A 144,179-nucleotide genomic window follows, 5' to 3' on the forward strand; every position below is an offset into this window, starting at 1 on the left:
GGGGTTGGGGGAGGGGGGAGGGACAGCATTAGGAGATACACCTAATGCTAAATGACGAGTTAATGGGTGCAGGAAATCAACATGGCACATGGATACATATGTAACAAACCTGTACATTGTGCAAATGTACCCTAAACCTAAAGTATAATAAATAAATAAACAAACTATGAGAAAAAAATAAAATATAAAAAAATAAATAAAATAAAAATATATATTTTTCCATTCACTTTTCCAGCTAATGGATAGATAAAAATGGCACTGAGATTTCCAAGACCACTTGGCAGGAGAGGTTTGATATGAGGGTTGAATATTTTAAACATTGGTTTGAGCTCATTTTTATGAACTGGGCAGAGGAAAAATGAAATTTCTGCATATATTAGATTTGTAAGGACTCAAATACCAACCTGTGAACTAGTGGAAATCATTGGTTGATTTTCTTTTCTGTATGGAACATACAAGTTGGTGACTTACCCCATGGGCACAGGAGTCTGGAATCATGTTCTCACCATGTCCCCCTCTGGTGAGCTGGAGGCAGGAGGTCATAGAGGGGACTAGACTAACAACAATTGCCTGATAGAACACATGGTTACTTTCCAGACCATATTTCACCCCAGTGCTGTTAATTTCTCTTCTCATTCTCACCTTAATAAGTATATTGGTGTAGTCTTGAAAGGATGCTATTTCTTGACTGCCAAGTATTTTTTAAAATGTCTTTCCCCCCATCCCCGCCGTATGTTTAGCTTTTAAAATACACTGTTGACAGTAAAAATCATCTAGAGATTTGGCAGTATCAAGAATTTTATGAAAAGTACACTTTTTTTCACGTGCCACCTGTCATGGTCAGGGTTCTTGGTAGGAAATGATAGAAACTTACTCCAGATAATTTAGGAGTATCTGTGGTACCCTTCAGTCTTTGTAGAGAAATTATGGGAAGGCTACTTGGTATTTTACAGAATTGATGAAAAATGCAAAAGAACGAGGTTTAGAAAGTGGTTCAAGAATGAAAGTAAGTTGGTAGTAGAGGACCCAGCCAAAGTTATGTCCCTGGAATATTCTAGATAGGACAGCACTTCTACACGAGACCCCACCTCCATGGGTACCATCTCCACTAGACAGCTGCTGCCTCCAGAATCCCAGCTCTGTCCTTGCCAGCCACCACGAACTCACAATGCATTGTCTCTAGAACTTTGCATCTTTTTCTACACGTTCAACTCTGGTGGGAGTTTCTGAATTAGTGGAGTTAAGACGTGATGTCACACTCTAGCTCTTTGTGGTTGGAGGAATATCTGTGGTACCCTTCAGTCTTTGTAGACTTAAATAAAGGAGTTATTCCTAAATAGTGAGATCTAAATAATGTGGAGCAAAAAAATGTGTGTATATGCATATCAACTACTACCTCTAATTTTTCCCAACACATCCATATGCCACTCTATACCACTCCCTAATGCATATTTTTATTCACAGTCCACTTACTCATATTCTCCATTTATTCTATTTATCAATTTTCTCACTAATGATTCCATGATCCACTTTTTTTTGCATTTTTCCTTCTATTTCTTTTCCTAGTGGTATTTTGTTTCCATTTGCCTAATGCCAGTACACAACTTCCACGTATAATCTGCTATCCCTTTATAAATGCTGAATCTTCAAGGCCAGATCACAAAAGATTATTTCATCATAGAAAGTATGATCATAAAAAGCTGATCTCAGCCAGAATTCTATACCCCGTTCCTGCATCTTTACTTGAAGATCCTATTTGTTATTCTACAAATGCAAATATTCTATAAGAGCCAACTTGATAGGCTGCCCCATCCTCCACACCCCCAAGAACGGATTAACTGGAATCCTCCCATCTCCTTCTACCTTGTCTCTATTACCAGTGCTACCATCCATCCATTTGTCTCATCCAAATCAGGAATTTGGAGGTCTGCGCAAGTTCTCCTTTATTCTCCACCTCTACATCCAGAGAATCAAACAACCCTGTCAGTTCTACCACATAAATATTTCTTCATTCTGCCCTGTTCTCTCATCTGTCCCTATTGCCATTGGACTAAGTCAGGCTCTCATTTTATCTTAAGTGAAGGGCCCTGCTTATTCCTTCTGCCTCATTTCTCACTGCTTCCCACACTTGGCATTTTTCACCCAAGCTGTATCCAAGGCACTTACAGTCTCTGAAATATGTCCAACTGTTTTATGTATTTGTTTGCTAGGAATATGTTTTCCTACCTTTTCTACTCAGAAAACAAGTGCTCATGATATAAAACTGAACTCAGAGTTCACCTCTGCTGTGAAGCATTTCTTACCTCCTCTCACCTCCCATCTCAAATGCCATCCCCTATATCTAGTTTATTCCTTCCTCTGTTCCATCACTATTCAACCATACAGTATTCTATCTACTATTACCCCTCTTAACACTGAACTATAATTGCTGGTGTGTATGATTACAAGCTCCTTGAGAAATGATATGATTTGGCTCTGTGCCCCCACCCAAATCTCATCTTGAATTGTACTTCCATAATTCCCATGTGTTGTGGGAGGGACCCAGTGGGAAATAATTTGAATCATGGGGGCAGTTTCCCCCGTACTATTCTCATGGTAGTGAATAAGTCTCAGGAGGTCTAGTGGTTTTATCAGGGGTTTCTGTTTTTGCATCTTCCTCATTTTCTCTTACCGCCACCATGTAAGAAGTGCCTTTCGCCTCCCACTGTGATTCTGAGGCCTCCCCAGACATGTGGAACTGTAAGTCCAATTAAACCTTTTTCTTCCCAGTCTTGGGTATATATTTATCAGCAGCATGAAAACGGACTAATACAGTAAATTGGTACCAAGAGTGGGTGTTGCGGAAAAGATATCCAAAAATGAGGATGCGACTTTGGAACTGGGTAACAGGCAGAGGTTGAAACAGTTTGGATGGCTCAGAAGAAGACACCAAAATGTGGGAAAGTTTAGAACCTCTTAGAAACTTGTTGAATGGCTTTGACAAAAATGCTGATACTGATAATGATAAGGTCCAGGCTGAGGTGGTCTCAGATCGAGATGAGGAACTTGTTGGGAACTATTTGTTGTTTTAGCAAATAGACTAGTGGCATTTTGCCCCTACTCTAGAGATCTGTGGAACTTTGAACTTGAGAGAGATGATTTAGGGTATCTGAAGAAGAAATTTCTAAGCAGCAAAGCATTCAAGAGATGACTTGGGTGCTGTTAAAAGCATTTCATTTTAAAAGGAAAACAGAGCATAAAAGTTAGGAAAATTTTGCAGCCTGATGATGCAGTAGAAAAGAAAAACGCACTTTTTGAGGACAAATGCAAGCTGGCTGCAGAAATTTGCGTTAAGTAACGAGGAGCCAAATGTTCATCCCCAAGACAATGGGGAAAATATCTCCAGCCATGTCAGAAACCTTCATGGCAGGACCTCCCATCACAGGCCTGGAGGCCCAGGAGGAAGTGGTTTTGTGGCCCGGGTATAGGGTCCCTATGCTGTGTGCTGCCTAGGGACTTGGTGTCTTGTGTCCCAGCCGCTCCAGCCATTGCTAAAAGGGGCCAAGGAACAGCCCATGGTTTCAGAGGATGCAAGCCCCAAACCTTGGCAGCTTCCACATGGTGTTGAGCCTGTCGGTGCACGTAAGTCAAGAATCGAGGTTTAGGAACCTCCACCTAGATTTCAGAAGATGTATGGAAACGCCTGGATGGCCAGGCAAAAGTTTACTGCAGAAGTGGGGTCCTCATGGAGAACCTCTGCTAGGGCAGTGTGGAAACGAAATGTGGGGTGGGAGACCCCCAACCGAGTCCCTACTGGGGCACTGCCTAGAGGAGCTGTGAGTAGAGGGCCACTGTCCTCCAAACCCCAGAATGGTAGATCCACCGCCAGCCTGCACTGTGCACCTGGAAAAGCCACACTCTTAACGCCAGCCAGCGAAAGAAACCAGATGGGGGCTATACCCTGCAGTCACAGGGGCAGATCTGCCCAAGATTATGGGAAACTACTTCTTGCATCAGTGTGACCTGGAATCAGAGAAGATCATTTTGGAGCTTTAAAATTTGACTGCCCCACTGGATTTCAGACTTGCATGGGCCTTGTAACCCCTTTGTTTTGGCCAATTTCTCCCATTTGGGATGGCTGTATTTACCCAATACCTGTACCCCCATTGCATCTAGGAATAACTAGCTTGTTTTTGATTTTACAGGCTCATAGGTGAAAGGAACTTGCCTTGTCTCAGATGAGACTTTGGACTGTGGACTTTTGGGTTAATGTTGAAATGAGTTAAGACTTGGGGGGCTGTTGAGAAGGCATGATTGGTTTTGAAATATGAGGACATGAGATTTGGAGGGGCCAGAGGCAGAATGATATGGTTTGGCTCTGTGTCCCCACCCAAATCTCATCTTGAATTGTACTCTCATAATTCCCACGTGTTGTGGGAGGGACCTGGTGGGAGATAATTTAAATCATGGGGGCAGTTTCCCCCATACTGTTCTCATGGTAGTGAATAAGTCTCACGAGATCTGACGGTTCTATCAGGGGTTTCCACTTTTGCATCTTCCTCATTTTCTCTTGCTGCCAACCATGTAAGAAGTGCCTTTCACCTCCCACCATGATTCTGGGGCTTCCCCAGCCATGTGTAACTGTAAGTCCAATTAAACCTTTTTTCCTTCCCAGTCTCGGGTATGTCTTTATCAGCAGCATGAAAATGGACCAATACAAGAAACATATCCCTACTCCCCACTTCCAAATATAAAGAACAGAATGGCAACTTCGGTACTTACTCACAACTCATGGTCACCAATATTCCCAGTCTACTTGCCTTCCTATACCCACAGAAGTCTGCATTTCCTAACCCTCCTTACATGTGAGTGGGGCCGTGTGACCTGTTTTGCCCAATGAACCAGCAGCTGATGTGTGTTACTTCTGATTCAAAACACTGAAGAGTTGGTGTGTAATTTTTATGCTCCTTCCCTCTAAAACCTCTTTTTTGACATAGGAACATAAGGTGGGAGAACTTCACCCTGAATGACTAAGGTGAACAGAATGTCAACCTGTATGGATCAAATGGCACAAATTTAGAGATGTGTTTCTACAGCATAAGCTAGTTTTTCCTAACTAAAGCAGTATGTACCCATCTATGTTCCAAATGCTTGGAAATTGTTATACAGGTGTTTTAAGAATATTAGAGAAATATTCAAAGAAACTTTTTTTTGGATGGACTAAGAATGCCTTATTATTTTCCCACTTAAAATAATGGAACACAGGCTCCTGCTATCAAAAATTTCACTGTAATACAGTATTAGAAACTAAGTATTGGATTCCAGTAATAAAAGATGCCTGCATTTTCCCTCTTCCATCAGAAACTTTTTCACAAGGAGGAAAAGGTATGTGGAAACAAAGCAATATAAAATAGATCACATAAATAAGAAGCCAAAAAATTAATTTTATTGAGTAAAGAAGTTCATTCAGAGCTTACACAGATCATAAGAATACTTTAGATTATAACAGTTGGAAAGATCAATAGCTGACTGGAAAGAAGAAAGGAAGCAGTTTCTATTTTCAATGTAGAAAAAAAATCTAATTGCTACAGATGTCTTGTAAAATCCTCAAAACAAGGTCTAGCCAAGTTTATTGTTTGGTAATTTTTTCTTTTTTTAAGGGGAAAAAAGGCAAGATTTAATGTGTATACTACTAGTTACAACTAATATAACAGCTTGAAAAATCATGAGACAGAGGCATAAATATAATATAAAAAGACAAAATTTTAAAATTGTATTGTAGGAATATAACTATAATAAGTGGAAAAGATACATTAAAACCATCAGTGTGTTACACTTGTTCAAAACAGAACTCATAAGGCAGACCAAAACTGATGCAAGTTAAAGAAAATGGTCTGTTCTTAGGAAGCATGTCCAGACAGACACCACAAAGAAATGCCAACAGAGACTATGTGGTCCCCTCTTGTTACTAGTAACGTGTCAAAGGTGGAGTGACTGGGTTAACAGCCTAAGCTTTCTCCAAGGATTTGTAGTATTCCGTCAGCACGGTCCAAGCCTTGGGAGCCATGAAACCTTCAGGTGGTTTCTGGCCTTCTCGAGCAAGTTTGCGCATTCGTGTTCCTGAAATAAATTCAAAGTCTTCATGGCTAAAGGAGAGGAAAAAAAGAAAATTATTTCATAATTTTAGAAACTTAATTTGTTCCTTCTGTTCATATTAGACAAGCTTAATGAAAAAAATACTGAACACGGTACTTGTGAATATAAATCTCATTTCAAATTTGTCACTGAACAAAAAACACCACTATTGAATATTACCAATTTTTAGAACCAGAAAAAAATTAGTATTGAAATTTTTATTGAGACCATTGTAGAGTCACATGAAATTGTAAGAAAGAATATAGCCAGTCACCACTGTACCGTTTATCCAGTTTCTTCCCAAAGGTAACATCTTGCAAAATTATAGCGTATCACAGCCAGGATATCAGTGTGGAAACAATCTACCAATCTTACTCAGACTTTCCTAATTTTACTTGTACTAATTTCTCTTATGCACTTAATACTATACTACTTTATCACATGTGTAGGTTCATGTAGCTGCCACAGTGAAGTTACAGAACACTTCCAAAACCACACCCAACTCACGGGTTGCCCTTTTATAGTCATACCCGCATTGCCCCTCAGCCCTCTCCTCCCCAGCTCCTGGCAACCACTAATCTAGAACTAGATGCTGTATTTTTTTTTTCTTCAAGAAAACACTAAATCTAATTTAGCTAGCACAAATTGAAAACTTTTAAAGAAGTTTCAATCTGAAAGGCTAAATTAATACTGGAATATTAAGAGTAAAATTGAATTCTTTTTTTTTTCTGGAACAGCAAGTAGCAATAATCAGTACTATTTAATTGACAAGACACAACAGAGGTAGTGTTGATAGTTTTTCTCATCTTCACACATACAAAAACACACAAAAGCCCTCAAACCACTAAGCACAGAGCACGTACAGCTATGGCATATATTGCTTACCTTAAATTCATCCATCCTCTTCTCTCAAACATGGAAACCAACCTAGATGGCCAACTAGGCCTTAGCAAGCATTCAGAGTCGCTCAGGTCACCAGATCACGAGCCTGTTTACTTCTAGTTGGCAGTTCTGTGTTCCTTCCTCTCTTCATTATTTATAGACTTAACCTGAAAACCCGGTGCAATCATAAACTACCAAGTGGCCCTGGCTTCTGGAGGTATGCCAAGTATGTTTTAACTAATAATCACACTTCTACAAACCTAGAAGGAAATAATTAGAGGCAGACAAATATTATGCCTAAGACAGCTATGTGAAAGTCATTTTACAACAGCAAAATACTATAAATAACCTAAAGGCCAAAAGATCCTAAGTAAGTTACTATAGTCCTGAGTAGAATATTACATAGTCATTAAAGTACGGATGGGATAAGATGCTCATGATGTGATTAATGATAAAATAACCAGGACACAAAACTATATACAAACATTGCTATGAACTTATAGGTGGAACCTTAGGGAAGTAATTAGAATTAAATGAGGCCAAAAGGGTGGGCCCCCTATGATGGGATTAATCTCCTTATAAGAAAAGAAAGAGACAGGAGATTCTTGCTCTTTCCTCTACATAAGGACACAGCAAGAAGGCAGCCATCCACAACCAGGAAAAAGGGTCCTCACCAGACACTGCATCTGCTGGCACCTTGATCTTGAACTTCCCAACCTCTAGAACTGTGAGAAATAAATGTTTGTCATCTAAGCCTTTCAGGCTATGGTATTTTTTATAGCAGCCTGAACTCAGACAAATATCACTGCTATTTTTAGAAAATACAGAGAGAGAGAGACAGAGAGAGAGAGTGCACACATAAAGAAATATGCCCTATGTAGTCACTGTTGGGGTTTTAAAAAAAGAAGAAATATGCCCAAATGTTAACAGTGGTTATTTCGAGGAAATGGTCTTACAAGTGCTTTTTATTTTGTTCATGTTTTCTGCAGTTTTCTACAATGATCATTTCATCAATTATCAATATTATCAAAAATCAAATAAAAATGTCAATTATAATTTTATAATGAGTAAAAATTTATTTTAAAAATCTCTATCCAAAATGATCATTCTGGCCTCACAACAATTATAATGCCTATTAACACACCTGTAAATGACAGACATTAGCAGTAAAAAATACATCTGAATGGTGCTAGGGACACCAAATATATTCAATAAATATTAACTGACCAGTGATAAGGTGGTTTATTATCTAACTAGGAGCTCAGTAAGTATTTGGTGAAATATGAAAGGATAAATAGGTACATGTAAAGGAAAATGGTTCAATATAGCACCATTCACAGCCCTTAATGAGTGACTTTATACTGTGGCAAAAAGGGGAATTTAGCTTTACTGAATACTGTGGTTAATTTGTGCTACTACTTTGTTTTTTGAAAGACATTAATGTTTTATTCAAATGTAACAAATTAAGAATGGGTCTTAGAAGTGGGTGGCAGAGGGTCATAAGACAAAAAACTAACATGCATTAAGATGGGATAGGAGTGATGATATAAATAAGTGAACGCATAAATACATAATATAAGAAATGTTAGTTACTGAAGTTTGGGCTACTTCTACATTCCCTTTTATCTAAATCTGGACTATTCATATTAGAAGTTTCAGCATGCCCTTCATAATGATCTCATCAATAATCCTCTTCAGATCTGTCTTCTCTCTGACCTCACTCACCTCCACACTAGTCAGCTTTCCACCATCTTCCTTATCACAGTTCACTGAGTCTAGCTATGAGTTTGTGGGGCTATATCCACTCACTAGGGTGGGCTCTAGAACAAGAAAGAAGTGTTATGATTTCCTTTGTGACCTAGGTGGTATATCAAGCTTCTGGTTTCTTCTGTTTGATGTTTGTTATCTGTGTGCTCAATGACTCAACTGCTCACAGGGTTTATATGAGTCTTGGGCTTGTTTTTTTTTTTTTTTTTTTTTAACCATTGGCCTCCAAGCATCTCCTGTACCTGACCTACCCCTCTGCCTAACCACTGCTGTCAGTTCTTACAATCAACTTGACACTTGGTTCCCGGTCTAGTTCTACCTCTTAGATTCACTGTTGGCTCCAATTCTGGCCTTTCCAACTTCCCAGTGAGGAACCAGATTTTAACAAATGTTCCACTCCCCTTTGAAACATGTCTAAGAGTTTTACTCTGGAATGCTATACATATATGATATGAATATAAACTAGTGTGACTCATTTAATCAGTCACAAGAAAAATCAATGTCACTGTTTTATAATCTCATTTCTAACTATTAAGCAGAAAGGTACTACTACTTTAATTCAGATATGTGACATCCTCCCCTAGTCATCCTGTCTATTCTTCCTATTCCCTGCATTACGAGGAAGATAGACATACACATTCAACTCAGTATTTCAACTCTCATCATCTTAGGTAAAACACATTTTACATGTCTACACCAAATTATTAAAGACGATGGATAAAAAGGAAAGATTAACAGATACTGCTTCAAAATAAGATGGTTTGATTCAGAGAGTTTATAAATGTAGGGAGTATCTCCCAGCTCTATCATATTCAATATGCAAGAAATGTCAAGTTGACCATGATATACGGGTCCATGCAGATGAGCTGGTTACTATAGTCCAAAACAAAGTAAACTATCATCTTTATATTACATAAAGGACTATGACTTAAGGGGAGAAAAACAAAGTGACTGCATGTGAAATGAGCCTAGAAAAATAAGCAAGGCTATGAGAGAAGAGATTTCAAAAACAATCAGGAGAGCTGGAGTTAGAAACAATGTGTAAGTTTATCAAAACTAAAATAAAAACTGAGTTTGAGAAAATGGAGAAGCTCTCCAAAGAAAGAAAACTCACCAAAAGGCAAAACATTTGTCAACAAGGTAGAAAGAGAACCAAGATGATTATATGTAGTCATGGAAGAAGGGAAACTTAAAAATGGAAAAGCCACAGAGGGCTTAGGAAGATGACCACAGTAGGGAACAAAACATTGAATCTACAAATCAGAATTTAAATCTTCCTTAATAGAAGAGTTTTAATAGATGATAAAAGAAAGAGATGGAGCAGTGAAATGGCAGAGATACACAATGGAGTTCAGATGTGATTTTTTTTTTTTTTTTTTTAAGGAAACGAGAGAAGGCTTACCAAGTTATATAGGCAGGAGAAAGTAAGTGGCAAGAATGAGAAAGGGGAGGAGGATGAGTGCCAGGAGAAGAAACAAGAGAAACATAGGATGGAGAAGGAAGCCCAGGATGAAGACACAGGGAGAGGGGCTTTGACAAGGAGGAGGGTCAGGAGTGATGAAAAGAGGAAAGAGAAGGTGAAGGCGGAGTGGGGGGAGAGAGAGAGAGAAATGATTTGGTGTTAGAAAAAGATGTGGTGGTTAATGCAAGATGGTCTTAATTTTCTCAATAAAGATGTCAGGTTGCCTTCTGAGGGTGTGGAGAATCTGCGTGTGAATGAATATATAAAATAATCCATCAATGCAGTTAGTTGACTTTATCTCCAGGCCAGAGAGGTTACATCTCAGGACAAGACTTAGCAAGCAGAGCCTAGACAGGAAGTTAAGGGAGTTGACTAGTTATGGAGGGGGTCCAGATAGGTTTCCAACTATATCCCAAAATGCTTGCTCTAACCAGATGTAAAATTAAAAACTGGTTTGGTCAATAATAATTTGACAAAATACTGACTGAATGTGTTTCAGTTCCTTAGGAGGTCCACTTATCGGCTCCCTAAATAAGCTTCATTTTGAAAAATGATGAAGCTACAGCTTTCTGTTGATGTAAATTTTAAACTCTGGTTTCAGAAAAGAAAAACTTGTCACTTGCTTTATGAAGTGCTTGTTGTTGAAGGCAATGAAAAAGAAGAGAGCAGCTTGCTGGATGACTCTGCCTAACTTTTCGGAAAAAAGCCAGACCAATTAAAGTCCTTTCTTTCCCCAGAATGCCAAACTGTCTGAAATCCAGAAGTTTGCTTGCATTCCTTCTCAAATTGCAATTTTAAACCAAGGTCTCTGGGTACCTCTTGTCCTGAAGCTATTTCACACTCCATCTGCCCTGCATGCCACAAGCATTTCTTCATCACACAGAATGGGAGTTTCCACTTCCACATGGTGGTGGTTCCACTCCACCCCGGCTACAGAAAACACATTTTTCTCCACCTCATACTTATATTTCTATCTCTGTCACATAAGGATTTTAACTTTTTATCAGAATGTAGGTTCAAGGAGTGGACACAAGAGTCACCATAATCAAATCATATTTTTCACAAGTACATCTTCAAATGGACATTTTTTTACAGAAATAACTAAGTTTAAAAAAAACTGAAGAATTTCTGGAATGAGCTAAAATTATCTCTGAACTTCACCCGTGAGTAATCAGGAATCTGCCAGTAGCAGGAAAGGCTACTAAATAAGGGACCTTAGGTTTTCACTACAAATAAATTCTAATTTGGGCCATTTCATTACATTAGTTAACCAATCTTCTATGGCACCTGGAAAAAGAAATACAAGTATGTTTGCTTTTTTCCTTCTCAAAACCACTTGGTTACAGATTCTTATAATCTACAGCAGACAGAATGCTAGCTCTTAAAACAAAAGAGAAGAGGTTAGAACAGCAAGGAGGGGAAAAAAACCCGAAATGAGCAGAATATGTGAAACCCTTCGTAACATACTAACCACATGTGGCCGGCATCTTGACAAACTCCAAAGTAGAAATGACTCTCGGCCACTTGTTCAAGATGTTAAATCTTTACAACCATCTGCTGTTTCTCACTCCACATACATGGCCATCAGAGCCACCATTACAAGTTGCTCACATGGACAAGAGCTGGGGTCAGCAGATGGCCCTTCAAGTGTATCTTTTGAAGGTTCATATTTGATTAGACCAGCTTTTTAAAAGTGCTAACTAGGCAGCAAGCAATTCAGAGAAGCAAAAGGGAATTTCTTCTTTGATAGGATGAAAAATAATAGTGGTAACATAAGTGAATCTGTTTTGAGTCTAACTAACTTTTTAATCTAACTTGAAAGTGGGTTACATCAAACATAGTATATATCAAAACATTAAGCATTCTTAAGACTGGGGTTAAAAATTCTCTTCAGTATCAGATAAACATTTATGGCTTTCTTTTCAGGAACCTAAGCACTGTTTGACATCATACATGACAAACTTAACAATTTTTATTTTCAAACCAAAGACCAGTTGAAAGACATGAAAAATTGAATTATCTAAAATCTAATTAATAAAAGCCATTCATTTGTCATGTTTTCCCCCCAGCACTCGTCTTTTAAATAAAGGCTAGAGTGTGGCACCTATTAAATATTCAGCCAAATAATGGACTTCCAGGGCTGTCCTAAAGTGTACTGCAAAATCAACTCAATTTCTCAACAGAGATGATTTTTGCCATCCTCTTCCCCCTCTCCAAGGCAAACATCCTATAATGCATAGGACAGCCTCTCCAGAACAAAGAATTATCTGGCCCAAAAGGCCAATACTCCTGAGATTGAGAAACCCTGCTAATGGGTATAATAAGAGAGAAAGAAAGATTGAGTTGATAGTTTTATAAAATGTAAATTTCACTCTCACCCTAAAGGGGCAGAAAAGAAAAAAGAGATCAAAGTCACAGGAAAAAAGAAAAGCACATAACAGAACAAAACATCACTATCTAATACATATAGCTTTATTGTTATTTCCTCCTAGACCTCTTTACAGTAAGAAAGAAGGTCAATGACTGGACACAGCTCAGGTCTACAGCCTAAGGCAACATCATGGCCAGATCTCAGTGGCATCTGATGGTACAGATACAGAAAAACTATACTCTGTGTTTCTAAGAGGAGTGGGAAGAAATGGGACAAGGAGATGGATGCTACCTGCCCCCAGTGATACCTAAGGAGACGAGTGTGCTGTGAGGAAGCCTCTTCCAGAGTAGGGGGGAAGCCTTCATAAACTTCTTTACTCAACTACAAGCAGTGAGAGTTACAGCATAGTATGGTACCAGATACTGACAAAGAGCCATTAAAATGATAACAAAGAACTTCTAGTAGCATGGAACAATGCTCATGAAAAGTAAATTAAAAAGCAGGACACAAAACTCATAAAATCAACTATGTACAACTGTGTTAGATGAATGTATAAAGAGAATAAAAGCAAACCACACAAAAAGTATTGGTGACATAGGTATTAATTTTCTCTTTTTAAATGCTCTTGTAATTTTTCTCAAACATATTTTCAACTGGTTGCCCTCTTAGGGGGCACTTATTCCATTTACCCCTTATTCACTCAAGAATGCATCGGAATCAGGGCACCCTACTTAGCCACAAAGAAGAAACTTTCTAGGAAGACAGGTTTTTTATCTTTTTTTTTTTTTTTTTTTTGAGAAGGAGTCTTGCTCTCTCCCCCAGGCTGGAGTGCAGTGGCACGATCTCAGCTCACTGTAAGCTCCACCTCCTGGGTTCACGCCATTCTCCTGCCTCAGCCTCCCGAGTAGCTGGGACTACAGGTGCCTGCCACCACGCCCGGCTAATTTTTTTTTGTATTTTTTTTAGTAGAGACGGGGTTTCACCATGTTAGCCAGGATGGTCTCGATCTCCTGACCTCGTAATCCACCCGCCTCAGCCTCCCAAAGTGCTGGGATTACAGGCATGAGCCACCGCACCTGGCCGGAAGACAGATTTTTAAGAGTGAGCACAAATGGCTAGGACCTATTTTCCTTCCACTGGAGGACATCAAGGGCACTTGTATGGGGAGACCTGGACTGCTCTACATATGCGCTAGGGAAAATACTCTTTCAGGAACTGTCTCATTTGCTCTTTTTACTTTTTCTCTGGTACCGATACTTTACAAGAGTGGTCAAACCTGGTCAGGGCTTTAGAGAGAGAGAAAATGACCTTTGTCCTGCTTTGGGTTCAAAGCTACTTTGGCTTCCTGGCATTAAAAAAAATGTCTTCAACGTACTCGATTCCAGTTCACTAGAATTCTACACTGCAGGCAAAGCCCAAGAGTACTGCTCTGTCTTCAACTGCTGTTTACTGCTCCATGCATATCTCCCTTTCCCCCTCCCTTCTTTCTCCCAGATACTATGGTTGATTAAAAGCAGCATATGGGTATTGCTGGGTTTTATACCAAAAATACCATAATAACATCTCTTTAATGGTGTCTTATCTATCATTCCTAGTATCAACAACTAAGGGAAAAAAATCACTCCTATTTTATTTCCAGAAAATGTAAGCTTCTCACCTCTCTACAATGGTTTCAAAAGAGGGGCTTATGAAAAGATAAAACAAATAATGCATATTTCCATGTCATCTGTTTCATTACTGATTAAAGAAAGCTTGCCATAAAAACTAGGTAGGAATGTATCATCTTCTATTGTTAGATAATATTCTAAAGGGAGCAAAATACACAAAATCTTTTATTAACTGCTTTACGAAATGTAGAAGCAGACTCTTGCCATCAGAACACTTTTGGAATCAAAATATTTGCTGTTACAGAAAACTTAAAATTGTACACAATAATGATGGTGAGTGAAACACGAACCCTTCACTAATTCCATCACACCTTTATACCTACAGTTCTTTCCATTAAAACTCTCTGCCCATTATCTGTGGAATTACAAAAGACGATACTGAATTAAACTGGTTTTGTTTTGAAATGGGGGAGGTGAGTAGACTTATGTATTTGATAAGAAAAAGCAAAACAGCTTTCATTTAATACAACAATTATACTACAAGTCCTACTGACTGTGCCTCCTGAAGATGCTTTGAAGTCAAGCCACTTCCTCCAGTCTGCCCATTGCAACCCACCCATATGATACTGATACATGCCTACACACTGACCTCCCTGTCTTTCTTTCTCTTTTCTAAACTTCTAGGTCACTTTTATAACTTTTATGTTCCATGTGGATACTTTCACATTTGTCCTTGGTTTTACAAACACTACAAGTATACTGACTTTGTAATCTATATCTGGTAATTCTAATGTGAAGTCTCTGCAGGTCTGCTTCTGCTGACTATAGTTTCCATTTTTTTCTCGCTTATCGTTCTTTGTTTCCTTGTATCCTTTGTCATTTTTGACTAAAACTGTTCATTAAGTATATATAAATATTTATAGGAGTAAGTCGAGACCTAGGACGCTGATGTGCTGTTCTAGGAAGAGTTTATGTTTGCTTCTGCTGAATGCTTAGAGGCCTGCCTACTTAAGAACCAGAAAAAACTAATTTCATGATCTGAGGGTTTTTTGTTTGTTTGTTTTTTAATATCATCCAGGTAATGTAAGTTTGGCCCATTTGAGCAGAGCTTTCAGCTTTCAAGCTTAAAGCAGAATGTACTGCTCACAGTCTCCTAGAACAGAAGAAGGAACTGGGTTCATTTCAGGTTCTCCCTTACACTTAATTAAGGTGGGAGGGAGTCTCAACTGAATGGGAGTGTCTCCTGTTGGGCTCTCCACCTTGATCATGAGCAGAGTTGTATTTTCTATTCCCATCTACACTGAGGCATTGAAAATCAATACTCTCAAGTTTGTTAGGTTTACCAGGGTAAAAGCAGCTTCAACACTCAGCTTATGTGAATTTTCAGCACTCACTTACTGGTTTTGGCCTCACAGTTCTTATCATCATCTTGTCAGATCCACAATATTTTTATGAAAATGTTTCATTTAATCCAGCATTTTTAATTTCTTCAGAAAGGCAATCTGTTAAATCTAACCTACCTCTTTACTAGAAACCTGAATTTTTTATAACCAATCCATATAGTCACACCACCATCTTTTAAAAATTCTTATCAACTCTAGCTCCTACCTTTCAAGAACTGCCTTATCCAGCCCCTGAATATCTCATCATCCTCCTCTGACTCTGTTCTACCTCACTCTGTTTAACTCTCTATGATCCTTCTCACCTGAGACTTTGACATGCACAGATCCTTTTGTCCAGAATACTATTATTCCCTTCTTCATCAAAGGAGTGCTGACTCATCTTTTGGAGCTCAGCACAAACATCACTTACTCCAGGAACCCATCCCCGGTACCTCAGACTTGGTCAAACAAGTGCTAACTGAGTTTCCCACAGTCTTCTGCCAAGTACTTACCATCCTTAATTGTATGGTCAGTGGTTTACTATCTGTCTTCTTTCCTAGAATTTAAGTTCCATAAGGGCAATGACAATATCTGCCTGTTTCCAACTATAGTACCTACAACCTAGCAATGGCTTGCAAATAGTAAAGACTCCATAAGAAATTAATAAATGAGGCTGGGCGCAGTGGCTCACGCCTGTAATCCCAGCACTTTGGGAGGCCGAGGCGGGCAGATCATGAGGTCAGGAGATCAAGACCATCCTGGCTAACACAGTGAAACCCCATCTCTACTAAAAATACAAAAAAAATTAGCCAGGCGTGATTGCAGGCGCCTGTAGTCCCAGCTACTCGGGAGGCTGAGGCAGGAGAATGGCCTGAACCCAGGAGGCGGAGCTTGCAGTGAGCCAAGATCGCGCCACTGCACTCCAGCCTGGGTGACAGAGCGAGACTCCATCTCAAAAAAAAAAAAAAAAGAAATTAATAAATGAATAATGCAAAGTAAAGTCAAAGTTTTGTACTAATTTCAATAGAATATATTGACCTCAATACAAGATCCAGAATATATAAAATATATAATTTGATTTTCAAAAATATACATAGTTGTACTATACCTAATTATAATTCAAATGCATACCAGAAGACAATATGATAGAGTTTAAATTAGGTCTTATCTATTAACGATCACGAAGCAACTCCCCACTATAAAGTATGTGCAAAATTAACAAATAAAGGATGAGACTCATTGGTAAATTCATGCAGTTATAGTCAGACTCTACATGTATTCAGAAGAAACATCAAAATTAATAAAAACAAAGCATTTTATGAATTAACAGAAAAGACAGTTTCCCAATACTCTAACAGAAATACTTGTGTATTGCAAAGACTGTGGCAAGAAAGGGAAAGGAAAGAATTCACACAAGAAACATTTCAGTGGTCAACTTGATAAGACTCAGCTATGAAGAGTGAGGGAAAAGGATAAAGGACTTTAAAGTTCTATATAGTGTGAGTAAGAAGTAACTAAAGAAATGTAGGATTTGGGGATATTATGAGGGTAAAGGTAAAGCTGGTTTTAGCCATTTTAAGAAATGGCCAAAGAAGAAATAAATTTAGAAAGAAATCAAAGCAGCAAGAAATCTAAGTAGAAATGTTCACTAGTGTGGCAGGCAGAATTCTAACATGGCCCCAGTGACCTTTGCCCCCAGTGTTATTACCATCCTATGTTATTGCATGGCAAAAGAGATTTTGAAGATACAATTAAAGTTACTAATCAGTTGACCTTAAAACAGCAAAATTATCTGTGTGGCCCTAAGCTAATCACTCAGATTTTCCTGTCTTGTAGCAGAAGGGAAGTCAGAGAGATCTGAGGCATGACAGGGATGCAACATGAGAGAGGTTCTACTGCTGAGATGAAGCAGCCCACAAAGAAAGACTAAAAGTGGCCTCTAGGAGCAGACAGCAATGCTCAGCCAATAGCAGAAGACAAGGACTTCAGTTCTGTAACTAGAAGGAACTGAACTCGGCTAATAACAAGGTTCAACCTGACAGTGGATTGTTTTCAGAGCCTTCAGATAAGAACCCAACCTGGCCAGAGAACCCTGTCAAGCACACCCAGTCTTCTGACCTAAAGAACCACGCATGAGGTAATAAATGGGTGTTACTTTAAGTAGTGCTCTGTTACGCAACAACAAAAAACTAATACAACTGAGAAACACTGACGTACAGGTTTAAAAATCACCCCCACAGTAACGACAGGAACGGACGAGCTCTCCCATAGAAACAATATCTGAAAAAGCCTTGAAGGATGCCTACAGTTAGAGTTTTTTTTAAAAAAATGACACTAACAGTACATTATTTAAAGTATACTCTGGGCCGGGCGCAGTGGCTCATGCCTGTAATCCCAGCACTTTGGGAGGCCGAGGCGGGCGGATCACGAGGTCAGGAGATGGAGACCATCCTGGCTAACATGGTGAAACCCCATCTCTACTAAAAATACAAAAAATTAGCAGGCCGCGGTGGCAGGCGCCTGTAGTCCCAGCTACTCGGGAGGCTGAGGCAGGAGAATGGCGTGAAACAGGGAGGCAGCGCTTGCAGTGAGCTGAGATAGCGCCACTGCACTCCGGCCTGGGCAAAAGAGTGAGACTCCGTCTCAAAAAATTAAAAAAGTATACTCTGGCATCAAAAACATGAAAGAAATACTCTATTGAAAATGTGGAAATAACCAGACAACAGGCATTTATGTCCACCTACCCATTCATTTACCCATTTCCACAAGGCACTCTCACTCGTGTGTACTGTCTGCTTTTTGAGTTTACTATTTCACTAATCTGAATAATTCTGTATCTATCTACCCTAATACAAAGACTTACTTTATAATAGAGGGAAAAAAAATACAAATAAGATAACTGAATTACCTCTAAAAGTTTATTTGCAATTTCTGAAAGAATGGACTTTAATCTTGTAGTCCTAAAACTAAATTTCCTTTAGTGCCTATTATAACTAATTTGAACCTCCTTAACTTTCTAAATATAAACAGATGATTTTTATCATAATTCTTATCAACAATGTTTTGCCTGAAATCTTCATAAAGTTTGTTTCTTTTCTCCTAAGCATTGTCTTACATTGGTATTTAATCAAATAAAAAACAAAACAAATTCATTAATTACATAAAAGCTGACGCCGAGTAACATCCATTAATCAAACAAGACAACCTCATCTGTGCATAATTAATAACTGTTTTCTCACTACATCAAACGCAATCGCCTTTCCACAAAATTTTAATCACTTTCCAACGTATTACCATCAATTTAATTATTTTTGAACACAAACACAAAAAGTTAGAAAACTAAGGCAGTTTTAAAGCTTCCCCAGTTATTACTTATTAAGATTTGGTAACCCCCAAAAAATTCCAAGAAAATGAGCCACTCATGCAACTAATATAGAATTCATCTTTGGAAAATCTTATGAGAACTGATGTAATTATTTAGCTTTTGAATGATTAAAAGAGAGACTTAAAGCAATACTACACAGTTATTTAACCAAACATCAAAGTTATCAAAGGCTTACCAGCACATCAGTCAACTACATACAGATGGGGTTTAGGGTCCTGCGTGTGATTAAACCAACTGATCATGCAAAAAGACCCCAGTAATGAAACATTTCGGCACAAGAAGTATAAAAGAAAAGCTCAACTCTTTTTAGTTTGGTTTTCATAACTCATCAAAATGGAAATTCACCTAAGTTTTAAGCATTTAGCCACTAGCAGAATAATTTTATTTCCCTCTCCTTGCTCTCCCTTGCCACTATATTAGCAACTTAAGGAAGTTAATCCTAACTCTCAGAACAAGATTGTGTTCATAATCCCTTATACACAAACTAAATAAATCTCATGCTAGGTGAGAAGCAAAAGGTTTCTGGGCCCAGCATTTCACCTGACATTGTATGTTTTACAGATCTGTAGGAAGGCACTCCTACCCTTTTTTAGTAGTTTTAGAGTGGGGAGCTTTTAAAAGAACTACAAATTATAGGGCCTCTCCCCAGACTAAGTAAATTAGAATTTTTGACAATGGCCTACCATAAAAGGGCAGAACTGTACCCAAAACTTTTTTACTTCCCTTAATAATCAATTTATATTTTAAAGTTTTAATCACCTTTTGTGGTAAAACAGTTCAAAGTTTACTATAATTTCTTTTTATTCTTTTTTTTTTTCTTAAAAAAATTTTAAGGCATCCTTTTAGTAGAAAAGGTCCATTGGTAGAAAAAATCCTTTTATAACTCTCAGCACACCGCTTTTACAGTTGCACTTTTTAGACAGTGAAATCATACTAGGTGTACATATATAGTATATATACACATACATATAGATACATATGTCTTTTAAAGGCAAAAAAAAATCCCACATGATTTAGAACTATTTCTAATGTTTATAAACCTAATTTTGTACAAGGGTAAAAATGTTCTAGTTTGCTGCAAATTTTTCTCTTGGTGTGGTTCAGAAGTATACTTGAACCTGGGCCACATTTCAGATCTTCAGAAAACATAAACTAGAATATCTCCTGTCTTGAATTATATAGGGAATAGTCAGGAGTCCTTTTACACCTGCCTTTTCTGTTCATTTACTCTCATAAGACTTTCCTGTATTTTAGCTACAGTTCATCTCTCAGAAAAGTCTGCTGTCATCTAAAAGTATGCATTGTCTCCAGAATTATTTCTGTCATTAATGAGAAACCTAACATCCCCCAATCTCCACTGGTAACAATAGTATTTCTTTCTCTGGACAACTTATCATTTATTTCAAATAAATCAAATGACAACAAACTTTACATCCATTTTAGAAACAAGAGAATGTTGTTTTAATTTTTTAAACGTTTCTTTTTCTCTTCTGTCCCCACTATAACAAAATGAGCCATAAAAATGAGGACACAGGGTCAGGGCTGCATTATTCCTAAATGGGGAACCAACTATGAAGTATCATGGGAAAGGATGGCAGCTTTCAGACTAATGGTTACTAGGCCATAGTCAATTTCCAATTAGTACATGTCAGTAGAGCTGACACTGATAAAAATGTAAATTAAAAAAATTATCTGTTTTGCTTGTTGAATTATCTGTTTGCTTGCTGAATGTGGATTGTGATTTGTAATAAAAGAGCAGGTACACTAAATAAAGGTCAAGCACAAAACAATTCATATGTACAAGTACCTACTAAGCTGTAAAAATAACTGGGTGCTATAGATAATGCAAAGAGCTATACATTTTGGGCTAAGAGGGAATCACCCTGTCTGCTGCCTTTATTCCAGAGACAAGGAAACAGGGCAGAGAAGACAGGACTCTCAAGTCATATAGCAAGGACAGGGCTAGAACCCACAACTTCAGAGTTTACAGCTTCACACTACCACTTTAAACTTACAGAGTGTACTACCTATAGATGAAAGTTAATACAATTCTGTCAGTCAAAGAGAGACAGATACAAGGGGCCTCCAAAAGGTTCATGGAAAACGTTCATTATCAAAAACAACTATGCATGGATTTCAATTTTTCACCAAAATAAACTTACACTAACTGATTATAACATGTCTGAACAGGATCTAGTTTGAGGCACTAAGAAGGGTAAGGCATCAGTGTGAAAAGAGCCCCTATCAGGGCAATATGAGTTCTGCTAAAACTGAAGCAAGAACAAACATCAACTTTATGGTGAAGCTTGGGTAAAAGAATGGTGAAATCACTGATGCTTCAGGAAAAGTTTATGGGGATAACGTCCCAAAGAAATCACCAATTTACATTTTAAGAAGGGACAAAATGATGTTGGAGATGATGACCATAGTGGCAGACCACATAAATTTTCAAGGAAGAAATTAATCTTGTCCATGCCCAAGACCAACAATTTTGACAGTAGAAACAAAAGCCAACACCATAGACATCTCAAATGGTTTGGCTTACACGATTCTGACAGTAAAATTAAAGTTGAGCAAACTTTCCACTTGACTCGTGCCAAAACCACTACACCCAGATCAGTTGCAGACAAGAGCAAAGCTTTCAATGGACATTTTAAACAAGTGGGATCAAGATCCTGGTAAGAACTGAGGGAGGAGATCAAACTTGAATTTACGAGCACAATCCTGAAAACAAAGCACAACCAAGCAATGACTACGAAGAGGCAGAAGTGGTCCAGTCAAACCAAAAGTGAACCAGTCAAGAGCAAAGGTTGTGGAAACAGTTTTTTGGGATGCTCAAGGCATTTTGCTTGTTGACTTTCTGGAGGGCCAAAGAACAATAACATCTACTTATTATGAGAATGTTTTGACAAATTTAGCCAAATCTTTAGTGGAAAAATGCCCAGGAAAGCTTGACCAGAGAGTCCTTCTCCACCATGGCAATGCTCCTGCTCATTCCTCTCATCAAACAAGGGCAATTTTACAGGAATTTCAACGGGACATTATTAGGCATCCACCTCTAAGGTCCTAATTTGGCTCTTTCTGGCTTCATTTCCTAATCTTAAAAAATCTTTAAGGGGCATCCATTTTTCTTCAGTCAAAAAAGACTACATTGACATGGTTAAATTCCCAGGACCCTTGGTTCTTTTTTATCCCTAGTCTCCAGATCTCCAGATACCCTCATCCTTCAGGAATGGATTAAATGACTGGTATCATCACTCACAAAAGTGTCCTGATCTTGATGGAGCTTATGTTGAGAAATAAAGTTTACATTTTTTATGTTTTAATTCCATTTTCCACAAACTTTTTGAAGTCCCCTCACGTATGTTTGATATGGTTTGGCTCTGTGTCCCCACACAAATTCCATCTTGAATTATAATCCCCACATGTCAGGGGAGGAACCTGGTGGAAGGTGATTAGATCATGGGTGCAGTTTCCCCCATGCTGTTCTCAAAGATAGTGAGTTCTCATAGATCTGATGGTTTAAAAGTGTGGCACTTCCCCGCTTTGTTCTCTTTCCTGTGGCCATGTAAAACGTGCTTTGCTTCCCCTTCACTCTCCAGCCATGCAGAACTGTGAGTCAATTAAACCTCTTTTGTTTATAAATTATCCAGTCTCATGTAGTTTTTTATAGCACTGTGAAAATGGACAAATACAATGTTCAATACTACCGATAATTTGTACTAAAAGCTTGGGGTTTTTTGCTCTTCCTAAGATCTTTGAAGACAGAAGTTGTGCTGTTAACAATTAAGACCACAGACTCTACAACCAGACTGCCTGGGTTCATCTGCTGAGCTGCCATTTACTAGTCCTGTGACCTTATACAAGCTACTTGGTCTTTGTATGCCTCTAGATACTCACCTATAAAATGGAGGTAACAGCACCTAGTTTAGAGATTGTTGTGGAAAATACAAGTTGAGCACCCCAATCCACAATCCAAAATACTCCAAAATCTGAAAATTTTTGAGCACCGACACGACAAAAGTGGAAAATTCCATCTCTGACACCTTTGCTTTCTGATGGCTCAATGTACACAAATTGTTTCATGCACAAAATTAGGTAAAATATTGTATACAATTACCTCCAGGCTATACATATAAGGTATATTTGAAACATAAATGCATTTCATGTTTAGAATTGAGTCTCATCCCCAAGGTACCTCATTCAAATATTCAAATATTCCAAAATCTGAAGGAATCCAAAATCAAAAACACTTCTGGCCCCAAGCATTTCATACAAGGGATACACAACCTGTAAATAATTTAATACTTGTAAATAATTAGGACATTGCCTGTCACATAGTGATTGCACAAATATTAGCTAAACTCTCTCTCCATACATAGATTCCCTGGGCCTACCAGGGTAAACATCACTAAGTCCTCAAACTACTTATGCTCAGTAAGCTACAGCAGACACAGTAGGCAGAGAAATAACAATATTGTCCTTATAGACTTCAAAACAAAATTCCTGAAACCATGAAACGAGATTCAAGTTCTTATTTCTACTTCTAATTTCCACAATATTGGAAATTAGTTTTCTGGGTTTACCTTTCTCTGACATGGGTACCACAAAACCTGTCATCAGTAAAGATTAGACAATAAGCTAAATCCCTGGGAGCAGCCAGACCACAGAGTACTTCAAAGATTTGTACAGAGAATGTAAGACTTAGACTTACTGTTCAGAGTCATAGTAGTCCATACGCTTCTTTTTCTTGTTGTAAGCTGCAACTCGAAAGGGAACTATTTCCAAAGTGATTAAACCAGGGGCCATCGTCAGCACTTTGGCACCATGACTTGGCTCATAAAGATCCTTCCCTGTTTCTGGATGAGGCATGCCAGCAGGGTCTCGTCCAACAATGTAAAAGTTGGCTCCTGCAACCATCCGTGCTCTGCAATGCCACTGGACCTAGAATAAAAGTTTCATTTTAGATAACTTTGCTTTTATGACTATGTACTTAGAAATAGTAAGTGATAATAAATGCATATGCTTTTTATATAATCACTATCAGCAGGAAATCTCAATAAATTTAGATGTATCATCCTGGGAAGCCAGAAACAAAACTAACAAAAAACAAAAACAAACCTCCCCCAAACCAAAAGATTAAAAGCATATATCCATAAATATTTATGGATATATATGTATATATATTTATGTATTACTTATAAGATATATGTAAATGTACATGTGTCTAGATGTTTGATTTTACACAACTACCAGATGCCATTTATACAGCTCAAAATCTAATATATGAGGTTAGAAGTCAGGATAATGGCTGATCCCTGGAGGGAGGCAACTGCAAGGAGCTTCTGGAATCATGGTAATGCTCTGTTTCTTGATCCAGTATCTGGGTGCTGGTAATTAGGGTGTGCTCACTGTAAAAGTTCATTGAGATATATATACACTTAAAATTTATGAACTTTTCTGTATATTATACTTTAACAGGTTAAAAAAAAACCCTGTTGGATAAAAATGACATGTAAGTACTTATATAAACTTGTACTGAGAAAATTGTATAACTAATATATAACTAATCTTATAACATATGCCCAATACTAGTTAAAAAAAAAAGATTGGTTGTGAGTAAACGGCCATGCTGCATCCAAAACTAGCCATGAAGCCTCCAGTTTCAGACCTAGTAAGACCTATTATTAAAAACAAAAATTAGTCTAACACCTAGAATAATGAAACTTTAGAATTTAAAGTGACAGTAAAAGATCATCTCTAGTTCAACATTCTCCTTAAAATTTGAAGAAAGTGAAGCCCCCGAAAGGTTAAGTGACTGGCCAATAAAGTTTAGGATAAACTCAGGCCTAGAAATTTGGTCTTAGCTTCCTTTCAGTGTAAGGCTCTATTATTTAATAATTTATAAAACCATCACTGTTCCATATTAAAATAAGGTATAAATGATAACCACTACACATAAATAACCAAATCATCTTTTATCGTTTTGTTTTCATTTTCTCTCTCCTGGTAATTTCCTGCATACCAGGTACTTATCTATCTACCAATATAGCTTAGAAAGTGCAATAGTAAAGAGGGCAATTCCATACCTCACAGTTGAATTGTTCACCCTGAGGGGTTTCAACTTTTTAAGTTGTTTCTACTGACATTTGCCTGCATGTTTTCAAACGGCATGCTTACACTTTGTTATGACTGTTCAGTTTTACATAGTATATAACACAGACCTTATTTCCACATCACTTAGACTTCCTACCATATTCGAGTATTTAATGAGGTTCTTATTCCCCAACAGGTACAGTGATATCAACATTTTTGGTGAAATCAATATTCATCTGTAAAGTGAGGATTATAATAGTATTTATCTCATAGAAGTTTTAAGAAAATTAATAAATGAAACATGTGAGGACTTAGAATAATACCTGGCACACAGTAAATATACAATAAATGTTAGCCACTATTATCTCTATTTTAATCCCCTTTTTGTACAATGGTTTTTTCTAGAGTTAATGATTGCCTTGATTTTTTTTCCACTTGCGTAGTTTTCCCAGATTTCCGTGTACCTTGCTCTAACCTGCTTCATGAGCACACAGTTTAACATAATAATAAAACTGTGTGTATGTGTGTAAAGATAAGGGAAAAAATACAAAATTCAGGACAGAGATTATCTGGGGCAGGGGGTGGTGGATGATGGAAATGGCAGCATAAGAATGGGATTGGTGGCTGGGCGCAGTGGCTCACACCTGTAATCCCAGCACTTTGGGAGGCCGACATGGGCAGATCACGAGGTCAGGAGATCGAGACCATCCTGGCTAACACGGTGAAACCCCATCTCTACTAAAAATACAAAAAATTAGCCGGGCGCAGTGGTGGGCACCTGTAGTCACAGCTACTTGGGAGGCCGAGGCAGGAGAATGGTGTGAACTCGGGAGGCGGAGCTTGCAGTGAGCTGAGATAGCACCACCGCAGTCCGGCCTGGACAAAAGAGCGAGACTCAGTCTCAAAAAAAAAAAAAAAAAAAAAAGAATGGGATTCGTAGGACTACCTGCTAGATTATAAGTCATACTTATCAAGTTAGCAGCAATTCTATGTTGTTCATTAAATAGTCTGTTTATTGGTTTTGAGACAGGGTCTCACTCTGTTACTCAGGCTGGAGTGCAGTGGTGCAAAAATGGTTTACTGCATGTTCAGCCTCCCGGGCTCAGGCAATCCTCCCATCTCAGCCTCCCAAGTAGCTGGGACCACAGAGATGCGCCACCATGCCTGGCTATTTTTTATTTTTTGTAGAGACAAGGTCTTGCCATGTTCCCCAGGCTAGTCTCGAACTCCTGTGCTGAAATGACCCTCCCACCTCAGCCTCCCAAAGTGCTGGGATTACAGGTGTGAGCCACCATGCCTGGCCATTAAATAGTTTTTAAAAATAACAAATACATACATAATCAAGATTAAAAAGAGCAATTAATTCAGGGGCTAATGACAAGGCATCACGTACCACAGATAATGATTAATCCAATTCTGTGCATCTGAGGTCCATGCAAGATATTTTTAGGAAGTAATATTAATTTACATTCCCATCATGTTTTACTTTTTCCAAGTAAATAGTGGCACATTTTATTAAGGTTCAAATTTACTGACAAAATTAACAAGATATGTTATCTACACATCATTTAAAATAATCCCAAACAAAGAAACACATTTCTTAAAATGTAGCTCATACTTTACCTAATTTGGTTCATAGGGTTCCTAACTCACATTACTTAAATGTATTCCAAAGTATACGAACCACAAGATTCTGTATACATTACACAAGTTGGAAAAAAAATTAAAAGATGGCTAAATTTTGCAAAAAATATTCACAAGATCTAAAATTTCTACAATATTCTAGACATCTAGACATTTTTTTTTTTTTTTTTTTGAGACGGAGTCTCGCTCTGTCGCCCAGGCTGGAGTGCAGTGGCACGATCTCTGCTCAATGCAAGCTCCGCCTCCTGGGTTCACACCATTCCCCTGCCTCAGCCTCCCGAGTAGCTGGGACTACAGGCGCCCACCACCATGCCCAGCTAATTTTTTTGTATTCTTAGTAGAGACAGGGTTTTACCGTGTTAGTCAGGATAGTCTCGATCTCCTGACCTTGTGATCTACCCGCCTTGGCCTCCCAAAGTGCTGGGATTACAGGCATGAGCCACCGCGCCCGGCCTATTCTAGACATATTTTTAAAGTTAAATGCTTCATTTTTCCTTATTTTTTATATTCTATTAGCCTTGACTAAAACATGAATACACTTTTTTAGATAGACTTCATCAATTTCCAGTTCCCTGACCAAAGAAACCCACTGTCTGAAAAAGATAAGTTCCCTAAAGATGACTGCTAAAAACAAAAAGTGAGAGAAAAAACTCGAGGGAAAAAAAATCTTAACTTTTATACTATATTTTATTCCCAAGCATTAATACGGTATACACTTGCTGATCTTTTTTCACGAGGGTACAGCTTAAAATAAACTAAACGAATTAAAGGGAAAAATATTTCCACAAATATGATTCTTTCTGTCATCAACAAAGCCAAGAAGATGCTCATCCAACATGTCAATTCAATGACCTCTGCATTTAAAAGCAGGCCAATAATTAAAGGAAATAGGTGGAGCAAATAAGGACTGCTTTCCTCTACATACTTCCAATCTCCTACAAACTGTTTTTATGATAAAGTGAAGCAATTATAGGAAACAAAAAGGAGAAACAATAGGATGTGACCAGTGAGTTAACATTTTAAAAATAAAACCACTTAAAAAATAAATAAATAAATAAAACCACTAACATAAATTTATATGCTGGTAATAACCCTACAGAAAGAATAGTCTACATGCTGGGACCATGAAACTAAAAAATTACATAATAAACATTACTTTGTAAGACTTTAAAATATTCTTATCACCCGAAATAGCACCAACAGTTGCATTTTCTGGAAGCTGTGGTGTTTCATGGACTTGGTGACATAGGTACACAGAGACCCTGGCTTAGTAAGTGTGCTTCTCTGTTTATCTTGTCAGTCACAAACTTTCAAGCTTCCAGCATTTCAAAGTCAGTGACAAAGCAGGCGTGTGAGTGCACAATGATTACCTTTTTAAACAGTATTATACTACTTTGCTCTGCTTACGTGAAAGAAAACTGGGTATAAGATATCTGAAAGCCAAGATTTTGATAACATGTCAAAAAACCCAAGCAATTTCAATTCCAGAAATATTTTGAGGCAAATATGCAAAAAGGTTCATTTCAGGATTCATTACGGGTTGTCAAAAGGCAGAAACTAACTCAAAGATCCTTCAATTGGGTGTTGTTATTGAATTAAATTCCTGAACAGCAGGGAACTGTGCCATCATTTAAAAAAAGATCAATATTTAAATTAACATAAGAAGATATTTATAATATAGGAAGGTTAAGAAGCAGTTTTACAATACAAAATACGTAATAGAAATGTTGGGGAGAAACGAAACAAACGTTGTAGGCCTTGATCTCTAACACAATCTTCATGCCCTAGAGAATCTGATTTTGGAAAATCACTCGCTGAATTCGCTTACTAGTGAAACAACAGCAGAAGCATGCAACTCAAGGAAGAGGAGGAATGAGAAGTGATGAGAAGTATGAATTCTAAGAAACGAAAGGGGGTAACACTCTGGAGTGTAAGGCAGGGCTTAACACTCTGGAGTGTAAGGCAGGGCTTAACACTCCGGAAACAGAATAATGAAATCCCCAGTGTGCACCTGATTCACTATGTGGTACAAAATTTCCACACCGCCTTGTTCGAGAAAATGAAAAAGCAGGGGGGGAACAGGAGGACCAAATTCAAATAAATAATACTTAGGTTCCACAATTATCTCATTTCACCATTAGACAGGGTTTCAGAATTGTCTTATCAAAACGGAAGGCAGAACATGGGCTACTAAAAATAAATAACTGTAATTAAAATAAACAGATATTTGTTTCAAAATTTCCTTCCCAAGGACATTTGTGGAGCTAAGTTTTACTCAAATTTTTACTTAATCTCCATAGTGTGAGTCAAACAAGTAAGAATTAGTTAAGTTTACTATCCAATAGTGAGAATAAGAAAGTAGTTTCTGATCCAAATTATAGCCAATGCTTTAAAAAAATTTATCCATGAAAATTTTTATTCTATAATGGCTTCTCCTTGCCATCCATCATAGGTTAAGATACCACATGACTAATAAGTCAATGATCGCTGATGGATGAGAACCTCAGTTACATATCTCCACACACAACATTTATAATATAAAATCCTTCAGAGTTAGAATTGTTCTAGATTCATCCCAATATGGCATGTTACTGAGAAGAATTTCTTAACCTTTTAATTCATGCCCCTTTTTATAAACCTGAAAGTCTCATTTGTTCCAAATCCATTTGAAAACAGTGTCTATCACTTATCTCCCCACTTCCAAACTTGGCAAAGACTTTGGTAAATTTTATTTTCAGTAGTTTCTAAAACAAAAACAAATTAAAAACCTACTTTTCAAATTTAAACTTACATTATAAAATTATAAAATGGACTATACCACTTACATATAATACCACTACTACTAAACCATTCTCTCCCCACACCTGATGGTTGAGAAATTTCACTGTTCCAGAAATCTGGCAGATTAGATATATGATATTTTCAATTTTTCTGAATTAAAAATACTGAGAATAATGAATTGAACAATTAAAATTTAAGTCCCACTTAAGTGGCTTATTTCTTTATATCTTCACACCAAAATCTGCATTTAAGTGTAATAAATTTTATTAAAGTCAACATTCTATAAGGCCAACTTTATATACTCAAAGCATTTATAAAAGAACATCAGGCACAGAAACTATTTTTTAGTAAATGTTTGAATATTATTTTCTAGACTGTCAAAAACGTTGTTTGTGTTAATGCTATAAAAATTCTTTAGGAAGTCAAGTGCATTACCTAATTTTGCTGTGTAAAAAATCTATACCTTAATTAATCTCGAGTTCCATATTAAAATATCCCTAATCTTGGTTGTACATTATCTAGCATTAATATGTTTTCTTGAAATTCCCAAATCATAGTGGCCTGCCTCTTGATTTTCCAGAGATAGGCATTATTTTAAACTCTTCAAGCTGACTGGAAGAATCTAGACAGGCAAGTGAAAGGCGAGGCTCATCCTCCCATCATACAGATTCCTGATACTGTGGCTTTTGGTCTTCTTTGTATTAATAAAACTGATATTCTAAGTGTTTCAATTAAGTTCTATTACTCTGTACTGGTACTGAACAGTAGTCTCATGAGAGTCACATTTCTAGTTTGCGATACAAAAATTATGAAATTTACTTGGACATTTCATTCTTCATCTTGTAGGAGAGAATTAAACATACCTTACAAAAACTCTCATACAATTTTAAGAACTGAAAGGGAGTCTAGATCATGGAGTCTGAATTCTTCATTTCTTATATGAGGCCCAATACAAGATATACAGAATTTCCCCAAAATTTCCTTTAAGGATAATCTCTCAATCTCCAAAAAGATATACCTCAAATGTAAGAGCTGCATTTTTTTCAGAACAATCAGCAACCAAACTAATTTTATTCTTGGAAATGACCGTGCCCTGGCTAACCCCAGACCCCCAGTCAGGTGAGAACAGTATCAGCCCTCCCAGAGTGTGGGCTCAGAGTGGAGACAGCAAGCCCAGAAGTGCTCAGCCTCCAGCTCCTCTTCCTGCCTCCCAAACCCAGGGACCTTCAAGAGGCTCTCTGCCCTCCCACTGATTATTATTCTAAGAAAACAGAGGAAGGCAACCACGGTGATAAGGCACTGGAAAGTATTTCATGAGGTCCTTCATTAGGGTGAGAAGAAGAAATTAAAATAGGTAACAATTACCAAGCTCTTCCTAATATGCCAGTCACTGTACAAAATGTTTTATAAATATTATTTAATGTTTACAGCAAATCAATAAGATAGTTATTATTCCTGTTTTACAAATAAGAAAACAGGGACTTGGAGAATTCAAATAACATATCCTAGCTGCAAAATGAACTAGTGAAGGATCAAGTCTTTGGACCTGGGTCTGTGCAACCCCAAAACCCACACATTCCTATTCATACTGAGCTATTGACGCTGTGTCAAGGACATTTAGGGAGGAAACTGTATAGATTACCTAGCTGGGAAATCAGGAAAACCTGAAAAATCAGACTAACAGACAAATCTGAATTTGATACTGCTTTAGTAAGAAACAAGCAAGAACAAATTCTGAACTGAAACTCTATTGATAGAAAAAAATGACATTTTTTCCCTATGAAAAGCAACCTATTAACACCTGCAAAATCTGATGCTTCCTAATGAAATAAGTTCAGTTCTCAAGACATATATAAGCTAAAAGTATATAAAATAGACTACAGGGATCCCCAAAATTACTTTCAAAGTAAATCAACACACTCTAAATGCATTTGTGGTACAGGTCCACAATTGCTTATCTAAAATTCTGAAATCTAAAACTCAGTTTTGTAACTCACTTGGTAGCAAAACCTGACCAAAACTGAGGAAGTTTCTACCAGCCTTTTTGCAGATCCTATTTGTGAGAAAAATCATTTACTTTGCCACAAGAATATTAATGGGCTTTAATACGGGGGTACCATCCCAGACCTATCAGGAGAAACAAGTAATACATAATCCTAAAGATTTTGGAAAAGAGACTGTGAACTGTCTCATACTACTCAATAAACTTTGGAACAAGATAAATGAGAAGCCAAAATTATCAAAGACCCCCAAGGAGAGTCAAAGGTACCAGTAAAACTTGGGTGTCTATGGCTTGTATAATTAGACTGAGATCTCAAGAAGTAACATCAGTTGCTAGAGCTCCTGGAAGTGTGTAGAGGGAAGAACAAGTTTATATCCTAACAGACACCCTACTCGCTGCTCCAGATACTGGTGTAAAGCATGGACTAATTAAACAAGCACACTGGCATCCATGTCATAGTATGTTCTACTGTCCCTGGTGAAGGGTATCCACTCGCTTACACAGAATCAGTTTCTTTTAAAGAGTCAATTAACAGTGCATGGGTAATTTTCATAGCAAAGGATAATCTCTACCTCCAACTGCATTTTCCCCCAAATTCAACTGATAATCCTCATTAAAACTTCATAAACTGAGGGTGTAGCTGTTAGTAACATATATCCACATTCTCAAAAACATCTTACCTTTGACACCTTCATGTCACAGGTCTTAGAAAGCATTATTTATCCTTCACAAAACTGGATTTAGTATTTAGTGAGATGAGACAAATAGAATTTCCTACATAGTCAATTAATACCTCACAAAGACAAAATGTGTATCTATAACACCATTTTAGCATTAGAAAGTTAACACTCCCTCCACATCCTCGCCTCCTCCATTCCTGAAATGGAATTTAGGATTCAAGCCATAGAATCTTTATAGACTGTAAAAATCAGGAACATCCTGTTGATAACCAAATAGGCTTAACAGCTGCCCATGGTTCTGAAAAGCATTTGTGCTAAGGAAACAAATCTGGTACCAATGCCTTCTAAATGACCTACAGAAAATGATTAAAGGAAGAGTCGTTGTTTTTATTTTATTATTATTAGTTGGCAAATAAGCATTACTGACAGACTTTTTCCTGATGTCACTGGAAAAGCTACAAAAATGAGAGGTTTTTTTTTAATTACAAAAAAATTCTTCACTTACGGCTGCAAATAAGCCAAATAAGTCAAACACACAAGTTAGGTCCTCGAGAAAGATACTTTTCCTAAGCAGCTCAATCCAACAGCCTAAACACTGTCAGGCCAAAAACATTAAAACACTTCATGGTCTGAAATATTAAGATGGTTACTAGAATTTCCAAAGCTTATTCTTTACAAGTTCAGAAGTTAAAAAACCGCCTTTTGCTCAGGCATCAGAGCTGGGCCTTCCTGAAAAGAACCACATCTCTTACGCTCACAATTCACACTCCAGACAGAGATGTAGAGACAGACACAGCTTTAACGTGCCTCTTAGTCTCCCTAGAAAACCTGGGAGCTCTGTAGGCACCCAGAACAACTAACTTCTTGGCCTTCCCTCCAAATGCCAAAGCACAAAGCTACTTTGAGGCTACTTGGCAGCAAGGAGCCCTAGAAGGAAAAAAACAGGCCCAAGTTTCAGTCCCAGTTCTGTGTCTCTCCTAGACAGAACACTAACTAGTCAGGCTCCTCTGAGCCCTCTAAGCCTTGACCTTCAGTGTCCATCCTTATCAGGCCTGCATTGCCCAACTGTAGCAAAAATCTTGCTAAGTTTGTTTATTAAGAATCCTCTATTCTCAGTATCTGCTCACCCTCATTATCTGATCAAATTCCTTATCTTCCACCCACTTCCCAGGTATCTGATGATCCTGGCCTGCCTTCAGCAAGAATCCCTTTTATCCCAGAATCCCCTACTTCCAATGTTTCTTCTCAGTAATTTTCCATCCACTTACCTTCACCCTGTCCTTTGCTATCAATCCCCACCTGTCCATGCTGTATTCAGAGTTGAGCCCAGTTCTATACTGAGGTCTTTATTCTCCTGTTGCAATATTTCCTGAATAAAGTTCTGTTTTTATTACTTTAATCACTGTACAGCTCTGGTCTTCTTTGACAGACTACAGTTATGTCACTTAGCCTCTCTGAGCTTCAGTAATCTCACCGGTAAAACAAGAATAAAACCTTCCTCACCAAGTTGTGGGGTAACCTAATGCATGCATGCAAAGCAGCTATTCAGTGAGTGACACATGCATAGGCACTCATAAAATGGGTATTTTCAATTTCTTTATATTAGCTTTATATATTATTAAACACCAAAGGATATCCCAAATCAGGGCTAGGACACACACTTTGACATGAAGCCTATTAGGCAGTAGGTCATCCCAGGCTCCCTGCCATAATCAAACTCTAGGACTTCACAGACTTATGAAGCAGCCTGGAGATATAGACAGTTCCTCGGATGTGGGGCCAGAATCCTAGAAATGCTGAGAATTTGCAGCAAAGTAGTTTTTTAAAGGACGCCAATTATATTAATTACCACATATTGTCATGAGCCAGGCAATGTGTTAAACGATTTACGTTGATCCTATTTGCTCCTCTCAACAACAGAAACATAGGCAGATATCACCAATATCATGAGTCAGGTATTGTAAGAATACAAAGATTAAGAATACATATTATACAAAGAATATCACAACCCACAACTCTAGGCTCTGATAAAAAAATAAGTTTATTTGGAGATTCCACCTCTAACGAATGTTGCCAGGGCCATCCTAACTCACTATTTTGGAACTCTTACAGGATATTATAAGAATTTATTTCAGTCTTTTCAAAAAAGATGTGGCTACATATTTTAAAAAATATTTTAATGTTATATAATATTAAAAATTATGTGAAATTATAGTACATAGCTCTGGAGCCAGATTACTTAGGTTCAAATTTTATCTCTACCATTTACTACTACTACGTGATCTTGAACATAGTTTAACTTCCCTACTTCAGGTTCCTCACCTGTGAACTGTGAATAATTATAGTACCTACCCTCTTAGTATTATAAGGATTAATCCTTATAACATAAGCTATAAAACCTAACATAAAACTTACAACAAATAACTGAATAACATAAGTTATGCATTAACTAGCAATGTTTATAAAGATTTAGTTAACATATGTAAAGCATTCAGAATATTGTCTGAAAAATACAGTAAGAAATCAATAAAATATGGACTTATATTCTATTTCTCAATCCTTTATAACTACAACTCATTTACTAAGACTCCATTTCAGTGAAACTGGTCCAATGAGGAGATTTTTTAAGGCTGGTTAAGAAATAGGAAAAGTATTACAGAGTGCTTGGCTAAGTAATCAGGACTAAAGGACCAAAATGGCTAAAATGAAAAGGACATTCAAGTACTGGTGAGGCAATACACTGCTGATGGGAGTGTAAAATGGTACAACCACATCAAAAAACTGACTGGTAGAATCTACTAACGCTGAACAAATACATATCCCAGGACCTAGCAATTCTTCCCCCGGTATAACCAACAGAAATGTCCACAAAAAGACATGCACTAAAACCTTCACGCCAGTGCTATTCTTAAGAGCAAAAATCTGTCAAATGCCCAAATGTCCATCAACAATATTGGGTAAAATCACACAACGAAACACCACACAGCACCAAGAATGAAAAATCTGCCACTAATTACATAACAATAAAGGTGAGTTTCACAAGCACAGTGTAAAGTGAAAGAAGCCAGACACAAAAGAGTATATATGCGGTATGATTTGAATTACAGAAATACTAAAAACCAGCTGGATTTAATGCTGTGATGCAATACTCAGGCCTCCTGCAAGAAGGGAGCAGGCTCTCCAGGTTCTCAGCTGCCAGCAGACACCCAGCAGCTGTCGCCTCACTCAGAAACTGCTTCTGTTGAAAGGAGCAGCAGCACCCAAAGGTATGCCCCCTCCCATGGGCAGCCAACTCCTTGAAACACGGAGATATAATGCCTATTTCCCATGCAACTTTGGACATCTCTGAAGGGCCTTTCCAGAGCTCCCCATGGACTCAACTAAAGCCTCCACTGAGACAGAACTGTAGCTCGACCTCCCGCTCTACAGAATCCTGCTCCCTTCCTTTCTCTTCCCTTCCAGAGGTGTTGATCCCAAGAGTTCTCCCTAAGAGACTTCCTGAACCCTCACCTCACTCTCAGAGTCTGCTCTCAGGGTATCCAATCTTAAACACAAGCTAACTGGTGGGCCTATGATGTTAATGTGAGGGTACTGATGACTCCTAGGGGGAGGACAAGTAGTGAACAGAAAGGGGCAAGAAGAAAAACTTCTGGGTGATGATAAAAATTTGTTTTTAATCTGGAAGCTGATTGTATGCCTCTGTTCCAATGGGAAAAATTCATTTACTTGCATCTATGAAAGATGTGCTTTTTCTTTTAATGCTTCTGTAAGTACAAATAATATGTACTTTTTCATATATACTTTCTCATATACATTATATTTCAATGTGAAGTTAAAAGAAAATAAGACAAATTAGGAAACAATCAGAATGGGACAGAATCTTAAAGAACACTTAGTCCTACCTACACCACCTACTGTGCACTCAAACACAGTCTAGAGAGGTCTCAAGAAGTCTAATGTGAGATTGCAAACCAGCTGGTGGCAACCCAGACCCAGAACTGTGCCTGGACTCCTCGACAACAGTCTTGTATTATTTCCACTAGACCATGCTCTTGCGGGTAGTGAGCAGAGTTGAATCTGAGGCCAGGGAAGGACTTGCTGCAGCTAGCATATTGATATGGTTCAGGACACACTACTCCAAAATATGGCACCTTGGCATCTGAGAAAACAGCAGAAGAAAGCAAGCCACTCTCACCTTGCCCTAAGGCAGTCATACAACCTAGCAGATCTTCTCCTGAAGTAGGTCAAAAGACTCTCATTGCAGAGGTGCCCTCCCTATACCTAGAGGAAAGGAATGTGCCGATCTCTGAAAACACAAGGACATAGAGAAGAATTTAAACAAACAGGCTTTGCCCAGCTCCCCTCTTTAACAAAGACCTAGAACGCTGGTAACAGGACAAGATCAGTGTTGTTGTTGTGTCTGCAATGTGGCCAGCAACAAGAGGAGCTGTGGCATACCTTCCCAACCATGCCCAGCCCTGTCTGCAGGGAACATCCCCTACTTCACAACTGGGACCAAGACCCACAAGAGCAAGTGAAACCTCTTCCCACCTTTCCTTTCTCAAGGCTGCCCCTAACATCCAGGGAACATCCCTAACAAGCAGGAGAGTATGTCATGTATGCTAAATGTTTGGAACAGGCCTACAGAGCAGAGAAAAAGCAATCGGATGGTGACACTAGCTGTGTTAGTAAGAGTGGCTTTAACACTGCTGCAGTGAAAATCTTACAAGCAGTCTACCTCAGTTGGTCCAGCATACATCATGGGAGATGGGAAGATGGCCACCACTGTCGTCTCAGGATTCAGAACTCCTTCCTCCAACACTGCAGCATGCTGCTTCATACGCCACATCAAAGGAACATCGTCATCCTTTGTCCAGCCACCCAAAGGGTGGAGGAGGAGGACGGGGCGCCGGTAACCCCTCTCTAGAAGTTGCTTATGGGTATCCTGCATTAACAGGGCATGTCCATTGTGCACTGGGTTGCGTAGTTGAAATGCAAAGACAGCATCTGAAAAGAGAATTTCCAGAGTTAAGAATAGCATGTTTCTAACAGATTACTTTCCAAAGGATATGCAATTTTTCTTAAAACTTGATACTTAGGATTGAGCAAACATATGCAAACTCAGAAATCAGAAAACTGTTAAAAAAAAAAATGTACTGCTTTGACCATTTAGGATAACATGACCTACACTTCTACTATACAATATTAAGTAAATCATACTTATCTGAGGATATGTAATATAACAATCATGGATTTATAAGAATTACTTTCTTGCATTCATGGGAAATGAGAGCAATCACCAGACTTTCTGGTCCTAATATCCTGGATCCACTGCTTACCATAGACAAACATTTTTGGTCTGTGCCTCAGTTACCCACCAGATCAATCCCTCCAAAGGACCTAAGATAATACTTTACTAAGGGAGACAGAAAAGTAGAGAAATATATCTGTAGTTTCAAAAATTTACTTACTGTCCAAATATGCTCACTTACGATTACTTTGCTCGACTAGAACCATATTTTGTTTTATGATCGAAGGTCTGAATTTTGGATTATAGTTTACCAACAACAATATCCCTTAAAACAATGAAAACTGCTAGACAGATGAAACTGGTTAACTCCTTATCTCCTGCTTACAACCCTGGGTTCATTCCTACGTGGTGCTTGCTAGCAGGAAACCTTTCCAATCCAGTTAGAGGAGCTCTGTATTTCACCGCCCTCACAATACCTGACAAAGCATCATGCCATGCTGATCCAAGCTCGACTCAGGGAGAGGAACAGCCTCTCTCTTCTAACAATCTGTAAGCCAAATAGCACATCTTCTCCAATCTATTCTCAATTCTGACCCTCTTCTATCACCATAACAAAAGGTATCACAGGAAGACTGTGGCATCCTACTTAACTGGGACTTTTTGTTTTCATTTTGCCACATCATGTAAAATCCAAGATTTACAGCATGATCATTACTCTTGGAAGTTCCTCACGTTACCTTTATACATGAACAGAACAGGGCTGGTTTTCACCAAGGAAATAGCTGATAGAACATTAGGTCCAAAAAACAGAAAAGTCTTGATATACAAGCATTTAAAATTATTTTGCTTTGGGATGGGAGGAGGGAAACAGACCTAACATTTTTCTATCCTTCTCAATGTACTTCACATTTTGTTTTACGTATGGACATAAAAGATGCCAAGATATCCCTTTTGACCACTAGAACTACAGATATATATATATATACACACACACACACACACACACACACACACACATCTCTTAGTTTTGACCACTTTTTTTTTTTTTGTAGGACGATTGTTTGGTCCTACAAACAATGACTACCCAGTGGCAAGAAGCAAAACAAAAGCCCATACATTCTAAATACCATTCCCCACTTACATAAACCAGAGCTCCTTGGCAAATGGCAGCTTTTAGAGCTGGGGCAAGCAAAGTACAACATGAGCTGGAACACCTTTTTGCACCATTAAGAAGGGAAGTGCTCAAAGAATAATGGGGACATCTGATGAAGGCTCATCTGACAGACCACAGTCTACACACTGGTGAATAATGCCACACTATGACAACAGCAAGAATAGGCGCCGCCCTCCCTGTCAAGCCCCTCCCAACCCTGCTCTCAGGTGCCTGAGGTCACTGAGCAGAGCCCTAGGTACTAGTGATTTACAAACCTGGGTCTTCTGACCAGAACTCTACCCAAGCTCAGACTACTGTCTCCCCAACTGCCTCTTAGTGCTCCACAAGCGCCTCACCAGCAATTCACCATTACCTACCTCAGAGGCTCAGCTTCCTTTCTTGCCCTGTCCTCCACATGTAATGAGTCCCTTCTGTTCCCCACATCTCATTTGCAGCACACTAATTACCAGCACACTCAGCCTTCATCATCTCTTCACAAGGTCTGTCTTCAAATAGGTCTTCTTCCCCTACCCAACTTTACACGACAGCCAGTGACAGGGAAGAAACCCACCAGGGACAGGATGCAAATGCAGCTGGAGACATGCTGAGCCTGAGGGAGTAGTGAAACTGGCCTGCCCTCCTGGGGCTTGCAGTCTAGTCAGAGCAGGGGAGCAAAGACGTTCCCTAAGAGAATAAATACACGTTAAAAGGAATATAGTTCCTTCAACTCCGGCAGGACATGACAATATTCCTTCACTTACTCCTCTACACTATTACCACAAGACTGGTGACAGCACTACCACAGTGTGGAGGACCGAGTTAGGGAAGAAAAGAATGGGCGTCTTCACCTACACATGACACTGCTGGACTGGATTCATTGATTCAACCAATTCCTTCCTGTTCCAGCAACAGTGAGGATGAAATGCAAGCCAAATTCAAATGGCACTTTCCTGATTTAAGTGGTCCTTACCTCTCTACTGACTGACATAAAAATCTACACCACTTAAGGCCTTCCAACCCTGGCACCAACCTTTTATATGTCATCTGCCTCTCTATGCTTTTTTTTTTGAAGAAAAAACCATGAAAACCAATAAAATTTAATGAGAAAATCATCCATAAACGCACTGTCCTGAAAGCACAGTCTTTTGTTTTGTGCAACCTTCCAGTTTTTCTCTTTGTTGCATACATTTTTACACAGCTATAATCAAACATATGACATTTCTATTCCGCTTGGCCATTCTGGTCTAACCACCTGTTTCTGACATCTTGTGGTCCTCTTGGAGCCACAAGGCTTACTGCTGGGCCCTATGAAATTCCTTCTTGACAGACTCACTGGAAGCTTACCCCTACACCTGGGTTCAATTACCGCACACATACAGATGGCTTCTCTTAGCCACATCTCTAAGTCCTTCCTTCCAGTTCACCGGACAGACGTATTACAAAAACTATTTCAATATACATTGCTCATTACCTACCTCTTTCCCTCAATTCTTCTACCTTTCCTATTACTGTCACATCTCAAGCCAAATTTGGGTCTGGCCCCCAAAGCCTATTCCTTCTCCTGTACTGCATGTCTATGTGAAGGAACTTCCCAGCAGAGCAAGTTCTCTCCCTTTCCTCTGGATTTCCTATCACCTAGTCCAGGAGCCAATACACTAAGGAAACAAGTGAAGTCTGATCCCTTTCCTTCCAGCAGGCAGAAGAGGAAGAAGAAAGTGAAGAAAGTTTTCCTGAGCATATATGTGTGACAAGGAAGGAAATGAAGATATCAGCATTCCCTGAACACATGTAGGACAAGCCACAGGCCGCTTCATCTAGAGGCGTTGCCAGCAAGGACTGTCGTGGCACAGTGCAGAGCGACCCAGACTCTACTCTTTCCAAGCTGAGTATCCAAAGACAACTGCAACTCAGCAAATAAATGAATGAGGTGATGAGCAGGGCAGTGCTCCTAAATCCTAGTCACCCTTCCTCAAACTTCCCAGAACTGTGCTTCACATCCCAGCCCACAGCCAGCGCCCCAGTATCCACCCCAACCACTGAACACAGAATTACAACATCTTCTTGCTTCTTTCCTCTTAACTTCACTGTAAGACTGCGCTACATAGAGCAGTAATTAATAATTCCTTTCTTCCCTCCCACCCAAGGTTTCTATCTGCCTCTCTGCCCTAAAGCTCCAAGAACAGACATTTCTGATTTTCCCTAAATCAATATAGTAGCTAAACAAGACAATGGTTCTAGGGTTGCTAGAGTTGTGTGTGTGCTTAATGTTTGTTCTTGTGGGAGTTTTTGTGAAGGGACCTGGAATAACAAAGCAATTTGATCTCCCCTCCTCCCTTGGGATTATCATAAACTAACAGTCTTTCTTTTACTCAAACTGCTTAAGCCAGGGGGGAGAAATAAAGGAATAAGAGATGGGCCCCTTGAACAAATATAAAGATATTAGAATTTTTCACAAACTGGTAAATTCATATTCTAAAGTATGGCAGCAATGAACTACTTTCTATTCTCATGACTAAAAACACTTCCAAATTAAAGTAAGATGTTCACTATAAAGCTTTGTGCCAACTGGGTTCCGTGCCACTTATTTGCCATTCCCCTCCGCATCTATTCTCTGATGTCCTGGGGTAGGGAGCACAGGTGTCCCTCAGGGCTTCCCCTAGAAGGGGCTGTTGTCCTTCTGCCTTGAGAGTGGAGGCATTAGCAGGCAACCAGAGGATGGACGGAGAAAAGCTTTTGGGGAGCTCTTCTCCCCACTATCATCTGCCTCTGCACTGTGATTCTGGCTGTGCCAGTGACCCTGCAACCAGCTTCTGCCCAGTGGCCCTCCCACAGCTGCAGCTCCCACCTGGCTTCAGAAACACTGCTTCCTGTTCTCACCCCTTTGGGACTGGCTAACACTACCCAATGCCACTAGTCCCTGGACACCTCAGCAATTCCTTGTAGGTTCCCTTAACTCTGACCACCTTTCTTTAAATACTTGCTTCACTGAATTATGCTCAAAGCCTCATCTGAGTGTGCCTTCTGCTTTCTGCTGGGAGCTGACTGACACAGGTTCCCCTCACCCAATCTCAGCTCTCTGGCTTGCTGCCACTTATCATTGAGATCCACTATCTACTTCAGAGCCAAACATAGATCTGCTTCTGCCTCAGCTTTCTCATGTATCATCCTCAACTTTACTTAAAACATTCTTCTGATGTCTCCATTTACTCACTTAAAATGTGGTTTGTAATTCAGCAACGCTATAAAGCTTTCTCAGATTTATTCAACACTGTACTACCACACACTAGTCTGAAAGAAATTATGTCAACTCTTCCCTTTGCAATCAGCAGGACACCAATATTCTATGTTTAATAAACACTAACAGGCTCTTACTTGGCTTAAGTGAAATGCATTCTTCCCCTCCAGGATATTGGTCAATCATCGGTAATTCAAAGAACTTGCCATCTGGAAATGTATCACCTTGCAATCACCTTTAGTGTAGGTATTAAAGACTTCTCAATCCTTCCAGCTACAGAATGGTCTAAGAACAGCCAAACTGATAGTGCTGTGCACAGGACAATAGCTCACATGGGGTAATCAAAGTACTTCTAAGATGAGGGGAGGAGAAGGAGGAAGAAGTAAGAAAAGAAATCCTAGATTAAGAAAATAAATAAATAAATTCCCTGCTTTCTCTCCCCTGAACACATCAGAACTGACTTGTTATTGGCTTCCTAAAAGAGTGAACAAGAACTACAAAGTAAACTCCTCGGTCTGTTGCTTATTTGCCTCAGTATAAAAATGGAAAAAATAAAATAACACTCTAATTTTTGTTGTTTGATGTAAGGCTAATAACTGGCTCTCAGCTACTTTAAACAAAGTTGAAATCATTCATTATGCAACACATTCTCTAAATGACTTAAAATGTTTGGCTCACAAAGAAGAGTGCAAAACAGATGTAATATGAAAGTCCCTAATTATGAATAATTCCTTGATAAGACCCTTTCAACAGTGCCAACAATTAATTTACTAACATCAGTTCCAGATACGAATTCAAATTTTGGCAAACACTTAAATAACATGGTCACAGCAAGTCCTCCATTAAACATGTTTCTGTTCACCAGCAGAAAAGGGAAGTGTACATATAATAAACTACCAGATGCTTCTGGTTGCAAATCACAGAAATCCCAACTAAAAGTATCTTAAATAATTTGAATATATGTTATCTCTTTGAATAAGAAATCTGGAGATAAATGACTCCACGGTTGGATGAGAAACTCACAGTATAAGGACAAAAGTTAGCATATTTGGAATTTTCATGAATACAAGAATGGTTGGCCGGGCGCGGTGGCTCACGCTTGTAATCCCAGCACTTTGGGAGGCCGAGGTGGGTGGATCACGAGGTCAGGAGATCGAGACCACGGTGAAACCCCGTCTCTACTAAAAATACAAAAAATTAGCCGGGCGTGGTGGCGGGCGCCTGTAGTCCCAGCTACTCGGAGAGGCTGAGGCAGGAGAATGGCGTGAACCCGGGAGGAGGAGCTTGCAGTGAGCCGAGATCGCGCCACTGCACTCCAGCCTGGGTGAGAGAGCGAGACTCCGTCTCAAAAAAAAAAAAAAAAAAAAAAAGAATGGTTGCAGGAACTCCAAACATCCAAAACAGGAAGAAAGAGAAGGGTGAAAAAAGCAGAATTTGTCTGGCATAAGCCAAACTGTTGGAAAGAAAATCTTTCCTGAAAACCCTCTTCCTTAGATCTCAATGGCCAGAAATGACTTAATGCACTGACCCTTAAATCACACGCTGACAAAAAAGAGTGGGGCATCATTATTAACTTGTATCAATCATTATTCATTCCTGTATACCGGGCCTAAAACATCTTAGCAAAAAAGAAGAGAAATGAGCTGTTATACAGGCAGTACCAAGTATAGCACTCAAAGAAGTTTCTGTATCAGTAATTTAAGCCAAATATTTGCTTCAAATTCAGGAGTAAAGTATAAAAGGGGAAAAGGGATCCCACACTCAAAAACCCTAAAGGAGCCAAGAAAGAAATGTGAATGAGTTAAGCAGACTAGGTAGGAACTATGGAGCACTGAAGAGTGGGTGGCCCATCTGAGGCCTCCAGTTCTTAACCCATTTTATTAAGTTCATAACACTTCAAATTTCAGCAGTCTACAGCAGAACTTAGGTATAAACAGATAATTCTTGCTCTAAACTTCACATGAATAAAGTCTAGCTTCAGTTCACACAACAAAAATTAAGGCACCTGTATTACCATGTTGCTATGAAGAAATGCCCAAGACCAGGTAATTTATAAAGAAGAGAGGTTTAATTGACTCACAGTTCCACATAGCTTGGGAGGCCTCAGGAAACTTACAATCATGGTGGAAGGGGAAGCAAACACATCCTTCTTCACATGGTGTCAGAAGAGAGAATGAGAAGCAAGCAAAAGGGCGAGCCCCTTATAAAACCATCAGACCTTGTGAGAACTTACTATCACGAGAATAGCACGGGGGAAACCACCCCCATGATTCAATTACCTTCCACTGGGTCCCTCCCATGACAGGTGGGGATTATGGGAACTACAATTCAAGATGAGATTTTGGAGGACACAGCCAAACCATATCAACAACTTAATCTCTTACTACATACCAGTACAGTTTAAAGTGCCTCAAACATCTTATCTCATTTCACTTTTTAAAGTAAAATGTTATGCTTTAGGTACCATCAATATCCTCATCAATTGTCCATGAGCCTTAGAGAGAAAAGTAATTTCCCCACAAACACATAACTGCTAGGTGGTGAGGCAGAGTCTGAACACAGAACTCTGAATGCCTACCAGGAGCATTCTGGAGTTCACCGACACTAACACAAACACAAACGAAATGCCTGCTCTTTCCCAGTTGTTCTGTAGTTGCTTGGAATGAGGGCCTCTGGTTCACAAACATGGTTTGGTGGCCAGCTATATACCCCAAAAAGGCAAACACATTCACCTGCCCTTTCTCAGCCACATCCATCTGATTTCTACACAGAAAATTTGAAAGACAGCAGCATCAGTGCTTAGGGCCAAACCATCTCTGCAGTGGGTGGGAATTAATTAGGAGCATAACTGCAGGATGCTTCCAATTTTAAGGCTTAAAAAGGCCTCCCCAAATCTACAGTGAATGGCTGTTCCCTGATACAGAACCTTGAATTTGCAGGTATAGAAAGAGTATGGGTGCACCAGGGTAAGCACATAATTTACCCATCTCTGTGTTAAAGACCTAATAGCAAGAAGTTTGATATAAAAATCCTGTCCTGGAGTGCTTTATAATATAGAAAGCAGTATTATAAAGAACAGCATCTGTAGCTTCTCTATTCTGCTCTTAAACAACTTTTTCTGTTATTGTTTAATGTCTCTCTCTTCTACACCATAAGCTCCTAGAGTATTTATTTATGGATCTTCAGCACATGGCATACTGGCATATAAAGATCTACAAACATTTTTAAATGAAGTGAACATGATAAAAGTTCCATCGTTCCATTATTTGCTGCGATACATGACATTCATACATTGGAAGTACACAGTATATATTTGGTGATGTTAGGCTTAACCAGCTGATTCTTCCTTGTTAAGTTTCTTTTACTTCTGTAATTCTATACCAAAAATTTGTACCCAAAGACAGTTTGATGAATTGTTTTGAGAAGTATTTCTACACACAGTGTTGTTTCTTTTAATTTTTGCTTTAAACAACTTTATTGTTTAAATCATGGTTGTACATCATTGGTACAATGGTATGATACAATGGTCATGTATCATTATTTGCTGTGACACATCACCAAATACATACCGTGCACTTCCAATATATGAATGTCAAGTAAAACATTCAGAGATACATGACATTCATATACATATATATATATATATATATCTCATGTAAAACACTGACATATAAAGCATATATATATGAGTGAATTATTCAAATAATATTCTATAGTTCCATTCAGCTTTAACATGCGAGTTTTGTAATAAACGAAAGGTAAATTCTGTATTAGCATCTAGCTTCCAGAGTATTCAAAATAATGTCAAATCAAATTATATCAATATAATGAAACTACACAGGCTAGTTTTGATTGACTACCTTTCTTTACATATTCCACTGCTATATTTACCTGTACTCATCATTGTTTTACATTTTAGTAAGCACTGGAAAAAATCTTCTAGAACTTTCTCTCCAAGCCGACCTATATTAGGTAATTAAATCCATGTCTCACCAGCATTCATATCTTTAAATTTCTGCTTTAGCTCAGTAGGAGTAAGACGATACTGATCAAGACCATCATTCCAATAAACTCGATCCAAGACTTGAAGATCTCCTCCAATCAGCCAATCTCCTTGTTCCATAACCATCTAATAGGAAAAAAAAAAATTTTTTTAATGGAAACCGAGATCAAAATAAGTAAAAACATTTCTCACATAAGCTAAATACAGTCGTTGTAAGCCACTCTCATCTTAAATGAGGTAAATCTGACTTATCAAATAAATTGACATTAGAGATGCTATAAAATTAGAATCGATTTTGTGATTTCCCAGAAAACTTGTGAAATAACTATCTTTACACATGAAAGGCAAACAAAAGCGATGTGAATAATTATACCTTTTCAAGTAACAAAAACATTCTTTTCATTATTATCGTACATTGATTAACAGAACAATTTGTAGCCCTGGGTCACCCCACACTCTGTGTTCTCCAATCCTAACCTTTTGAAGAATTAATGATCATTGAGTTAGATGCAAATTCATGCTTTCCAATCTCCACACCACCTCAAATTTCTTACAATTTTACTACTTTCTTTCCCTGCATCTGAAAGGAGGAGCTATTACCCTCCAGGATCTGTTCATCTTCACAAGGCAGCCCCAGCCCTACTTTTCCCCATGAGGCTTTGGCTTATGTGCCAACAACGCACCCAGCTTCTTTCTCAGTCTACCTTAACACACCTAACAACTGACAGAAATTTGACTTCAATAACATTCCACATACAACATATATATATAAAATAAATGAGGTACTTTGAAGAGAAATTATATTTCACTGCTTTCACATCAAACCACCCTGGTGAGGGCTCCCTTAGCCTGTACCTCACACACTCATTGTAAGTACATTCCTAAGCACACGACAAGACTGTATACTCCAAGAGCTGAAACACTGTTCCGGTGGTGTCCCTGGCCCTGCATTCCCAGCATCAGCACCTAGCCCAGTGCCATGTATATAATAGAGATTTAAAATACGTTTGTTGAATAAATATTTATCTGGACCAAAATGACAAGAGCATAAATACTCATCACACGTAAGGTCCAATCTCCATTCTGCAAAACATTAACAATTCCAATGAAAAGTCAATACACAGAAAATGCCCATATTTCAGCACAAACATCACTGGCAAATCAAGATAAAATGCAGCGAGGTTTTTTCAGCACCTTAATATAAGGGTGGTTCTTGCACGTTGTTCCCCACTGTCGGGCACAGCGCTCCTCTTTCCTGTGCTCAAAAAACTCTGGATTGCGAAGAATGGCCACTCGGCGGCCCTCATACATCAGAGCAAATGCTGTACAGCCATCCAGCCTCTCTTTATCTTCATGAGTCGCAGTCAGAACTATAGGTACTGACAAGTTAATGACACCTCCTGCAGAGCACAAAAGAACATGAAGCACACAGCTTGGATTACTCAACAGGCTTTACTTACATCCACCTTTCACTTCAGGGGACACTTTTCAAATAATAAAAGGCTGTGGGTCCGGTGGCAGTATTCAACTAGTACCTGGCACAGAAAAACGAAAAGACAGAACAAGCTACAAGGTCAGGGAGAATGAGAAACGACCTCCCAAGTTAAAAAAAAAAAAAAAAAAAAAAGCAAAAATTAAAAGAATCAAACTGTCTTTGGGTACAACATTTTGGTATAGAATTACATAAGTAAAACAAACTGTTTAACAAGAACGAATCAGCTGGTTAAGCCTAACATCACCAAATATATATTGTGCACTTCCAATATATGAAAGAGACAAAGAACTACGTTTCTGGGCCTTTTCAGGAAAAACTTAAATCCTTATTGATAACAGGATGACATAATAACTACAATTTATGTGGCAAGTTGATTAAGTATACTTGAGTATCCTTGAGATAGGAAGACAGAACTACCCAAAAAGTTTTTTTTTTAATACAGTCAAATTCAAACTGATATCAGCTATCACTAACCAAGAAATAAAGACAGTAATGGCTGCATTTAAACCAAAATGTGTTGTCCGTGATACTAAAGGCACAGTCTCAGCATGCAGCCTTGCAAGCTGTAAAAATCTTTTTTCTACTCATCATCTATGGGTTAGAAAAGTAAAGTGTGCTCTCACATTCATATTTGGACTATTTATATGCTAAATAAATCATATTTTTTTGGACATCATGGCATATCTTCTTTGAACAAAAGATGTCAACGAGAGTAACGATAACTGCTTGGCTGCTTTTCAAATTACTACCACTAGGTAAAGTGTAACATGGAAAATGAATAGGTAGATTTGCACCAAGCCCAAGACTAAATCATTATAAAGGAGGTAGTCCACAAGACTTTGCAATTAGTTCCAAGGAAGAAAATCAAAATGCATTATTTAATCCTTATGTTCCTGTGATAAAGTTTCTTGAGAAGAATGATTAGAAATTATGTTTTCTAATATCTATTTCACCACCCAGTTTAAAGAAGTCACAAAACAAAAAACTTGGTAGCAATTATAGTAGGGTTCTGTGACATTTAAAAATATTTTCATAAGGTAGTAAATTAATCTTACCAACAGTATACAACACAAAATTAAAGGCTGCTGGATTATAATGATAATACATTGGACATCTTTTTTTTTTTTTTTTTTTTTTTGAGACAGAGTCTCATCCTTTTGCCCAGGCTGGAGTATGGTGGTGCCATGATCTTGGCTCACCACACCCTCCACTTCCTAGGTTCAAGCAATTCTCCTGCCTCAGCCTCCCAAGTAGCAGGGATTAGAGGCACACGCCACCACACCTAGCTAAGTTTTGTATTTTTAGCAGAGACGGGGTTTCACCATGTTAGCCAAGTTGGTCTTGAACTCCTGACCTCAGGTGATCCACTTCCCTCAGCCTCCCAAGTGCTGAGATTACAGGCGTGAGCCACCGCACCTGGCCGACATCAATTTGTTTGACAAATTTTTGTTAATGTTTTAAAATAGGAAGGACCACATTTTTAGCCACATATTTCAGAATTCCTCAACTAGGACTCCACAATTCCTCATTAGAAGGCTCAAGCATGGGCTTCAGTACCGCAAAACACAGCACGTACATGCCCTGGGTGGGAAGCAGCTTTCCACAGTGATCAGGCAAAAACAGCATAGAATAACTGTATGTGTTTTACAATCCATCCTCGGCCCTGATCCCCAGATTTTCCCTCTCTCTCTGCAATAAATAAGAGTCAGGAAAGGGAAAAACGAAAATGAGATCTCATGATTCACTTAAATAAAGTGTTCGGTACTGATATAACTTAGTCTTATAATGCTACCTCTATTAAGATGTTACCCTACTACTTTTTGTAAACAGTGAAAAATCTCTGCAACTATGTAATTTCTCTTCCATATACAATATAATTTTGAATGTAAAATGTCTTACCATCCAGAAGACAATCAAAATGAAGGCACTGCAAGTACTCCCTCTCTCTCATAAAGCCATTCAATGGGGTTGCCCAACCTTCTGCCAAAACCTGCACCCACTGCATATCCACCTAGTAAATTTGAAAGTAAAGCAAAATTTTCTATTGCATGTATATATGAGCAAAAGCAGTGATGATCTTTAGGAATTTAATTTTGAAAGCAACAGAAACAAACAGTGTAAGGATGAGTATAGATTATACCAAACTAACAAAGAATAAGGGCACTAGGAAAATATTTCCTTCTCCTATTAAATTTAAATAACATTAGGCCTCCAAGTATTTCTAATAAGGACAGCCTCTCCTAAACTAGTGGTTCTCAAACTTTACCTCAAACCCCTGGAAAGCTTGCTAAAATGATGACTGCTTCATCTGCAGAGTTTCTAATTCAGTCAGTTTGCTGTGGGGCCCATGAATATTTCTAAAATGTTCCCAGAAAATTATAACAGTGATCATCTAATACTTTGATAACCACTCTCCTTAACCAAGAGAAACTTTACGGCCAGAGGAGGTGGCTCACGCCTGAAATTCCAGCACTTTGGAGGCCAAACAAAGCAGGCAGATCACCTGACATCAGGAGCTCAAGACCAGCCTGGCCAACATGGTGAAACCCAGTCTCTACTAAAAATACAAAAAATTAGCCAGGTGTGGTGGCACATTCCTGTAGTCCCGGCTACTTGGGAGGCTGAGGCATGAGGATTGCTTGGGCCAGGAATCGCTGAAGCCCAGGAGGCAGAGGTTGCAGTGAGCTGAGATCACGCCACTGCACTCCAGCCTGGCAGCCTGGGCAGTAGAGTGAGACCATGTCTCAAAAAAAAAAAAAAAAAAAAAGAAGTCAAGGAAACTCAAATGACCAATAAATGTATTGAAAAAATGGTTATTCTCATAAATCACCAAGGAAATGTAAAATGATGGCATAATCATTTCATAGAGAAGACTTCGCCTTTATCTGTAAAGCTGCATTTTATTTGACAGTTTGGTACCTTTACAGTGCACCCAAGCACACAGCTTATGGTCTCCAAAAGGAACTAGGGCTGGCTGGAGAAAAGGCTGAGTCCAATTATAGGGCTAGAAGGTACAAGGTGAGCCTGGAACATCTTGCTGAGCCAGGAAGCAAGGAATCTTTCCAAGATTAACAAAATCTTGTTGGAAAGACACAGGAAATCACCCCACTGGCCAGCTAAGACCATTTAAACTGCAAAAGGAAAATACTGGCTGAGGTCACTTGATATACAATAAATAAGAAGAGTCTTGGTCCATCAAGTGACTCACAAAAAAGTGACCATAAAGTACTGTATTCTAAAAAAAAAAGGTGTATAGAATTAAGTATCTTCTGTTCTGTGGTCTTGTTAGGAAAAAAAAAAAAAAAAAAGGAAGCCACTGCACTCCAGCCTGGGCAACACAGCAAGACTCCGTAAAAAAAAAAAAAAAAAAAGAAAGAAAGAAAGAAACTTTAAATAAAATACTTTCCAAGAAGTCTCTTACCCATGACAGAGTACTCTTCATTTTATGAAGACTATTATTTCTTGAACTTTGAGATTTCTAGCATATCCCATCAGAACGTCAAAGGACCAATGAACAATGTACTTATCATTAATGTAAGCTGGATATGCTCATTTTTTAACTGAGCATACAGCAGTGGCTCTCCAATGAGAAAGATAAAGCACCTGGCCGAGTGGAGCACAGTAAAATGCAGCCTACTATTTATTCCCAGAGTTTGCCAATGTGTTCCACTGCAAAATCAATTCACAGGAAAAAAAACTGTATTCATGAAGAAATTTTTTTTTTTCCAAAACCTTTGATGGTGGCTACTACTTGTCTCTACTGGAATTCAATTCTAGACAGTATCTGTTAGGGACTGAACGTCTGTGTCCTCTCAAAATTCCTATATTGAAGGCCTAACCCCAATGCTACCATACTTAGAAATAAGCATGTCAGGAGGTGCAAAGAATAGCAGTGTGCCTTCCAGATGCTCTGCCAATTGAAGAAATTTGAGAACCAATGAACTGAAAAAACATTCCATTTAGAAAAAGCTACTGTCTTTCTGGATTCTACAATCTGACATGTAAATTCATAGTCATTCATTCTCATTCTTCTTCTCTCTGCCTTTGTCTGTGTGTATTCACTCCATGCAGTCTGTAAGCAACAAATTCTGTTGTTCTTTTGCAACAGTTCACTTCCTGAGCTGCTCTGCTCTGTCGTTCTCCCTTCTTGTCACTCCCTGGCATGTCTTGGTTTCTGGTCAGAGACCCAATCACACACACAAAGTGCACCAATATAATTTACTCCCATCAGGGATTTTGGTAACAACTTAAAGAGTCTTTCTCCAAGCCTAGAAGTTTTGTTTTGTTTTCCTTTCTCCTTACTTTCAGATGCGGCACTTCCTTGGGTATTTTGGATTTTTACTATACTAAAAGAAAGGATGGGGAATCTAACTTCTAGTCCAAATACTTATTTCTAATCTCCCTTTTTTAAAAGTATACATAAATGATACAACCTAAAATTCTCTAAGATTTGAAAATGATAAATTATGGTTTCCATTCTCATCATGCTTAACTAAGCAGTTGTATTGGGAAAGACAGCTAATGATATCATCAGAGCTAAGATACACAATAAAATTATTCTTAACAATATAAGACAGAGAGAGTCAAGTTTTGGCGAGGGATTAGAAAACATGTCTGAAGAGGAGAATGTTTACTTAATTACTATGGATTAGTATTCCTTGACCTTTTAGAACCCATTATTTTTGATAAGCCTAAAGATCTCATATAATATTTGTTCTTTGATAGTTCAAAATAAATAAATATTATTACTCAAAGCAAATCAATGCCATGGTAATTTGGGAACATGGTTGCACAAATTAAACACATTCCCCATCCTTAGAAATTGTGACATATACCACAACATCTTTGCCCCTTACCTAATACCACCCCTGGCCTCAAATACTGCTATAAGTCACAAATTTAACAAACTACTGTATATAAGGCTGTATCACTTAGTGTGAAAAGCAACAAAGAACTTACTTTATTAATTTTCAGGGCTGGTAATGTTTCCGCATCTGTTTTTGCCAAATGAAGTTTATTTTCTGGCACATATAGTTCTTTTACTTCATAAGATGCATCCACAGGTACAATATCCTATATAACAACAGGATTACAATTTAAATGTTTGATTCAAGAATTTAGAGTTCACCAAAGGGTATCTTAATGAAGAAAATCTCTCAAAATAAAACCAAAAAGTAGCATAAAAGAAGGCTGTGAGTGCTATGTTCCCCTCAACTAGTACTCTCAAGCAGATAGTATCCCACATACAAGAAATAATTAAGCACAATGTCCCATTATCTAGTGGGAAAGAATAAATTCCTAAAATATACTACATATGTCAAAGTCAGGCAACTACAAATGAGAGGTGGCCTCAAATAAGAGGTAACAACAAAAAGAATTCAGAAACAAGCAAACAAAAACCACCTGAACCATCATCCTTATTATCTTTACCATATCATGAAACCATTTTATTCCAGCTTTTATATATACCTTTATCAACACTGTCAGGAAAGCCACCTTCTACCCAAGCAACACGGTATTCTAGAATGTCAGCTTTACTTCCATCACTGTGGTTTGAAAATCAGAACTTTTTGATCCCACATGAAATGCAGCCTGGAATTTTTATCCAAGCTCCACATATTCATTTATAAAACACTGGGATGCTGTTTTTCCCCATTTATACTACAAGTACATATTTGTGATAACAACATAACCATTTACATACTGCTCATTAGGAGCTCTTTACAAGGCTTGTTCACAACACTTGACATATCCCTAAGAATAATTACTAAATGTGTTTAATCACTTTAATTTGTTTTAAGCCAAATCTGTCGGATAATCTCTACAACCATGCAAAATTGGCACTGATGGAGGGCTTTTCATAGATGTGTCCAACACTTTGCTATTCAAAATAAAGTAATTCTCAAAAGAATAAGAAGTTAAGCCAGACTGGGAGAAAAATACACTCAAAAGTTACATCTTTAGATAAATGACTGTTATCCAAAAATATACAAAATAAACAATTAAAACTCACCAACAAGAAAATGAACAACCCAATTTTAAAAATGGGCAAAAGACCTGAATAGACATCTCATCAAAGACACACAGATTATAAATAAGCATATGAAAAGATGTTCAACATCATACATCATTAGGAAATTGCAAATCAAAATAAGATAGCACAACATACCTATCAGAATAGCCAAAATCCAAAACACTGACAACATCTAATGTTGCCAAAGATGTGGAGCAACAGGAACCCTCATTCATAGCTGGTGGGGATGCAAAATGGTACAGCCACTTTGGAAAACATTTTGCCAGTTTGTTACAAAACTAAACATACTCTTACCAGCAATTTCACACCTTCATATTCACCCAAATGAGTTGAAAACGTACCTCTACTCAAAAACCTGCACAGGGTGTTTAAAGCAGCTCTATTCAGAATTGCCAAAAGTTGACAGCAACAATGTGTCTTTAGTAGGTGAATAAACAAACTGTAGAACATCTAGACAATGCTATATTAGTCAACTCTAAGAAGAAATGAGCTCCATGAAAACATGGAAGAACCTTAAGTGAGAACTGCTAAGTGAAAGCAGCCAATCTGAACAGGGTACAGACTATATGATTCCAACTACGTGATGTCAATTTTGCTGTGAATCTGAAACTTCTCTAAAAGAGTCTTTTTTTAAAAACAATACAAAACAACAAAAAATGCAATTCAAGATGAAAGAACTGGATTTTTATGGACACTCTCCACTATTTTTCCTGAGGAATAGATGTCCTTTAGAAAGAAACTTCAATTTATATTTGGTCTTACATGACATGTTCAGTAGAAAAAAAAAGGCAGAGATATCAATCAAAGCCAGATGACTTCATGAAAGACCTAGGTGCTACCACTCAATCAATCAAGAACTATGGGTTCTGAAAATCTAAGAACTATTCTCTTACATTTCTCCTACTTTCTCACACACCCTGTTTCCTCAAAGATGGAAAAAGAGACAGTTCAGCAATGGCTAAATATGTGCCGAAATCAGGCTCCTCTTACTGGTAAATTCAAAGTCTCTGACCTTTCTAATAATTAAAAATAAATAAATAAATAAGCAAGAAGAATAAACATCAAGGAAAAGAAAAAGTAATGTTAAAAATCAAAAGACAGACAAGAAATAAACACCGCTAGCTACAACAGCAAATTCAGCCAGCTGCGCTGCTCCTGGGGTGTAGACATGAACGGCACTTTCTGGAGGCCCCTTGTCCCTCTAGGGTCTCACTGTTCATAGGAGGAAAGCAGAAAAGTGTGTGAGGCACAAACCTGGCACAGCATTAGACACTTCATATACTTTCCAAATCTTCTGCAATTAAGCTTCCAGCAGGCACCCATAGCTGAAAGCTATCTACTATGTTTACTGAGGGTAAATAATACAGGAGGGCATTAAAAAATAATGGTGAAGGAAGAAAGCTCCACCAGCTGCTTCTATGTTCTCTTTGTAGATGCACTAATGGGGCAGATTATTTCTAATGAACCCACACTAAAGAGGGCATATCTTAAATTTTGCCAAGGAGTTCAAAGCAGTGACAAGTAAATATACATAGTTTATACATAATACCAGGAGGGGAAACCACATATAGGAAAAAAAAAAGGACTCTTCCTTAAATCTAGCATGAGATATAGCTTATCTTCCAACTCCAGAATTATTTTAATATATTTATTTGAAATTATAAAATAGCAGTAAAGAGAATCTGGGAAATTCTCTTTATGAGAAAAACAAATCACCCTGTATCCCAGATATGGTTATCACTGTCATTTTTCTGTCTTCCCTTTGATCTGCTCTCCATCCAAAGGCACATCACAGGACAAATGATAGTTTAGCAGTCTGTACAAAGCCTATAACTTCATCACGTAGAAAATAAAAATTCAGAGTCAATTTTTCCTGGAAGGACAATACAATGTGCATTAAGTGAACTACACATACATTCTGTATGTTCAATTAGCTTCTTCGATATGTAAAGCCTCCAAAAATGCCTTGAGGCATACAGATTCTTTGCGGCTACAAAGTAAAAAATCGAAATCCTCTATCCTAGGGGGAGAAAACACTAAACATAACAAGTTACACAAAAAGTCAGGCACTCATTAGGACTTCTGTGAGGAAGAGTATGATACACTTTCACGAGGCACTTAAAGTTAAATATTTACATAATCACAAAGCTTTAGGGGCATAACATCTTCAAAACCAACGAGATACAAAAAGCAACAGGGGTCTATAGGTCAGTTATTTCCAATGTTCTTATCACTAAGAATGTGAAGTAAAAAAAAGAGGGCAAAGGCTTTTTATATTTAAAATCTGAGTTCCAATTCTAACAGTGCAATCTTGAGCATCTTACAACATGTCTCCCCAGTTGTTTAAAAAAAAGTACAAAAAAGATACACATATATGTTAAAGGGCTGTTGTGACAAACTAGTGACTTAAAGTCCCTGAAGAGTGGAGGATAACATTAGTGAGAACTGACTACAACACCACACATTGTTCTAAGGGCTTCATGTGAATTTTAATCCATTAATCTTCACATAGTCCTACTAATGAAGGCAGAAGAAACTACTGCTATCCCCTCTTCACAGAGGAAATCAAGGCCTAAGAGAGGTCAACAACTTGACCCAAATCCCTGCAATACTGTCTTTCAATGGACTTAACACAAAAAGAATACTCAATAATTAGAGTACGCTTGCTACATGCCAGGAATTGTTTAAGCACTCTGCATGTATCAACTCATAGAGTCCTCTGCACAATCCTGAGGCAGGCACTCTAATTATTTCCCATTTCATAGATAAGCGAATTGAAGTCCAAGAAATTAGACTATCTCTTCCAAGGTCATATAGTTGAGAAGTATTGAAAACTAAGGTATTAAGTATTTCATCACACAAATTTTTCTTATTTTCGTGATTTTATTAAACATAATTCCCAAGTTTTTAGTCAGCATGTGATCTTTCAATGCGTTGGTAAGGTTCTAGAGAAAAATAAAAGATATTCAGCATTTCAGTTGGGCCTAAATAGTTCTGTTAAAGACAAGTAAGCAATTTGCAACCGACTGTTCCAAACCCTGCCACTGTGAATAAATCAAGAACCTCCATTTCCACTGCTGAGGATCCCTTAGCAGGATACGCAGTCTGGGAACAAATGACAAAGGACTCCAGAGAAGAGAAGAATCTCATTCTCAACTTCAATGGTAAGAAAAACTCTATATAAAGCTTTCTTTGCCATCTCTGAAATGTATATTATTGTAAGGATGGGATATTTTTTGTATGCTGTGATGGGGCTTGACTACTCTCCCCCAGGTTTACTGCTGAAAATTGTCACAATCCTAGAGAGGCAGAAGAAAGCATGCAGCAGACACATCTTCTGATTTTTACTGGCTACAACAAGGCATGTTTAGCTGGTTTCCTAAACCAGCATCCCTAGTTCAGCTCACACAGACTGAAGACCAGCAGCAGTGTGCACAGTCCACTGCAATGCTCCAGGCACAGGGCTGGGGCTGTTCTCTTCCCTCCACCCTGGAGCCCCCACAACACCAAGGGCACACTCAGGTGCATCTCTGCTTCCTCTGAAGAGATGTTCCAAATAAGAACTCTGCACTAATGAATGTTTCTATAGATGATGTCTACAATTTCCTTCCAACCATATCCCCAAGTTAAAAAAAAAAAAAACTGTACAAATAATTTGCGATCAAATCTGTCTCCAACATAACTAGTCTGAACATGAAAAGGGCAATATCTATACTGTAAGCCCCATCAAATTACTGAAATATTTTGTGCACTAATAAAGTTATTCATAATTGAGCATAAATTTATTAATGTGCTACTTTACATGTGTTAACAAAGGCCATAACCACTTTCTTTTCAAGAAGGGAAATTTTTTCATATTTTTTGAGTCAAAATAACTTTTTCATTAGAAGCATTTCGTAAAACTCTTCCCTTTTCAAAATTCACACCCAACAATATTTTTAAACGGATTTTAGCCTCACAACTTCAATACAAAATTCTTCTGATACCTAACCAATGCCAAAATAAACATTCAAAAGGTTGCTACTGTTTTTCTCTTCTAAAAAAGATACACAGAGTGAATGTTTTGGGAATTAATGCAAAAATAGCATGAATCAAGAGGAACTGGGAGCATCTGCTCAGTCTGTGGAAATGCGTTATACACAGATTCTATGTGTAAAGACAAAAGGACTCAGTCTCTAACAGGAATATAAAAAGAATCTTAAACATGAAGATGCTGCCAGCTTCTAGCACATTCCAGTGACACATCTCAGTTTCCAAAACCACTACTAAACATCTGAAAGAAGCAAAACCACCTCAAAGTGAGAGAAGATATCTGGACAACAGAAAGTTGGTCCCTGCCACATGAGCTATCCACTTTATTTGGGATTCATTAGGATTTCCACAGACACAGCTTTTAGAAACAACATGCTCTTCTTCAATTTGTAGATATAAAACCAGGCCAGGAAAAAGTCTGCACATACCTGGACACCTCACCTCCAATCTGAAAGGCTCCAGTCACCCAGCACTGAAGGGTAAAGGGGACTCAGGGAGGTCCTAGGAGTCCTCCTGAGCAGGGGATCAGTAAACGACCCACACTCTACTATTAATGAGAGGTGAATTCTGTAACCTATTAAGTCTAGAGATACTATAAATTTATAAGTATTAATTTAATTTTAAAATGCAACACCGGGTACCCAGAACTTTGACAGTCTAAGATCTAACATATGTTGTATCCAAAAACAGACAACTGTTTTTGTTTTTACCTGGAAACTGGCAGGCAGGGCAAACAACATGTGCTACATGAAAGTGGTAGCTCTCGCCTCTCATTTTAATCTTCCTAAAGAACTCTGAACATGTTAATAGAATGATTCCACATTTTAAGTTTTCCTTTAAATACTTTCTGTAATTTTTTCTTGAGCCAAATCTGCTCAACAGATTTGAACACAAGGGCACATTCATATTTTTATGTAACTATTAAATTTCTATTATCTAAACTATATGCATCCGAAGCATGAACACCAAACGACATTCTGGCAACACTTTAAAATTGAGCTGCAAAGTCTGGCTTTTATGTGCAGTATAAAACCCATTTCGAGCACTAAACCACCATTTCTTAAAAAGACAAACCCTTAAATAATTTATAGCACTAGTAAATCTAGAGTTCCTGGTAGATTTTAAAACAGTATTTAAAATATCACTTTAGATTAAAACCAGCAGCAAGAAGTCTACTTCCTTATGTCATAACAAGCCAAGTTAAAATGCAATACTAGCAGGCCATCTAGTGACCAATTTAGGGTCTAGGAAAATAAAAAAATCCTGATTTGTTAGTGTCTTCTATTTTCTTAAATAAATACACACCAAACAAAGAAAATGAAGATGCTGTGAGAAAACGCTGAGAAATGCAGTCTTTATATGAATGACCACTTCATCTATCCCGACTATATTACATAGCCACAGTGAAAGAGAAGGCAACCCAGAAAATGACAGAGAATTCTTAACTTTATGTAAAGTACCCATGGTAACCAAAGGACCCATCATCCTATATTACCCATTGTACGGCATACTAAAAACATTTTTCTTGGATAATGAAATAAATACTGTATCTTACTGAAGACCATTAAACAATTCCAGGTACAATTCACTTTAGAAGAGTCTCTCCAAAGGAATACAGAGGAACAGATAAAAGCAAACTCTACTTAACCACTATTTTTCCATGAAGACAGTGCTTTTCAAACACCTTCATTCTCTGGGAAGTCCCAGACCATAGTACTTTTTTCTCTCTAATAAAATGTGGTATACAATTGGAAATACATACAGTGTTTGGTCTTTGTCCTCAGTTCTTGGCACAGAGCTCCTAAAACCCTTGAAATCCCCTAAGTGATCAATGTGTCTTTGGAGTGCTGAGGAGAGGACTCTTGGCTGAAGGGCTCCTAGACAGCTTCATAATGGGAATTGGGACCAGAAAGTCCAAGTCACCACCACAGGGTTGAAACTTTCAGCCTCACTCTTTTCCCCTGACCTCTGGGGAGCAGAAAGGCATTAGAGAGACTAAGCTCAATCACCAATGGCCAATGACTTAATCAAACGTGCGACGTAAAGCCTACATAAAAACTTCTAAATGATGGGGTTCAGAGAGCTTCCCAGTTGGTGAGCACACGGAGGTACTGGGGGGTGGGGGTTGAAGTTCATGGAGAAAGCATGGAAGCTCTGCCACCCCTTCCCTGCACATCTCTTCCATCTGGCTGTTACTGAGTCTATAAGAAACTGGGAGTAGCAAATAAAGCACTTTACTGAGTTCTATGAGTTGTCCTAGCCAATGATCAAACCTGGTGTGGGGACAGGGTAGGGAGGTGGGAAACCTTGGATTTATAATGAGCCAGGCAAGAAAGTGGTCAGCCTGGGCACCCCATTTTGGCTGGCATGTAAAACAGGGCAGTGTATAGGAGTGAGCCCTTAACCTGTGAGGTCTGAATTAACTCCAGATAGCTAGGGTCAAAATTAAATTGAATCACTGGATACCAGATGATATCAGAGATCAAACAAAAAACTGGTTATTGTGAGAAAAAAAGTCTTCAAAAGTCTTACAAAACTAAGCTTGAAGAGGGGATAAAATTTACTTAGCTTATTTTAGAAATAAAGTTGTCATTATATATAGTATAACCCTTTACCACTTAGATTCAGGTTTTAGGACTTACATAAATAATAATTCATTAGAGAAAATGTGCCTCTTTCCAAGGTAAATTAGATAACCTACAAACACTTTTCTTATTGCACTTACATAGAACAAGCATTTTACACTAGCTGGGCACAGGTATGAGCAGTTTATTTCTTTAATAAACATTCTTTCCAACCCAGATAGTGTTGTCTTTGATCTGCTCAAGTATTTTAAAAGTATTCAAGAAATAATAAATCTTTCTAAGGTCAACGAAATGCCCATGCCTCTCCCATTTCTTAACCCCAACTACAGTTAGGCAACAACTGATCAAGGAATGTGAAAGAGAGTCAGAGAAAAGATTCATATTTCAGAAATAAACTAGAAATGGAAAGAATCTAAATACTAGTAAAGGCAGAGTAGTAGAAACATGAGTGTGTGGCTGCAGAATCAATCGGAACTGTGTGCAAACCCCTCCCTAACTGAACTATCTGGGACAAATAACTTCACCTCTGGAATCTGTTTCCTCATCAGCAAAATGAAGATAATTATAAATACTTCTCAGTTTCAATGTAAATTAGATGCAATAATGCCACTGCAGTACCTAACACAGGGCCTAACACATAGTAAGAGTTCAACTGGTAAGTTACTGTTGATGGTCTCCATCTCTGCCTGTGATGGTTAATACTGTGTGTCAACTTGATTGGATGGAAGGATACAAAGTATTGATCCTGGGTGCATCTGTGAGGGCGCTGCCAAAGGAGATTAACATTTGAGTCAGTGGGCTAGGAAACCCAGACCCATTCTTAATCTGGGTAGGCACCATCTAATCAACTACAAGCATCAACAGAATATAAGCAGGCAGGAAAATGTGAAAAGAGAGACTGACCTAGCCTCCCAGCCTACATCTTTCTCCCGTGCTGGATGCTTCCTGCCCTGGAACATCAGACTCCAAGTTCTTCAGTTTTGGAACTCAGACTGCCTCTCCTTGCTCCTCAGCCTGCAGATGGCCAACTGTGGGACCTTGTGAGCATGCAAGTTAATACTTAATAAACTCATATATATATATACACACACACACACATATATGTATATTCCATTAGTTCTGTCCCTCTAGAGAACCCTAATATACTGCCCATGGCATTTGCTTTCAGCACACACATTTATATATTATTCTACATAATGCTGGTTAATGTAGGACCCCTAACCTTCATCTCCCTACTCCAAACACATACTCTAAACCTACATAAATTTGGTTATTATTCCTTGCTTGAAAGCAACATGGTACTTGATATATTCATTCCCTTCACCTCCCAATCTATATTTAGATTGTACTATGTGTCCTCCCATAGCCCACCTTTGGAAAACTTAGCAAATGTCTTTGTGACAACAATGAAGTTAAATGAACTGAATTTGCTATCCCTGGATAGAGGGAGTTTGATATGAAAAGTACACATTATAGCAAGTCACTCTGCAATGAAGTACAGTGGGCAAATGCACACCTGGCATCTCTAAGGATGAACTTTGAGCTGAATGTCAGGTATTCACTGGTTTCTCCATGTGCCCTAATGCCCACTGGGATTCAACTTAGTGAGAAAAACAACCAAAAGAAAATAAATGCCAGATATAGTTGTGTGTATATGTGTATTTCTTCCTCAATTGCATTTTTAAATTCTACATCATAGTATAAAAGAAGAGAAATAAATGAATCTATATATGCTCATTTTAGTCTATATACTATAAACAAAATAACAGCGGTGAAGACCAAAAATTAAGGTCCATGGGGCCAGAATGTTTATTGTTTAATTCACTGCTACATCCCCAGTGTTCACAAAAGTGCCTACCACATATAGCACTAACTGTTAAATTAACTCAAAAGATCAACTAAGTACAACAGAGAAATATGCATGCTTTCATTGGGAAGTGAAGTCATTTATTCAGAAAAGCATGTAATAAATATTGAAAAGGAGGGTGATATTAAAAGAAAGCTATCAAATTAAAGAGGCATTTACATTTCTTCTTTTGTCACCACCCACCTTTAAGATAAAAATTAACAGTTTTTCAAAAGAAAATTTCTCTCTCCTAAATGAACATAACCAGAATCTCTTTCTGGATGTAGATTTAATTACATCTCACTTAAGTGTAAGGAGAACACTCCTGAAAGTAAAAGCCAGAGCTATAAGAAAATTACTGAAATTCTAGATACAGAATGCAACACGTCCATGAACAAGTTTCTTCATTTCTCTGAAATACTTCAAAGGTTTACTACATGAATAAAATTAAACAACATATGAAAAGAGCTTAGCACAAAGACCACTTGGAAAACTACCACAGTAATTCAGGTGAGAGATAGGTGGAAGCTAAATTAGGAAAAAAGGCCACTTTCCCCCAATTGAAATAAACAGAACAAGTTATTTTAAAAGACAACATACTATAAATATGTCCCTTATAATAAAGACTCAGCAAATGTTAATTTCTTATCTATCCTTCTTTTTCAAGGATAATATCCTTGAATGAAACTATCCAATCATCAGATTGTCTAGCAGGCATAATATAGATCAGTATCCATATACAAGGAAGAGCAATTAGCATAATCATTAATTAGGTACAAATAAATTAGGAGGAAGGCATTAACTAAGACTACAGAGATAAGACAAGCAATAGCACCAAAGAAAGAAAGAAAATACTATGGTGAACTTCATAGAGACACTAAATAAGAAAATACGCAGCATGGAACCAAACTATGAAGAACTGTGAACACAAATCATCTTTCCTCTTTATTTTATCTTATTTTTATTGATGCATTTTATATTTTATTTTATTTTATTTTTTCAGACAGGGTCTCACTCTGTCATCCAGGCTGGAGGGCAGTGGCACAATCATAGCTCTCTGCAGCCTCAAACTCCTGGGCTCAAGAGATCCTTGTGCCTCAGCCTCCTGAGTATCTGGGATGTGCCACCACACTGGACTACTTGTTAAAAAAATTTTTTGGAGACAGGGACAGGATCTCACTATGTTGCCCAGGTTGGTCTTGAACTCCTGGCCTCAAGCAATGTTCCTGCTTCAGTTTCCCAAAGTGCTGGGATTACAAGTGTGAACCACCACACCTGGCATATAAATCATCTCAATTCTATAAACAATGGGAAAATCAGTAAGTGTTTTAGAGCGAAAAAAGGGAAATGCTTAGACTACACTTTAGAAAGATGACTTTGTGAATATTATAGGATGGACTAAAGGGCACACAGAACTGGAGGTGTGGTAACCAGTTAGGGGAATATGGGATAGTGTGATCCTAAAATCATACAGTGTCAATTTACCTTCAGTTTTTAATCATCAGGGAATAAAAGCAAGATGCAAAGTCCTGTGCATCACAAATACCACAGGAATCTGTATTTTCATTATACAGAATTATAGTTAAAAACCAACTGAACCCTGAATACAATGTGGAATCCTGGACTGAATCCTGGAAAAGGAAGAACGTTAGTGAAAAAATAAGTGAAGAGCTGCAAAATTTTCTCAAAATCAAGTTGTTGTTGTTGTTGTTGTTTTCAAGAAAAACTTAAAATTATCTTCCTCCCTGAAGAAAAAAAAAGAGCCTACACGTAGGAAAAGTGTCAAACCCAAAGGACACTATTCTAAATAGGGCCCCAAAGAAGTGATTATGAATTTAAAGAGAGAAAGATGGGAAGAAGGTGGGAGAAACCTGTGGCACCCAAAGCAAATTAAGCTTAATAATCCCATATACATGTCTGAACTATCTGGAATTTACAGTCAAAGATTAATAAGCCCCATAAAATTATATAAAATGGTATCTATTAAATATGTGCATTTTTCTGAGATTTTATAAAACACTTATGAATCAATAACTAGATATAAAAAAATCAAAACAAATAATAAAACTGTACAGTCATCCCTCAGTATCTGAGAGGAATTGGTTCCAGGACTCCTTGAGGTACACCAAAATCCACAGATGCTCAAGTGATATAAAATGGCATAGCATTTGCACACAATCTACACACATCTTCCCATACACTTTATATCATCTCTGGATTACATATAATACCTAATACAATGTAAAAGTTATATAAGTATATAATTATATTCTTCTTAAAATTGTATTCTTTTTCATTGTTGTATGAATTTTCCTGAATATTCTCAATCCATGGTTGTTTGTATCTACAAATGTGGAACCCACAGATTTAGAACCCAAGATACAGAGGGTCAACTTTCTAACACTGATACGGCAAATTTCAAGTTAAAAAAAAGATAGATTCAGTATACAAAAAACTCAAACAAAACTACAATCAAAACGAAAAGGAAAAATACTAGAACTATAGTTCCAATAAAAATGAGATGGAGGAGGGTGGCGCCACAATGGCCGAATAGAACAGCTCCAGTCTACAGCGCCCAGCGTGAGCAATGCAGAAGACGAATGATTTCTGCATTTCCAACTGAGGTACCGGGCGCATCTCACTGGGGAGTGTCAGAAAGTGGGTGCAGGACAGCGGGTGCAGCGCACCAAGCGTTGAGACGAAGCAGGGCATGGCATCGCCTCATCCGGGAAGCGCAAGGGGTCAGGGAATTCCCCTTTCTAGTCAAGGAAAGGGGTGACACACAGCACCTGGAAAATCAGGTCACTCCCACACTAATACTGCGCTTTTCCAACGCTCTTAGCAAACAGCACACCAGGAGATTATATCCTGCACCTGGCTCGGAGGGTCCTATGCCCACGGAGCCTCACTCATTGCTAGCACAGCAGTCTGAGATCAAACTGCAAGGTGGCAGCGAGGCTGGGGGAGGGGTGCCCGCCATTGCCGAGGCTTCAGTAGGTAAACAAAGTGGCCTGGAAGCTCGAACTGGGTGGAGCCCACCACAGCTCAAGGACGCCTGCCTGCCTCTGTAGACTCCACCTCTGGGGGCAGGGAATAGCCAAACAAAAGGCAGCAGAATCCTCTGCAGACTTAAATGTCCCTGTCTGACAGCTTTGAAGAGAGTAGTGGTTCTCCCAGCACGCAGCTGGAGATCTGAGAACCGACAGACTGCCTCAAGTGGGTCCCTGACCCCTGAGCCTAACTGGGAGGCACCCCCCAGTAGAGGCAGACTGACACCTCACACAGCAGGGTACTCCTCTGAGAAAAAACTTCCAGAGGAACGATCAGGCAGCAACATTTACTGCTCACCAATATCCACTGTTCTGCAGCCTCCACAGCTGATACCCAGGCAAACAGGGTCTGGAGTGGACCTCCAGCAAACTCCAACAGACCTGCAGCTGAGGGTCCTGACTGTAAGAAGGAAAACTAACAAACAGAAAGGACACCCACACCAAAACCCCATCTGTACGTCACCATCATCAAAGACCAAAGGTAGATAAAACCACAAAGATGGGGAAAAACAGAGCAGAAAAACTGGAAACTCTAAAAATCAGAGGACCTCTCCTCCTCCAAAGGAATGCAGCTCCTCACCAGCAACTGAACAAAGCTGGACGGAGAATGATTTTGATGAGTTGAGAGAAGAAGGCTTCAGATGATCAAACTACTCGATGAGTTGAGAGAAGAAGGCTTCAGATGATCAAACTACTCCAAGCTAAAGGAGGAAGTTCGAACCCACGGCAAAGAAGTTAAAAACCTTGAAAAAAAATTAGACGAATGGCTAACTAGAATAACCAATGCAGAGAGAAGTCCTTAAAGGACGTGATGGAGCTGAAAACCAAGGCATGAGAACTACGTGATGAATGCGCAAGCCTCAGTAGCCGATTTGATCAACTGGAAGAAAGGGTATCAGTGATGGAAGATGAAATGAATGAAATGAAGCAAGATGAGAAGTTTAGAGAAAAAAGAATAAAAAGAAACGAAGAAAGCTTCCAAGAAATATGGGACTAGGTGAAAAGATCAAATCTACTTCTGATTGGTGTACCTGAAAGTGACGGGGAGAATGGAACCAAGTTGGAAAACACTCTGCAGGATATTATCCAGGAGAACTTCCCCAATCTAGCAAGGCAGGCCAACATTCAAATTCAAGAAATACAGAGACCACCACCAAGATACTTCTCAAGAAGAGCAACTCCAAGACACATAATTGTCAGATTCACCAAAGTTGAAATGAAGGAAAAAATGTTAAGGGCAACCAGAGAGAAAGGTCGGGTTACCCACAAAGGGAAGCCCATCAGACTAACAGCTCATCTCTTGGCAGAAGCTCTACAAGCCAGAAGAGAGTGGGGGCCGATATCCAACATTCTTAAAGAAAAGAATTTTCAACCCAGAATTTCATATCCAGCCAAACTAAGTTTCATAAGTGAAGGAGAAATAAAATACTTTACAGACAAGCAAATGCTGAGAGATTTTGTCACCACCAGGGCTGCCTTACAAGAGCTCCTGAAGGAAGCAGTAAACATGGAAAGGAACAACCGGTACCAGCCACTGCAAAAACATGCCAAATTGTAAACACCATCGAGGCCAGGAAGAAACTGCATCAACTAACGAGCAAAATAACCAGCTAACATCATAATGACAGGATCAAATTCACACATAACAATATTAACCTTAAATGTAAATAGGCTAAATGCTCCAATTAAAAGACACAGACTGGCAAATTGGATAAAGAGTCAAGACCCATCAGTGTGCTGTATTCAGGAAACCCATCTCACGTGCAGAGACACACACAGGCTAAAAATAAAGGGATGGAGGAAGATCTACCAAGCAAATGGAAAACAAAAAAAGGCAGGGGTTGCAATCCTAGTCTCTGATAAAACAGACTTTAAACCAACAAAGATCAAAAGAGACAAGGCCATTATATAATGGTAAAAGGATCAATTCAACAAGAAGAGCTAACTATCCTAAATACATATTCACCCAACACAGGAGCACCCAGATTCATAAAGCAAGTCCTTAGAGACCGAGAAAGAGACTTAGACTCCCACACAATAATAATGGGAGACTTTAACACCCCACTGTCAACATTAGACAGATCCACAAGACAGAAAGTTAACAAGGATATCCAGGAATTGAACTCAGCTCTGCACCAAGTGGACCTCATAGACATCTACAGAACTCTCCACTCCAAATCAACAGAATATACATTCTTCTCATCACCACACCACACTTATTCCAAAATTGACCACATAGTTGGAAGTAAAGCACTCCCCAGCAAATGTAAAAGAAAAGAAATTTAAACAAACTGTCTCTCAGACCACAGTGCAATCAAACTAGAACTCAGGATTAAGATACTCACTCAAAACCGCTCAACTACATGGAAACTGAACAACCTGCTCCTGAATGACTACTGGGTACATAAGGAAATGAAGGCAGAAATAAAGATGTTCTTTGAAACCAATGAGAACAAAGACACAACATACCAGAATCTCTGGGACACATTCTAAGCAGTGTGTAGAGAGAAATTTATAGCACTAAATGCCCACAAGAGAAAGCAGGAAAGATCTAAAATTGACACCCTAACATCACAATTAAAAGAACTAGAGAAGCAAGAGCAAACACATTCAAAAGCTAGCAGAAGGCAAGAAATAACTAAGATCAGAGCAGAACTGAAGGAAATAGAGACACAAAAACCCTTCAAAAAAATCAATGAATCCAGGAGCTGGTTTTTTGAAAAGATCAACAAAATTGATAGACCACTAGCAAGACTAATAACGAAGAAAAGAGAGAAGAATCAAATAGATGCAATAAAAATGATAAAGGGGACATCACCACCGATCCCAGAGAAATACAAGTCACCATTAGAGAATACTATAAACACCTCTATGCAAATAAACTAGAAAATCTAGAAGAAATGGATAAATTCCTCAACACATACACCCTCCCAAGACTAAACCAGGAAGAAGTTGAATCCCTGAATAGACCAATAACAGGCTCTGAAATTGAGACAATAATTAATAACTTACCAACCAAAAAAAGTCCAGGACCAAACGGATTCACAGCCGAATTCTACCAGAGATACAGGGAGGAGCTGAAACCATTCCTTCAGAAACTATTCCAATCAATAGAAAAAGAGGGAATCCTCCCTAACTCATTTTATGAGGCCAGCATCGTCCTGATACCAAAGCCTGGCAGAGACACAGCAAAAAAAGAGAATTTTAGACCAATATCCCTGATGAACATTGATGCAAAAATTCTCAATAAAATACTGGCAAACCGAATCCAGCAGCACATCAAAAAGCTTATCCACCATAATCAAGTGGGCTTCATCCCTGGGATGCAAGGCTGGTTCAACATACACAAATCAATAAACGTAATCCAGCATATAAACAGAACCAACGACAAAAACCGTATGATTATCTCAATAGATGCAGAAAAGGCCTTTGACAAAATTCAACAACGCTTAACACTAAAAACTCTCAATAAATTAGGTATTGATGGGACTTATCTCAAAATAATAAGAGCTATCTATGACAAACCCACAGCCAATATCATACTGAATGGGCAAAAACTGGAAGCATTCCCTTTGAAAACTGGCACAAGACAGGGATGCCCTCTCTCACCACTCCTATTCAACATAGTGCTGGAAGTTCTGGCCAGGGCAATCAGGCAGGGGAAGGAAATAAAGGGCATTCAATTAGGAAAAGAGGAAGTCAAATTGTCCCTGTCTGCAGATGACATGATTGTATATCTAGAAAACCCCATTGTCTCAGCCCAAAATCTCCTTAAGCTGATAGGCAACTTCAGCAAAGTCTCAGGATACAAAATCAATGTGCAAAAATCACAGGCATTCTTATACACCAATAACAGACAAACAGGGAGCCAAATCATGAGTGAACTCCCATTCACAATGTCTTCAAACAGAATAAAATACCTAGGAATCCAACTTACAAGGGATGTGAAGGACCTCTTCAAGGATAACTATAAACCACTGCTCAACGAAATAAAAGAGGATACAAACAAATGGAAGAACATTCCATGCTCATGGGTAGGAAGAATCAATATTGTGAAAATGGCCATACTGACCAAGTAATTTATAGATTCAACGCCATCCCCATCAAGCTACCAATGACTTTCTTCACAAAATTGGAAAAAACTACTTTAAAGTTCATATGGAACCAAAAAAGAGCCCACATCGCCAAGTCAATCCTAAGCCAAAAGAACAAAGCTGGAGGCATCATGCTACCTGACTTCAAACTATACTACAAGGCTACAGTAACCAAAACAGCATGGTACTGGTACCAAAACAGAGATACTGACCAATGGAACAGAACAGAGCCCTCAGAAATAATTCCGCATATCTACGACCATCTGATCTTTGACAAACCTGACAAAAACGAGAAATGGGGAAACAATTCCCTATTTAATAAATAGTGCTGGGAAAACTGGCTAGCCATATGTAGGAAGCTGAAACTGGGTCCCTTCCTTACACCTTATACAAAAATTAATTCAAGATGGATTAAAGACTTACATGTTAGACCTAAAACCATAAAAACCTTAGAAGAAAACCTAGGCAATACCATTCAGGACATAGGCATGGGCAAGGACTTCATGTCTAAAACAACATAAAGCAATGGCAACAAAAGCCAAAATTGACAAATGGGATCTAATTAAACTCAAGAGTTTCTGCACAGCAAAAGAAACTACGATCAGAGTGAACAGGCAACCTACAAAATGGGAGAAAATTTTTGCAACCTATTCATCTGACAAAGGGCTAATATCCAGAATCTACAATGAACTCAAACAAATTTACAAGAAAAAAACAAACAACCCCATCAAAAAGTGGGCGAAGGACATGAACAGACACTTCTCCAAAGAAGACATTTATGCAGCCAAAAAACACATGCAAAAATGCTCATCATCACTGGCCATCAGAGAAATGCAAATCAAAACCACAATGAGATACCATCTCACACCAGTTAGAATGGCCATCATTAAAAAGTCAGGAAACAACTGCTGCTGGAGAGGATGTGGAGAAATAGCAACACATTTACACTGTTGGTGGGACCGTAAACTAGTTCAACCATTGTGGAAGTCAGTGTGGCGATTCCTCAGGGATCTAGAACTAAAAATACCATTGGACCCAGCAATCCCATTACTGGGTATATACCCAAAGGATTGTAAATCATGCTGCTATAAAGATACATGTACACGTATGTTTATTGCAGCACTATTTACAATAGCAAAGACTTGGAATGAAGCCAAATGTCTGACAATGTGTAGACTGGATTAAGAAAATGTGGCACATATACACCATGGAATACTATGCAGCCATAAAAGATGATGAGTTCATGTCCTTTGTAGGGACATGGATGAAGCTGGAAACCATCATTCTCAGCAAACTATTGCAAGGACAAAAAACCAAACACCGCATGTTCTCACTCATAGGTGGGAATTGAACAATGAGAACACATGGACACAGGAAAGGGAACATCACACACCGGGGCCTGCTGTGGGGTTGGGAGAGGGGGAGGGATAGCATTAGGAGATATACCTAATGTTAAATGATGAGTTAATGGGTGCAGCACACCAACATGGCACATGTATACATATGTAACTAACCAGCACATTGTGCACATGTACCCTAAAACTTGAAGTATTAAAAAAAAAAAAGAAAACACATCAAGTTGCCATTTAAGTATTAGCTGAATGTAAAAAATAAAAAAAATTTTAAAAAATGAGATGGAATTAATATCTATGTCTAGAACTAGAATTTTATGTAAATTTCTAAGAAAATGATATGTAACAGCAACAGAGTAAAAGTGAAGAGAAAGGATCGACAATGTATTGAAAACAAAACACAGAGATTCCAAAAGAGAGCATCACCTAACAAGTGAAAAGGCCAGCCAATCTACAATCATAAACTTTCTTGAGCCCACTGCAGAGCTGAGGTGAAAAAAAGCAGTGAGATGAACTGCTTCCGAAGAGTGACAAGTCCCACCAAGAAAAGACCAGGCACATGAACTGCTTACCTTTAGCAGAACATGGGAGGAAGAGGTGGCTGCAATAAAGGCAGGTAAGAGGAAAACAGCAAAAATGTCTTTAAAACTTTTAAAGGCTGAGTGTAGACTAGTGTGACAGGCTTAGTACAATGGGGGACCGGGGGGTACCAGACACAAGGGGTCCTGCACTCACTCACAAGCATGCCTATGGGCAGGTGCTCAAAACATAAATCAGGAGCAGGTCTAGAGACTAAAAAGAGTCTTCCTCAGTGGGGCACAGGCAAAAAACTATGCTCAATCACCAGACCCTTCTTTCATATCCACAAAAGCCTTAAGCTAATGAAAAAGGAAAGGAAACCCTCAAACCTTCCTGGGGTCCTCTGTTTCTGAGTGAGGGGTGGAAGCAAATATGGTCTGCCACAAACGAGGAAATGAAGGAAACCCTTTTGGGCCCAAGATCCTGCATTCATACAAACCAGGTAGCCAGTACAAAACAGATACAAAACATGCTAATGCATGTGAGGAAAAGAAAACTCCCCTTCAAGCCTCCCAGGGTGAAAGCAGAGATTAGCTGTTATGCAGGGAGGGGAAGGAGCAATGACAAAAACCCACCCCAAGACTCAGGAGCACAGGTCACGCCTAAGACTGAAGGTGGGCCAGGAAACTGAGAATCATCACCACTTCCCAGTCATGAGCCTAGCACCAAGTGATAAGCCACAGCAGTATGCTGCTGAAAGACAAGCAGAAGGAAGACTCCTTCTGTGGTACAGGCATACAGGGAACACTGAGGATGAAGCAGAAATACTAAGAAAAACCCATGAGCAGGCCAGGCCCCACGCTAAGTACAAGGTAAAAGAGCCCACCACTACAGAAATTTGAAGCCTCTGGTGCATTAAGAATAACTTCATAAGGAATAAGGACAGCCAAATCCAGCTGAGGGCTAAATCAACCTACTACAGTAACAGTATGACAGAAAATGAAACATGCCCATGACATAAACACTACCTCAATCTCTACTGTACATCTAGACACAGTGTCCAGCATTCACAAAAAATTACAAGATACACCAAAAAAGCAAGAAAAACTACCCACTGTCAAGGGATATGACAAAGAAATCTCAACAAAATGAGATTCAGAAATAACACACATGTTCAAACCATGAGGCAGGACTTTTTTTTTTTTTTTTTTTTTTTTTTTTGAGACAGAATCTCGCTCTGTCACCCAGGCTGGAGAGCAGTGGCGCAATCTCGGCTCACTGCAGCTTTCACCTCCCAGATTCAGGCAATCCTCAAGATAGGACTTTTTAACTGAGATTAAGTTAAAGGATCTAATGAAAAAGTGGACAGCATGCATGGAGAGATGGAGAATTTCAACAGAAAAATGAATACTATCAAAAAAGTCAAATAATGACAATTGTTTTTTAATGATTATCAGAGTTTAAAAATTCCTTCTATGAGCCTATCAATATATTGGATACAGCTAAGGAATCAGCAAACTTAAAAATCAGTTAGAAATTATCAAAGCTAAAATGTTAACAGAAAAGGGATGAAAGAAACAGAGCATCTAAAAACTGTGGGACAATATATTATTTAACATATGTGTAACTAGAGTCCCAGAAGAAGAGTGAAAAGGGCAAAGGAAATATTTAACATGATAATGGCCAAGAATTTTCAAAAACTAATGAAAAAAATATGTATCTACCCAAGCAGGTTGGGGAATTCTAAACAGTAAGAAAAAAGACTTTAATCTACTACAAGACCTAGACACATGACATTAAACCCACTAAAATCCAAGGAGTAACAGAAAATCTTAAATTCAGACATGAAAAAAAATCACATAGAGGAACAAAGAATAGAATTACATTAGACTTCTCATCAGAAAGGAAGCAAATTTAAAAAATGGAACATCTTTAAAGCACTAAAAGAAAAAAAAAAATCTGTCAATGCAGAATTCTATGCCCAGTAAAAGTATTTTCCAAAAATGAACAAACAGATGAAAAAGCCCCTGTGCCTCCCAGTATGCCATAGACATAACTGAAATCATGATTTCTAACACACTTCCTAGGAGTTAAACACTCTGTCTGTTTCTATCACTTATAATGTAAATCCCTCAAGGATGGAGGCACAGCTAATAAATCTTTGCATTACTAGTGCCTAGGACTGTAACTACAGTGGTGGGCTTTTAATCAATGTGTGGTTGATGACGTGATGAAAGAATGGATGCTGGGACAGCTTTGGAGAGATAAGAAGGAAGCTACAAGTAGAACAATAGGATTAGAACAAGAGTGCAGACGTCAGTTAAAAAGAAACCTAGAAGGCAGAGATGATGAAGTATAAAACCTTCTGGGATGTCTCAGTGACCTGCAAATAATGATATCTGATCAGTAAATACAAAGAAAAACATCAGAGCAGTATCAATTTACATTATTCCTATATATTCAGCTACAATGTTTGGATAAAATAAACAAATTAGGAAGGAAAGTCCCACGTTATCTACCTGGTAGATATTTTATAATGTGGAAAAACTCAAAGGCTAAACATTTATAATATATTCAGACAAATTTTTTTAAAGTTGTATGTCTAATATATCCAGTAAGATACGCTAGATGAAAGAGGTTTATAAGATACACTAGATGAAAGAGGTTTATTACAGGATTTTATAGACTAAGAGGGGGTTCGAACTCCAAAACTCAAAAGTTAGGACAGAATGAGGAAAGATGATGTCTCATTTTCTGTGTACCCCTAGGTCAGGACTGAACAGCAAAAGGGGGGAATGCATGACAAGGTGACAGGGTAATCACTGACTCAAGACCTCCACCCACATACAGGCCAGATCCTCTTCAACTACAGTGAACTATGTGGCCCTCCAATGAAACAGGGAAAGGGGATTGAGGGTAGTATAGACAAAGCACAAGGGAAAGAAAACTTCTAAAAACCCAGACTAAAGTCTGAAAAAACTCTGCACTTGTTAGTGGGCCAGAGTACCCTGGAGAACCCCAAGCCTCTTCATGCCTCCATATGCCCAGTCACCCAAAGGTCCTTATGTCCTAGAAACTTACGCCCTCCACAGGTCCCTCTCTAGAATCCACCTATAAGGAAATTATCATGTTATCACAAGGAAAATGTGGGCGCTCTAAATGTCTAAGAAAAGTTAACTACTTTGTATACCTCAAATTGAAAAATATAATACTATCAAGTTACAGGACTCAATAATCACGGCTGGATTTTCTGTTAGGTATTTTTCTGCGGTAAAATTACTGGTAAAGTACATGACTGTTTGACTCCTAAGCCTCCTGAGGTTTATACTGATGGGGATATTTCACATACTGTACATTCACGGTGCTCCCCACAACACCTCACACACTGACATACAGACACAGAACACTGTTGGCATTTCAAAGCATTTAAAATATAAATGTTACTCAATATTAACACCACCATTTTTTTTTTGGAGGGGGAAGATTATGAGAAAGATACAATTTTTCTCTGATGATTCCTTCTTTCATCCTCTCTTACCCGTTCCTGTAGAAGTTCCACAACTTGCTGGACACAGTCATTTACATCACAGGAGTCTGTTTTCAGCACCAACTCAGGGGCCTCTGGCTTTTCATATTCAGAATCGATCCCAGTGAAACCTGCAAAAGGTACCAGATAATACAGTAGGGTGGAAAATAAAACTAAAAGTTGATTTTTTCAGTGCAGATCTCTGCTACACTGAAGTTAGTATCTGCGCTGTCCCCCAAGCCACAGGGCTATAAATGAAGCATCTTTCTTGGGAGATTTCTAATTAAACTTTTTTTTTTCCTGCACTGGGGGCCATTTTAAACTGTAAAACTACCCAAAATACCACAGAAATGTAAAAAATGTGACACCAAATAGGCTGCAAAAAGAATAATTGTTTCTGGTTTAAGAACTAAAACCAGAAGGCAAAGTGCTGCCTTGTTTATTTTCGCTGGGAACTGTGTCAGGTGTGTCGGATGTGTCGCACTGACCATGAAAGTGCCAGGAGTATTGATGTGGAGATTACAAATAAATTTTGTCAAGTAGGCAAATTTATAAGTATCGAATCCACAAATAGTAAGAATCAATTCTACTACTTTTGTTACCTTTTTTCTTTTTTGTCTTAAGAAAATGCCCAAGCTGCCTGTGAAGATGTACGGAATTAATACCAGGTGATCCAAGGCATCTCAATTTCTCTACAGGACATGGACATAAAACCAAACCTGACAAGATTATTTTTTTTCTCAATGCAAAAACTAACACTAAGTCAATCTGTCCAGTACATTCACAAGAATTATCTGTGGCCAAATTGAAGCTCTGCAGGCTTCTTCTGCCATCAGATAACAAGTATTAAGACAAATGAACTACTATTTGCTTAAAATAAACATAATTTAGTTTAATTTAGTAAACTAAATAATCAATAGATCACAAAATAAATTATACAATCACATATAATTTTAGTATTAACTACTATTTAGATTTTTCCTACAGTATATGTGTTACCATATAACTGCCAAGAAAAGAGCAAATAGACGACAATTTCCCAGAGAGGGTTAGCCGAGTTAAAGACATGCTATTCCTATCTTATACCCCTGACCTTACCCCACACGTTAAGTCATTCAAGGCTTGTCTATCTTGGAAAGCTTAGGTCATTCTTAGGTTAGAATGGTATGCACGAATTTAAAATTATTACCATTAATATTAAGAAATACAGCTAGCAAAAGAGTTCAAAAATAGATACTACAAACCTATAGCCCACTTATTTCATTTTTTTCTATTTCCTGTTTCTAAGCATCCCTGCAGCCCTGAACTCAAGAAAAAATTTCTGCATTACCGGTATTCCCATTTAGCACTGGGTCACAAGAAAATGGCTGGGAAAAAAAATAATAATTCTGATTAAGAACACTAACTGTTAAGCTCTGATTCTCAAATGCGGTGATATACTGGAATCACCAGGTCCCACCCCGTGAGATTCTGATTTCACTAGTCTGGGGTACAGCCTTGGCACTGGATTTTTAAAAGTTCCCAAGGAAATGCTTACATGCAGCAAATCTTGACAAGCACTGGGTTAGAAGAGGTGGCTTAACATTTTAGAAGCCCTGGAGTTCTCCTACTAGATAATTTATCCATAAGTGATTACAATAATAAATGTAAATTGTGAGAAAAAACATATTTAAGCAGGTAATAAAAACTATCTTAAGTAGTCATCATGAAAATAATTGAGATAACAGAATGGTTAACACAAGGATATACTGACTGTCCAATAAATGTCATGTAAAGGTCTAGAAAAGCCTGAGGCCCCCTGAATATACACAATCTTGTCTGTCCTGGAATGTATACCATTATAGCTTTGAAACAGAGTTGATAGGGAACTTGCTAAGCATCATTTACAAGTAAAAGCTTTTTTAAAAAAATAAGCAAATCTACAATCAGGAACTCCAGCACCATGGCAAACCTAAGTATCAGTGTATGCATACAGACACACACACACACACACACACACACACACACACACACACATTAACCTAAGGAACATTTTATCAACCTCTACTCAGGGGAATGTAGTCAACAACAGGGGAATGTAGTCAACAATTGAGAAAGTAAACAAGAAACTGGACTAATACAAACACACTCCCAGTTATAGAGTACAAACTGTAAGAGACCCAAGAGCATTGTGGACAAGGTCTTATTCATCTTTGAATACCTGGCATCAAATATATACCTTGCAAATAGAAAGCTGAGGACTAAACTCTGATTTTTTATCTTGCCCAAATTCCTATCTAAGGGGTCTGGGGAGTCATGCCCTACAAACCATAAATTTTCATCAGATAGGTTTTATTTAACCCTATATATTATGACTTCTTTTCCAACTTGGCTCTGGCATAACATTGCAAGACAAGAAGAAAATCAAAATATTTTCCTCAAAACATGTTTCTTTGCCATATTTTGAAATGGCCCTGCAAAGCTGTTCTTTGTGGGGGAAAATTTGCACCTTTAAAGAATCTTTATTAACAAAACTATATTTTTTTCTTCCAGACCCTCCCAATCCTAAAGAGATTAAGATCTGAATGGGAAACATTTGTCATCTATTGTCTTTAAGGGTAGCCACTGTAAGACCTCAAAAGAACTTTGGTCTCCACAATCTTTATCTTAACCTGAACATTCCCTTTCTATTAATCCCAGTTCTTTAGACAAACTCAACTAATTGTCAACCAGAAAACGTTTAAATTCACCTATAGCCTAGAAGCTCCCCGCACCACCTGGCTTTGAGTTGTCTCACCTTTCTGGACCAAACCAATGTATTTCTTAAATGTATTTGATTGATGTCTCATGCCTCTCTAAAATGTATAAAACCAAGCTGCGCCCCGACCACCTTGTGCACATGTTCTCAGGACCTCCTGAGGGCTGTGTCACGGGCCATGGTCAATCGTATTTGGTTCAGAATAAATCTCTTCAAATTTTTTTTTTTTCTTTTTTAGACGGAGTCTAGCTCTGTCGCCCACGCTAGAGTGCAGTGGCGCAATCTCGGCTCACTGCAAGCTCCGCCTCCTGTGTTCATGCCATTCTCCTGCCTCAGCCTCCCAAGTAGCTGGGACTACAGGCGCCCGCCATCATGCCGGCTAATTTTTTGTATTTTTAGTAGAGACGGGGTTTCACCAAGTTAGCCAGGATGGTCTCGAATCTCTTCAAATATTTTACAAGAGTTCAACCTTTTTGTCGCCAAAGCATTGGCAAATGTGTGTTGAACATTCCACTCCCACTCCACCTTCTCATCCATCCAACAAGCATTAACTATGTGTGTGACAGGTATAAGCTTTGGGCAATGTACTGTGCTAAATTCTAAACACACAAAAATGTTCACTATGACCTCCCTGCTCACAAGTAGCTTACTCCAGTCAGGATGACAAACCTTCCTCCCTCACCAATCCATCCTTTCAAAAACAACAAAATCAATTACAATTAAAGTAAGTAAAAGGTTTAGACTTTATTTAGGATCCTGGACACACCATTTTGCTTTTCTGTGCCAAATTTCTATACAAAGACTGAAGTGAAAATTGGCCATTGAGAGAGTAATATGGGAGCTGAAGGGCTAAACGGGTTTTCCTCCAATTGTCATAAATTATTCTGGTCAAGCAGCCTGATCTTTCTGAGTCAAGAAAGTAACAGCTTAATGGGGTAGAGGATTGACAGGCAGCAGTCCCCACCAAGAAGCTGATTCTCCATAGTGGCATTACCGGAGGTCAGCCTTGCCCATGGAACTAATGTTACCACAGCAGATGGAACCTGACCCAACTGCCAAAGCATTCCCAGGTCCAAATACAGAAGAACCCAGAATAACTACCATTTTCCTTCCCACTCTATCTTTTTCTTTTCAGGGCCAGAAACTGAATGCCAAAATCTATCATTGAGTGCTCCTGGGAGTTCCCGTGACAGTCTCAGGCTATCACATTCCCTGCTGGGAAGGCAAACATAAAAGTTACCTGCATGACTCACTGATCCCTAAACAATGGTATCTTTAGTTAGTTTTTTGTTTGTTTGTTTTGTTTTGTTGTTTTGTTTTTTTGCCAGCAAGTCCTTCGTTTCTGTTAACAATAATGGAACAGGACAAGTCAAGGGATGTCTACAAGATAAATAGTATGATTAATATCAAAGGCCAGAGCAGAGTTGGGTTCTAAATTTCTCCCTCAATGTCTAAATGTCCATCACAGTTGAAACTCTGGGAAGCGGACCATAAAACCTAAAAAGCAAGGTGTAGAGCTGTCCCTTGGTAATCATGCAGATTTGTTCCAGGACTCCCTGTGAATACCAAAACGTGAGGATGTGCAAGTCCCTTACTTAAAATGGTGTACTATTTGCATATGACCTATGTTCATTCTCTTATATACTTTAAATCATCTCTAGATTACTTATAATACCTAGTACAATGTAAATGTTATATAAATAGATGTTATACTATATTTGTTATTTATACTATTTTTTAATTGCTATATTATTTTATATTGTTTCTTCTGGAATATTTGCAATTCACGGTTGGTTGAAACCACACATGTGGAACGCACAGATGTGGAGGGTCAGCTGTATATATTTTAATAGAATCAGTGATATGTTAATTCAACAATAGTACATGAAATGAATAAGGGACCATTCCAAGGATTGTAATAAAGTACAAGGCATTATCCTTGTCATCAAGATGCTTATAATTCAGGCATTTTTTCCAATAGCTATGGGATTTCCTCCATTTTCCCTGGAACAAAGAAAGTAGAATTGGTGGCAGCGGGCAACTGATGTCCAACTTACTGTTAAGCACCTAATTTTATCAAGTAGGTTTTCGCCAACTCCCGAGCCCCAACTCTGGCTAGTGAACAGGATTCCAAAAGGATCAACAAGACTCATTTAGCCCAGCACCAGGCACTGCTGCTATGCCTGAGAGATAGAACAGTGTAATAAGACTACATTCTCTCCTCAAGGAGCTCCAAGTCACTCTAACACTTCCAATCTCTTAGAAAATATCAATCCTAGATATGGGAACATAAAATATCTAAGCAAAGTGAAACTGGGAAGAAAATATTACTGACCTTTAATTTCTCCTGCCCGGGCTTTTTTGTAGAGTCCTTTGACATCCCTCTGTTCACAAACATGCAGAGGAGCATCAACAAATACTTCAAAAAACGGTAAACTTGCACCCTCATGAATTTGCCTTGCATTGTTGCGATCCTTAAAAAAAAAAAAAAGTGATCACACAAATCACAAAGGTACTATATTAATATTAAAGATGAATAAAAAGTGCTTCTCACCCAATTTAGTGGGAAATAGACAAAATTTATGTTTTTAAATATAAACTGAAAAAAAAATCCATGAAATTATTAGGTTAATTCCTATCATTCATAACAATTTTAAAAGACATACTGTTCTACTAACCCAGGATATTGAGGAGTTACAGAAGGAAAACAATGAATGCACCACAAACTCTTTCACACAAATTCTACGTGGATCCTGAGCCAAAGCCCAACTTGAATGCAGGTGTCATCGGGCTTCTCTCTAATATCACATTCAAACCCAGCCTGAGCTGGCATGAAAGCAATTTCACAAAAAAGATCCATTCAGAATCCTGAGGCTAGTTTATTTCTTTGCCAAATGCAAGCCCCCTGCAGCCACTTCTCCTCTCTAACACTCCCCAAACTTAACTTTTCTGCTCCTAACTCCCAACTCTCTAGTAACCACCCTTGCAGCTCCCTCTAAGCCCTCTCCACTCTGTCCTTTGGAACAATGTTTCCTTTGTAAGTCAACCTTTTCTTCTTTCTGGTCTTCAAAACCTGATTCTCCCTTTGTTCCACATTTACATTCCATTAATCAAAGTGCAGTTGCCAATATTTTCAAAGCTGGTCCCCGCAATTTCTACCATCCTTTTTCCACACAGCTCGTTTTAGCATTTGCCATCTTCCTTATGGTCCCTCTGACAATCCTCACCTACTTCCACTCTCACCAGATTACCGTACTTCATGTTTCAAAAAAAAAAAAATCTCCAAGCATAAGCTCTCAATCTCTTCTCTTTCAAGCAAAATCACTTCTTTGTTATACAAATTTATCTACATACTAATGATCCTTTCCTCCCTGCCACTCCTACTTTCACATACTAGGAATTCCCTCCCCTTTCATGAACTCCTACAGGACCTTGTTCAACCCATTCTCTCTACTCCACCTGAAATCTTCAGCATTCCCCCTTTGCTGGGTTCCCTGCTGCCCAGCAACAAACAAGTCCATTTAAAACAAATGAACTGCTAAGGGAAGTTCATCCATTTAAAACAAATGAACTGCTAAGGGAAGTTCATCCATTTAAAACAAAAGAACTGCTAAGGGCAATGATGTAGCACGCTTATAGTCCCAGCTACTTGGGGAGGCTGAGGCAGGAGGATCACTTGAGCCCAGGGGTTCTAGGCTGTAACATACTACGATTGTGCCTGTGAATAGTCACTACACTCCAGGCTGAGTGACAGAGTGAGATCTTGTCTCTAAAAAAATTTTTTAGCATAATGAACTAACAAATCATATAAAAACTTTCCCTTAACCATAGGCACTTTTCAGTATTTAAAATACCAGGCCTCTTTGCTGCTTTCCCACCGCTATGCCTATGGATGCCTATAATGTTATTCCCTGATCTTTCCTAGGCGGACTCCACCTGGGCTCCCCCTATTTCACCCATCCCTTAACACTGGAGTTGCCCACACTCCCGTCACAGCCCACTGCTCACCTTACATAGTTCTTGAGCGTTTCTCTCAAGTGCCTTCACAGTATAAACTACAACACATATATCAACACTGAAGCTCGAACCCTGACCTGTGTCCTGAAATTAAACACACATGTCCAAATTCTTCCTATGTCCACCTGGATATACAGGTGCCAAAAACTAAGCATGTCCAGAACTAAATCCAGTCCCTTTTCTCTCAAGTTTACATTCTCTCACATGCTTCCCAAATCAAGGAAGACCACACTACACACCCACAATCCTAAGAGTGGTTCCTTCCCTTTCCCACACATTAATTCAGTCACAAAGTCCTTCGGATGTTACTTCTAAATATTACACCAACCCAGTTTGCAATCTTTCCCTATTCCCTAGTTCAACCTCACTTCTCTTGTCTGAACAACCTCAACATATTACAGGTCTTCTGGCTTCTAACTCGGATCTGCTCAAAGCCATAATCTACACTGTGGCAAAGGATGCAAATCTGACCATCCTACTAAACTCTTCAGAGACTCCCTGCCACTACTGGGGTAAAATCCAAGTTTCTTAATGTGACACATCAGCCCTATACCTGGCCCCACCATTCTCAGTCTTGCACTTGATGCTCTATTAATAATACCTCCCTGGTCAGGCTGTTTCTATCTTAGGCCTCCCCACGCCACAACCCAACCCCTACCAGCAACACTCAACCCCTCTCTTCTGGATAAACCAATGTGCTTCCTCACAGCACATCTCCATGGTGACCTCCTCCAGGAAGCCTTCCCTGCATGCTCAGGCTGATGAGGCCCCTTGCTTTCTCAGGGTTCTCAGAATACTCACTATATATGATCATAGATCTTTTTCCAGTATATTAAAATCATCTCATCAGCTTTACAAGTTTAGTGTCTGGAATAGCAATTAAGCTACGATCTTACTATTCTAACTATCCTTTTAAAGGAAAGTGTCACCAAGTTTCTATCCCTGTCTCTCATCTTATTATATACTCTTCTGTATCTAATCGTCCTCATCTAGGTTTCAACTAATAAAGTTAATGATTCCTAAATCTAGATCTCAATCCTATACAACTTTCCTAAACTCTAAAACCAATTTCCTAGATGGCCCAGCGGTAATCTCCACTTAGACTAACTCCACTAGCACTTCAAACATAACCCACCAAAAATGAAATACACACGTCCTCCCCTCCTATCCTGTACTTCATAACTCAATCATACCAACCTTTATTCAGAAAGCACCATGGTTCATTCTGCTCCCCTACAAAATCAGCAATCAAGCAGGCACCAGGTCTTACTGATGCTACTCAAGCCTCAGGAGCCCTTAAATACGCCCCCCATCTTTACTAGTCCCATTGCTGCTGCTCCAGTTCACATCCTCTTCCCTGAAGGAGCTGGTGCTACGGCAAGCCTCCGGGCTAGTCTCTTACCTCCAGACCATTCTCATTCCAGGCTTCAAGGATGACCTCACTCAAATGCAAACCCAATGATACCAATCTCTGTTACAATCTCAAACTATTAACTCCTTTTGGGGCAAAATCCTTTCTGAGCAGTCCAGAAGTCACCACCTAGCCTCTGCAAATTGATCAGCTCCATCTCCCCTCACAATCGTCCTTCATAGCAGTCACACCAACCTACCTACAGTTCCCCAAAAAACCAAACTGTCTCCCATTCCATTGAGCATACTGTACTGTCTCCTCTGTCTGAAATAGCTTTCTCCCTCTGGTCTAACTAGTATACTCTGATTCATCCTTCATGACTCATTTCAAGCAGCAGCTCCTCTGTGAATCTTCCATAACACCTTTCATATATATTTACTTCATCACTTGCCTCAAGATATTGTAACTCTTCACATCTCTGCATTCCCACCAGACTACCAACTCCTTAAGAATAGGAACTATCAGGTTAATTTTTAGAACCAATATGCCCAGTTCAGTGGTTGACATGGAAATTCCCAATAAACATCTCTTGAATGAACAAATATCATCATGACTATACAGAAAAATACACATGTCCTGTATTACATGTTTCAATCCAAATATTTTCATGGATTTTCAGATGCCCTAAACATAGTCCAAACCTCATTATTAGTGCTTTTATAGATGAAGTCAACAAAGATTTTGCTCCACACTATACAAACAAGGGGGCCACAAAGCAGACCAGCACATACTCTTAGATACCCAGGTGTCGGCTGATAGCTCTCCATAACAGGTATTATAGACCTTCCCCTTTTTCTGAGAGCTGCAAGATTCCCACCAGAAGGTATAAGAATGCCAATATCACATTTTTATGAAAACTGTGTATATCCAAGGATTCAGGAACTCTCTTACTATGCTCCTATTATTTATACACTTTAAACTGATATATTGGCAATGACCCAAGGGTTTCAAGAAATGGTTTTTACAGAATGTTTTAGGACTCCTGCCATGGTTCAATTAAGTGAACCTGTGCAAATAATACTCAATCTAACACTTATCCATAATTCTTACAGGTCAAATCTTGTTTAAAAAAAAAAAAAAGAAAAGTCCAAGTAACCATCAAAATGTATGATACAGTACTAGAATTGTGCTAATATAATTTCATTTATTGAATAGTTATTACATGCCAGGCACTGTGCTGAGGCTTTAAATACATGACTTACGTAATCTTCAGAGCAACCCTATGTTGTAGGCATTACTTGAACTGCAGGAGGTTAAGTGTGCTGGCCAAGGCCACAGCAGCAATAACTGGCAGAGCTGAGATTTTCAGCCCCTTTGTTTCCAACTCCAAAGACCCTGCCTCTCACCTCTATACTAACTCGCTTATTCACTGATATCAGGGCTTCCCAAGGGAGTATGCTATTGTTCAACAAACACTAATCATATAATATGGTCCAAGAGCCGGGCTTGGCATCAAGATTACAAAGGCAAATAAGACACAGTCCCAGCTGTCAAGGAGCCAGTGGGGTTTGGAGGCAGCATAGCATCTAAGCCCAGGAGACGTGCTGTCTGGGTGCAAACCTTTGCTCTTCTACAAGTACAGTGTGTGACCTTGGGCAATGCACACCTTTGTTTCCTTGTCTCCCCACTAGGAGACAAGAATTACTTGAGTTAATTCACATAAAAGTACTCTAGCAGTTATCAGAACACAGTTAAGTGTTCAATAAATATTAATATTATTACCACTACAGCTACTATCAATATCACCAGTCAATGAATTGAGTTTTTTAAAATAACATATGCATACCTACAACCATCTTATCTTTGACAAACCTGACAAAAACAAGCAGTGGGAAAGGAGTCCCTATTTAATAAATGGTGCTAGGAGAACTGGCTTGCCATATGCAGAAAATTGAAACTGGACCCCTTCCTTACACCATATGCAAAAATTAATTCAAGATGGATTAAAGGCTTAAATGTGAAACTCAAAACTATAAAAACCCTAGATGAAAATCTAGGCAATACCATTCAGGACACAGGCACAGGCAAAAGATTTCATGACAAAAACATCAAAAGTAATTGCAATAAAAGCAAAACTTGACAAATGGGATCTAATTAAACTAAAGAGCTTCTGCACAGAAAAAGAAACTATCATCACAGTGAACAGACAATCTACAGAATGGGATCAACAAGGAACTTAAGCAAATTTACAAGAAAAAAACATTAAAAAGTAGGCAAAGGGTATGAACAGACACTTCTCTTAAGAAGGCATACATGCAGCCAACAAACATGAAAAAAAGCTCAACATCACTGATCATTAGATAAATGCAAATGAAAACCACAATGAGATACCATCTCACACTAGTTAGAATGGCTGTTATTAGAAAGTCAAGAAACAATAGATGCTGGTGAGCTCGTGGAGAAAAAGAAATGCTTTTACATTGTAGGTGAGAATGTAAGTTAGTTCAACCACTGTGGAAGACACTGCAGTGAATCCTCAAAGATCTAGAGGCAGAAATACCATTTGACCCAGCAATCCCAGTACTCAGTATATACCCAAATGAGTATAAGTCACTCTATTACAAAGATACATGCATGAGTATGTTCACTGCAACACTATTCACAATAGCAAAGACATGGAATCAACCTAAATGCCCATCAATGATACACTGGATAAAGAAAATGTGGTATATATATATATATATATATATATATATATATATATCATGGAATACTATGTAGCTAAAAAAGGAATGATATCATGTCCTTTGCAGGGACATGAATGGAGTTGGAAGCCATTATCCTCAGCAAACTAACACAGAAACAGAAAATCAAACACTGTATGTTCTCACTTATAAGTGGGAGCTGAATAATGAGAACACATGGACACATGGAGGGAAACAACACACACTGGTGACTGCTGTGGGTGGGGAGGGAGAACATCAGGAAGAATAGCTAATGGATGCTGGGCTTAATACCTAGGTGATGGGATGATCTGTGTAGCAAATCACCATGGCACACGTTTACCAGTTTAACAAACCTGTACATGTACTCCTGAACTTACACAAACATGGTTTGTTGTTGCTGCAGTCTCTAAAATAAGAGGAACTATGATGCAAGCTAAGAACAACAAATTCTGAGCAAAGAAGCCATGGTAGGGCACATGTTAAGAATGTTAGATTTTCTCCGGGGTTTGACATCTGTCAAGTATTCACTATAGGTTTATTAAGTTGAAAAGTTGAGCTTGAAATAATTTGGCCATTGGCTTGAATTCAATGACTGTGTTATACTTCACGGCTTTTTTAAAAGCAGGTTTTATCAAAAACGGATTTACCTAGAAAGTCACAGCATAGAAATGTTTTAGGTTATTTTAATCCTATGTTACAGGAACAAAGAGATGGTAGCTGGGGAGGAGTAGAGTTAGCCTCAAAGCACATATCGATGTTTAAAGTATGTGCTTTGCCTGATACCATATTCTCAATAAATGTAATCAGAAAGGCAATGGCACAAAAACCACATACCTGAGTATAAGGTGATATGAAACTTGTGATGCACACTAAGCCAGCATCTGCAAACAGTTTAGCAACTTCTGCGATGCGTCGAACATTCTCTTCTCTGTCTTCAGGACTAAAGCCAAGATTTTTATTGAGACCTTGACGAATATTGTCACCATCCAGAGTGTAGCATGGAATACCATGACAAACCAGGTACTCCTCCAAGGCCATGCTCACAGTAGTCTTTCCTGCTCCAGACAAGCCTAAAATTAAACAGTCCAAACAGATTCCATGTGTAAAGTTAGAAGGATAACTATGTAGTAATACTTTTTTTTTTTTTTTTCCAGAAACAGGTTCTTGTTCTGCCACCCAGGCTGGAGTGCAGAGGCTGCATAGCTCACTGCAGCCTCAAACTCCTGGACTCAAGAGATCATGCCTCAGCCTTCCGAACAGCTAGGACAACAGGCACATGCCACCACATCCAACTTATTTTATTATTTGTAGAGACAGAATTCTCAATATGTTGCTCCAGCTGGTCTCAAACTCCTGGCCTCAAGAGATATAAAAAATTGTAATCACAGGATTAAATACATTCATTATGCAAAGCAATCTCTCAGTAATGTTCTTATCTAGTATTTCTCTTTAAGATTTACCTCTTGCCTAGGAAAACACCTACAGTTCAAACATAATTAGTGTTTGTTTTAATGAAATATCTATGAGCAAAGGTATCAGAAATCACTGATAAACTTCAGAAAGGCTTAACTAATTTTATTAGCAGACATGGTTGGGAATTCACTTTGTCCTCTCATTACCACTTTTCTAAAGCTGCATGCCAAATTTTAAAACAAAGTCATATGCCCTAATTATTTCTGGTGAGGGAAGAAAAAGAAAGGACAAAAGTAAGAAATGTTACAAAGGTACCTCCATTTTCCTAGATCATCAGCAATCACAAACCACCTTGATACAATTACCTGGGAGTCCAATTTATAATATAATTAATCTTAATAGAACACCCTCATTTCAACTCACCTTCCATACCAACAGTATTTACTCAGTAAACAAAGAGAAGGAAAGAATACATTTATGCACTATTACTTGCCAACTTGGCGAGTGTCATAACCAAGATAGTTCTAAACCAAGAGATAAAATACTAAAGTCTAATGTACCAATGCTCTTGAAAGAATTCATGGCAGTACAGAAGGCTAACTGGAATAAAAAAAAATAGAAGAGAGGGCTCTTTTTTGGTTCCATACGAAATTTAAAGTAGTTTTTTTCTAATTCTGTAAGAATATCAAATGGTAGTCTGATGGGAATAGCACTGAATACATAGATTACTTTGGGCAGTATGGCCATTTTCACGATACTGATTCTTCCTATCCATGAGGCTGGAATGCTTTTCCATTTGTTTGTGTCCTCTGTTATTTCCTTCAGCAATGGTTTGTAGTTCTCCTTGAAGAGGTCCTTCACATCCCTTGCAAGTTGTATTCCCAGGTATTTTACTCTCTTTGTAGCAATTGTGAATGGGAGTTTATTCATGATTTGGCTCTCTGTTTGTCTGTTATTGGTGTATAAGAATGCTTGTGATTTTTGCACATTGATTTTGTATCCTGAGACTTTGCTGAAATTATTTATCAGCTTAAGGAGTTTTGGGGCTGAGACTATGGGGCTTTCTAAATATAGAATCATGTAATCTGCAAACAGGGACAATTTGACTTCCTCTCTTTCTATTTGAATACCCTTTATTTCTTTTTCTTGCTTGATTGCCCTGGCCAGAACTTCCAATACTATGTTGACTAGGAGTGGTGAGAGAGGGCATCCTTGTCTTGTGCCGGTTTTCAAAGGGAATGCTTCCGGCTTCTGTCCATTCAGTATGATACTGGCTATGGGTTTGTCATAAATAGCTCTTATTATTTTGAGATATGTTCCATCAATATCTAGTTTATTGAGAGTTTTTAACATAGATGTTGAATTTTATCAAAGGCCCTTCCTGTGTCTATTGAGATAATCATGTGGTTTTTGTTATTGGTTCTGTTTATGTGATGGATTACATTTACTGATTTGCATATGTGGAGAAAATTTTTGCAATCTACCCATCTGACAAAGGTCTAATATCCAGAATCTACAAGGAACTTAATACACAAGAAATAAACAACCCCATCAAAAAGTGGGCAAAGGATATGAACAGACACTTCTCAAAAGAAGACACTTAGGTGGCCAACAAACATGAAAAAAAGCTCAACATCACTGATCATTAGAGAAATGCAAATCAAAACCACAATGAGATATCATCTCATGCCAGTCAGAATGGCTATTACTAAAAAGTCAAGAAACAACAGATGCTGGAGAGGCTGTGGAGAAATAGGAACGCTTTTACACTGTTGGTAGGAAATGTCAATTAGTTCAACCATTGTGGAAGACAGTGTGGTGATTCCTCAAGGACCTAGTACCAGAAATACCATTTGACCTAGCAATCCCTTTATTGGGTATATACCCAAAAGAATATAAATCATTCTACTATAAAGATACATGCACATGTATGTTTATTGCAGCACTATTTACAATAGCAAAAACATGAAACCAACCCAAATGCCCATCAATGATAGAATGGATAAAGAAAATGTGGTACACATACACCATGGAATACTATGCAGCCATAAAAAGGAATGCGATCATGTCCTCTGCAGGGACATGGACGGAGCTGGAAGCCATCATCCTCAGCAAACTAACACAGGAACAGAAAACCAAACATTGCATGTTCTCTCTCATAAGCGGGAGCTGAACACACGGACACAGGAAGGGAACAACATACACTAGGGCCTATCGGCGGGGAGGTGGAGGCCTCCCACTGGGGGTGGGTAGGGGAGGGAAAGCATCAGGATAAATAGCTAATGCATGTGGGGCTTAAAACCCAGATGATGGGTTAACAGGTGCAGCAAACCACCATGCCACAGGCATGTAACAAACTGCACGTTCTACACATGTATCCCAGACCTTAAAGTAAAATTTTTAAAGAAAAAGAAGAGGAGGATATGTTGAGAGCATCGATACAGTGTCAGTTGCTTTATACATTAAAAACCGATATTAATGACTGTAGCCAGCTGCATTTTCCAAAGATGGCTGCAACTGAATATCCCATCCTACAAGTGTCTACAATGTGACTTTACTACTGTCGCATCAAGAGGTACTAATTCCTTGCCCTAAAATGTGGGCTGGCCTTAGGACTTACCTGCAGCCAAAAGAATGTAGTGAAATAGTGACACGATGATGTGTGACTACCAAGGCTAGGTCAGAAAATGCTATGCAGCTTTTCTTTGGTCACTTAATTTGGGAGAAGCCAGCAACTAAATCCCTTGAGACCACCACGCTAACGTGATCCCACACAGGTGTACCAGCCACTCTCAGCCCGCTAAGCTCCCAGCTGACAACCAGCAGCATCTGAGTAAGTCATCTTGGCCATCCAGCCCAGCTGAAACTTCAGATGACTGTGGCCCAGGCCAGCATGACAACAACCAAGCAAGCCCTAAGCATAGCTGCCTATCTGAGCCCTTTTAAATCCCTTACCTTCAAAATGGTAAGCAAAGTTAAATGGCAATTGTTTTACAACACTGGGTTTTAAGCAAATTGTTACACAGTAACAGTATGTGGAACAAAGGGACGGTGGCTAGGGTGAAAAAGGCTGTTCTTTATTTCTTTTGAATTGTTGTTTTTAACCACCAATTAAGCATCAAGTATCACGGAAAAAGAAGTTTGAAACTCTAAACTTTTACACAACAAAAACAACCTAAATTATAATAAAAGTGTCTGTTCATACATACATGTGTATTTATACGTTTTAAGTGCATATTTAATTTGAAACAAATAAGCACTGTTGAAAATTGAATTACTGATATAAACAGTTTCATTTAGATAATTACAGTCAACAGAGCAGTCAGAGGAAACTGGTAATACAAGATAAACAATCCAAATCTAAGATACGGATAACTGGTATACCTGAAGAATAGAAACCAGCTTTACTGGGTTGAATAGTGTTCCCCAAATATTCATGTCCACCCAGAACCTCAGAAGGTGACCTTATCTGGAAATAGAGTCTTTACAAACACAATCAAATTAAGAGGAGGTCATACTGGATTAGGGTGATCCAACAGCTGGTGTTCTTACAAGGCTATCAGACAAAAAGAGATTGGAGTGATCCATCCACACACCAAGGACTGCCAGCCACTAGCAGAAGCTAAGGCGGTAACAGAAGAGATTCTCCCTCACCACTTACAAGAGGAACCAACCTCACCACAAACTGAATTTCAAACTTCTAGCCTCCAGAACTGTGGGAGAATAAATGTCTTCCACCTATTTTGTGGTTACTTTGTTAATAGCAGCCCTGGGAAGTTAATATACCAACCAATGTAGAAACACAAAACAACAAAATTTCCCTAAAGTAAAATGTGATAAAAAGTGAAACATGTCTAGCAAAACAGTATACAAAACTCACTCAATAGCTTGGGCAGATCCAGGTTAAGTATCTGAATTGCAAGAAAAAAACAAATCTTGACTTCCATGTCCAACATCATTATCAAAAAACATATATATATGAAGGCTACAGAAGATTTGACACCACAACTGACAAGCTTAATCTATTATACAGAATACTGCACACATCAGGGGAATACATATTCTTTTCAAATACACTTTTATGAAAACTACAAGTTTTCCAGGTCCACACGGAAGGAGCTTGAAAGTCACCACTACATCTGAACAAGTAAAAACCTGAACAGAATAACTCTTCTTGGATCCGTGAGGGGAGGACAGGGGGCAAACCACTGCCCCCATGAATGGGGAGACAGGCAAATGCAGGGAGTAACTACTGACTGGAGCAGAGACTGACTGTGGGGAAAAGTACTGTGGGAACCAGTGTCACACAGAAAAACCTAAACTGTAATTGATGAATTAATTAAGGCTCAGTGTGGACAAGTCTGAGAGTTAAAAATTTCAAAGGAACCTAGTTACAGGGAGGTCCCCACAACATTGTGAGTTTCACCTCCAGGAGCTCAATCAGGTTCTCACAGTAAATACTGGAGAAAAATCCCCAAGTGCTTCCATTCTGAAATATACCAGAGCACCAGATTTTTTTTTAACAAGGACTGAACTCAGGAGAAACTATTTAACCAAAGCCTAACCTGCTGAGGTTTTATTGGAACCTAACTGACCTGGGGGAAGGGAAATACCAACTCCAGCCAACTCTAGCCATCCCGTCCCAATTGAGGAAGGCTTAGGGTGGGGGCAAGGTGATGACTGAAAACTTATTACAAACTAGACCACAGAGCAAGTACCAAAAAATCAGATAAGATTTATTTATAAGTATCATTAGTGATGAAATAAATGGAAAATACCACGTTGAAGAGTACCCAATATTCTAAAGATCAATTTTCCCCCAAAATTAATCTTAGATACAATGCAATCCCAAACTAAATAACAACAGAGTTCAGGGGAATTGGTTAAATCTATTACAAGATTTAGACAACACTAAGAGCCAAAAAAAAAAAAAAAGGAAGTCACAATGAAAAAAAAGGCAACATTGCTGATGAAGAACAAGGTAAGAGGATTTACTCCACTGTCCTTCAAGATTTATAAAAATACAGTAACTAAGAAATGTGGCATTAACAGAGGAACAGACAAATATATCAGTGGGACAGAGCAGAGGGCCCACACGTAAGTGGAGACCTGATATAAAACAGAGCAGACACCGCAGATCAGAGAAAAAAGACACCCTCATAAATCTATGTTCTTGGGACAAGTGATTATCCACATGGAAAAAAACGAAAATGGATCTGTCCCTCACACTATACACAAAAATCAACTGCAGATAAGGACCTAATTGAGAAAGACAAAAGCCTCTATTTCCCTGTATTTTTACAGGGAAATAAGTAATTCCTTAGTCATCCAGATGAAAAAAGGAACTCTCCTAAAAAGGAAAAGGTGATTAGGCTCACACTTCAAGACATTTAATGCCAGAAGACAATAGAGTACTGTTTTTAAAATTCCAAGACCAAGAAAGTATGAACCAAATATATATTTTACCCAGCCAAGCTGGCATAAAAGATAGTCATTCTCAAACATAAAACCTCCAAGAGTTCAGAACCTAATGGAAGGCCATTTTGCAAAAATTATTTAACAATGAAATAGACAATTAAGACCACTCAAATAAAGAGCTCATGAGTGAACATATCATAGTAAAAGAACTGACGGTGAGCTACCAACTATTGACCCATTAAGTGCTATAAACCTGGGCAATAAAAATGTAACAATTTAACAACTGTCTGGAATTAAGAATGAGGAAATGGGCAGAATGTGAGAGTGTATCTTCTTTCATACAAAAACAAACAGACCTGTCTAAAAATGAAACATGATTAAAAAAACAAAAGAGTAACTTTTTTGCCAATCAGCACAAATTTTTAAGAACTGGTAACAACCACTGTTGACAAAGATACTGGGAAATAAACACCCTCTCATACTGCTGGTAGGAGAGTAAACTGGGATAAAATTTTAGTGGGCAATGTGGCAAAATATATCAAAATTTTAAATATAATTCATAGAAGTGAAAGCATCCATCATTTTTAAAGCTACTTCAAAATCTGTATCAATTCAGTCACTCACCAGCCTGCTATGACTGAGCCAAAAGACAGACTCTAGGGAAACAATCAAAGGCCATAGTAAAAGCTGAATAATAGAAATTCATTTTGTGAAAATTCTTACCACTCATTCTTTCTGGTTATACCATGCTATGGTTTGAATGTGTCTCTCAAAGTTCACGTGTTGGAAACTTAATCCTCAATGCAACAGTGTTGAATGATGCAGTCTAATGGAGGTGTTTAAGTCATGAGGGCTCCACGCTCATTAATGGAATAATCCATCTATAAAAGGGATTGAGGCTGTGAGTTCAATCTTTTGCTCCTTCTCATCATGTGATGCCTTCTGCTGTATTACAAACATAGCAAGAAGACGCTAGTCCCTCAATCTTGGACTTCCCAGCCTCCCGAACTATGAGAAATAAATTTCTATTCATATAAATTACCCAGTCTCTGGTATTCTGTTATAACAGCATAAAATAGACTAAGACGTATGGTTTTCACTGTTAGCTTCTTAGAGCAGAATCCAGATCTTATTTGCACTCAGAATTGTGTAGAATTTAATGTTGTATCTACGAAAAAGTAGTTTTAAGGTTCATTGTGGTTTTTACCTTTATTTAACAGCAATCCTATAAAAGAACAAAAAAAAATTACAAGAAATATTATTAAGCAACTATGTCAGTTATATGTCGTGATGCTCCAAATACAAGAACACAGCTCAAAATTTAAATATGCTTACGCCTAGTCCAAGGTTACCTATATGCACTGCTTTTAAAATAAACTGCTTTCTCTCTCTTGACCATACCTGTTAGCCAAACTGTACAACCACGAAAGCCACCTCTGGTCCCCACCACCTGACCTCTCTTGTTCCTGCTGACATGATGGGCTTGGTAGGTGACATTGGTTGCTCTCTGCATTCCCTAGAAAAAAAAGAAAAAAAAAATTCTAGTTTACATGAGTCCTTTAAAAGGCAAACACATATTCCTTGCAAACACACAGAAGTCTATGTAACACGCCAAAAGCAAAGAAAAAGATAAAATAGTTTTTTTTTTTTTCCTTAGAGTACTGGCATGGTGTTTACTGTTTTCCACATGCCAACTGATTTAATCCTCACAACAACCCAATGACAGAAGTACTGTTACTACTAAGGTTTTACAGATGAAGATTTTAAATCTGAAAAACGGTTAAATAACTTGCCAGAGATCCCAAAACTAATGAGTGGCAGACTCCAGAGCCTAGTCCTTTCACACATTCATTTATTCATTCATCCATTCAGATAGTATCTACTGAGGCCCTACTAGTATGCCAAGTGAGCAAAACAAGGTCACTACCCTCAATTAGCTTACATCCCACTGGGGAACAATGCAAACAAATAAAACTTAACTACAACATCAGAGAGTGATAAGTACACTGTAGAAAAATAACATAGGGTAAAAAAGCAAACAGAGTGCCTCTTTAGAGAGGATAATCAAGAAATGCTAAGAAGGTGACATTTGAGTAGACTCCCAAAGAAAGTGTGAAAGAGATGCGTATGGGTATCATGAGATAGCTACTTCTGAAATGAAAAAAGTGGAATGTACTGGTTATAACTTCATGTTCTCCCAAAGCTGCTTCAAAAAAAAAAAAAAGCATAAAATTACATAGGCTTCAAAGTATCTGAAGAGGCTTTCCTCCAAAGAAGATATACAAATGGTCAATAAGCCACATTATTTAAATAATATTCAACATCATTAGCCACCAGGGAAATGCAAATCAAAACCACAATAAGGTATTACTTCGCACCCACTAGGATAGCTGTAATAAAGACAGATAATAACAAGTACTGGGGAGGATACAGAAATATTGGAATCCTCATATATTTGTTGTTGTGAATATAAAATAGTACAGTCATTTTAGAAAACAGCAGCCCCTCAAAATGTTCAATACAGAGTTATCATATGACCAAACAATCCCATGCCTACATTATACTCACAAGAAATGAAAACATATGATCACATAAAACTTGTACATACCTATGTCCATAGCAGCATTTTCAGAAATACATTGTTATTATCATCACCATGTTGTACAATAGATCTTTTGAACTTACTCCTTGTATCTAAATAAAATTTTGTACCCTTTGACCAACATCTCCTCCAACCATCCTCCTGGACCCCCACTTGACCCCAAACCTCACAGTCCCTGATAAACACCATTCACTCTCTACTTCTGCAGGTGCAACTTTTTTAGATTCCACATGTAAGTGAGATCATATGGTATTTCTCTTTCTGTGCCTGGCTTATTTCACTTAACATTTTATCATCCATGTGGTGACAAACAAAAGGATTTGTATCATTTTTAAGACTGAATAGTATTCCACTGTGTAAATATACCACTTTTTTTTAATCCATTTATCAATTGGTGAACACTTAAGCTGATTCCATATCTTGACTATGGTAAATAGTGCTGCAATTTACAATTAACATGAGAATGCCAATATCTACTCTACATACTGATTTCACATCCTTTCACTATACACCTAGTAGTGGGATTGCTGGATCATATGGTAGTTCTACTTCTAATTTTTTGAGGAACTTCCATATTGATTTCCATAATGGCTATACTAATATTCCCACAATAGCATACTAGGATTTTGTTTTCTCACATCCTCACCAACACTTTTGTCTTTTTTATAACAGCCATTCTAACAGGTGTGAGGTGATAGCTCATTGTGGTTTTAATCGCATTTCCCTGATGATTAGAGAAGTTGAGCCGATGATTAGAAAAGCTGAGCCTTTTTTCATATACCTGTTGGCTATTTGTCTATCTTCCTTTTAGGAATGTCTATTCAGATCCTTTGCCCATTTTTTAATTGCACTGTTTTCTTGCCATTGAGTTGTTTGGCTTCCTATTTTAGATATTAACCCCTTATCAGATGTATGGTTTGCAAATATATTCTCCCATTCTGTAGGTTGTCTCTTCACTCTGTTGATTGCTTCCTTTGCTGTGGAGACGATTTTTATTTGATGTACTCTCATTTGTCTATTTTCATGTTTGTTGCCTGTACTTTTGGAGTCATATCCAAAAAAAAAAAAAAAAATCACTGCCTAAACTAGTGTCATAGAACTTTTTCCCTACTTTTCTCTAGCAGTCTTAGACTTTCTGGTCTTACATGTAAGATGTAAAAAACTCACTTTGAGTTTTTTTTTTTTTTATATGAGGTAAGATAAGGATCTAACTTCATTCTTCTTTACGCAGATATCCAGTTTTCCCAACACTATTTATTGAAGACTGTCCTCTCCCCATCATGTATTATTGGCACCTTTGTCAAAAATCAGTTAAATATAAATGCATGTATTTATATCTGGGCTTTCTGCTCTGTTCTATGGTTTATATGTTTGTTTCTGTATCATGCTGTTTTGATTACTATAGCTTCAGAGTGTGTTTTAAAGTCAAGTAATGTAATACCTCCCGCTTTGTTATCTTTACTCAAGATTGCTTTGGTTATCTGGGGTCTTTTGTGGTTCCATACAAATTTTAGAACTGCTTTTTCTATTTCTGTGAAGAATCCTTGGAATTTTTATACGGATTGCATTGAATCTGTAGATCACTTTAAGTAGTATGGACATTTTAACAATATTAATTCTTTCAATCCATGAATACATATAATGTTTCCATTTATTTCTGTCTTCAATTTTTTTCATCAATGTTTTACAGTTTTCAGTATACAGGTCTCTTACTTCCTTGGTTAAATGTATTCCCAAGTATTTTATTTTTCTGGTAGCTACTATAAATGAGATTGTTTTCTTATTTCTTTTACAGGTACTTCATTGTTAGTATATGAAAACACTACTGGTTTTCTAATGTTGAGTTTGTATTCTGCAACTTTACTAAATTTATTTATTCTAACAGTCTTTTGGTGAAATCTTTAGGGTTTTCCATATTATTTAAAACCATGTCATCTGCAAACAGGAACAATTTAACTTCCACTTTTCCAATTTGGATGCCTTTTATTTATTTCTCGTCAAAGTGCTCTGTCTAGGACCTCCAGTACTATGCTCATTAGAAGTGGTAAGAGTGGGCACCCTTGCTGTGTTCCTGATCTTAGAGGGAAAGCTTTCAACTTTTCCTGTTTTACCATTGAGTATGACGTCAGTTGTGGGCTTGAAATATGTAGCCCTTATTGCGTTGAAATACATTCCTTCTTTTCCGAATTTGTTGAGAGTTTTTATCATAAAAGGTTAATGAATTCTTTCAAATAATTTTTCTGCATCTATTGAGATGATCACAGGGTTTTCACCCTACATTCTGTTAGTGTGGTGCATCACCTTTATTAATTTGCATATGTTAGCCAGACATGGTGGCTCACACCACTAATCCCAGCACTTTGGAGGCTGAGGCAGGTGGATCACCTGAGGTCAGGAGTTTGAGACTCGCCAGGCCAATGTGGAGAAACCCCGTCTCTACTAAAAATACAAAAATTAGCCGGGAATGGTGGCATGCACCTGTAGTCCCAGCTACTCAGAAGGCTGAGGCAGGAGAATTGCTTGAACCCAGGAGGCAGAGGTTGCAGTGAGCCAAGATCATGCCATTGCACTCCAGCCTAGGTGACAAGAGCAAAACTCCACCTCAAAAAAAAAAAGAAAAAATTGCCTATGTCAAACCATCCTTGCATCCCTGAAATAAATCCCACTTGATCAGGATGAATGATCCTTTCATGTGCTATATAATTCAGTTTGCTACTATGTGTTCAGGATTTTTACATCTATGTTCATCAGGGACATTGGCCTGTGATTTTCTTTTCTTCTAGTGTCCTTTTGTGGCTTTGGTATCAAGGTAATGCTAGCCTCATAAAATAAATTTGGAAGTATTCCCTCTTTAATTTTTTGGAAGAGTTTGAGAAAAAATCGTGATATGGTTTGGCTATGTGCCCCCACACAAATCTCATCTCGACCTGTAATCTCCATGTGTGGAGAGAGCGACATGGTAGGAGGTGATTGGATCATGGGGGTGCTTTCTCCCACGCTGCTCTCGTGATGGTGAGTTCTCACAAGATTTGATAGTTCAAAAGTGTGGCACTTCCCCCCTTGTTCTCTCTCTCCTGCCACCATGTAAGATGTGCCCTGCTTCCTCTTCACTTTTTGCCATGATTATAAGTTTCCTGGGGCGTCCCCAGTCATGCAGAACTGTGAGTCAATTAAACTTTTCTTTATAGTTTACCCAGTCTCAGAGAGTTCTTTATACCAGTATGAAAACAGAATAATACAGACTGGCATTAATCTTTCTTTAAATGTTTGGTAGAACTCAACAGTGAAGACATCCCTTAACAAATTATTGTCACTATTGTTAATTGTCTTTTAACATTCATACCAGAGATATAAATTATTGACACACAACAATTACAGTATTAATTCTGAACTTGACTGTGGACTTTTACCAGTGAGTTTTATACTTTCATGTTACTAATTAGCATCCTTTTATTTCAGCTTGGAGAACTTCCTTTAGTGTTTCTTTTAAGACATGTCTAGTAGTGATGAACTCCCTTAGCTTTGTCTGGGCAAGTCTGTATGTCTGTGTTTGTGAATTACAGAATTGTTGAATACAGTATTCTTGGTTGACAGGGTTTTTTTTCCTTCAACACTTTGAACATGTCACCCCAGTCTCTCCTGGACTACAAAGTTTCTGCTGAAAAGTCTGCTGCTAGCATTTTTGGAACTCCCTTATATGTGATTTGCTTTTCTCTAGCTGCATTCAGAATCCTCTTTTATTTCTGATAGTTTAATTATATGTCTTGATGTAGTCTTATTTGGATTGAATCTGATTAGAACTTTTGATCTTCCTGTACTTATTTATACCTTTCCCCAGATTTGGAAAGTTTTCTGTTGTTATTTAAATAAGCTTTGTAACCCTTTGTCTTTCTCTTCTCCTTGAACTTCTATACCTCAACTTTTTGTACTTTTGATGCTGTCCTATAAATCCTGTAAGCTTTCTCCATTACTTTTCATTCTTCTTTTTCCTCCTCTAACTATGGAAGAAATCTGTTTTCAAGTACAATTATTTTGCTTGATCAGTGCTCCTATGGATGCTCCCTATTGCATTTTTCATTTTATTCATTAAATTTTTCAGCTCTAGAATTTTTGATTTTTTTAATAATTTCAATCTGTTAAATTTCTCATGTTGGTCATTTATTGTTTTCCAGAATACACTGAATTATTTCTATTTTATTGAGGTTTGCTGAGCTTCCTTAAACAATTATTTTTTAATTCTTTTTCAGGCAGTTCATGTATCTCCATTTCTTTTGAATCAGCTACTGGAAGGTTATTGTGATACTTTTGGTAGTATTAAGTCTCCTTGTTTTTTCACATTTCTTGTTGTCTTATATCAATATCTGTACAATGAAGAGGTAGGGACTTATTCCAGTCTTCGTAGACTGGCTTCATTTGGGAAGCACTTCACCAGTCAGCCTGTCCAGAGAATTTGGGGAGGCCATCTGGCATGATGCACAGGCAGGCTTGCTGCTGGAGTCCTCAGGGAGGCTGGCCTGGTATCTGGGTCAGCAGGTAGACAGAGCACAGCTGGTGCTGGAACGGATGTGGAGGCCTAGGTCTACAGTGGTTGGTCTGAAGCCTACCTAGAATCACAGGGCCTGCCCTGAAGCCATGGAGGCTGACCTAGATGCTCAGCATATGGGTGCTGGCCTGGAACCTGGGTCCACAGAAATGGTCCTACAGCCTGGGTCAATGGGAGCTGGTACAGTGCTGGGATGTACTGGGATGGTCCTGAAACCTTGGGTCTCTTAAGTATGGGGTTGCAGTAGCCAGCCTGGAGGGTGGGGCCTTGTACTGGGGCAGACCTGAAGCCCAGGGCTGTGTGGGCCAACCTGGCTCTCAGCTGGTCTGAAACCTGGAGAGGGCCTGAAGCTGGGACAGCTTGAAGCCTGTATCCACAGGTGCCTGCCTGTGGGAGCCAGCCTGGTACTAAAGGTAGCCCTGAGCCCAGGGCCACTGGGGCCAGCCTGGCCCTAAGACAAGTCTAAAACTTGAATCAATTGGGTCTGGCCTGGTGGTGGGGGTTGGAGGAGCTGGAACCTTGGGCTGCAGAATCCTGCTTAGTACCAGGGTAGGCTTCAAGGCTCAATCCATGGGTACCATCCTGGAGTCTGGGGCTATGGGGGCCTGCCTGGCACTGAGTTTCACTGGGGTGGGCCTGGTGTTGGGTTCCGAGGCAAAATCTTATGCTCACTGCCCTCTCCCTCCCCTAAGCAAAGGGTATCTTTCTCCACATTGTGCTGCCTGAGGTTGCAGGCTGAGGGCAGTGATATAGGTCATGTAAAACTGTTCTTTCTACTCTCTTCAATGTGTTTTTTCTGATTTCTCTTCTACATCCAGGTGCGGTCATCTCTCACCAGGTTTCCTTAGCTCTTATTAAAGTATTTTTGTGCAAGAATAGTTGTTCAATTAATGTTTCTGTGGGAAGACAAGCACTGGGAAGTCCCATTCTGTCATTTTACTGACCTCCACCAAGACACAGATTTGATTTTTAAGGAATTAAATTTCTATCCAAATCTTCAACTTCCATGAGATTAAGGATCTCTTTTCCTGCCTTCCCCTTCACAACCCTGTACAGTAGAAATGCCATCTCCCACACATCTGAATCTTATTATCATCATTACCATTACCTGAAAAATCCTCTGGGACCAAAGGGACAATTTGACAACTCTTTTTAATAGGTATGCCACAAAAACTGCACCCCTTCCCATCTACTCATCTCATTAACAATAATTATTTACACAATAATTATTAATACTTTATTTCCAATAAAATACTTTTATATATTTAATAATCACTTACAAAAAATTGTAATGAGTCTCTAGATTCATTTCTTTTCAATAAACTGATGAAGCAAATACAACTTACCAGCTCTACATTTCTAAGAACTTAAAAAAGAGGGCTTCAGAAGTAGACACTTGTATATCTTGAGAAGCAGTGGCACCTCTTTAGCTTTAGCTCCCATCGATACTGGCTAAGGAAGAAAAGGGAGCTAAGGTCTCTTCTAAAAGGGAATTGTGGAGGATGCTATACACATTTTGCTGCCTATACTGGTAGAACCTGTTTGGCTTGGTCATTTTGTCTGAGGATTTTTCCAAGTTACTTCACTCTTTAGACAAGAAGAAACATATATCTAATGAATTTTAATTGATTTGGGCTCTGTAAAATATCTCCTGCTTTTCTTATCAAATCAAGCTAGAATGCATAAAAATTATCGTCAAGCTATCAACTGCTGAGAATATGGCTGAGAAAAAATACAGACAGGATAAGTAGAGACCATCTGTTTTAATCTCTAAAAAGAATGCTTCCTCAGTTTCTTGCCTCCTACATTTAAAAAGATTCTGGCAGCAAACATAGTACTCTGGATATAAGGAGTTTTTTTGGTTTATGTATGTTTGATATTGTTAAGTCAAGTTAAGCCTAAAGCTACCTCTTTTACATATTTTAAGTTCAGCCTAAAGGTTTCTCCATATGTAGTAAACTGTAACCTAGCTGGAGACATAAACAGACTATAGCCACCTTTGTGCCAATGACTGAGTTTTGGCCAATCAAATGTGGCCAACTGTTCAAACCATGTTCAAATAAGCCAAATGCTCAGCTATAACCAATCCAGTTGTTTCTGGACCTCACTTCCATTTTCTGTGCGCCACTTTCCTTTTTTGGTCCATAAATCTTCCACCACGCGGCTGCACTGGAGCCTCTGAGCCTACTCTGGCTCAGGAGGCTGCCTGATTCACGAATTATTCTTTGCTCAAACTCTTTTAAATTTAATTCAGCTAAAGTTTTTAACAATATTTTTCATATTAAAAAACAAACTTAAAAAAAATTGCCACATTGTCCTGCCTCCCAGTTTTTCAAAGTAAATCAAAGAGCACTTTTATAAAACTACTGGAATTGAAACAGCCTTTGCAAAAATTATAAGTGAGAAAATTGTTAACAGTGAAAAAGATCTGATCTAACCAACCCCCACCTTGTCTTTAACCTCCAAACTGCCCTTAGGTATTGCTGGGTTTGGGTCAAGCTAACTTTGGGAGAAATTTAGTTTTTAGTTTAAATGATAATAGTACTTCCCCAAAAGTAAACCATCTTTTAAAGCTAACAAAAAACCACCAGGTTAGGAGATGAGAGGAGCCTGAATTCTCCCAAGGTGTAAACATAAGTGATTACCAGCCACTATTCCAGAAGTCACAAGATTTTCAACTTCCCCAGTTACTCCTGCAGATGACATTGCTATTGTAGAACCTAAGATTGGCCTTTTGAGATGTCTTTTCAGGTTTTTGCATTTCTGACCCTCAATGGCTCCACCTGGACCCACCAACCACCTGTGTGCTCCCAACCGGAAGTGGACTTAACACACTAGGACTATCTTCCACACCCCTATGATTACATCCCCAACGAACTGGCTGCACCCATTGCCTTGCCAACCAAACTATCCTTAAAAAACCCTGGCCTCTAAATTTTGAGGGAGGCTGATTTGTTCAATAATAAAAGTCTCCTGTTCAGCTGGCTCTGCATGAATTAAACTCTTTCTCTATTGCAATTACCCTGTCTTGATAAATTTGCCTGTGGGCAGCAGGAAAAATGAACACATTGGGTGGTTACAGAATTGCAAAGTGGTAGACTTATGCCTGAATTTTTAGACTCCACAGCCACTTATACATGTAATCTTCTTCTACTTCCCCTTTCCTTCCTTCTGCACCCATTTCAGCCAAATCCCTTCTATAATTCTGCTGAGGAAACATGACATTAATGACTCATTCAGGGTTGAGAATGAGTTACTTCCTTCCACCTCTAAATTTCTATTCTTGGCTCTCTAGGTTGGAAATTTTTTTTTAAAGTACATTTCTATACTGAGTCTTCTGTGCCCTAGTTTCCATACGCAGGAGAGAGAAACCAAGCTTACCGCTTCTTACTTAATAGTCTGGGTGCTTTGTAGAAAAAAATATATATATGTCTGGCTCAGTGTAAGTATGTGTACCTAGGAAGTCCCTATAACCTTTACTGCCCATAACATTCTTTTGTTATTTATGTATCATTAACACATTTAGGTGCCTTCTTGTGCCTATATATTATTTCCTTAGGAAAGCAGGTCAAGGACCATGAGTGTCCTGCTTGGGGTCAAGTTCCAGCTCATGCTGAGGTAGGAAGGGAGTAAGTGGATGAGCAGATAGCTGAAAGAACACTCTGGGGCACAGGCAAGTGAAAGGTAGTTTTACTCAGCAGCTCTCTCAGCAGCTCACTCACATTAGCTGTCTCATGCTGTTTGCCTTGTCTCAACTGCTTAGTCCAGCAGCTCCCACACATAGCTACGCAGCCGGCTCTCCCTTCAGGGTCAGCAGCTTAAATCTCTCTCTCTCTCTGGGTGTGAGCAAGCCGAGCTGTATCCTGGCTCACTCCTGTCCATCTGCAAAGATGGACAGCTCTGCCTCGCTCTCTCCTTCTCTGGATGCAAGCACACCCATACAATGTCAGCAGGGCAATTATACCTTTTACAGACAATAGTGGCTTAGAGCCAAATGATGAGGCTTCTTATGTTACGGCTACATGGCTGTGATAACAAGTGGAGTTATATACCTGCACTGTAAACTCACTGAGTCATTCTGGACGTTTGCCTCGGCCTATCCTTGACCAAAGCACAGCCTTGTTCTTTACAATGAGTTACAATTATCCATATTTTCCACAATGCCCAACCTTCTTTGTTACTAGTTAGCACATAAAAGTTAGATACAAGACATTTATTTTAAAGTATGGTTTGTTTTCTCTGTGTAACTTGCAAATGAAATGATGACTGATATTTGGAAATCTTAAATCTAGCAGAAACGAACAATTCATTGCAAGGCCATTTAATACTTACTACATTTAGAACTAAATGACTAACAATCCTGTCACTAGGCTAATATTGCATGTCCTCTGATATTTGTGGTGCATTTTCTGTACATACTACAAACTTCCATCCTCATCAATGACACAAGTGGCCCTTTTTGACCCATCTTAATTTCCACATGGCCATTTTGTTATTTTATCCACTTGCCAATAAGGAAAATCAACTTCTCTGTGATGCTACTTAAGAGAATTTCAGATTTTGTGAATTTTTCATGATTTTATAAAGAATTGTGCATTTTTAAGTGAAATGTTTAAAGACACAAAGCATATACCAAATACTAAGCATAATTCTGGACTTCCACATCTTTCATCCATCCTACCACCCACCCTAAACTGATAAACAGTGTATTCCTCCAATGAGAAATCCCTGAAATGGTAACAGGCACATTTCTTTTATGTCTCTAGACACAATATGGATAAAACTGTAGACATCATAACAATATAGATAAATGAGAGACTGTAGAATACAATGAAAAGAAATCTTTAGTTCACAGAGTTCTTGATAATTAAAACCTTTAGTTCACAGAGTTAACTGATGACTGAAATTAATATTTTAAATATTAATAAGTCAATGATAAAAAGCAAGTGAAGATCATACATCCCCGGAGGATGTTGAGAAAACAACTTGAAAAGGCTACTCTTAAAACTTTGCTACTAGAAAATATACTATGTGGCAACACTGGCATGGCCTGGCTGCTTGTTAGGAAGCAAATCTCAGGCCCTACCACAGACGTCCTGAATCAGGACTAAGTTACTAGCATGCTTGTCTCATCACTACCATCTGTCATGCATACACTCTGCATACACATTACGGCTCTCCAACTATTCTGTTAAAGATTAAAGAACTTTTAAATACTTAATAGGTTTTTATATCAGTACCTTTAATGGAAGGGCCCTCCATTCCATTATCTCCAGCTGGGAATTCTGGCCCTAAGATACTCCTAGAAGTCAGAATGGGCCTGGGACTATCTGTTCATTCATTATTTGTTGTTTGATCCTTTCTAGACACTCAGGACACAATAAAAACAAAAACATTTCATAAAAAGAACTAGTTATACATAGATAAATAAAGAAATCATTAATCTGTAACAGACCCTGTCTCCTAACACAAACACAGTGAGGCATTCACCACACGTACAAGGGAGGTTCAGAGACTGGGCAGCCAAAATACACTAATGTCCACCTCAAAGGTTGAAATTAACTATTAAAACCACATAAGAGTATCCACAAAAACTTATGCACAAATGTTCATAGCATTTATTCATGATAGCCAAAAAGTAGGAACAACCTAAATGTCCACCAACTGATGAATAAAGAAGATGTGGCCGGGCGTGGTGGCTCATGCCTCTAATCCCAGCACTTTGGGAGGCGGAGGCGGGTGGATCACAAGGTCAAGAGATCGAGACTATCCTGGCCAACATTGTGAAACCCCGTCTCTGCTCAAAACGCAAAAATTAGTTGGGCGTGGTGACACGTGCCTGTAATCCCAGCTACTCGTGAGGTTGAGGCAAGAGAATAGCTTGAACCAGGGATGCAGAGGTTGCAGTGAGCCAAGATTGCACCACTGCACTCCAGCCAGGCGACAGAGTGAGACTCCATCTCGGGAAAGAAAAAAAAAAAAAAAAAGATGTGTTATTATCCATACAACGGGATTTTCTTCAACCATATAATGAATGAACTATTAAAAAAAAAAAAAAAAAAAAAACAGAGTCTTGCTCTGTTGCCCAGGCTGCAGTGCAATGGCATGATCTCAGCTCACTGCAACCTTCACCTCCTGGTTCAAGAGATTCTCCTGCCTCACCCTCCTGAGTAGATGGGATTACAGGCACATGCCACCATGCATGGCTAATTTTTTTTGTATTTTTAGTAGAGACAAGGTTTCACCATGTTGGCCAGGCTAGTTGATACATGTTGTAACACGGATGAAGCTTGAAAACATTATCCTAGGTGACAAAAGCCAGATACAAAAGGTCATAGATTATATAATTTCATTTCTAGGAAAGCCCACAATAGCATAATCCATAGAGACAGAAAGTAGGTTATTGGTTGTCAGGGGCTAGGAGAAAATGTAGAGCCTGGGGAATGACTACTAATGGGTATAAGGTTTCTTTTTGGGGACATGTAAATGTTCTAAAATCAGATTCTGGTGATGGCCGTACAACTCTGGCTATACTAAAAACCACTGAATTGTACACTTAAAAATATGAAAGACAGGCCAGGCATGGTGACTCATGCCTGTAATCCCAGCACTTTGGGAGGTCGAGGTGGGAAGATCACGAGGTCAAGAGATCGAGACCATCCTGACCAACATGGTAAAATCTCGTCTCTACTAAAAATACAAAAATTAGCTGTGCACGTTGGTACACACCTGTAGTCCCAGCTACTCGGGAGGCTGAGGCAGGAGAATCACTTGAACCAGTGAGGTGGAGGTGGCAGTGAGCCAAGATCGCACCACTACACTCTAGTCTGGCAACAGAGCAAGACTCTGTCTCAAACAAAAAAAAAAAAAAGAAAAAAAAACATGAAAGACAAAGGCAGAGGGAAGGTATGCAAGCACCAAAGTAACTAGAGAGAAGAATAAGAGAAAACAGCCTGCACAACGGTTGCATTCATCCAAAGACAGACACTGAATTTCTCTACATAATGTCCGGTATTTCCACCATCATTATTCAGTTAAAATTTAACAATTGTGTCTTTAGGAAAAGATATGTCACAGAAACGATTACCACTGACAAGATTTCTCTCCTTGATCAAACTAGGCAGGCTCCTTCTGAACCCTTTTTCCACTGGGCCCTATCCTCGGGCACGTCTTCAAGAGTCCAATTTTAGCAGAAATCCCCCATCCTCGATAGCTGACCAAACTCTTCAAGCTGCACCATCCCCTGATGATGTCTGATCACCTTGGCCTGCCTGCCTTCAGCAAGAACCCTGTTAAATCGTTTTAGTCAGAATACTCCCTAATTCTTAATGTTTCCTCTTAGTAATTTTCCATCCACTGACCCCCACCCTGCTCCCTCACCATAAATTCCCACTTTTCCTTACTGTATTTGGAACTGAGCCCAGTCTATCTCCCCTACAGCAAAACTCCATTGCAGAAGTCTCTATAGCCACTGCAATAGTCTCCCTGAGAACATTCTCTTTACTACTGCTTAATATCAAAAAGAAAAATCACTCCCTCCATTTGAACTAATTACTTAATCTGATTTCAAAACAATTCAGGATTGGGGTTTTCCTGTCTTGTTATTGGTATGCTATGAGTAACTGATCCATCTCAGAGTAAGAAATGGCAACTTCCAGGCTGATGGGGGAAAAAAATGCCATATCAATTGGATTTTTCAATTAGATTTTACATTTGCATTTCAGATTTAAGAATTTTTTTTAGAAATTTAGGTTTTTTAAGAAATCTTTTCCAATAGATGTTAGAAGAATTATCCCCCTCCATACACAAGTAGAATAGCCAAAAATGTCTCCAGAATTGCCAAATGCCCCCTAGGGCTGGTAAAATCTCACATGATTGAGAACCACTAGAGTAGAGAACTACTCCTCAAAATTCAATGTAACACACCCAGGCTGGGAAACATATTGACACTTCAAATCTGAAGAAGCAACTACGCTAAGGGGAGGCTAATACTGCTGGACACGCTACCAGAAGCCAGGGTGCAAAACTGCCCAAAACTAAAATTTCAAAGTATCCACTGACTCTGGAAACTTCCTGTTCTTGGGAACAGAGTAAAAATACCCGAATACATAAACACACAGGTAAGTAGAAAAAAAAACTGGCAGCCATCAGAAAGCTTCATCTAGATCTGCACTGTCCAACAGAGCTTCCTGAGATGATGAAAATGTTCTATACTGTGCCGTCCAATTCCTGTGGCCTCTAACCACATACGCAGCTCTTGAAATGTGGTTACTGCAACTAACAAACGGAATTTTTTACTTTCTTAATGTTCATTAAATTTCAATTGCCCCAAGTGGATCATGAACTGGACAACACAGATCTAGACCTCACTATCATTCGTCTTATTGCTGTTATTGGTAGAAGTTTAAGTTTCCCTTTTCATCAGGCAATTTTTTTAGTATCATCTTCCCAGGGTAGAAAGATCAATTCTCTGTTAAACCTGGGGGTGGGGGAAATAAAAGACCAATGCCTGCTCCTGACCACACCCAGGCCAATCCTCTGAAGGACAAGTATATTGGCCTCTTGTTTGGCTGTGTGTTCCACTTCTGTGTTCTTATTTCATTTTTGTAGCATCTGAGTATTCAGCTAAATCCAGAATATGCTGCTGGCCTTCTACGAAAAACATCCACATATAAGGAGACAGGCTGTTTGGGAAAGATAGAATTGGTAAAAGGGAGAATTATTTCATTCATTTATTTGGTTTAATTAACTCTCTCCCAGGTAGAATGTAATATCCATGAAACACTTTTCTGTCTTTTTACCACTGCATCCTCAGCACCTGGAACAAAGGCACATACAAAGTAAGTGTTAAATATTTGAGGAGCTAATAAATAATAAGAACAAGAATAGTACTCATGTGCCAGGAACCATAGCTTTATAATATATTAACTTCTTTAAACCTCACTATAACCCCATATGGTATGCACCATTAGCCTCACTATGAGGTATGTTTTATTATCTCATTACAGATGAGGATATTGAGAGATGAAGGGGTTAAATAATGTTCCCAAGATCACCCAGATGGTAAGTGACAAAACTGTAATCGGAATCCTCCCACATATGGAGCTTATTCCGTTACTTAAGCTTTTGTAAGATACTAATGAATTAGCTAAGGATTTCAATATCAGAGCTACCGAGCCACTTTGCATCCTGCCCCTTATCCCCAATTCTGTTATATCAGGAAAAGCTCGGTGCAGATACAAAACATCTATAATGAAATATGATTACAAGATACATAATAGCAGAGAGAATGCAACATAATGCAGAAGAGCACAAACAATTCAGCCCATCAGCAAGTGAACATATGTACCTATGAGGGCCACACATTTCACACAGTTAAGGTAAAATGGTCCAAGGCTCTGAACATTTCAGCCCCTGATAAAGGGTAACAGGCATCCCAGGGAGAAGGAAAGGCTTGTGTAAAACCATGAGGATGTATGATATGGATGGAAGGTTGGGCTGGAGCTATGGAAATTTAGGGAGTTGTGAAAGGTGAATGGAAAAGCAAACCAGAGACTGCATATGCTTCTTAATGTCACGCCCAGGACACTACTCCACTGTAAGACAGGTCCAACAAGGGATTCAGCCCAATATGATTCTACAAAATGGGTGAATGACACCTGGGCCTGAACTGAGTGTCCCAAATTTCCCTTGGCCCAACTAACACATCCCCAAGGGCAGATGAAAACTGGTCCCATTGGAGAAAGATTCAATTGGATAGAAAATGATATTCATTATATGTGATGCTTTATCAGACTGAAGTAAGAGGCAGCTCCAAGAGCAAGTCAATTTCTTGGTTTTTCTTTCCTATTCCCACAGGTATATGGACAACTTTAACTTCCTGTAATTCTAACCATTTCCCAGAGCTGTAAGACTACATTTTCCCATCTCTTTGCCTATTGTCTCCCACAAGTACACTTCCTTTACCTAATCCTTAACAGGAGCTATTACCCAAAGCTTAGTATTTGGTCTCACATTTACTTTCCTTATATTCTTTAACTCAAATTTAACCATGAAACCTTTACTTCCAACCTCAGCACAACTCAATTTCTGTAACTATGTTATCCACATGTCCCTACTATTTGAAAAGTGGATAGTATGAAGTGAAATGTGTACTAACTGTAAAAAAAACTCCAGATTTTTGTAACTCTTTATTAATTATGATAGTGTTGAACTTATATGAACATTGAAAAACATACTGAAATGACAGTATTTGGGATATAGTAGGTTAAATATATTATTGAAATTTATTTCACTGTTACTTTTTACTTTTTAATGCGGTATCTAGTAAATGTTGAATTATATACATGGCTCATATTTCCTCTATAGACTATCTCTACTAAGGCTGTCCCTCAAATGCAACAGGTTTAAAATGGGTCCAGCACTAACAAGCTCCATGACATCTCTGTGCCTCAGTTTTCTCATCTATAAAATGGAAATGCTAATTGTAATAGAGGATGATAACAGTAAGAGCTAACCCTAATTGTCACAATATCCCTGTGAGGCTATCATTCTCATTTTATAGATAAGCAGATAGAGGCATAGAGAAATTAAGTGACCAGCCAAAAGTTACACAGTTAATAAATACTGGAGTCCAGATTTTCAGCCCAGGCAGTCAGCTCCAGGGTCCTGATTTTAACCACTGTCTCTCATGATATTCACCCTCAGAAATGTAACAAAAACTCAATGGGCTAATACAGGTAAAACATTTCAAACTGTTCCTGGCACACACTAAACTCTCCTTTGTGTTTAACTAATATCACCCTTACCCCCGTGTGCAACCTACTTCCCAATTTCCACACAGGTATCAACCTTTCTCCCCACTTCCCAGACCAAAACTTGAGGATCATCTTTTAACATTTCCCCCTTTCTCATCCTCTAAATCTAGTCGGTCCTCTCTACTCTTCTTTAAATGTTTTTAATGCAGCTACTCCTCTAGTCCCACTGCCACCTTACCGCAGCCCTTCAGCCCCTCACACTGGATAAACAAGAACATAAACAGTGCTCATGTGCCAGGCAGGCTTCCAATCTATTAATTCATTTAAACCTTACTATAACCTTGTCTGGTCTCCAGGGCTTCCCCATGTGGGTCCTACCAGGGTCTACATTTCTTCAGCGGAACATTCTTCCTGTATTACCAATTTTATCCTGTGATAGGAATTTTAAAGGTATATGGGTACTTCACACTTGTGCCTATTAAGCTGATTTAAGTATGAGAGAGGAAGAGAGGATGGGTGTTCCATGAGGGAGAGAAAAAATTTACAAGGATCAGAAAATTTAAAATTCTAGCCCCATCAAAAATCTCCCATAGAATCAAGTCTTCTCTGCAGCCAAACATAAGAGCATCACGGAGCCCCAGCCTCCCTATTGAACCTTACCTCCACTTCCCAACAAAAACTCTCCAGAGCAGTCAAACAAGTTTCGTCAATGTTCCTGGAGTAAAAAAATGGTAATTTTTATTCCCAACACTTATCCACGCAGTTCCCCTCTGACTCAGGAATCTGAAATCCTCCATAAACCCTCCCAAAACGCCCAGGCGAAACTAATCTCTCCTCTAAATTGCAATAAAACTTCTGTCTTACGCCACTCACTGTGGACCACAAAGACATATTCACCACTTGGCAAATGTCACAACCCCAAAACAGACCATAAACTACCAGAAGGCAAGCAGTAAGTCCCACATTTTTCACCACCATGTCTAGCACAAGTCTCTACACAGAATACGCACCATGTGGCAAATGTTAATAAATAAATGAGTAAATAAATGGACAATGTAACAGAAATTATCTGTAAATACCCCAAGTAAGCCAACCTTATTTCCCTAACCATGAAATACCTTAAGGTAACAGAAGCGAAACTGAGTCTCAGTTTCAAGGCAGTGGTTTCACCGCACATTCAAATTCATGATCTGTCTTCTTTGTTCATCAGAACAATCCCGTGAAGTACATACTATTATACCCTTAAGTCAATTGAGGTTCGAATAAGTAAAGTGACTTTCCTCAAGATCACACAGCTAGTAAATGGCAAAGCTGGGATGAGAGACCAGGCCAGGAGTCCAGTGCTCTTTCCACTGTTCTAATTCATCTTTTAAATCTCCTTCCCCTCCTTACCATCTATAGAGTTAACTAAAAGGAGAGAGGAATCAGTAAACAATTCATGATAACAATAACAACAGATGTGGTAAATTAATGACTTCCAAAGAACATTTGCCTGAAATGGCTTGTTTTTTTTTTTTTTTCTTTGATTCATCTAGGGCAAGTAACGTTTTGGGAGACATTGCATTTAAACCTTATTATTCCATTGGACTGTGAAATAACATTTCCATCTAAACTTAAAACCAGTGCCTTTCCAGACTCCAAAGATGGGCCCTTCCCTGCTCCACACTTACAAAGAAGAAGATAAGGCTCTTTCTCATCACAGAGAAATTAAGGAAGTAAGCAACATTATAAGGACACAGCACTTTACAAAGTCAACTGGCAGTCGTTACTAAACGTTATAAAGGACTGGTCCCATACCTGACTGTCACCAGGAATGGGGTCTTTCAAACTCCTACTTGTTAAACATTCCGATTTAACACAGAGACACAAAGAACCTCAGTTCAGGGCAGTCTCAACTCATGAATGACCACATTGTTGGGTACTCTCCCTTCACACTGAAACTCAGAAATGGAAAGACATGGAGATGGACCCAAACCTGGGCCAACCGCACTGGCAGAGCCAAGAAAAACCAAGAACGCGTCGAAGGCGCCCGCCTCCGCCTCCTCTGCAGATCTTCAGGCCACTCCAAGGGATGCAGGAAGCTCCTGTTTCTGCAGCCGCAGGTTTCAGCAGGCGCCAGCTCACGTGTGAAGGACTTTCCTGGGGGTCTTACCTGAGCGGAGGCGCTGGGGAGGAGGGGCGTTCTTCCCACGAACGGTGGCTCGGACCGCACGCTGCGCCAAGCTAGGGCGAGACCCCCACCCTGCACCGCGCCCCTCTGCCTCGCAACCACTCACGGCCCCAGCCGAGAGGCGCCGCGGCCCCGGAACCCACCTCCGCGCTCCTAGAAGGATGCGGAGGAGGCGGGAGAGAGGCGGCGGCTCCGGAACGAGCTGCTCCCACAGCCCCTCCGCTCCTCGCCGTCTCGCCTTCCTCCCCAGCTTACCCAGTTCTGCGCGTTATTGCTCAGCTTGACTTTCTTGCACAGGCTCCCGGGGATCTCCATGACCGCGGAGCGCGCCGAGCAGCCGGAGGTTCTCTGCGCCGGGAGGGTAGCAGGAGGAGGGCAGGCCAGCAGGAGGAGGGCAGGCCAGCGAGCGGGGCGGGGCTGCAGGGCGGGGCCTACTCGCGTCGGGGCGGGCGTGCGCCCGTGCTCGTGGCCTGGGTTGTGCGGCGCATGCGGCGCGCCTCGGAAATGGGTCCGGGGCAGAGGTCTGTGGGGGAAGGGCGAAGCGCCGGGATAGAACCGGAGGTAGAAGCTGGGGGCGGAGCTTCAGCGCTCGCGCCGGCGCGAGCGTGCACGGCGCTCCTCCTTCCAGATCCCGATGAAGGGGCGGGGCCTGGAATGCAGTCTTGGAGCCTCACGTGCCTCTGCGGCAGCGATCCTAGCTCTGAGCTGTCGCAGATCTCTAAGAGCGAGTACCAGCCGCCGGGAGAGAGGCAAGGGGAGTGCGCGGCTCGCCGCGCGGCACTCCCTCAGCAGAGGCTGATTGGGAGGACGCTGACGCGGCCTCCTGCACCTCTGGCTACTCCTCCACAGACCTGGCTGCCGGCCTCCTGTCTGCCCCTTCTGTGCCCATGTCCCCCTGGCCAAATGTTTTACAGCTTTGCAAAGGGAAGAATTGATTTACTGAACAGCTCATTCTCCACATTAAAATTCTACTCAAGACACAATTTTTTTTTTTGAGACGGAGTCTTGCTCTGTCGCCCAGGCTGGAGTGCAGTGATAGGATCTCGGCTCACTGCAACCTCTGTCTCCGGGGTTCAAGCGATTCTTCTGCCTCTGCCTCAGCCTCCCGGGTAGCTGGGACTACAGGCATGTGCCACCACGCCTGGCTAATCTTTGTATTTTTAGTAGAGACGGGGTTTCACTATGTTGGCCAGGCTGGTCTCGAATTCCTGACCTCATGATCCGCCCGCCTCAGCTTCCCAAAGTGTTGGGATTACAGACGTGAGCGACAGCGCCTGGCCTCAAGACACAGTTTTTAAAAAGATAATAAAAGCCCGATTTCTTGACATCAATAATTAATATCTTAACCTGGATTAGTGATTACTTGTAAGGTGCCTCCCTCTCCGCTAGGAGACCTCACTTCGCATCAGATTTCTGTGCAATGCTTCTTACCGACCTACACCGGAAAGGGGCTTCTGTATTATTAAGACTACTCAGGAAATCCCTAGAGGACTGAAATCCAGGACGAGGGAGGCCGCAGGTAACCCCCAATAGAACTCCCGCCTACGGAGGGCATTTTCAAATTCACCTAATTATTCCAGGGCTAGTTCGTAGGAGGATGGGCTGGGGGCATGACAGAATTTCCTCCAGGAGTTATCTTACCCACACCCCCCATAACTCTGAGTTCTCTTTTCCGCAGCTTGCCCCTAGCACCAAGAGAGTTGCTTGCAGCTCTGCCCCTCTGTGACACAGCCGCCCTCCGCCCCCGACCCTGCCCATCACCAAGACCTGAGACTGCTGCCTGTTAGTGACTAGCAAATTAGCCCCTATCACCAAGACCTGAGGCTGCTGCCTGTTAGTGACTAGCAAATCAGCCCTCCATCTATTTACTCCACTGCTACTGCCTTAAATTAGGCCTTCCCTATATCCAGCCTGAGTTGTCACTAAGCCCGTTCACTGGACATCCTCCCAGCTGCGCAGCCGCTCTCCACACCCCTGCCACACACCCCATTATTGCACCTGCTGTCAGAGCGGTATTTCTGAAACAGAAATCTGATCTTGTTACTTGACTACTTAAAATGTGAACAGTTCCCTTCAGCTTTTTCTAGGGAATTTTCAATCTGGGGTTCATACATAGAACTGAATTTCAATATAATTCCAAATTCTGCCAATAACAAGAATGAGCTTGGAAGAAGATCTCAAGCTTCATATGAGAAAATAGGGCCACATCTGAAGTTAGCCATTTCTCTGAGTTCTGGTTCTTATTAGAGGGAAATGGTATTTAGATATAACGATCTGGCTCTAGGGGTGCTCACTGCTGTGAGTTTGACCTTATTTCTAGTAAAAGACTTTTTTTTAAGGTAAAATATATCATAAGTTTACATTGATACTGTCCATCCAAATTCATGATTCCAGATATGGGTCATGTAAATGAGCCAGAAACATCTTATCAAACAGGAAACATAACAAAAAACTATCAAAAGCTACTTGGATTATGTCAAAAGGACTCAGAAACCAATTTAAAGACATTTTTCCATGTCAAAGATGGGAGAATTAAAGAACTAAGTGGACTAGAACTACAAAATATTAAAACATATCAAATATGTTTAAATCTAGGTGTTTGTAATGATGATGATTTTTAAAAAATTTATTGTCACTCTTAGAGAATGCTAGGAAACCAACTCATTATTTTGAAAACTGGTAAATAAAAGGGATGAATTAAGCATTTACTCTGCATTCCCTGGACTGTCTGGGACCCAAAAAGTTGATAAGGAGAAGTTTCTCTTTACAGAAGTACCACTAATAAATAAAGAAGAAATGATATAATTTTAATATCACCACTTTTCATCTTCTACTGAAATAATGGATAAAGACAATGATCCTCTGTATTAGGGTTCCCTTAGAGGGACAGAACTAATAGGATATATACATATGAATGGGAGTTTATTAAGTATTAACTTACACAATCACAAGGTCCTACAATAGGCTGCCTGCAAGCTGAGGAGCAAGGAGAGCCAGTCTAAGTCCCAAAACTGAACAACTTGGAGTCCACTGTTCAAGGGCAGGAAGCATCCAGCACGAGAGAAAGATGTAGGCTGGGAGGCTAGGCCTATCTTGCCTCTCCACGTTTTTCTGCCTGCCTTATATTCCCTGTTAGCTGTTTAGATGGTGCCCACTCAATTAAGGGTGGATCTGCCTTCCCCAGCCCACTGACTCAAATGTTAATCTCCTTGGGTAACAACCTGACAGACACTCCCACGATCAATATTGCATCCTTCAATCCAATCAAGTTGACACGCAGTATTAACCATCACAAGTCCACCCCTTGACAACTTGAACCCATACACATCTCCTGAGATCATTCATAATCTTCAAATAAGACAATAATAAGGTCATAATTATGTCTAACATAACTGAACTGTCCTTCGTACAACTGGAAATGCAGTCCCCAACTCATATACTATTACATAAAGTTAACAATACTTAAACGCTGATATGAGGTCAATGAATCTTATATCACATGATAAAGAAAAGGAAATAAAATGAAGACATTTTCTTAGTACAAGTGTATACATGCACAAACATGTTTTTAACAAAAGAAGGAGGAAATACTCATGACAATTACAGTCCTCGTTTCTGCAGCTGGTCATGTGCTCATAGCTGGTATTGATGACTACCTTTTTCTACTACCCATTCTGTATTCCCTTTGCCTTCAGCAAGTACCTGAACAGGTGGTGGGTTTTTTTTCCTGGTGGAGTGACCAAAACCTTCATTCCTGAAGGGTCTGGTCCTGCCTGGATTGGGCTATTGTAGTTTCCCATTGACCTTAATCACAGGGGAATGCTAAGAGACGACCTAATGGATCTCCTGCGTTCCATGTGTACTCTTCCTTACCTCCGCTGTGGAGTAGTAGACTGATTTCATCTTGATAGTCTGGGTCAGTCACCCCAGCTAACATTGTAACTCCCTTCTTAGTCTGTTAACTTAGAGGTAGGAGGAGCCCAAAGTGTCCAGGTGGCAATCTTAACTTATAGTTTAATGGAATTGTTTTGTCTCCTGGTGGCAGCATTTCTCCCTCTGGAACTAAGACCTCTAGGCCAGCAGAATGTAATGCCATAGGAACAGGAAGCAAAAATGTTGCTAGTGGATCACTAGGGGTGATGGTGAGTGGTGCCACTTCCACTTCCACCCCTTGATTCCTGGACCCGTGAATCCTGGCTACAGGAGAAACAGTACCATATATTGGTTGCTGATTCAGAACATACATGGCCTTCTGGAGATCTTTGTCCCAGCCCTGCAAACTATTGTCACCTATTTGGCGTTGTAGTTGTGATTTCAAAAGGTCATTCCACCGTTCTGTCAACCCGGCTGCTTCAGGATGATGGGGAACATGGTAAGACCAGTGAATTCCATAAGCATGAACCCACTGCCACACTTCTTTAGTGGTAAAGTGAGTGCCTTGGTCAGAGGCAATGCTGTGTGGAATACCATAATGGTGGATAAGGCATTCCCTGAGTCCATGGATGGTAGTCTTGGCAGAAGCATTGCATGCAGGATAGGCAAACCCATATCCAGAGTAAGTGTCTATTCCAGTGAGGACAAACCTCTGCCCTTTCCATGATGCAAGAGGTCCAATATAATCAACCTGCCACCAGGTAGCTGGCTGATCTCCTGAGGCATGGTGCCATATAGTGGGCTCAGTGTTGGTCTCTGCTGCTGGCAAATTGGGCACTCATTGGTGGCCATAGCCAGGTCAGCCTTCATAAGTGGAAGTCCATGTTGCTCATCCCATGCATAACCTCCATCCCTGCCACCATGGCCGCTTTGTTCATGGGCCCATTGGGCAATGACAGGGGTGACTGGGGAAAGAGGCTGAGTGCCGTTAACAGAATGGGTTATCCTATCCCCTTGATTATTAAAATCCTCCTCACTGAGGTCACCCATTGGTGAGCACTCACATGGGATATAAGTATCTTCACAGTTTTTGACCACTCAGAGAGGTCCATCCACATACCTCTTCCCCAAATTTCTTTGTCACCAATTTTCCAATCATGCTTCTTCCAAGTCCCTGATCATCAAGCCAAACCATTGACTACAGCCCACGAGTCAGTATATTATTGCACATCTGGCCATTTCTCCTTCCATGCAAAGTGCACAGCCGGGTGCTCTGCTTGAAGTTCCGCCCACTGGGAAGATTTCCTTTCACCGCTATCCTTCAGGGATGTCCTAGAAAGGGGCTGTAGTGCTGCAGCTGTCCACTTTCGGGTGGTGCCTGCATATCATGCAGAACCATCTATGAACCAGGCCTTGATTTTCTCTTCCTCTGTCAACTGATCATAGGGAATGCCCCATGAGGCCATCAGTGCAGGCTGGGGGAGAGAAGGCAGGGTGGCAGGAGTGGGGACCATGGGCATTTGAGCCACTTCCTTATGTAACTTACTTGTGCCTTCAGGACCTTCTCAAGCCCGATGACAAATATACCACTTCCATTTGTTGATGGAATGCTGCTGTGCATGACCCACTTTATGGCTAGATGGGTCAGAAAGCACACAGTTCATGATAGGCAGTTCAGGTCACATAATGACTTGATAACCCATAGTCAAACATTCAGTTTCCACCAAAGCCCAGTAACAGGCCACAAGCTGTCTCTCAAAAGGAGAGCAGTTATCTGGAGATGTCAGGGCTTTGCTCCAAAATCCTAGAGGCCTCCACTGTGATTCACCTATGAGACCTGCCAATGGCCCCAAACAGCCTCTGTATCTGCCACTGCCATTGCAAGCACCATTGGACCTGCTGGGTCATATGGCCCAAGTGGCAGAGCAGCTTGCACAGCAGCCTGGACCTGTTGCAGAGCCTTCTCCTGTTCTGGACGCCACCGAAAACTGGCAGCCTTTCGGGTCACTCGATAAATGGGACAGAGTAACACACCCAAATGAGGAATGTATTTCCTCCCAAATCCAAATAGGCCCGTTAGGTGTTGTGCCACTTTCTTGGTAGTAGGAGGGGCCAAATGCAGCAACGTATCCTTCACCTTAGAAGGAACATCTCAACAGTCCCCACACCACTGGACCCCTAGAAATTTTACTGAGATAGAAGATCCCTGAATTTTAGTTGGATTTATTTCCCATCCTCTGGCACACAAATGTCTCACCAATAAGTCCAGTGTATTTGCTACTTCTTGCTCACGTGATCCATTCAGCATAATGTCATCAATGTAATGGACCAGTGTGATCTCTTGCAGAAGCAAAAAGCAGTCAAGATCTCTCTGAATAAAATTATGACACAAAGCCAGAGAGTTGATATTCCCCTGAGGTAGAACAGTAAAGGTATATTGCTGGCCTTGCCAGCTGAATGGCAAGTTGCTTCTGGTGGGCCTTATAGACAGGAATGGAGAAAAAGGCATTTGCCAAGTTAATGTCTTGGTAGCAGGAGATGTGTTTAATTTGCTCAAACAATGAAACTACATCTGGTACAGTAGTTGCAATTGGAGTCACCACTTGGTTAAGCTTTCAATAATCCACTGTCATTCTCCAAGATCCATCTGTCTTCTGCACAGGCCAAATGGGAGAGTTAAATGGGGATGCAGCGGGAATCACTACCCCTGCGTCTTTCAAGTCCTTGATGGTGGCACTAATCTCCGCAATCCCTCCAGGGATGCAATATTGTTTCTGATTTACTATTTTTTTGTTTTACTTTTTTGTTTGATTTACTATTTTTCTAGGTAGAGGCAACTCAAATGGCTTCCATTTGGCCTTTCCTACCATAGTAGCCCTCACCCTTCCAGTCAGGGGGCCAATGTGGGTGTTCTGCCAGCTGCTAAGTATGTCTATGCCAATTATGCTTTCTGGCTTGGGGAAATGACCACAGGATGAGTCCAGGCATCCACTGGACCCACTGTAAGTTGGACCTGAGCTAAAACTCCATGAATTACTAACCTCCTGCTCTTTACAAGAAACAGACGAGGGGAAAAGAAAAGGCACACACAATACTTTTCAATACTTTTAAGTGTAAACAGCCTTTATCCCAAGTATATGGCGATACACGTATAAGAAACAAATCACAATGGGAAAGGGAGAGGGTATATATATATATATATATATACACATATAACTATATATATAACTATATATAACTATATATAAAACTATATATAACTATACATAAAACTATATATAACTATATATATAACTATATATATAAAAACCTGTGTGTATATATATATAAAACTGTGTGTATATATATATGTGTGTGTATATATATGTACACACACACACACACTCACCAAACTATGGAGGAATCATCACCAAACTGGGAAGCAACAGCCTAGGCTCCAGAGTTGGCCACCCATCTGTGCACAGACGAGGAGGAGTCTTGTGGAGCTTCAGTGTGGTCTGGGACCCTAGCTTGTTTATAACGAGTTGTTTGGCATGAGGCCCAGTCATGAGGGCCCTTTGTGCCTGGCTTCAAGGAACACAAAAAGGTCAACTTGTTTATGCGATTGTCTGTTGTTTTTCAATAACTAACATACAGGAACAGATTTCTGTGAAACAATGCTGGATGAATGCCTCAAGGCATTCATGCAACCTGTTCCGGGACTTGGTGACCATTGTTTCTGTCTATGTTTAGTTGAGTTCAGATTTAATATTTAACTTTTCCTCCACACCTCCATAAGCCCCTACTTTAACTGGAGGACTACAATGACGTTTTGGGTCCCCTGGAATCAATGTCAGCTCAGAGCCAGTGTTCGGTAGTCCCCAAAATATCTGATCATTTCCCTTTCCCCAATGCACAATTACCCTGGTAAAAGGCCAGAGGTCTTTTTGGGGAAGGATGGGAGAAAGATTCACTGCATACATTGTCAGTAATGTAGTGGGGTCCTTGCTCAAGGGAACCGGGCCTTCCCTTCATTCAAGGGGTTCTGGATCTGTAAACCAGCTCAAGTCTGGAAATTGATTGAGGGGCATGATTGATTCTCTGTTTTTATAATTCAAATTAGTCTTTTGTCCATTCGACCTAGAAGTTTTCTGTTTGTATAATTTAAGGAGGAATGCAGCAGGCTTTCTATCAATTTCACTTCTAGGAACACCATGATTAATTAGCCAATGCCAGAGCTGTACACGTGTCAGACCAATTCTGATTGTCACTTTGTCTCTGCTGTCCATTTTGTTAGCTATGCCCACCTTACCTTTGACAGTTGAGTGCCACCACTTGGCCCCTGCCGCCTCAGTATCCAATTATTTCCATTGTATTTAAATGTTGTAATTGAGTGACTGTGGTCCCACTGTTAGATCTGACATACAGAGAAGAGCAATTACAAGGCTCTTCAAAAATGCAGGCGCTGCCCTCACAAATCTATTTCACAAGGCATTGGTCAAGAATATATCTTCTGGATCCTTCCAGCTGGGATGAGTAGGTCTAAAGTGACTAGTCCACTCCACCATCCCAATCTCCCTAAGCCTTTGGGTCCCTTCTTCTACATTAAACCAAGGGAGATCAGGCATTTCCAGCTCGCTCACAGTGGCCCATCTTTTAATCCATATTTCAGTTAACCAAGCAAATAAACTATTAGAACCTTTTTTAACTCCCTGAACTGCAACATTAAATGCAGAATCCCTACTTAGTGCGCCGAAATCAATACATTCAGTCTGATCCAACTCTATGTTCCTTCCACCATTATCCCACACCCTTAATATCCATTCCCATGCTTGATCTCCAGATTGCTATTTATATAAATTAGAGAACTCAGGCTGGGAGCGGTGGCTCACGCCTGTAATCCCAGCACTTTGGGAGGCCGAGGCAGGCTGATCACGAGGTCAGGAGATGGAGACAATCTGAAGGGGGCCTGCCCCTCCACACCTGTGAGAATTTCTCTTCAGGTGGAGATGAGAGGCTGAGAAAAGAAATAAGACACAGAGACAAAGTATAGAGAAAGAACAGCGGGCCCAGGGGACCGGCACACTCAGCACGCAAGGACCTGCACCAGTGCCGGTCTCCAAGTTCCCGCAGTATTTATTGATTGCTATTTTCACTATCTCAGCAAGGGGAATGCGGCAGAACAGGGTGAACAGGGTGATGGTGGGGAGAAGGTCATCAGGAAAACATGTGAGTAAAGGAATCTGCATCATAAATAAGTTCAAGGGAAGGTACTATACCTCGATGTGCATGTAGGCTAGATTTATGTTTCTCTTTACCCAAACATCTCAGCGTAGCAAAGAGTGACAGAGCAGTATTGCTGCCAGCATATCTTGCCTCCAGCCACAGGGCGATTTTCTCCTATCTCAGAATAGAACGAATGGTCAGCTTTACACCAAGACATTTCATTCCCAGGGACATGTGGGAAACAGAGGCCCTCTTCTTATCTCAACTGCAAAGGGCCTTCCTCTTTTACTAATCCTCCTCAGCACAGACCCTTTACGGGTGTCGGGCTGGGGGACGGTAATGTCTTTCCCTTCCCACGAGGCCATATCTCAGGCTGTGTCAGTGTGGGGGACACCTTGGACAATACCCAGGTTTTCTTGGGCAGAGGTCCCCGTGGCTTTCCACGGTGCATTGTGTCCCTGGTTAATAGAGAATGGAGAATGGCAATGACTTTTACCAAGCATACTGCCTGCAAACATATTGTTAACAAGACACATCTTGCACAGCCCTAAATCCCTTAAACCTTGACTCAGGACAGCCCATGTTTCTGTGAGCACAGTGTTGGGGCTAAAGTTACAGGTTAACAGCATCTCAAAGCAGAACAATTTTTCTTTGTACAGATCAGAATGGAGTTTCTTATGTCTTCCTTTTTCTACATAGACACAGTAACAGTCTGATCTCTCTCTCTTTTCCCCACACCATCCTGGCTAACATGGTGAAACCCCATCTCTACTAAAAAATACAAAAAAATTAGCCGGGCATGGTGGCAGGCGCCTGTAGTCCCAGCTACTTGGGAGGCTGAGGCAGGAGAATGGCGTGAACCCAGGAGACAGAGCTTGCCATGAGCCAAGATGGCGCCACTGTACTCTAGCCTGGGGAGCAAGACTCCATCTCAAAAAATAAATACATAAAAATAAATAAATTAGAGAACTCAAGCAGTTATTTTCGAGTGTAGCGCACCTCCCCATGGGTCACACTCTCAACCTCACCTCTAGGGGTCCGCTGGAACTTCAGTCTATTTACAGATCTAGAGGCAAACAGAGGTATTAGGGGTGGCTTCTGAGAAAAACCATCATTATCTTGACTGGCAACTGCCTCAGGGGAGGCCATCACCATTGCCTCAGGCAGCGCAGGATTTATCTCCTCAGACAAAGGTGAAAAGGCTGATGGCAGCATGGGCCAGGGAGGGGATGTTGCCATTACTAGAGATGGGGAAGCTGTTTCTTCTGGCAAAAAAGTTTCATCAGAGTTTACAAACTCAGTGTCCCCAGCTTCATCAGGGCCCCCCCACCACACGTCCCCATTCCAAGTTTCAGGGTTCCATTCTTTTCCAATCAATGCCCTCACTAACAGTAGGCACCTGGCAAAGCTCTGCATGCATCATTCATTGCAGGTCAGCCACTCGCATGATGAGAGTTTGTGTCTGTTTTTCCACAATTTCAGCTGTTTCTCTGCAGGAGATAAGAATCTCACTCAGGGCAATCTTAGCAGACTTGAGGCTCAGTATCTACTTCTGAAGCTCGGAGACAGAATCCCTGAGTTTATCATTTTATTTTATCACTTTGTCCACTGGACTTAGGAGCAACCAACCAGCTTCATTATGCTCCTTGGTTCTCCACATATGGTCAAGGGTATTCTGTATAGTCACTAAACTCCTTGCCTCTCATGAGCGGTGAATCAGGAGTGTCAAATGTACTTATTTGGCATAACTCTCTAAACAGTTTCTGCCAAGGACTATCAGCGTTCTCCATATTCTTAGAAGTAGAGTCCTTAGCATTTTTGGGTCTAATCATATTAAGCAGACAACTCCAGAAACCCCAAAACCAATGAAAGAACTCCATCCTTAATATTCTGTTCCTCTAGAACCACTCCTGGTACCAAAATCTGTATTAGTCAGGGTTCTCTTAGAGGGACAGAACTAATAGGATATAGATATATATATATTTTTTTACTTAATAAACATATATATATATAAATGAGTTATTAAGTATTAACTTACACAATCACAAGGTCCCACAATAGGCTGTCTGCAAGCTGAGGAACAAGGAGAGCCAGTCTGAATCCCAAAACTGAACAACTTGGAGTCTGATGTTCAAGGGCAGGAAGCATCCAGCATGGGAGAAAGATGTAGGCTTGGGGGCTAGGCCCATCTTGACTCTTCACGTTTTTCTGCCTGCTTTATATTCACTGGCAGCTGACTAGATGGTGCCCACTCGATTAAGGGTAGATCTGCCTTCCCCCCAGCCTACTGACTCAAATGTTAATCTCCTTGGGCAATAACCTTATAGACACACCCATGGTCAATATTGCATCTTTCAATCCAATCACACTGACTCTCAGTATTAACCATCACATCCTCAATGGCTGCAAATATCATGAAAATAAAGAACACCATAACTTTTTGTCTCATGATGAAAATCATGAAAAAGTCAAATCAAATCTGGTTCTAATCAAGTCTTCAGGACAACTTATAGGTTTGCAGTTAATGCAGAGGAAAGAGGAAGAGGTGAAAACACCACAAATACAATTAGTCAAACCAAAACTCTGGAAAACTACATCATTAATGACCTGAGTTTTCAATAATTCAAAGATAGGAAAAAATAAATGAGGAAAAACTAAAGAATAAAATAAGATATAAAGTAAAAATGGAGCAATTGAAATATTTGAAACATATTTGAACACTGATCCAAACAAAAAAACTTTTTTTAAAATTTATGAGACTATATGGGAAATTTGAAGAGTTTCTGAACTCGATATAAAATACTTACTTTTTAGTGTGATAAATAGCAGTGTTATTATATTTTTTAGATAAGTCATTTGAGCGTATATTAGTCCATTTTCCCACTGCTAGAAAGAAATAACCAAGACTGGGTAATTTATAAAAGAAAGAGGTTTAATTGACTCACAGTTTCACATGGCTGGGGAGGCCTCAGGAAAGTTACAGTCATGATGGAAGGGGAAGCAAGCATGTCTTACATGGAGGTAGAAGAGCAAACAACAGGAAAAACCGCCACTTATAAAACCACCAGATCTTGTCAGAACTCACTCACTATCACGAGAAGAGCATGGGGAAAACTACTACCATGATCCAATCACCTCCCTCCCTCTATGTCAAGATTACAATTCGAGATGAGATTTGGGTAGGGACACAGAGCCAAAACATATTAGTGAGAAACATGCTGAAAGATTTATCAGTGAAATGGCAATGCCATAAATATTCAGGAACCAAAATTGGGTTCTTGAATATGATAGTAGGAATGGGGGAAGATAGTTGATATGTCTTTCAGAACGCAGAGCAAAAATCCCAAGAGATGGGAAATACAGCATAATTTTTTAGAAAAGAAAGAAAAGAACAGTCCAGGAAATCTAACATCCAAGTATTAGAAGTTCTAGGAAGAAAAAAAAAAAAAAACAGAAAACTCACAGAAGGAAATAACCATGGCAATTATTTAATGAAATTTCCTAGAACTGAGATGCTTCCCTGAATGCCTAACTCAACAGATAAAATCAAGCACGGAAAAAGCATAGCACCATGAAGTTTCAGAATACTGTTATATAATAGTTTGAAATTGTTTGGAAACCCTACAAGCCTCTAAAGAGAGGAAGAGTTCATGAACAAAGAGTCAGGAATAAAAATGAATTAGAAGTTGTCAAGAAAAATACTGTGAGTTAGAAGACAAATGGACCAATACCTTTAGAGCTCTGAACGTGTTTTTGGTTAGAATTTGGAATTGCTATATACGCTTTCTGAAGAAAATACCGGAGGATATGTTCTGTGGCAGGCCAGTTCTCCCTGACAATCACACAGACAGGCCTCCATAGCACTTCAGTTATACAGACTAATTTCCACAGAGCTGCGTTAACATTAAGCAAATAGTTAAGCCTAGGGAAATCAGTGCCCAGACATCAAAGCTAGAAATGAAACATATGGTCAGTAGGAATCTTGCACGGGCTTCTCCCTAACCTGGAGCAAACCAGAATAATAGAGACAGTCTTACATTCCTAGTGCCAGGACCCATATCTGAGACAAGTCAAGGTAACAGAGGCAGCTGTTTGAATAGATTCATTGGAGAGTCTAAGGCAGCTCTCCAGACAAGCTGTAAAGGACATAGGATAGAAATAATCACTCTGGTACCACAGTAGACAGGCCTTGAAGGTACTGGGGCCCTTTTAATCAGACTTTTGCCTCTGACCTTCTAGTTGAAACAAAATTAGTTAGCAATAGACTTAGGCAAATGCTATACTGCATGTAGGCACATAACTCCAACCTATATAAGCACTAAGAAAGTTGTAACACTTTGAATTGGTCTGATGGAATTATCTCCAGCCTTCTCCCTGTATCCAGTTACAGCAATAAATTCCCTTCTTTCCTAGTTTGTCTGCTTCTCATTATTGGGCCTTGAGAAAACACAGCCAGATCCAGCTTGGTTCCAGGAACAAAAATTTTGCCGAGCCAGCCAGGAGGCCACCAGGATGGTGCTGCCTTTGGTTCTGGCAGTTTGCAATGAGACAGTCATGAGGAAACTCCCAGCAGCTGCTGGGTAAGATTGTCCCGGGGACTCTACTGAGGGCTGTCCTGTGGACAAAACCGCACATCCTTTTCATCACCTGGGAAAGAACGGAAGTTTGGCAGAAGCAGACGTGCTCAAAGGGTGAGGAAAACCAGACCATATATTATTTCCTTATCTGGGCTATTAAGCCTTTTGTTCAGTACCATTAGGAAGATAACAGGTCTTTTTTGTACTCCCGTTTGCTATTTGGTTTGCAGGCCTTTTTCACCTAGGTGCACTTTCTTCTGTGTCTAACTGACACTGTCTCTATGTCCATGTCTATCTGATACTATCTCTGCATCTGTACTTGCAGCCTTGTTGAGTTTAAGATGGGGAATGCTGCTCCCTTCCCCCAGGGAGCCCTCTGGGAAAGATCCTGTTGGATTAGAAACAGTATGGGTACCCTCCCATTACTAAAAAGAAAATGATTTACTATTGTAATATGGTTGAGCCAACATATGCTTTGGGATCTGGGGAATGGTGGCCAAGTTTTGGATCTTTAAGCTGCTTTACTATCTATCAGAACAGTTTTGTCAGTGTCAGGGAAGACAGGCAGAGGAGCCTTATGTACAAGCGTTTATGTTACCGCATAATCAAGAGGTCAAAGGAAATAAGCTAATGGTGCAGCGCTCAGACAAGACCCAGGGAGAGGGAGAAAAGGAATTAGAGACTCAACAAGTATTAAACGTGCTTAACCCAGTAGGTGGCGACCCAGAGGGAGCCAATGCCCCGCCGCTCGCTCAGAAGGGGGAAGGGCCTTCACCCCTGGAATAGGAGGAGGCTGCAAAAATAGTCTCTCCCTCTCAAAATAGACAAGGCACTAATTTTGACTGGGGAGACACTGAGCCTGGAGCAGGGCAATTTTCCCTCCAAAAATATCCTGTGGGAGTCCATCAGCAAGGACCTCCAGCAGGATATTTTTGGGCATATAGTCCTTTTCCATGTCCGATTTACTGAATTGGAAAAATTCCAATTCTTCCTACAGGGTGGATCCCCAGAAAATGACGGAATTGTTTACTGCTATCTTTGCCACCCATCGCCTTACATGGGCTGATGTGCAAGCCCTCCTAAACATCATGCTCACAGCAGATGAGAGAAGGCTAGTGTTAGAAGGCTAGTGTTAGAGGAGGCATAGTGCCTTCGTGATGAAACCCCAATGATAGCCCGGACCCTAAAGAGACAACTCCCTGAACTGACCCAAATTGGGATCCTAATGAGGCAGGTGGTGCTGGGATGAATCATCTGGAACACTATAGAAAGTGCATCCTAAAGGGCATTGGATCAAGGGTGCCAAGACCTGAAAGTCTGAGCAAAGTACAGGCACTTTAGCAGACACCTACTGAGGACCCCTCAGAGTTTATGGAACAGATCTGTCAGACATACAGAAAGTATACAGAGTTAGACCCACAGGACCCTGAAAACATTAGAATGGTGAATATGACCTTTACAGGGCAAAGTGCCCCAGACATTAGGGAGAAACTACAAAAAGTGGAGGGGGCTGTTGGAATGAAGCTTCCCAATTAATCAACATTGCATTCAAGGTATATAATAGCAGGGAGGCCAAGGAAACCAAGGCACTTTGGCAGGCAACTGTACTCCTGGCAGCTGCAGGAGGAAACCCAAAGAGAAAAGGACCCCCAAGGTAGAAAGGGAAAATAAAAAAGGACCAGTATGCTTACTGTCAGGAAATAGGGCACTGGAAGAGAGACTGCCCCAAGTTAACTCAGAAGGAACCCAGGTCACTTATGGCTGTCAAGCCCAAAAATGAATCTGAGGAAGATTGAGGGTGCCCAAGACTCCCAGCAGCTCCAACTCTAACTGACATCAAAATTTCCCCAAAGGAGCCTTGGTTAAAATTGATACTGGTGCTAGTTATTCAGTAGTTAATACACCAGTCACTAAGCTTTCTGATACTTTCTGTCAATATAGTCAGGGTAAGTGGGCAATTGAAATCAGAACAGTTCCTGCACCCCCTTTCTTGTAAAGTGGGCAACAATTTGATAACTCACCAATTCATTTATGTGCCAGACTGCCTGATACCTTTACTTAGCAGAGATTTACTACGCAAGTTAGAGGCTCAGATCATCTTCCACCCAGAGAAATGTCAGCTGTGTCTTCAAATGCCTCCAGAGCATGGACTGCAGCTGCAAGCACTGCTGGTGAGCACTGAGGCCCCACACCCTGAGGTAGAGGCAATTCCTCAAGAAGTCTTCGACAAGGTGAAGCCAGAGGTCTGGGTATCAGACCCACCTGAGAGGGAAATGAATGTGAGTCCAATAAAAAACAAACTGAAGGAAGGGGCCTAACCTGTCCAGAAAAAAGCAATACCCCTTAAAGAAGGAAGTCTTGGAAGTTATCCAGCCAGTATTAATCTGGTTTTTGCAATATGGCTGAATAAGACCTTGTCAGTCCTCATACAATACTCCTTTCCTGCCATCAAAGAAGCCTCATTCCCATAAGTATAGGTTTGTGCAAGATCGCAGAGCAATTAATGATATTGTGGAAGATGTTCACCCCATCGTGGCTAACCCATACACTATGTTTGCTTCACTACCTAAGGATCTCAAATGGTTTACAGTTCTAGACTTAAAGCATGCCTTCTTTTGCATACCAGTAGAAATAGAAAGCCAACTATTGTTTGCTTTCGAGTGGACAGACCCTGAGACAGCTGCACAGTTTCAATATTGCTGGACTGTGCTCCCTCAAGGGTTTAAAAACTCCCCAACTATATTTGTAGAGGCTTTGATTCAAGACTTGAGAGGCTTACAATTAGAAAATGGGGTGCTACTTCAATATGTGGACCATTTATTGATGTCTGGCACCTCAAAACAAGAATGTCAAGAAAACACTGTAAAGACCCTAAACCACTTGGCAGCTTGTGAATATAAAATTTCAAGTAAGAAGGCCCAAATACGTAAGCAAACTGTAGAATACTTAGAGTTTCTGTTGAGCCCTGATAGTGGAAAGGCGAAGTGCAATTGCCTCCATCGTGATGCCCACAACCAGGAAGCAACTAAAGGTCTTCCTAGGAATGGCAGGATTTTGTAAAATCTGGAGTCCCAGTTATGGGTTAATAGTAAAGCAGCTATATCTAAAAGGAGCAGACTATGGGAAATCGAACACCAAATCACATTTGAACAACTAAAGCATAAATTGATATCTGCTCTGGCTCCAGGACTGCCAAACCCACACAAACTTTTCCAACTTTATGTGCATGAAAGACTAGGTCTAGCACTCTGGCTCTTAACACAAAAACTGGGAGAAATACTACAGCCAGTGGCCTATTTTTCAAAGCAGCTCCATACTATGGCTAGGGGCTGACCCCTTGTCTTAGGGCAGTAGCCACGGCCTGCCTGGTGCTCAAGAAAGCTGAGAAGCTGACTCTAGGTCAGCCCACCACGATTTCTGTGCCACACTAAGTCTTGGCATTGTTAGAACAAAAGCTGGCTGTTGGCTAACAGCGGGCAGATTAGGCTAATATTAGGCTAATATTAGGCTATCCTGCTCTATGACCCTGCAGTGAAACTGCAGACCACTGGAACCTTAAACCCCGTCACTTTGCTGCCACCTACTGGGGAATCAAAGGAACTAATACATGACTGCCTAGAAGTTACTGATCGTGTTTTCTAGCCCCCCAGATTTGAAGGACGCAGCCCTCTCATGTGCAAACTGGACATTGTTTGCGAACGGGAACAGTTTAGTCATTAATGGAAGAAGGAAAGCTGCTTATGCTGTAGTGAGTCTCAGAGGGAATAGAGGCAAGAACTCTCCTAACGGGGACTTCTGCACAGAAAGCTCAGTTAATCGCCCTTACCAGAGCCTTGCAACTGTCCCAAAGTAAGAGTGCCAACATCTACACTGATTCCAAATACGCCTTCATAATAGTCCATGCACAGGGTGCTATCTGCAAAGAAAGGGGCCTACCGAAGGCTGACAATACTGAAATCAAATATGCAAAGCAAGTGTTAGAGTTACCAGAGGCAATAAAGGCCCCAAGAGAAATAGCTGTTATGCATTGCCCAGGCCATCAGCGCAACAATTCTGAAGTAGCTAGGGGAAATGCTTTCTTAGATTACACAGCCAGGCACCTAGCCAGCTCCAATGTTGAACTCCTGGCTCCTTTAATTCCCCAAATAGATTTGGCAGCCTTCAAACCTAGGTACAGTCTTGAGGATGAAAAGGTTACCAAGGACAAAGGGTTTATTCAGGATGAAAAATGACTGGAAATTGAACGACAAAGGCCTAATTTGGGTGTCAGAGATAAAATTTCTTTCATCCTATCCTTTCTCTTTACACCTAGTATTGTTTCTGCACCCACTGCTAACCTCTTTCTACAATGGGAGCAGGACTATGCAGACAGGCTCCGGCAGGATTCCTGTTGGGTCTGTGGCCTGTTATCCCTTTCTGGCACCACCGTGGTGGGTCTCACCTATGCAAGGGAAAAATTGGAGACATTTACAAGTCTTCCTGGATTTAAAACACTGGACCGGGTCACAAATGATGGGAGTGACTAAGGCAAATGTGTCAGAATGGCTGCACAACTTTAATGACCCAGGACATGGGCCTTTCCTTCACCCAGTACTAAAATATATTCATGACGGCACACCTTTTGGGCAAGATGCCTCGTTAACCTTCCTATAGAAGTATATGAAAAGAAAAGGAATGAGGGCCCATTTAGAAAGTATAATCCTACGATGCCACTTTTGTACTAAAAACGAGCCCAACAACCATAATACAGGACAGCCTGGACAGCAAGGGAGAGGGAAACAACCACTAGAGAATTGGCAAATTGACTTTACTCAAATGCTACCTGCCCCAGGAGGGTACAAATATCTCCTAGTTCTGGTGGACACCTCCTCAGGCTAGGTAGAGGCATACCCATGCTGCTCTAAGCGGCAACGGAGGTAGTTAAGGTACTGCTGAAGGAAATCATTCCTCGATATGGGTTTCCTGACATTGTCCAGAGTGATAATGGACCTTCATTCACATAGGAAATAGCCCAACAAGTAAGTAAAGTGCTAGGGATAAAATGGAAGCTACACACAGCCTGGAGGCCTCAGTCCTCCAGACAAACTGAAAGAATAAATCATACCTTAAAAACAACCCTCACCAAGCTATGTCAGGAAACACAGCTAAAGTGGCTTCAGTTGCTTGGTATTGCTCTGCTCCAGGTAAGAATAGCTCCCAGAAGTGGGATCAAATGAAGTCCCTATGAAATCATTTTCAGGAGGCCTTTTGCAGCCAACTTGTCCTGGGTGGCTAGAATGTCTCCAGACAAGGAACTAGCTATTAAAACTTATGCCACTCACTTGGAACAAACTCTTAACCCCTTGCATAAATTTGCTTCTAGCAGAAATGTCATAGACTCTGTGGGAGCCCACCACCCGTTCCAGTCTGGTGATCAAGTGCTGCGGAAGGAATGGAAGGAAGCTGGTCCTGCCCAACAACTACAAGAGAAATAGAAAGAGCCCTATAACGGGCTGTTGACTACCAACTCAGCACTGAAACTAGCAGACATCAAACCTTGGGTTCATCATATGTGGGTAAAGAAATTCTTGTCACCCAATAACTCTACCACCTGTAGCCACTCAATGGGAGGCAGAGCCCCTAGAGGACCTGAAGTTTCTATTCAGAAAACGATAAGACTTTCTTTTATCCTATTCTTTCTCTTTATACCTAGTATTGTTTCTGTACACACTGCTAACCTCTTTCTACAATGGGCACAGGACTATGCAGACAGCCTCCAGCAGTATTCCTGTTGGGTCTGTGGCCTGTTACCCCTTTCTAGCACCACAGGTTTACTGTGGTGGGTCTCACCTATGCAAGGGAAAGATTAGAGACATTTACAAGTCTTCCTGGATTTAAAACACTTGACTGGGTCACAAATGATGGGAGTGACTAGGGCAAACATGTCAGAATGGTCCAGAAACACAACTTTAAATGACCCTTTAAATGACATGAAAAGCCATTCTTGATTAACAAAACAAGAGATGAAGTTATAGCACTAGCTACTCTCTTGTTAGAACCAAAAGTGCCCATCCAAACTTTTAAACCCCAATGTTTGATACCAGAGTGGCTTTCTCCAAGTTCGGGATGGGCTCATGTGGTTAACCACCTCTACTGGGCACTTGAGTCAACTAGCCCCCTTGTGTTGGGAACAATGAAACCACTCCCTTGACCACTGGCCCAATGCCACATGGGTTATGGGGTAGATTTTCCCAGATCGGTGCCAACATATCATAGCACTCCAGCAAAGGGATGTATTTGCCACAGATTGGTCTCAGTGGCCCGGCCTAAAGATTGGGAGCAACGGCCCAGTATGCTCCCAACAGGACTCAATGGCTTTGTGGCACCAATGTGTGGCCCTGGCTCCCTGTGGGCTGGCTAGGACGCTGCACTCTAGGCCTCCCATGAGCACAAGGCTGCTGGGTAAAAAAAAAAAAAAAAAAATCCAACCCGTTTTCCACATATGATTAATAGGTGGACTAGGTCAGTCTTTCATTAGTATGATCATCTAGCTACAATATTCATGCCCTCAATAGGGCTAAGAACTGTTATATGGCACATAGAAACCCTAGCTAACTTTACCAAAAGGGCTCTGAATGACAGCCTCCAGAGCATCTCTCTAATAAATACTGAAATGTGTCACATGCAGAAGGCTATTATACAAAACCGAATGGCCTTGGACATCCTTACTGCAACTCAAGGGGGAACTTGTGCAGTCATCAAAACTGAATGCTGTGTGTATATTCCAGATAAATCTGGCAACATCTTCCTGGCATTAAAAGATACGCACCAGCAAATTCAGGCCATCTCCAGCCCAGAGCTGTCACTAAATGTTTTCTTGCATCATGGTTTGGTGGCAGGCCCTCTTGGTAGCAGAAAATTCTGACGTTCTTAGCCATTATCCTAGGCATAGTTGTCACTTTATGCTGTGGAACGTATTGCTACTGGGTGCTGTTTCAGAACATTCCTTGGACTCATGCAGTTATGTTTCAACAGGTGCTACCCCTAAGACCCCGAAATGAAAAATACTTCAGAGAACAGGTGGACCTCTTCCACTCCAACCCCATGTTCAAGAACCCCTGACGATGACCCCTCTCAGCAGGAAGCAGCCAGAATTATCACAACATCCAGTACCCCAGCAGCTCCTCTGCACAAGCATGACAGAAATCATGCACAAATTGACAGCTGGGATTGTGGCAGGCCAATTCTCCCTGACAATCACACAGAAAAGTCTGTATGACAATTGCACAGACAGGCCTGCATAACACTTCAGTTACACAGACTAATTTCCACAGAGCTGCCTTAACATTGAGCAAACAGTTAAGCCTAGGGAAATCAGTGCCCAGACATCAAAGCTAGAAATGAAACATATGGTCAGTAGGAGCCTTGCATGGGCTTCTCCCCAACCTAGAGCAGACCAAAATAAAGAGACAGTCTTGCATTTCTAGTGCCAGGACCCATCTGGGGTCGATGAAATCTGAGACAAGTCAAGGCAAGAGAGGCAGCTGTTTGAATAAATTCACTGGAGCGCCTCAGGCAGATCTCCAGACCAAGCTGTAAAGGAGATAAGATAGAAGTCATCAGTGTTGTACCACAGTAGACAGGCCTTGAAGGTACTGGGGCCCTTTTAATCAGCCTTAGCAAGTATTTTTGCCTCTGATCTTCTAGTCGAAACAAAATTAACTACCAATAGATTTAGACAAATGCTATACTGCATGTAGGCACATAACCCCAACCTATATAAGCACTAAGAAAATTGTAACACTTTGAGTTGGTCTGATGGCATTATCTCTGGCCTTCTCCCTGTATCCCGTTACAGCAATAAATTCCCTTCTTCCCTAGTTTGTTTGCTTCCCATTATTGGGCCACGAGAAAACGCAGCCAGACCTGGCTTGGTTCCAGGAACATGTTCCACAAAAAATGAAAGAAGAAAACATGGCATTCGGAAAACAAGAATTTTTACACTGGAGACAGCTGAAGGGAATCCCCAGACTGATGGAAGGGAATCCCAGGATGACTCTGTGTCCCCGGTCTAGAGGGTGATCAGTGAGATGGCTCTCAGAGAGGTCAGAAGCCCTCAGAGACCTTGTCTGAAAAAAATGAAATTGATAGAGTATCCACTAGGAATAACCATATTAAAAATGATTCAGACAACAGGCAATAGTTCAGGGTTAAATTCGTGATAACTACTTAAAGTCATCCAAAAGGACACATTTATGCTACCCTCTCTGTACAAACTGTTTTTCAGCGGAAACGAATAGTTGATAAAGGAAAAGTTTGTACTGACAGAAGAATTTTAGCTAATGCAGAAAAAATACTGGATTTATTTTATTATTTATTTATTTATTTATTTATTTATTTTTGAGACAGAGTTTCGCTCTGTTGCCCAGGCTGGGGTGCAGTGATGTGATCTCGGCTCACTGCAAGCTCAGCCTCCCGGGTTCACGCCATTCTCCTGCCTCAGCCTCCCAAGTAGCTGGGACTACAGGTGCCTGCCACCATGCCCGGCTAATTTTTTGAAAAATACTGGATTTAAAAAACACCATTTAAAATACGTTATGAAGTAATATTAACAGATATAGGCAATGATCATCAGTGTGTGCTAAAAAGTATTAAGTGAAAGGTAGGAAAGAGAATTTTATAATGAGGGGATCAGGCTGACACCACCTGCATCCACTGGTCAATCTTAGCATCTCTAAAACTGAGAAGCCAAATATCTTGTGCCTTATAATGTGACAAAATTAGCTGTGCTCAGCATTGATTGTCTTAGTTTGGATTGTTTAAGAAGCAGGCCTGGGGAGAAGGATTCTAGTACAATAATTTGTTTGGGAGGTGATCCTACAAGATTCCACTAGTGGAGTAGGAAAGTGATACAGGGACAGGAAGGAAACCAATAGTGTTTCATCAAAGAGGCATCCTAGGGCCAGGCGTGGTGGCTCAGGCCTGTAATCCTAGCACTTTGGGAGGCGGATTGCTTGAGCCCAGAAGTTGCTTGAGCCCAGAAGTTGGAGACCAACCTGGCCAACATGAAGAAACCCCCTCTCTACAAAATATGCAAAAATTAACTGGGCGTGGTGGTGCACACCTGTAGTCCCAGCTACTCGAGAGGCTGAGGCAGGAGAATTGCTTGAACCCAGAAGGCAGAGGTTGCAGTGAGCCATGTTCATTCCACTGCACTCTAGCCTGGGACAAGCAAGACACCATCTCAAAAAAAAGACATCATGGGAAACTGAAGCTTAATCCCACTAGGGAACACTAAGAAACAGCATTGAACATACACCTCAGAGTATATTACCTAAGAGGAGAGGGAGTTGGGGTATTTATGCAACGCTCTTCAGTTGTTAGTCAAGGACTACTCTCAGGGAATATTCATTCCCTCGTATTTTTGGATTGCATGCACATAGGTCAAGAAGACACTGGTCCCAAAGGAAGCCCTCATGCAAAGAAATGGAACTATTCACAGGTGGAAGTCAGAATGATATTTGCCATGATAGTAGGAATTAAGGGGAAGTGGGTGGGCACCAGCAGTGTTTCCTGTACTGCCCATGAAGTATTCCTTAAAAAAATAAATAAGTAAATAGCATGGATATATTTCTGTAATGTTTCTCTTTTTTTACACAAGAAGTTACTACTTTTTAAGAAGAGAAAAAACAACAAATAATTCCACAAGGAAAACTATACATATGTACACAAACATGTATATGTACATACAAACATTCAGAGGAAAAATATTGTGCCGAAAGCAAAGGTAATGATGGTTTTACTACATAGCTCAGTTCTAAGTCATACATAGTCATGATAATGTAAACTATGAATATAAACCTTAACAAGATTACAGTATAACTAGATGGAAAATTTGAAGGGATATGAGAATAAGTATGTGTGTGTGGTGGTGCTGGTAGGAGAGGAGAAATAAATTTTCACTTTCTGTTGTGAGAAACCAGTAACTAATGCTTCTAAGGTCTGAATTTTGTGTCACCTTATGATTCACATGTTGAAATCCTACCCCATGCCCAAAGTGATGGAATAGGAGATGGGGCCTACCCATTCAAGTCTCTGGGACCTGCCAGAGGATTTCTAGGTCAGTCTGAGAAAATTACCCCTCTAGTCAAGCAGTTTCATTTTACCAACGGCTCAGCAAAACTGTGAAGGTATATCTTCTCCACCAAGGCAATTTACTCAAATAAAAGCATGGTAAGAGGAATAGGGCTTAAAGAAACCTTGAAATATCACTTATTAATTTCATCTGAAGCATTTCCTTGTGGATAACATAGTCACTTTTTTTCTTAGAAAAAAGCCCCCAAATAATGAATTTTATAAGTCCAGGTTACTAAAAACTGTATTATTAAATTATGGCTTGCCTGTAATTTGAAGGAGCTCTTCACAGTGAGTGGAAATAACTTCCTAGAATTCTAGGTTTCTACCAGTTATGTGGCCTTGAGTAAACCATGTAACTTCCATGAACCTCAGCTTTCTCATCTGTAAGATAAGGGCTGGAGGTGTAAATTTATCTCAGGATATTCTTTCTGCTCTAAAATTATTCTAGGTTCTTAATTTAGGTGCCAGTAATATCTGAGAATAGTAATTTAATCAAAACCACAAATGGTCTTGTACCACTTACTCTATGTAAAACATTGTCTTAATATTAATAATTTCTCTATGTTAAAGTAACTCAGTAGTAAGTAATGAGATGCAGCATGTATTCTTTTCCCTGGCTTCTTTTAGCATAATTATTATGAAATTCATCCAGTGTTTTCATGTGTATCAGTAGTTCATTCCATTTTATTGCTGAATAGTATTTTTATGGATATACCATGATTTGTTTATTCTTTCATCTTTTGATGGACATTTGGGTCATTTCAGTTTGGGGCTGTTGCAAATAGAGTTGCCATGAACATTCATATACAAATCTTTGTGTGGACATAGGCTTCCTTTTCCCTGGGTAAACCTAGCAGAGGAATCACTGGGCCATATGATAGGTGTATGTTTAATTTTTGTAGAAACTGACAGAACTGCTTTCCAAAGTGGTTGTACAATTTAACATTCCTCACAGTGACATATAAGAGCTGTAGTTGCTCCACATCCTCACCAACACTTGATATGGTTGATCTTTTTACTCACTGTAGTCATATGCAACAGTTTCTCACTGTGGTTTTAATTTGCACTTCCCTAATAATTGATGATGTTGAACATCTTTTCATGTGCTTATTTCCTATCTATATATCTTCTTTGCTTAAGGGTCTGATTAGATATTTTGTCTAATTTTTATTCAGGTCATTCTCTTATTATGTTTTTAAAATTATATATCCCATCTCAGACATTTTATTTTTTATCTCTAGAAGTTCAGCTTGGGTCATTTAAAAAATATCTTTCATGCCTCTATTTAACATGAACAATCTTTCCCCATCCTTTTGAATTTATGAAATATAACTGTTTTAATGTCATTATCTATTAATTATATGTGTTTACATCTTTCTGTATTGATTCATTTTTCTCATTAAAGTCATATCTTTCTCTTTTTTTTTTTTTTTTTTTTGAGACGGAGTCTCGCTCTGTTGCCCAGGCTGGAGTGCAGTGGCGCCATCTTGGCTCACTGCAAGCTCCGCCTCCCGGGTTCACGCCATTCTCCTGCCTCAGCCTCTCTGAGTAGCTGGGACTACAGGCACCCGCCACTACGCCCGGCTAATTTTTTTTGTATTTTTAGTAGAGACGGGATTTCACCATGGTCTCGATCTCCTGACCTCGTGATCCGCCCGCCTCGGCCTCCCAAAGTGCTGGGATTACAAGCGTGAGCCACCGCGCCCGGCCATATCTTTCTCTTTTTATTCTCTTCTTTCCTCCTCCTTATTAAGCCTCTGTCATTGTGAATTTTACCTTGTTGAACACTGCATATTTCTGTACTCTGTTAAAAAAATATTCTTGAGCTGTGTTCTGGGTCACAGATAAGTTACTTGGAAATAGTTTGATTCATTCACATCTTGTTTTTAGCATCATTAGGTGGTACCAGAGCAGCTTTTTGTTTAGGGTTAATTTTTGTCTATTACTCAGAACACCTTCTTGAGTACTTTGCCCAATGCCAAGGTTTTCCACTCTGGCTGGTGGGAACGCAAACTCTTTCTGCTGGGTGTGAGCTCCAGACATTTTCCCTCTGCTCCTTTTAGGTGGTGTTTTCTCTGGCCTACATTAGTTTTCTCACCTGTCTGTGTTCAGGTGGCCTTTCTGTAATCTCTGGAGCTCTCTCTGTGGTAGCTCCCTCTTCGCTGGTACTTTGCCCTATCTCTTGGACCCCAGCTTCATATCCTTAACTCAGGGAAACTGCTGGTTTTTGTCTAGGCTCCTCCTCCCATCGCAGTGGCCTGGAAACTCTCTGCAGCTAGTAAGCTGGGGCAATTATAAGGCTTACCTCATTTGTTTTCTCATCTCTCAAGGATCACTGTTCTTCACTGCCTGTTATCCAATGTCTGAAAACCATAGTTCCACAGAGTATTTTGTTGAGGTTATTTTAGTTGTTTCAGGTGAAGAGTATGTCCCATGCCTGCTACTTTCTTTATCTGCCTAGAAGTTGAAGTTGCCTTTTTTAATACTATTACTTTTTATAGCAAAAAGTATAGTAAAGTAACTATACTTTTTATAGTAATAATTTCCTTGCTTTATTTTTTAAGTTTCACCATTTAAATATATATCCTTAGACAATGTAATTTAGTCTTGCAGATTTAAAAGTATGACATGCCTTTAAGTCTCTTTTAATCTGTAAATTACTCCTCTATTCCTTCATTACCTTACAGGAAGAGGGGGAGCTGGCCTAAGTAAATTTGGTAATGAATGGAGTCTATGAGACTAAAGTTAAAAGGAACTGCACATAGACACTGTACTCTAGTGTTAAAGTTATTCCCCATAGGAGTACAGGTTAACATTCCCAAGCTGCTATACATATGTAATAGAATTGGACAATTAATTAAATGGATGGCAGATAGTGGGAGCCAAGTTTCTCACTGTTGGAGTGGGAACTGATAGTTAAGCAAGGGGGTAGGGCTAGGATGATTCATATGGTAATGGATCTGAGTTAAAGATGTTGGTAGGAATTCATGTTTAGCTTAATACACAGACGATTTCATCTAGAAATATTTTTACATATGTGTACATATGGAATTATTATATGCACATATATTTCTTTTTTTATTTTATTATTATTATACTTTAAGTTTTAGGGTACATGTGCACAACGTGCAGGTTTGTTACATATGTATACATGTGCCATGTTGGTGTGCTGCACCCATTAACTCGTCATTTAGCATTAGATATATCTCCTAATGCTACTATTAGCTGAGACAGCTCAAAAGCAATGACACCCCAGTAGCAACAAGTACACTTAATGCCCAGATCTTGGTGTTTCTAATAAAATATCAGGTAGAAGCCACAGTGGCTTTTAATACCATTTCCAACAAAAAGATCCAGGGTTCCTTGGAGAAATGGCTGATTCTAGAACTAGGACAGAAAACATACAAGACGAGCCTGGGGCATGTTGTAGTGTCAGAAAGCAAGGAAGTACAAAAACAAACAAACAAAATACTACCATAATTGTATGAGCCTGTCAAAGGAGCACAGACGCCAACTGAAAGAGCTCCCAATGGTCAAAGATGAAACAATTTGAGCAACAAAAATAAAGTAATACAGGATTACCACAAGTATAAAATAAATATCTGTGAGTCCATACTGATATAAATAACTGAATAAATTAATAAATGGAAGAGACTAATATCCCATGCAGAAAAATTTCAAATAATTTATATAGATACTCTGCTCTCAAGGAAAGGAAACATAAATCCTTACTCCTTAAATATGGGCTGTGCATATCTCCTTCCAAATAATAAATAATAGAAACCAAGTGAAAAAGAGTAACTCTATTGTGAAGAAACTTGGCAAACATTCCCTCAACAATATGATCAAAATCAACAGTGATAAATCATGTTGATAGTATGTAGCTTTGATATGATGTGATGAAATGACACTTCACCTTTGTAATCTTTCTCTCCAAAACTTATAACCCCAGTTGAGACATGAGAAAAATAGCAGATAAATTCCAACAGTGGGATACAAAAAAATACCTGACCAGTACTCCTCAAATCAGTTAAGGTCATCAAAAATAAAGGCTAAGAAACTGTCATAGCCAAGAGGAAACTAATGAGATATGACAAACATAATGTGGTGTTCTAGATGGGATCCTGAAACAGAAAATGTAGGTAAAGCTAAGCAAGTCTTGACAAACTTGATCTCTGTTAACAATAATGCATCAATATTAGTTCATTAAGTATAACAAATGTACCATACTAAGGTAAGATCTTAACAATTGGAAAAATTGGGTTTGGGGGTATGTATTAATTCTGTACTGTCTGCTTCATTTTTCTACAAATCTAAAATTGCCCAAAAAAAGACTATTTTTTTTAAAAAGAATCCTAGCAGCCCAATGCAAATATGCTTCTCTCTTGTGTTAAATCCTCAAATGCTCAACATCCACTGAACCTTTTCAAACAACAATAGCTGGCAAATTCTGTTTACCTCTGGCATCTCAACTTCATTAATGCAGCCTTACCAGTGATTGACATGGTGTTATATCAGTATTCTATTGCTTCTTGCTTCTTCTCACTTCTGTGGACTTAAAATGAATTATCTGGGTGATATTACCTGCTCCCTCTTTCTAATAAATATCCTAGAGAGTGGTTGCATTTTGATTTCGCCATATACTCAGGCTAGGGAGCATGCCAGCAGAACCTATCTCCTGGTTTTCCATTGTTCCCTAGACAGCTCTGTTTCGGTAATTAGTTAACATTGGCACAGTTCCAGCTTCATGGGTGTCCATGTGCTCTCTCTTTCCACTCATTGCCTCCTTCTTCTATTTAAATTAATTAAGTAATTACTTTTCTCATTATTTTCCGATAGTCATCCAGGGGAAATAACATGCTCAAAACTATAATTTTCAGCATATATTTCAGAGATCCTTTAAAGAAACATTCTCACCTAAAACAATTTTTTTTCTGCAGCTATTGACAAAAGCATTTCCTCCAGCAGTTGAAAAAGCTGCCTAACCAGCTGGTTTACCAGCATGACTTGTAGTTGGGTTTCCCAATAGAAGTCCCCACTGGGCTTGCACATTGGTGAAGGGACATATAATAGTGGCACTTCTCCCCGAGCTCAACAACTGAAGGAGAGTTTTCTCACTCTGAATAAGAGTGCATATACCTCTTTTCCTGATGTTATGTACAGTTAGGCTCTTTCCCATAATAAGAAATTGCGACAGGTTGTGTCAGTTAATGGAGTTTTACTCTAAAGATGAAGGGAAGAAAAGGGGAAAGGAGGTGTTTTCAGCAGCCACACAACCAGAAAATAGGCAGAGCACCCCAGGACTGCATATAATGGAAACTCAGTTACTCTTAGCTTCTGCTTCTATTTGTCTTATCCCTACCAACTAATTGACTGATTTTCTCAAATTCAAACTACTCAAAAGAGAAGATATAATTTGGTCTGCCTATCACAATCCAATTTAAGCTACTCATGTTTCCTCCTTCTCCTCCTCATCCTCTTTCTTTCTCCTTCCCTTTTGCTCAGCCTTCCTATAACCTCTAGTCCTTTTCTCTTTGGGGGCTCCAAAACACTGAGTAGGTCACAGTATCCTGAGTTTTTGTGATATAGAGTCCTCAAAAACCCACACATTAATTTCAAGCAAGCCACTCAGAAACCCAGATGTTGCATTACTATTTTATAATGGTGAGAATCTTCCCCCTTTTAGAAAGATTTTGTGCTAGGCTTCCTTATCATTGCTGGCTGAGCTAGGAATGGCTGCCTTTGGGTCAGGTGCTCAGTTGGGTCTTGTCACCTGGGACCAGGAGATGGGATCATGTCGTTTAAAGTGCAACAACCAATTCACTAGGAAACACCCAGACAGAAGCCATGGGTCAGGAAGAAAATGAGTCACATACTACTCTTTTCCATAATAGACCAGTGTTCCCAAAGTTCCTTCAGTGGAAACACCACTTCATTGGGAATGCAGTGTGCATTTTGTGAAAAAGGATCTTGTGATAAATTTCATTCCACAAATATTTATGAATGATTACAAAGTGCCAGGCACAGTTCTATACTCTTAAATATTTGAGGAATGCTGTGTTACACAAATTAAACAGATTTTTATGCTGCAAAACTCTTACCACTTTTAGCATGCCAATGAGCCCAAGTGAAGGGCTATAAATTGTACTATCTCTCAAATTTATAATATGAGTGCTCTTTATCTGAAAAACATTTCTTAAGCCTCATATCACACAAAACATAGATCTTTAGAAACACTTAAGTATACAGTTGAAGATCCAGGAAATCACACTGTCAAGGGACACATGCATTGTAGCTAGTCTCCACAGTTACCCCCTACCCCTGATGAACCACACATCCTGGTATTCATACTCCTGTGTAGTTCTCACCTACTTTGAATCCAGGCTAACCTTGTGACGACTTACTTAGCCAACAGAGTGTGGCAGAAGTGACTGTATGCCAGTTCCAGACTCAAGCTTCACAGCCTCTTAAGAAGTGTGGCTACCTTGCTGGAAAAACTGCATGAAGAGGCCACATGGAGAAAAAGAGGTTCTCAAACTATTTGGAAAAGACCAAGGAACCCACCCTGCAGGAAGAACCAAAGTCCCAGATATATGACCCTGTTAAGCATTAGCCAGATGCCATCATTCATGCCATCCTAGATGAAGTGACAGACATGGGAGTAAAGAAGCCTTCTTGGATGTTCCAGTCCCAGTAGCTATCAAGCAAATCCAAGATGAGCCCTCTCCGTATGTCCAAGCCAAATGCCCAATGCACAAAATTGTGTGAGACGATAAAATGCTTGTTGTTTTAAGCTACAAAGTTTTCAAGTAGTTTATTAGGCAGCAATAGTTAAACAAAAAATATATTAACTATTCTGGAAAAATTACTACATAAACAATGTATTGCACCTAGATTACATTTATAAACACGTATGTCTATTTCAGAAATGACCCATTTTAGAGGAAATACTTTAAATATCATTTATTTATAAAGACTTAAATAATTTCACAGTTTATTATAATAATTTTCCTTCATTTACTTTTGTACCTCTTTATCAGTAAAAATTAAAAATCAGATAAAAGAAGTTATAAAATATTTAATCACAGAGAAACCAATTTAATTGTACATATTTCTTGCAGTAAACAAATTAAAATGTTTGCTACAATAAGAAACTAAGAAAAAATTGGATTGAACTTGAGACATGCATTTGTTTGTAAGAGGCTAATCTAATTAAAAGCACATCTGTTTGTTTATGCTGCAAGAAATCTCAATAGCAATTAGGAAATTATAAATTCCTAACATAAAAACTAGCCCTTATTTTAGTCAGAGTACACTATCTTTTTTTTTTTTTTTTTTTTTTTTTTTTTTTTTTTTTTTTTTTTTTTTTTTTTTTTTTTTTTTTTTTTTTTTTCTAACTTATAATTCTAGTCCTTTTTTTCGATGCATACTGAGTAGTTATATACTGGTTTTTATGCAGATCTGAAAAAACCACACATCATTCAAGCCACTCAGCCAGATGCATTACTATGTTATAATGGTGAGAATCTTCCCCATTTTAGAACTCGCCCTTTTCTAGGCTGAGCAGCCTGGTAGCATAAGATGCACAGGATCCTAAATCACAGTTCTTCAGTCCTTACATTAAAGCTGCATTCTTCTTGGTTAACTTTACTGGGCATGACTTTCTGATATTTACACAAATTATTTCATACAGATGTTTTAGTATATGCAGATGACTAAAGCAGAGTTGTTTAATAAGAATTTAAATATTTAAGAGTAAGTTTTCATTTTGGAATTACAGTAACATATTTCAAGAGAATACAAAAAGATGCAATAAATAACATTATGTCCAGTAAAGCACAAAGTTAGTAATGCTGTTTAAGGAAAAACTGGAAGAAAGAGGGCATTTTTTTTCCTGTTTCTTGCAACTGAGTGTTTGGAGGCTATCATAGGGTTGTCTACTTTGTTTTGTGTTTCTTTTTAACATGTTGGCTTCACTTCTTCAGTTTTGGCCTTTTGATCTGTCTTTCATCTGACAATTCCAGGACAAATGCTGGAGTATAACACATATTTAATAGAAGTATTATAATTCAGGCAGACTGGCATCTCTGTGGTTCCTGTAAGAATTTATTTCTATCAAGGAACAGTGGTACTCTATGTTATCTCATTGGTTAGCATACAGTGCCTGGTGTTAACTTTCCTTTACCTTCTAATCATAAATTAGATTCTACTATGCCAATCTTAAGAGCAACCATTGTATTAAAGGAAACAGATCACTAGAATTCAATCTAAATTTACTTAGAAGGAATTATTTCATTAAAGTTACTGTACCTGAATATATCAAGAA

The 144,179-nt window shown here is 39.5% G+C and overlaps 1 protein-coding gene across 2 annotated transcripts; it reads right to left on the reverse strand.

Moving 5' to 3' along the window:
- Positions 1-5,403: 5,403 nt before the first annotated feature.
- On the reverse strand, positions 5,404-112,601 carry PAPSS1 (3'-phosphoadenosine 5'-phosphosulfate synthase 1). 2 transcript variants are annotated; one of them, XM_030819190.1, is made up of 13 exons: positions 112,338-112,478; positions 93,412-93,526; positions 93,218-93,235; positions 86,014-86,249; positions 79,421-79,559; positions 74,361-74,479; positions 52,270-52,383; positions 49,210-49,321; positions 47,010-47,215; positions 45,806-45,941; positions 36,912-37,180; positions 23,685-23,914; positions 5,404-6,125 (listed from the first exon to the last, which is right to left on the reverse strand). In XM_030819190.1, the coding sequence occupies exons 1-13, from the start codon at positions 112,395-112,397 to the stop codon at positions 5,987-5,989; spliced, it is 1,893 nt and encodes a 630-aa protein (XP_030675050.1). In that variant the 5' UTR covers positions 112,398-112,478; the 3' UTR covers positions 5,404-5,986. The 2 variants fall into 2 exon arrangements, with proteins under 2 accessions (XP_030675050.1, XP_003257787.1); XM_003257739.4 differs by lacking the exon at positions 93,218-93,235 and having other exon boundaries at positions 112,338-112,601.
- Between the last annotated feature and the right edge of the window lie 31,578 nt (positions 112,602-144,179).

This window comes from Nomascus leucogenys, chromosome 9 (genome assembly GCF_006542625.1).
Source record: "Nomascus leucogenys isolate Asia chromosome 9, Asia_NLE_v1, whole genome shotgun sequence".
Lineage (NCBI taxonomy): Eukaryota > Metazoa > Chordata > Mammalia > Primates > Hylobatidae > Nomascus > Nomascus leucogenys.

Excerpts from the sequence above, each read along its gene's own strand:
- PAPSS1 (XM_030819190.1), bottom strand. The coding sequence starts at position 112,397 with ATGGAGATCCCCGGGAGCCTGTGCAAGAAAGTCAAGCTGAGCAATAAC. Across the intron at positions 93,527-112,337 it reads GCAATAACGCGCAGAACTGG|GGAATGCAGAGAGCAACCAA; the intron begins GTAAGCTGGGGA and ends TTTTTTTTCTAG. Across the intron at positions 74,480-79,420 it reads CCGGGCAGGAGAAATTAAAG|GTTTCACTGGGATCGATTCT; the intron begins GTCAGTAATATT and ends TACCTTTTGCAG.